Source organism: Vombatus ursinus, unplaced genomic scaffold (assembly GCF_900497805.2).
Source record: "Vombatus ursinus unplaced genomic scaffold, bare-nosed wombat genome assembly UNPS02014941.1, whole genome shotgun sequence".
NCBI lineage: Eukaryota > Metazoa > Chordata > Mammalia > Diprotodontia > Vombatidae > Vombatus > Vombatus ursinus.
This window is the reverse complement of record NW_020954719.1, coordinates 8,905,136-9,039,176: the sequence shown is the minus strand read 5'-3', so window position 1 is coordinate 9,039,176 and position 134,041 is coordinate 8,905,136. Positions and strand designations below refer to the sequence as shown.

General features: G+C 39.0%; 3 protein-coding genes across 12 annotated transcripts; 2 read left to right on the top strand and 1 right to left on the bottom strand.

Moving 5' to 3' along the window:
• Nucleotides 1-12,638: 12,638 nt before the first annotated feature.
• On the top strand, nucleotides 12,639-78,772 carry TFCP2 (transcription factor CP2). Its single transcript, XM_027844307.1, has 15 exons — nucleotides 12,639-13,035; nucleotides 48,425-48,576; nucleotides 48,980-49,056; nucleotides 50,542-50,647; nucleotides 58,338-58,444; nucleotides 59,292-59,444; nucleotides 61,278-61,388; nucleotides 61,828-61,916; nucleotides 64,177-64,225; nucleotides 64,461-64,554; nucleotides 71,869-71,959; nucleotides 73,278-73,396; nucleotides 74,124-74,266; nucleotides 76,705-76,756; nucleotides 77,387-78,772. Exons 1-15 carry the CDS (start codon nucleotides 12,914-12,916, stop codon nucleotides 77,422-77,424), a joined length of 1,503 nt encoding a protein of 500 aa, XP_027700108.1. The 5' UTR covers nucleotides 12,639-12,913; the 3' UTR covers nucleotides 77,425-78,772.
• A 7,110-nt stretch (nucleotides 78,773-85,882) lies between these two features.
• On the top strand, nucleotides 85,883-111,195 carry CSRNP2 (cysteine and serine rich nuclear protein 2). 3 transcript variants are annotated; one of them, XM_027844250.1, is made up of 5 exons: nucleotides 85,883-85,926; nucleotides 91,946-92,182; nucleotides 93,629-93,888; nucleotides 106,357-106,653; nucleotides 108,105-111,195. In XM_027844250.1, exons 2-5 carry the CDS (start codon nucleotides 92,032-92,034, stop codon nucleotides 109,026-109,028), a joined length of 1,632 nt encoding a protein of 543 aa, XP_027700051.1. In that variant the 5' UTR covers nucleotides 85,883-85,926; nucleotides 91,946-92,031; the 3' UTR covers nucleotides 109,029-111,195. The 3 variants fall into 3 exon arrangements, with proteins under 3 accessions (XP_027700051.1, XP_027700053.1, XP_027700052.1); XM_027844252.1 differs by having other exon boundaries at nucleotides 85,895-85,917; XM_027844251.1 differs by lacking the exon at nucleotides 85,883-85,926 and adding an exon at nucleotides 89,977-90,237.
• A 365-nt stretch (nucleotides 111,196-111,560) lies between these two features.
• LETMD1 (LETM1 domain containing 1) lies at nucleotides 111,561-118,241 on the bottom strand. 8 transcript variants are annotated; one of them, XM_027844259.1, is made up of 9 exons: nucleotides 118,031-118,232; nucleotides 117,412-117,587; nucleotides 116,084-116,199; nucleotides 115,507-115,589; nucleotides 114,416-114,602; nucleotides 114,138-114,239; nucleotides 113,873-114,025; nucleotides 113,326-113,422; nucleotides 111,561-112,792 (listed from the first exon to the last, which is right to left on the bottom strand). In XM_027844259.1, the coding sequence occupies exons 1-9, from the start codon at nucleotides 118,150-118,152 to the stop codon at nucleotides 112,722-112,724; spliced, it is 1,107 nt and encodes a 368-aa protein (XP_027700060.1). In that variant the 5' UTR covers nucleotides 118,153-118,232; the 3' UTR covers nucleotides 111,561-112,721. The 8 variants fall into 8 exon arrangements, with proteins under 8 accessions (XP_027700060.1, XP_027700054.1, XP_027700057.1 ...); XM_027844253.1 differs by having other exon boundaries at nucleotides 117,412-117,563; nucleotides 118,031-118,229; XM_027844254.1 differs by lacking the exon at nucleotides 111,561-112,792 and adding an exon at nucleotides 113,544-113,615 and having other exon boundaries at nucleotides 113,339-113,422; nucleotides 117,412-117,563; nucleotides 118,031-118,241.
• Between the last annotated feature and the right edge of the window lie 15,800 nt (nucleotides 118,242-134,041).

Genomic DNA, 134,041 nt, shown 5'->3' with positions numbered 1-134,041 from the left:
AAGAAAGAAAGAAAGAAAGAAAGAAAGAAAGAAAGAAAGAAAGAAAGAAAGAAAGAAAGAAAGAAAGAAAGAGAAAGAAAAAGAAAGCAAGCTGTTTCCCAACTGGAAACTTGGTACCTAGTGGCCAGCTCCTTCTCTACTCACAGAGGTTGCTTTTTGTCCTTCTTTCTGGAAGAGGATCATGGCATCAGGGAGCTGTTGCCATGAAAAACAAGTGAATTGAATTTAAGTGAGGGAGGGCTGAAGCTAAGCTTAAAGGGCTTGCTGGTATGATGGTTCTCCCACCTCTTGCTTGAGAGATGGCAGGCCTCAGAGCTAGGTCCCAAGGAAGCCTCTCAGTCCAAAGGCAGGAAATTCTGCTCTTTATGAAAAAACATAGTAGAGCCCCAGCCAAGGCATGTAGTTGAGCCAGAAAATATAAGAGAAAAGCTTGATTTCCTTTCTTTGGGGTTAGACTCCCACAGGATTGAATGAGTGGAGAACCAGGGTTCTTTGTGGGAGAGGATGCCCCTCTTGGGCCAAAGGCAATATGTGTATATTATAGTATGTGTTATAAGATATTGGTTTAAATCTAATTTCTGCCAAACTTCTTCCCAGTTTTCCTAGCAGTTGCCTATTTTAAGTGTTTATCTTTTTATAATGAACTTGGCAAACATTAACCAACATGAATATTTAAATATACAAAGAACAGCAAAGGAAGATTTCTTGCATATGAAACTGTCAACGTCTGTTACATAGTTTCTTTAAAGTATAAATTTAATTGATTTGCTTATGTGTCCACCTTTTCTGCTTCTGCTTTTTTCTGTGTATTTTTTTAAATGCTTCATTGGCACTTTTTTCTATCATTTTCTTTTTTTCCAACATCATTATTGCTACCCATCAACTCCTCCCTAAACTCCTTCCTCAGTAGAAAAAGTCTTCCTTGTAACACATAAGTATAATTTAGCAAAACAAATTCAAATATTGGCCGTGTCTGAAAATATATGTCTTATTCTTTATCTCTACTCTATCACTTCTCTGCCAAGAGGTAAGAAGTAAACTTTATCAGCAATCATTCTGAAGTCATGATAGAACTTGGCAATGATCAGAGTTCTTAACTTTTTCTTAGTTTTCCCTTTACATTATTATAGTAATTGCAAAAATTATTCTCCTGTCTCTTGCTCACTTTATCTTCCATAAGTTCACACATTCTTTCTTAGATTTCTTTGAATCTAGTTCTTTTGTCATTTCTTATAACACAATAAAATTCCATTACATTTGGATACCAAAATTTATTCATCCATTCCCCAGTTGATGGGCAACCACTGTTTCCAAATGTGTACTGCTACAAAAAGTGCTGCTATAAATATTTTAGTCCATATGGATCTTTTCTTTCTGTCTTTGACCTCTCTGGACTATATTCTTAGTAGTAGTATCACTGGGTTGATGAGTATCCACAATTTAGTGACTTTTGATTCTTGTTCCAAATTGCTTTTCAGAATAGTTGGATCAGTTCATAAAAGTCCTTTTTGAAAAAGCTCTCCCTGAGGAGCGCAGTGTGGCGTGGGCACGCAGGCCACAGCAACCCTGGAGCATGCCTCATAGTGGGCAGCTGTGGCAGTTTCCAGACTTCTCAACCCACAAATGCCAAAGACAACTTAGAAGGTCAGTGGGAAAAGTCTATGACTGCACTGAGAGAAGGAGCTAGGTCTCAGTTGCAAGTCTCGAGCGCAGCCCGGGACCACAGCTATTTCCTGAGCTTCCAGCCCACAGACTGAGGGGGAATCAAGTGGCTGATCAGAGGGGGATTGGAGGGATATCTTTGCCAGTGCTGAGGCAGGAATCTCTTGCTTTACTGGTGCTTGGATCTGGGTTACAGTTCTGAGGGGCAGTCCTGGGGCAAGGAGGAACACTGGTGTGGTGGAGTTTGTTGTGGTGGTGGAGAGAAAACACCTTGCCCCTTATCATAGCACCTTGGAAGAACTGAAAATTTTCAGGTCCCTAGAAGTATCTCTGAAAACAGCTGTACAAACCCCCAAAGTTTGGGACAGTACATTCTCCACATTGGAAACAGACTTCTACCTTAACAAAGAGTTTAAAACTCAAGTAATTGGCTGGGATCATGAGTAAGCAGTGCAAAAAGAGTCAGACTATATTATCTTACTTTGGTGACAAAGAAGATCAAAATATACAATCAGAAGAAGACAATGAAGCCAAAGCTCCTAAATCCAAAGCCTTCAAGAAGAATATGAATTGGTCCCAGGCCTTGGAAGAGCTCAAAAGGGATTTTGAGAAGCAAGTAAGAGAAGTAGAGGAAAAACTGAGAGTTTTGCAAGAAAATCATGAAAAACAAGTCAACAGCTTGCTAAAGGAGACCCAAAAAAATACTAAAGAAAATAACACCTTAAAAAATAGCCTAACTCAAATGGCGAAAGAGGTCCAAAAAGCCAATGAGGAGAAGAATGCCCTAAAAAGCAAAACTGGACAAACGAAAAAGGAAGTCCAAAAGATTACTGAAGAAAATACTTCCTTAAAAATTAGAATAGAGCAATTGGAAGCTAGTGACTTTATGAGAAATCAAGATACTGTAAAACAAATCCAAAAGAATGAAAAATTAGAAAACAATGTGAAATATCTCATTGGAAAAACAACTGACCTGGAAAATAGATCCAGCAGAGAGAATTTAAAAATTATTGGACTATCTGAAAGCCATGATCAAAAAAAGAGCCTAGACATCATCTTTCAAGAAATTATCCAGGAAAACTGCCCTGATATTTTAGAACCAGAGGGCAAAATAGAAATTGAAAGAATCCACTGATCACCACCTGAAAGAGATCCCCAAAGGAAAACTCCTAGGAATATTGTAGCCAAATTCCAGAGTTCCCAGGTCAAGGAGAAAATATTACAAGCAGCCAGAAAGAAACAATTCAAGTATTGTGGAAACACAATCAGGATAACACAAGATTTAGCTGCTTCTACATTAAGGGACTGCAGGGCATGGAATATAATATTCCAGAGGGCAAAGGAGATAAGATTACAACCAAGAATCACCTACCCAGCAAAACTGAGTATAATCCTGCAGGGGAAAAAAATGGTAATTCAGTGAAATAGAGGACTTTCAAGCATTCTTGATGAAAAGACCAGAGCTGAATAGAAAATTTGATTTTCAAATACAAGACTCAATGGAACATGAAGAGGTAAACAGGAAAGAGAAAATCATAAGAGACTTATTAAGGTTGAACTGTTTACATTCCTGCATGGAAAGATGATATTTGTAACTCATGAGATCTTTGTCAGTATTAGGGTAGTTGGAGGGAAAAAATTATATGTACGTATATATAGATATAGATATAGATAGATAAATAGATAGAGGTCACAGGGTGAGTTGAAAATGAAGGGGTCATCTGGAGAATAAAATTAAGGGGTGAGAGAGGATTATCCTAGGAGAAGGAGAAAGAGAGAGGTAAAACGGGGTAAATTATCTCACAAAAAAAAAACAGAAAAGAAAAGGCTCTTACAGTGGAGGGGAAACGGGGGAAGGTGAGAGGGAATGAGTGAATCTTATTCTCATAAAATTTGACTTCAGGAGGGAATAAGATACATACTCAATTGAGTATGGAAATCTGTCTTGTGCTACAGGAAAATGGGGGGGAGGGGACAAGGGAGTAGGGGGATGATAGAGAGGAGGGCAGATTGGGAAAGGGGGTAATCAGAAGCAAGTACTTCTGAGGAGGGTCAGGGTCAAAAGAAAGAATAGAATAAATGGGGGGAGTGGGATAGGATTAAAGGAAATAGAGTTAGTTTTTCACAACATGTCTACTATGGAAGTGTTTTGTATAACTGTACATATATAACCTAAAAAAAAAAAAAAGAAAGAAAAAGCTCTCCTTTCCCCCGTAATTTATATTCTTGTATTCATAAAAAAACTGAACTATTCTTTTTGGTTGCTTTTGGTTCTTACTTATTCTGTTACATTGACTTATTTTTCTGTGTTTTGTTTTCTATTAACTATTTCCAAAAAGTTTTGAATGACTCCTCTTGCTCTAGGACTATGCTCTCTTGATTAGTCAGAATTCATTATATCTAACTGGTCCCAGATCCCACCATAACCAAGGCTGCTCTCAGCTGTCTTCCTTCCATGCTATTCATACAGATGATAAGTGGCTTCCCCCATATATACTTTCACCCTTTACTCTGGGAACACTAAGCAAATCAACACTAGCATTCTTGCAAAAATGGATATCAGTTGCTTGCCTTTTGACTCCGCTCACCATCTCAGTGACTTCCCAGAATGAAATACCCCTCCCTGGCCACCACTTTCTTATATGTGATATCTTCCCCCTTAAAACTCTAAGATTTCTGAGGACAGGGCTGTCTTGCTTTTTGTATTTGTATCCCTAGCACTCAGTACAGGAGCTGGCACATAATAAACACTGAATAATAAATTTTTTTTCATTCATCTTTTCATTCATACTGTTTTATAATACTGCCTAGGGTTTAGTAAAGCTAAGGTTCCTTTATTTGTGCTTTTTCTCATTATTTTCCCAAAGATTTATTTTATTTGTTTTATTTTATTCTCTCAAATGACTGTTGTTAAGATTTTGTCTAATTCAAAGAAGCATCTTTTTTGTATTTTGATTAATATAGCATTAAATCTATAAATTAATTTAGACAGTAATGTCATTTTTATTATAATGACATAGGCCAATCATTAACAATGAATAGCTCTCTAATTATTTGTCTCTTTTTACCTTTGTAAAGAGTGTTTTATACTATGTTTATATAACCAGGGACTTCTGAGTACCATATGTCTTATTAGGGAGCTCTTATTTTCAGTGGGGCATATCAGTGGCCTCAGTTGAGGGTGGCAGGGCCTTTTTGTTGTGCCTCTTTACTCTACCACTTCACATTTAGTTTCAACAGATAGTTTAGAAAACTAAGCCTTTCACAGATAAGTATTCATCCCATTTTTCCCAGTGGCCCAGAATTTTGAACTGGATTATGTAGAACATGACATAGACTGCTTTAGTTAATTAATTTAATTTAATTTTGTTATACCTGAAATCAGAGCCTTTTGACAGAAGTAACATGGTAGATATGGCCACTATATGGATTTGTTTTGTTTGATGATATTTATTTCTATAAGTTTGGGTTTTTTTTTTTACAGGAGGTGGGGACATGCTTAGGTGAAAAGGAAGGTCAGCAATAGTAATATTAAAAAAAAAGGAAGAAAAAAGGGAAAAGGCCATAGAAACTTTTTTAATACATAGGAGAGAACAGAAGGAAATTTAAAGGAAGTATAGAGAAACAGGATAGCTTAGAAAGTAATGTGTTGCATGTATAACCTATGTCAAATTGCTTGCCTTCTCAATGTTGGAAGGGGGAGAAAATTTGGAACTCAAAATTTGAAAAAAGAATGTTAAAATTGTTTTTACATGTAATTGGGGAAAAAATAAAATATTTTTTTGAAAAAAAGAAAGAAAGTAATGTGTTGGAAGAGAATGACTCCAAATCATCTATAAGCAAAATCTCAGAGAAAAACATAGCTTGGGCACAAACTCAAATAGAATTCCTAGAAAAGACGAAGACTTCAAAATATTATTATCAATTAAATGAGAGTGCTGGAGGCAAAATTGGAAACAAAATGAGAACTATCGAAGAAAGAATTGGAAAGGAAATTAATAGGTTGGCAGAAGAGGTATAAAACCTTACCATGAAACAAACTCTCTGAAAATTAAAATGAACCAAATAAAAATGACTCAATGAGAGAATAAGAAATATTAAAAACAAAGCCAGAAGACTGAAAAAATATAATAAAATGAATAATAAAAATAGCTGATCTAGAAAACAGATCAAGGAGAGAAAATTTAAGGATTAATGGCCCACTTGAATGCCATCAGCAAGAATAATTTACCCAGAAGATCTGAGTGTAATGCTAAAAAGGAAAAAAATGACTCTTTAATGAAAGAGGACTTCCAAGCATTCTTGACGAAAAGATCAGAACTGAGTAGAAACTTAGAAGTTCAAACACAAGAAACATAAAAAGGTAAAGGCAAGCAGTCATAAGGGACTATACAAGAATGAATTGCTTTGGGGGAGCTAGGTGGCGCAGTGGATAGACTACCAGCCCTGGAGTCAGGAGGACTTGAGTTCGAATCCAGTCTCAGACCAGACACCAGACACTTGATTCTTACTAGCTGTGTGACCCTGGGCAAGTCACTTAACACCAATTGACTCCAAAAAAAGAATGAATTGCTTACATTTGAATATAGGGAGATGAGACATGTGTTCGCTCTGAACTTTATCATAATTAGGGGTCATAGTAGGGGAATCTAATCAGACAAGCCCTGGGAATGGTTCTGTTAGAACTTGATAATCTTAAGAGAAGAATAGAAAGAGGAATACTCCAGGCCACAGAGGTCCCCAAAATGGGTGACACCATCCCCTGGGGGGTGCTGGAATGAAGAGGGAGGTGGTAGTAGTCTCAGGTGTAATGGGGGGACATTGAATAAAAATAAGGGGGGGGTGGAAGTATAAAGAAAGAATTTTGAAAAACTATTTGTACGTGTTTCATCTGTTGTGTAACAGAGTTAAAATCATAATGATTACATTATTTTCCAAATAAACACACAAAATGCAAGTTATAACCCATCAGTTATAACCCATTATACTGTCAAGTATAATGACAGGTCTTAACAAGCAAGTGTTGGAAGGAGAGTATGTTACACATTGTCAGGAAGTCCAGCATGCATCAGTAGCAATACGTGTATGTAATGGCTTGTTTACAATACGATACTAGGCAGTTACATGATGCAATATTGCATCATCAAAATTTCAATGCAGGAAAAAACCCACACGTTTACAATAAATTATTAAATTTAAGATGTGTCATTTAAAAAAATTATATTTTTTGAAATAATGCAAATTTTTTTTAAAAAAGCTAAAGGGTTAAAGAAAGTAGATTTCCAGGGGGGTGCAGAGTAATTTTTTTTTTAAAGGAGTAGTAGGCCAAATGAATTTGGGAACCTCTACTCTAGGGGGAGGGATTAGTTCTAAGCAAAATAAACTCTGAGGATGTACAAAAATATTTATAGCTCTTTTTAAGGTGACAAAAAATGAAAATATGAGAGCGTGTCCACAAATTGGGGAATAACTGAACAAGTTATGATATATAAATGTGATAGAAAACTATTGTTATATAAGAAATGATAGTAATGGTTTCGGAGAAAGCTAGGAAGATTTGCATGAATTGATACAAAGTGAATGGGTAGCTAAGTGACACAGTGGATAAGTGCTAGGCCTGGAATCACGAAGATCTGAGTCCAAATCTGACCTCAGACACTTACTAGCTATGCGCAAATCACTTAACCCTGTTTGTTTCAGTTTTCTCATATGTAAAATAAGCTAAAGAAGGAAATGGCGAACCACTCTAGTTATCTTTGCCAAGAAAGCCCCCAGTGGGATCATGAAGAGTTGGTACATGACTGAAACAACTGAACAACAATTAAATAAACAGAACAATTTATACATTGAATGACTTAGGGAAACATATTGACAAACCACTATTCCAGAGGACCAATGATGAAATGTACTACTCACTATTTGACAGAAAGGTGAAGAATGAGACATATATTTGGGGGACATGGATAATGTGGAGATCTGTTTTGCTCAACTCTTCATGTTTGTAACAGAGAGGGTTTGGGGGTGGAAGAGAAAGAGGATTTTTGCTTATTAAAAAATATAGAATGCTACGATGGTTTTTTAGTTCTTATAGATTACAAAGTTTTCCCAATGAAACCCCTTGTATTTTTTTTTAAAGTTAATTCCCCTTTTCCATCCCTTTGCAGAAACAGATATGGACATGGTCTAAGTGTGCACAAAGTAGTTCAAAAGAAATGCAAGAAGTACAAATTTAGAGAATCCACCTCAAATGTTCACACGGGCTATTTTTGCCCTACCTGTAGTAGAGCATTCTGAGTTCGTATTGGTTTGATCAGCCACATTTGGACACATTGTAACTTGCTTCGAACATAGTGATGTTATTTTGGTCCTCTTCGAGAACAAAGGGCAACAACCAATCAACTTGGTAAAGTTCCCAGTGCTGCAGCAGTAACAATAGCCCATACCTGTCTTGTTTTTCTGCTTTCCATAAGCCTAGAGGAAAACAAGTCGTCTTCGCTTACTACTTAACCAAGGAGTGTAGCATATGATTTGGTCACCAGATGGCACTGCACTCAAGTCACCAATGGAGTAGTTTCACCCTGCCCCAAATACATGTCAAGGGCATCCAGTATGCATGCGTTGGCTTTACCAAAGCCTAAAGTATCCCCATTTCTCACCAGAGGGCAGTCAACCAACCAACATTTGCTATTCCCTACACTACTACGCTGGAAAATGATGCTGGCTAGTGTCAAAGAAAACAAATATTAATACTAATATTGTATTCTTAACATTTAGACATATCTGTCAGAAATCATTTCATTTCATTTCATTTCTATCTAAGCCACGTTTAGGTTGCAGAGACATATGCCCAAACTGGCATGTTTCTCTGTCCCTTCTGACATGACATGTTCCAAAGAAGATTTCAGCTAATATTTATAGGAGTCTTGAAAAAGGAGGAGATATCTGAAAATATAATATGCATTAACTTTCCAGAATTAGAATGACCAAGCTGCCATTCCTTTCTTCCTGGATCATTTCTATATAGCAATCAATGGGGTCCCTCTCATAGATCTCTATCAGCCCAGAATCTAGATTAAATGGGAGGCAGAATGAATAGAAGACGGCACTTCCTGTGGGACAGACCCTGATCTAATCAGGGAATAAGGAAAGGAGAAGACCCTTCAGGCTGTTCACTTAATGAAAGGCTTTTTTATCCTAAATCTAACACCTACCTTTTCTAGAGGCTTTTTCCAAGGGTCTGAAACGGGCTTCAGAAAAAAATATCTTTTCTTAATATTCCTAGAGAAACTAAAAAGGAGGTTTTTAATATGTTTCCACATCAGATTAAACTTTTAGACTAAGAGAAGGAACATGGAATATTACTCTGAAATATGAGAATTATGAAAATTTCAAAATGGCTATGTCTCTATCCTCCATTTGGGAAACCTCTAACTCTTCATCAACATTCTGACTTTCAGTGGCCATGCCACGTAATTTTTCAAATAAAGTGAATGACAATAAAGCATTGTTGCAGAGCAAAAGTATAAGGAAGCTATTCTATCCAATCATCTAATCTACCCCCCACAACCTCCTCCTATGATGGCTGAATAAATTTTGTGTTTGAAATTCACTAAGATCAGCTCTGCAAACAAATGAAGAAAATGGTGTTAAGCACCAGGATTCATGGCAGCTGTAAGACTGATTTCAGGACACTGGTTTCCCACAGCAAAGCTGGTCTCTTACCAACACAATGACTAGTCTCATCTAGCATTGCTCTCTGGCCACAACAATTCCTGGGTCTGTCTAATTTCTATTCTAGAATCTCTGTTCTGATTTTCTATCTTCACTACTGTAAGTCTCCAAAATCTGCCCTACATTCACCTTAAGTGTATCAGCAAAGATTGCAGTAGCAGCAACCAACTTCAGGTTGTCTGACTCATCCAGAACTTTTAATTTTGTAAGCCTTGGTAATTTCTTGGCCACATGGAAAGAATTACATGGAACAGCAGACCAAAAGTCTCTCTCCGTGGCAAAATCTAACATCAAGCTATGGAGTAGGATCAAATGACAACTTCATGCAACATCTTGTTCCATTTTTCAGCTTCTGCTTTCATCTTTGTCACAAATTCATTTGAAGTCAATACTGCTTTTGATTGCTTTTCATATCCTAAGGACTGTAGCATCTCTGGTGACCTTTCAAGCTGTTGTAGGGATGAAATTTTGAAAGCCAAGTTACACAGGGAAGGTGTTTCATCTGATGTTTTTTCATAGACATGAATAATTTTCTAGGAAACAGCATCCTGATCAGAGAATAAAGATCCAGAAAATTAAGTCAAAATTGTCTTCCTGAAGCCTGGCATGTCACTTTTATATCAACATGATGGATCTGGGTAAAGCCTGAAGATAAAGGATATCCTCTCTATTGTTTCATTACATTCCTTGGGCATGCCACTGAACAGAGATAGAGTTCTGCCCTCAAAACCCTAGGAGCATGGAAGGAGTGGGGAGCTGACTGTTTGGTTATAAACTTTTAAAAGGAAGGAAAGAAACAAACATTTATTAAGTGCCTACTATATGCTAGGCATTGTGCTAAGCACTTTACAAATATTATCTCATTAGGAACTATTTCTTTCTTAACCATTCTGTGCAACTCTAAAGCCACACCTTAAGTAGATGATAGTAGCTTGTCATTGTCCAAATAAGACTACACTACTTAGAGCACCAGCCCTGAAGTCAGGAGGACCTGAGTACAAATCTGTCCTCAGACCCAACACTTGACACTTGCTAGCTGTGTGACCCATGGCAAGTCACTTAACCCCAATTGCCTAAACAAATTTTTTTAAAAAGGTTATACTACTGACCTAAACTAAGTCGGCCATACATTAAAAAAAAAACTTTAAAAAAATTTTTAGATAATAATCATTTCCGTTTCCTTTTACACATAAAGAACAGAATGCTCTTTCCACAACACCATACTAGTTTCTTAAAGGTCTTGGGACCTCAGCTCTCCTCACTGTGGGACTCATTCCTTGAAGATCCCCTGCTTTAAAGTTCAATCATAGAATGTTAGAGCTGGAAGGAACTTTCAGAGATCATCTAGTCCAAGGTTCTTAACCTTTTTTTGTGATAGGGACCCACCCCTTTGGCAGTCTGGTGAAGTCTATGGATTCAGAAGAATGCTTTTAAAAGTACGTAACAAGAAAATACAGAATTATAAAGGAAAGCAATTACGTTTCAAGTTATGAAAACATTAAAAAAATACAAATGTTCACAGGTCTCTTGTTAAGAACCTTTGATCAACTACAACCTTCTTATTTTACAGATGAGGAAACTGAGACACAGAGAAGCTTACACAACATCACAGAAAATTAGTAGGAAAGGTAGAACCTATATCTTGTTATTTGGGGTTGGTATAGTCCAGTAGAAAAAGCACTCTGGAGTCAGAGTACCTAGGTCCAAACTTTGCCTCTACCTATGTGACACTCAACCTTCCTAGGCCTCAGTGTTCTTATGATCTCCTGATTTGTAGGGCTAATCGAGTTACCCCACCAAATCTCCATTTTCACTGAGTATAGAGCAGTTACTTTCCTTGGGAAGTTGGAAAGTTAGGAGATAAACATAGTATATAAAGGTAGGTTCTCAATCTTTTTTGTGTCATGCTGCTTGGGCAGTCTGGTGAATCCTGTGGACTCTTTTCTCAGAAAATTTAAAAATGCACACAATAAAATACATAGGATCAAAAAGGAAACCTAGAGTTGAACATACTGTCTCATTTGGTCCCCACAGCAACCCTATGAGGTAAGTGCTATTATAATACATTTTTACAGATGAGGAAACTGAGGCTGAAAGAAGTCAAATGACTTTTCCTAGGTCACACAGCTAGTGTCTGAGGCAAGATTTTAATATCTAACATTTATATAGTGCTATGTGCCAGAAACTGTGCTAAGGGGTTTACAATTATTATCTCATTTGATCTTCACAATGACCCTGCAAGGTAGGTGCTATTATTATTATTATCTCCATTTTACAGATGAGGAAACTGAGGCAAACAAGGATTAAGTGACTTGCCCAGGGTCACTAACACAGCTATTAAGTGTCTGAGGCAGGATTTAAACCCATGTTTTCCTGACTCCAGATTCAGCACGCAAGTCACTGAGCAACCTAGCTGCCCAGCTACCTTTTTAAAAAAATAAAAAAATTCACGGATCTTAGGTTAAGAATGTTCAGGGCCAGGCCTTGAGGACACGTGACCCGTATACAGAAGGTTGTCGGTCAAAGCCAAAGGCAGAAAATGATAACCCCGACGAAACACCAGCGAGGATTACCTGGAGGGACTGAGGGGGTATCCAACTCAGCGCTCTCTTCTCAAACCCCCTTAGTCCCGCCCCCGGAGGCGGACTGCCAATCTCTGCAGCAGAGAGTGATAGTCCCGCCCCTCATTGGGGAGAGCCAGAGATACGTCACGGGTGTTGAGGCGGTCCCACTCCGGAAAACGCACTAGGATTGGTTAGCCCGGCAGCGGCGAGTGGCGAGGCGACGCAATGATTGGCGGGCGGGAGGGGGCGCTGAGAGGCAGGAGGAGGGGAGGGGCCTCGGCAGGCCTGGGTTTTGAGGCAAGCCCTGGACGTCCTTCTCCGCGCTTTGTGGCTGCTGAGGGGAGGGTTTGGGGCTTGACTGGGTGGGGGTGGGGGTGGGAAGTGTGCGGAGACTACTTTTAGGAAACTTATTCTAGCTTTAGTTCTGAGGGGGACCTCCGGGTCGGGGAAGGGTGACCGGAAGCGAGACTAGGACTGACCGGAAGTGAGGCCTGTGGTGGGGAAGAAGAGATAGCAGGCCCCGAGGGGTGGGATCCTTGTGGGGAGGGTAGGGGGTGGGGTGGGTGGGGAGCCGGGACACCAGCGGGTAGAGCTGCCCGGGGGGCGGGGGTTGGGGGCTTGGGGACGGGCCGGGCCGGGGAGGGGACTCGCTGCAGCCTGGGGTGGGACGGCGGGGAGATCCGGGATCTGTGTGTCTGCGCTGGAGGATCTCCGAGGAGCCTCGCCGCTTCTCCCGAACCGGGGGCCACGCAGGGGGCCCAGAGTCCTGGGAGGGGCAGCCCAGGGTAGAAGGCCGGGTGTGGGGGTCGGGGTGGGCGTACGCGGACTTTCCTCTAGCCGCAGCTTGGTGGAGCGGGAGCGGAATTGCACTTCGCCGCCCCGGTCGGTAGTCTCGAAGCCCTTGCCTAGCGCAAGAAAGGCCGCTATCTCCAGGGGTCCCTGTGGAAGGAGGCGGGATGGCCTGGGCCCTGAAGCTGCCGCTGGCCGACGAGGTGATCGAGTCCGGGCTGGTGCAGGACTTTGACTCGAGTCTGTCCGGGATCGGCCAGGAGCTGGGCGCGGGGGCCTACAGCATGAGGTCAGTGACGTGTCCCGACGTGCCAGACCTTTGTGGGGTTCGGGTGGTTTTGAACAACAAAAGGTCTCCTTGAGAACGTGTCTTCTAGTTGAGAATGGAAGAGATGTTTTGGGTGTGGATGTGAAGCTCTAACTTGGGTCCTGTCCCTTCTCCCCTTTTCCCTCTTTTTTCCTCTCCTCTCTCCTTCTCTCTTTCTTTCTCTCCTCTTCTTTCTATTTCTCCTCTTTTCCGTCTCCTCTCTATTTTCCTGTTTTCTCTCCTGTATCTCCTATTTCTCTCCTCTTCCCTCTCCTCTCTCTCTGTTCCTTTCCTCTCCCCCTCTCTTTTCTTTCCTTTTTCTGTTTTCTCCCTTCTCCTTCCTCCCCTCTTCCCTCTCTCCTCTCTTCTCTTTCCTCCCTATCCCGTCCATCTCTCCCCGCCCCCCTCCCCTTCCCTCCACACAGTCTTATTTCTTTGGGTGCTAGATGCAAAGGAAGAAGTGAAGCAAGAGGTTCTTTGGGAGTTTCATACATCTTGGGCAGGAGTGGTCTTAATCAGGATGCAGAAATGGATGGTGAAAAGCTATACTTGGTTTTTCGATTTAGTGGGGCTGTGGCGAGTGTCTGTATACTTAAGTTAGTAGAGCTGGTCTTGGGGCTTGGGGTTTGGAGTTTATGTGCAGGTGCTGCTGCTGGAGCGTTGGACACATAGTAACTTCTTAATAAATACTTGGTGATTTGGTGGAGTTGTGAAATGATCCATCCATGTTGGAGAGCAGTTTGGAGCTATGCCCAAAGGGCTATAAAAATGTGCATACCCTTTGACCCAGCAATAGCACTTATAGAGCTATATCCCAAAGACATCACCCAAACGGGAAAAGGACCTACATGTACAAAAATATTCATAGCAGCTCTTTTTGTGGTGGCAAAGAATTGGAAATTGGCAGGATGCCAGTCAATTGGGGAATGGCTGAGCAAGTTGCGGTATACGAATGTAATGGAATACTATTGTGCTATAAGAAATGACGAACAGACTGGCTTCAGAAAAACCTGGAAAGACTTGTATGCTGAGTGCAGTGAGCAGAACCAAGGGAATATTGTACACAATAACAGCCACATTGTTCGATGACTAATATTGATAAACTTAATCCTTCCCAGCAATACAAGGATCCTAACACATCTCCAAAGGCCTCGTGATGGAAAATGCTATCCACATCCAAATAAAGAAACTGGAATTTGAATGCAGATCGAAGCATACTATTTGTGGTTTTTTTTCCTCTTCTGTTGAGTTTTGTTTTCTCTTTCTGGTGGTTCCTCCTGTTGGTTCTAATTTTTACTTACATCGCCACAAATCTGAAAATATGTTTAATAAAAATAAAAAAATAAGTACTTGTTGAAAGGAAATGAAAGGCTTACTACACATTAATAAAAGGCAGATCCACTCATCATTTATATGGGAGTAGGCAAACTGTGTTAAGTGTGTGATTAAAAAAATTGTCTATATATTTTATTTTCATTATCTCTGAAACTTCCCACTGTATACCTCCCCCAAACCCTCCCAGAGAACTGTCAGTTGTAATAAAGAATAAAAAAAGTTCAACAAAACTAGCTAACATACTTCAAAAAAATCTAACATTATATGCAGTGTTGCATATCCATGGTCCCCTCCACTTCTGCAAAAAAACGGGGGGAGGCCAAAGTTGGTCATTATAATTTTATATATTATAATTATATTAGTGAATTATAATTCAATTTCACTTGATTTGTTGTTCTTTCGATTTTTATTGTTGTAGTTATTATGTGTATGATTTTCCTGGTTCAGTTTACTTTACTTTTTATCATTTTGCCTCTTTCCCCCTCTTCTTTGTATTCAACATTTTTGTCATTTCTTACAGCATGGTGATGTTCTATCAGGGTTATGTATTATAGTTTGTTTGCTATTACCCAGTCTGTGAACATCTTTGTTTCCAGTTCTTTGGTGCCACAAAAAGTGCTGCTGTAAATATTTTAATGTATGTGGGACCTTTCTTTTTGCAGGTGATCTACTTAAGCTATTTGCCTAACAATGACCATGTGTAACGTGTTTGTTTATTGAGCAGGTCTGTTTTTGCTTCTATCTTTTTTTTTTTAAAGGCAATTGGAGTTAAGTGACTTGCCTAGGATCACACAGCTAGTAAGTGTCAAGTGTTTGGTCTGAGGCCGGATTTGAAGTCAGGTACTCCTGACTTCAGGGCCAGTGCTGTATCCACTGTGCCACCTACCTGCTCCATGCTTCTGTCTTTTTATCCTCAGTACTTGGTACATGATAATTATTTCATGCATGCTTGTTGAAAAAGTGAAAGATTAGCATTTTTTTCTCCTCATGAAATATTATTTTACTTATTTCTTTCTCAACCAAGCCAGCATTTATTAAGTGATTACTGGGTACCAGGCACTGAGGATAAGAAGACAGAAACAAAACAGTACCTTTACTCAGGGAGCTTATATTATAGTGGGAGAAATAACAGAGGTCACATACATTCAAAGTAATTTTGGGGAAAAGACACTAACAGCTGGGAGGATGAGGGAAAGTGGCTCCTGAAGGAAACTAGGGATCCCTAGGGACCAAGGTAAGGAAGGAGAACATTTCAGGCATGTGAGCAGTGAGTGCAAAGACATTGTGATGAGAAATGGAGTGTCACGTATGAGGAATACCAAGAATATACATGTGAACAGTAAAGTGTAACTACAATTAGGCTATTGCAGTAGTGTAGGCAAGAGACAATGAGGGTTTGAACTAGGTGATGGCTGTGTGAGTGAAGAGAAGGGCTATAGATGCAATAAATACTGTGGAAGTAGAAACAAGGCTTGAAAACTAATTGGATGCATGAAGCAAGTAAGAGTTAAGCTTGATGTGCCCTTGGGATGTTCGGTTTAGAATGTGCACTCAACATCGGTGATGTGGTATTGGAACACAGGAGAGAGATTAGGGCGGAGTGTGTGTGTGTGTGTGTGTGTGTGTGTGTGTGTGTGTGTGTGTGTATGAGTCATCTGTATACATAGAGGTGATGATTAAATCCACAGGATCTCTGAGATTACCAAGTAAAAGAAAGTAGAAAAGATGGTCTAGCGTAGACTTGGCACAGTTAAAAGCAATGATGTGGATAGTAATTCGTATCCTTAGATATAAAGGACACTGAGAAGGAACATTCAGATAGATAAGAAGAACAAAGAGAGAAGTTTGTCACATGAAAATCCAGAGAGAAGAGGGTGTTCAGCAGTGTCAAATGCAGCGGAGAGACCAAGAGGGATGAAGATTAAGAAAAGACTACCAGTTTTAATTTAAAAGATCATTGGTAACTCAGAAGAGAACAATTTCAGTTGATGATGATGTCCAAACCAAGCCAGATAGCAGAGGGGCAGAGGAGAGGAAGTGGAGATAAGGAGTATAGATAACTTTTTCTATGAGTTTGGTTGAAAAAGAGAGGGAAGGTATAGCAAGATAACTGGAGATAGATAGGATCTAATGAAGTTTTTTTTAAGTATATTATTGTAATTATCTGTAAATTGTTCTCCTTGGTTTGCTCATTTTGTTCCGTCTCAGTTTCTACATGTTCCCATATTTCTTTAAATCTTTCAGTCTTTACTTATTATGGTGCAGTACAATTTCACTTTGATATACCACAATTTGTCCAGCCATTTCTCAATTGGTGGGCACCATTTTGTTTACTGTTCTTTGCTGCAACAAAAAGTGTTGCTATAATGATAATAGTAACTAGCTTCTGTAACATATTGATTTATTTAAAGTTTGCAAAGCACTTTACAAACATCCCGTTTTATCTTTACAACAGGCATGAGAGATAGGTGCTGTTATTATCCCTTTTTTTGCAGATGACTAAACTGAAGCAAAAAGAGGTGAAATGACTTGCCCAGGGTTATACAGCTGATAATTATATGAGACAGGATTTGAATTTATGTCATTCTGACTCCAAGGCCAGGGCTGTTATCCACTGTGCCTCCTAGCCACTGTAAATAATCTTGCTCGTATGAGTTCTTTTCCTCTCTCCTTGCCCTCTTTTGGTTGGGCTCATTCCTAGTATTACCACTAGGTTAGTCAAATCAAGTCGACAAGTATTTGCTTAACATTTCCTATATGCCAGGCACTTTGCTAAGCACTGGGGATACAAAGAAAGGCAAAAAAAAAAAGTCTCTGCCCTCAAGGAGTTCACATCAGAGTCTAATGGGGGAAGTAACATGCAGACTACTATGTACAAACAATATATATACAGGATAAATTGTAGGTAATCTTAGAGGGAAGGCACTAGCATTACAGAGGATTAGAATGCTGTCTTAAAGAAGGTGAGATTTTAGCAAAGACTTCGGGGAAGCCAAGAAGCAGAGATGAGGAGGGAGAGAATTCCAGGCACGGGAAACAGCATGTGAAAATGCCCAGAGTTAGGAAATGGAACTTGTATAAGTAACAACAAGGCCGGTGCCATTGGATCTCAGAGTATGTGGTCAGGGTATAAGGTGTAAGAAGACTGGAAAAGTAAGAAGGAGCCAGATTATCAGGGCCTTTGAAAACCAAAGATTGTATATTTTAATTCTGGAGGTGATAGGGAGCCACTGGAATTTATTGAATAGGGGCATGACATGGTCAGACCTGTATTTGAGGAAGATTTTCGGGGGTGGAGAAAGACTTGAGGCAAAGAGACTGACCAGAAAGGTATTGTAATAGTTCAGGTTGTGAGAGCCTGCACCAAGGTGTTGGCAGTGTCAATGGCAGAAGGGGGCTTAATATAGGAGATGTTATGAAGGTAGAATAAACAGGACTTGGCAGTTGATTGGATATGGGGAGTGAGAGAGGATGAGGAGTCAAGGGTGACTCCTAGCTTGGAAGCCTAAGTGACTAGGCGTATGATAGTACCCTCAACAGTAAGAGGAAAATTAGGAGGAGGGGAAGGTTAGTGAGGTTTAAGAGTGTGTGGTGCCAGGTTGTTTTCTAGAATCATTGAACCAATTCAGAACTCCACCATCAGTAGTTTCTTCCAACAATTGCTGTTTTTCTGTTTTATCATTTTTGGCGTTTTGATGGGTATGCCGTAGGACCTCCAGGTTGTTTTAATTTGCATTTTTGCATTTCTCTCATTGTTAGTGATTTGGAGTATTTTTCACATAATTGTTGGTAGCTTGCTTTTCTTTGAGACTTCGTGTTCATATCTTTATCACTTACTTATTGGAAATAGTCCCTCTAATATATTTGTATAAGTTCTTTAGGGCAACTAGGTAGTGTAGTGGATAAAGTGCTGCACCTGACGTCAGGAAAACTCATCTTCCTGAGTTCAAATCTGGCCTCAGATATTTGCTAGCCATGTGACCCAGGCCAAGTCACTTAACCCTGTTTGCCTCAGTTTCTCATCTGTAAAATGAGCTGGAGAAGGTAATGGCAAACCACTTAAGTATCTTTGCCAAGAAAACCCCAAATGGAGTCATGAAGAGTTGGACATGACTGAACAACAACAAATAAATTTTTTATATAGCTGGGACATTAGACCTTTATCAGAGAAATTTTCTGTGAAGATTTTTCCTAATGTAATTGTTTTCCTTTTGATTCTAATTGTATTTATTTTGTGTATGCAGTTTTCCAGTTTTATGTAATATATTTGTCTGTTTTGTGTTTTATGATCATCTCATTTACAAGAAATTTCCCCCATCCATTGTTGTGAAAGGTATCTCCTAGTGAGAATTTTTTGTAAGGATGGGGGAGACTTGTAGGTAGCCAGGGATGAACCAGTAGATGAGAGAGGTTGAAGATGAAAGGTAGGGTATGATTGTGGAGACAGTCTGTCAGAGAGACAGACATGAGGATAAGATCAAGGGTATTTGTGGAGGGATTGAATAAACACTAGCGTAATGGAGGAAAGAATGGGGGATGATACCAAAGGTTGTAAGGTGAAGAGAAGAGAGTTCACAGCTATTGAGAGTGCTGTGGGAGATGAGATAAAAAGGGAAGGTCTGGAGCAGACACAGTGGTAAGTGGGATAGAAACTTAATTATAACATTTATAAGCAGTGTTACAAAGGAAGCTGTGTTTGTGGTGAAGTGGATAGAGTGCTGAAATTAAAGAAAGCAAGACCTGAATTCTAGTCCTACCTCAGACACTGCTGTGTGATCCTGGGCAGGTCACTAAACTTCTGTCTGCCTCAGATTGTCCATCTTTAAAATGGGGATAATAAGAGAACCTGCCTTACAAGGTTGTTTTGCGGATTAAATTTTATATATATTTATACACACATATCTATATATGTATGCATACATATATACATATAATTTTACAAACCTTAAAGTACTATAATTACTATTATTATTGAGACTTATGCCTCTGAGCCAATCAAGTCTTAGAGACAGCTTTCTTACCTATTACGGAAAGAACTAGCTTAATCTACATGGCATCAAAGTACCCTAATGGATTCTTTACAGAAGGCAATGTTAAACTGCTAGTCTCAGCCTACAGTCCTGCAGATTTACAAGTATAATTTTAGTATGACCATATGTTCAGAACTATTTTTAGCGAGAAAACATTTCTGTTAAAGTTTTCCCCTCCAAAAATTCTCACTTACCATCCACCACTTTTGTATCTTAGGTATTGCCTTACTTAATATTTTAAGTACTTGCTCCCCTTCTCGTTATTGGAAGTGTGATATCATCTGCCAGTGGCATAACTGGGCTGAACCTGCAAATAACTGTCCCTTTTACATCCTTAGATTTAACTTCTTAAATTTGTGTATTTTTTGTAAATGAAAAGATCTTCAGACCATTGTTCTTTTTGTTTATCACTTAAATTTCTTTCCTCACCTACCTGTCAAGCATGGGGCTTATTTTAGCAATTTATCTGACACATTATATCTTTGCTTGATTTTAAAGAGTAAATCATAGTCTGTTGTAAAAAATCTTTTTCTTGCTCTAAACAGTAAATATCATTTTAACCTTTTTTAGTACATTCTGTGTTTCCCACATTTAATCAACAAGCTATTGTCTATTACTTTATAGTATGCCACTGTACTTTGTGTATTATGCTTTCTGATATTTTTGTGAACTTTTAAAAATAATTAAAATTTAAATTTTTTTAAAAACAATTTTTAAAACAATTAAGAACAATTTAAAAATTTAAAACAAATTGGTGTGGTCATGTTGTAGTCAGTGGAAATGCTAGTAGCTTTAGTTTCTTTGAGTATTTGGTGGAATTCACTTGTAAATCCATCTGGTCCTAGTTTTTGGTTTTGGAGTTCTTTTGTGGCCAGTTATTTGTTTTTCTGAGTTTGGGTTAAAAGTATGCGTTCTACTAATTTTGTATTTTTGTAATTGTTCATCTATTTCATTTATCAGTTTTGTTGGCATATAATTAGGCAAAATAGTTTCTAATGATTTCCTTCATAGAGGCAACATGGTATAATGGATAGAGACCTGGCCTCTGAGCCAAGACCTGCAAGTTCTGCCTGCGACGTGTATTGACTGTGTGACCTTGGACAGGTCATTTAACTTTTAAGAATGCTAGGCATTTCAAAGATTTTAAATTTCAGAGAAGGTACCAACTTGCATTGGGAGGTGGAGCTTACTAATCTGAGAATTCCCTTTATCAATGAAATCACAGATCCATTCCCTGTTCCTAATTTTTTCTTCTCCATTTGCTTTTAATTCTCCTTTTTCTTTTGAGAGCTTGACAAACATCAAGCAACATGAAAAGTTTCATATACAAAAAACAGGAAAAGAAGATTGAATGTGAAACTATAAGTCTATCACTTACTGCTTTACAAATATATAAATTTACAAAATAATATATAAACATGTTATAAAATTTATAAAAACACATATAAATACATGTATATATATATACACATATGTATGTGTGTATGTATATCTCTATATGTGTCAATTCAACATCTTAATTACAAAGCTGCCCTTGTTTTTTGTATCTTCCTTTGACATCCTTCTCTTCTAATCTGTATACTTAGGCATGTAGGTGATATAGTAGATAGAATGCTGAACTTTGAGTCATGAAAATTTGAGTTAAAATCCTGCTTCAGAATTGAGCCATGGGATCCTGGATAAATCCCATAACCTATCTCAATCTTAGTTACTTCCTCTATAAAATGCAGATAATAATAGCACCTATCTTAGAGGGTTGTTTTGAGGTTCAAAGTAGATAATACATATAAAGTGCTTTATAAATCTGACAGTGTTACATAAGTACTAGTTATTATTAATTTTTTCTGTTTCATTGCTTCACTTTTCTTTTTTCCTTTTTCTTTTTTTAAAATTGTTATCACTAGGGGCTGCTAAGTGGTGCAGTGGATAGAGCTCCGACCTTGAAGTCAGGAGGACCTGAGTTCAAATCTGACCTCAGACACTTGACACTTACTAGCTGTGTGACCCTTGGCAAGTCACTTAACCCCAATTGCCTCACCAAAAAGAAAAAAAAATTGTTATCACTATTACTTGGGGCAGGTAAGTGGTACTAGGCAGCTAGGTTAGAGCTCGGAGCTTAGAGTCAGGAAGATCTGAATTCAAATCCAGCCTCAGACACTTACTAGCTGTGTGACCCTGTGCAGGTCACTTAACCCTGTTTGCCTCAGTTTCCTCATCTGTAAGATAAACTCGAGAAGGAAATGGCAAACCACTCTAGTATCCTTGCCAAGAATACCCGAAATGTCATGAAGAGTCAGACATGACGGAGATGACCAAACAACAAAACATCACTATCACTAACCTCCATTCTTTTCTCCAAAAAAATCCCTTCCCTGAAACAAGTAAACATAGTCAAGTGAAACAAATGCACACATTGGCCTTGTCTGAAAAGGTTTATTTCATTTTATACCTCTAGTTGACCTCTCTGTCAAGAGCTGGATAACATGTTTGTGTTAGTTTTCTGATTAGTCATTGGATTGATCAGAGTTCTTAAGTCTTTCAAAGTGGTTTTTTTAAATAGTATTTTAGTCATTGTGTGAATTATTCTTGGTTTTGATCACTTTCACTGAGCATTAGTTGATATGATAATATTCTATTACCTCACATACCATAATTTGTTCAACAGTTCTTGCTTGATAGGCATATCTTACTTGTTTGCTTAAGTGCTGCTCTGAATATTTGTATACACGTTGGTCCTTTTCCTCTTTATTTGTTCTTTCTGGGGTTTGTTATGGTATCTGTTGGGTCAAATGGTATTTCACATTTTAATGACTCTTGGGGTATTACTCCAAACTGATTTCCAGAACAGCTGGACCCATTTATAACTCTACCCACAGTGCATTATTGTGCTTGTTTTTCTCTAGGCTCTCCAACAATTGTAATTTCCCTTTTTTTGTCATATTTGCCACAAGGATGTGTGTGAGGTGGAACCATAGAGTTGCTTTAATTTGAAGTTCTCCAACTGCTATTTGGATAGAGTTTTGGTTTGTTGTTGTTGTCTTTACTGTTGATAGCTTTCATTTCCTAGAGAACTGCCTGTTCATAGTATTTGGCCATTTACCTCTTAGAGAGCTGGTTCTATATTTAAATCAATTCCCAAGATAGCTTGAATATAATATCTTTATTAGAGAAACATGTTATAAAGTTTTTTTTTCCAGTTAATGATGATCTTTCAGATTTTAACTTGAAAAAAGTGAAAACACTTTTCATTTTGATGTAATCAAATTTTCTCATTTTTGTCTCCTGTGCTCCTTTTTATCCTTTGTTTCATCCAGATCCTTTCCTCTGTCCATAGCTGCAAAAGGTACTCCTTGCTTGCTTTTTTATTTTGGTTGTGATATGACCTTTTATAATCTAGGTGGTGTATACATTTGGAGCTTATTGTGCTATATGGCATGAGATACTCCTCTGCTCAACTTTTCTATTTTTTAAACCAGTACCCATTGTTTTGTAGTATAATTTTAGATATACTCTTAGGCCTTTTTCCATCCCTCCATTTTTTTTTTTATTATTTCCCTTCAGATTTTTGAATTTTTGTTCCAGATTAATTTTGTAATTTTTTTTTAGCTCTGTAGTCTTTTGGTAGTTTGGTATGTCACTGAAGAAGTAAATTAATTATTGTCATTTTTATTATCTTGACATGGTCCACCATAAGCATTAATATAGTTCCAATTATTTAATTCTGTGTTTAGTTCTGTAAAGTACCTTGTAGTTATAGTCATATAATTCCTGCTTGTACCTTAATATATGGATTCCCAGGTATTTTATGTATTCTGTCATTATTTTGAATAGAATATTCATTTTTATCTTAGCCTTTTTAGTTTTCTTGGTAAGGTATAGAAAAAAATGATAAAACAGGTTTACTTTCTATGCTGTTTGCTAAAGTTATTATTTTGTTTAATTTTTAAGTGGAATATCTAGGGTTCTTCAAGTAGCCCGTCATATCATTTGCAAAAAGCTTAATCTTATTTCTCCTTTGCCTATCCTTATTCTCTTAAATTCTTTTTCTTGACTTATTGCTATAGCCAGAATTTCTAGGATGATATCAAATAATAGTGGTGCTAATAGACATTCTTGCTTTACCCCTAATCATTTTGCAGAAACCTCTAGCATTTCTTCTTTACAGATAATGCTGGTTCTTTGTTTAAGATAAATGTTGTTCTCTACATGAATGAAGGGTCTCTTTATTTTTATGTTTTTAAAAACATTATGTTTTTAAAACCAGTTTGTAAACATTTATAAAAGCCTTTTCTGTATATATTGACATAATCATGTGACTTATTTTATTTTTCTTATTTATGTGGTTCATTATATTTATAGTCTTGTTAATATTGAAACAACCCTGCATTCTTGGTATAAGGCCTACCTGGCCATAGTGATTTTTAAAAAAATAATATATTGCTATAATCTCTTGGTTAATGTTTCATTTGTTATGTTTTATATTGATATTCATTAAGGATATTGGACTATAGTTTGTTTCATTGTTTTTTCTACTGTATCTAGATATCAAGACTATATTATTTGTATCATAAAAGCAATTTGGTAGGATCCTTTCTTTTTGAGAAGTTTATTCAATATCAGTTGATTGTTCTTTGACAGAATTCACTTGTAAATCTATCTTGTCCTAAAAGAGCATTTATTAAGTATGGACTTATGTGTAAAACACTATGCTGAGCACTAAGGATATATATAGAAAAGCAAAACAGTCTCTGTTCTCAATCACCCTCTTAATCAGTCAGTATTTATTAAGTGCTTACTATGTGCCAGACTAAGCACTTGTTGTTTAGTTGTTTCACTTGTGTCCAACTTTCTATTACCCCATTTGAGGTTTTCTTGGAAAGGATATTAGGATGGTTTTCCATTTCCTTCTTCGGCTCATTTTACAGATGAAGAAACAGAGCAGATAGGGTTAATTGACTTGCCTAGGGTCACACAGCTCGTAAGTGTGTGAGGCTGAATTTGAATTCAGGTCTTTCTGGCTCTGGGCCTGGCACTCTCCTGTAGCACCTAGCAGCCCCTAGTGCTAAGTCTTAGGGATAGGAAAAGAGGCAAAAGAAAATCCCTGCCCTCAAGGAGTTCACAATCTAATGGGGGAGACAACATGTAAATAAATATGTAAAACAAGCTATAGACAGGATAAATAAGAAATAATGAGCTGGAAGGTACTGAAATTAAGAGGGAAGGGTAAAGCTTCCTGTAGAAGGTGAGATTTCAGTTGGGACTCAAAGGAAGCCAGGAGGTGAGGAAGGAGAGCATTCCAGGCATGGAGTACAGCCAGAGAAAATTCCTGGATCCAAGAGATTGAGTGTCTTGTTTATGGAACAGCTACTAGGCTAATGTGACTGGATTGAAGGATACATGCTGGGGAGTAAGATATAAGAAGACTGGAAAGGTAGTAGAGGGCTAGGTTATGAAGGGCTCTGAAAGCCAGAGAATTTTGTATTTGCTTCTGAATGCAATAGAAAGCCTCTGCAGCTTTGTTTTCTGTTTTTTGTTTTGTTTTTTTAGTAAGGAGGTCACATGAGCAGACCTCAACTTTAGGAAAATCACTTTAGTAGCTGAATGGAGAATGGATTGGAGTGGGGAGAGACTTGAGTCAGGCTAACCCACTAGCAAGCTACTGTAGTAATCCAGGCCTGTGCTGATAAGAGGGCCTGCACTAGAATGGTGGCAGTGTCAGAAGAAAGAAGGGAGTGTAGCAAGGATGAATTTGATTGGCCTTGGCAACAGCTTGGATATGGGGATGAGAGATAGTAAGGAATCCAGGATGACTCCTAGGTCACAGGCCTGAGAGACTAGGAGGAGAAGGATGTCCTCTATAGTAATAGGGAAGGTAGGAGGTGAAGAAAGTTTAAGGGAAAATATAATGAATTTTGTTTGGACATAATGAATTTAAGATGCCTACTGGATGTCCACTTCAAGATGTCTGAATGGCAGCTGGAGATAAGAGATCTTAGGTCAGCAGAGAGATTGAGGCAGAATAGGTTGATTTGGGAATCATCAGCAAAGAGATGGTAATTAAATCCACGGAGTTGATGACATCACCAAGTGGAAAAGTATAGAGGAAGAAGAGATCAGGACTTTTTGTGATCTGGAGGAAGATCCAGCAAAGCAGACTGAAGAAGTTGTTATGTAGGTAGGAGGAGAATCAGGAGAGTGGTGTCCTGAAAACCTGGAGAAAAGAGTGTCAAAGAAGAGAGAGTTATCAGCAGTGTCAAAGGCTGTAGAGAGGTCAAATAGAATGAAAATTGAGAAAAAGTCATTGCATTTGGTAACTAAGACATCACTAGTAACTTTGGAGAGATCAGTTTCAGTAGAATGATAAAGTTAGAAGCCATATTGTAAAGGGTTAAGAAGAGAATGAGATAAGAAAAAGTGGAGGCACCTATTGTAGAAGTCCTTTTTGAAGAGTTTAGCTACATAGGGCGGAAGAGAAATAGAACAATAGCAGGGATGAAATGGTCAAGTGAGGATTTTTTCAGGATAGGGAAAATATGGGCATGTTTATAGGCAGTAGGAAATGAGTGGGGGGCAGGGAGAGAGAGGAGAAAGAGAGAGAGAAATAAAGAGATAAAGGAAAGAATGGGGATGACAGGGGGGAAGTCTGTTGGAGGAGACAGGATGGAATAGGATTACTTGAACAGGTCAAGGGGGTTAGCCTTGTTGGTAAGGAGTAAGAGAACTTCATCATGTGAAACAGGGATGAAGGAGGAGAGAGTGGCAGAAGGCATCTGAGTAATAGGAGATGAAGAAGATGGCAAATGGCCTCAATTTTTTTCCTGTAAAATATGAGACAAAGGTCTCAGCTGAGAGAGTAGGGGAGGGGTAGCCTTGGGAAGTTTAAGGAGGATTCAAAAGGTTTGGAAGAGCTACTGTGGAGGGTGGTATAGTGAGTTGATAAGGAAGGTATAGTAAGATTGTCTAGCAGCAGTGAGGGTCCAGTTGAAGTTATGTAACATAAATTTGCAGTGGACCCTGTTAGAATGGTTGGGGATTTTCTCTGCTTTTGTTCAGTAGCCTATGCATAGGAGAGAAAACAACTAATGGTGGTGATCCAAGGCTGAGGCTTGGCTGAGCTTAATTGGTGATATAAGGGGGCTCGGGATTCTCTTGAAGGACAGTGTAGAGTTGAATTAACCAAGGAGTCAAGGTGGGGAGAAGAGTGGAGAGTGGCTAGTGCAGGGGGAGTTGGCCTGGGAGAGAATTGAGGGGTCAAGGGATTGGAGACTCTTGGAGCAGATGAAAAGGTTCTCAAAAAGCTCATGTCCTCAATTGTAGAAATACACACAAAAGATATTTTCACCTTTCCATTGATAAAAGCGTCCATTTCTTTTTCTTTTTTCTTTTTGGTTAGGCAATGGGGTTAAGTGACTTGCCTAGGGTCACACAGCTAGTAAGTGTTATGTATCTGAGGCCAAATTTGAACTCAGGTCTTCCTGGATCCAGGGCCGGTGCTCTATCCACTGTGCCATCTGACTGCCCCTGCAGTGTCCATTTCTGATGTTGAACTGCTTGGTAGTACCAAGGTCATTGATGGTGAGAACTTTCTTCAATAGCTGAGGCTTCAGGGAATATTGCACGTGCAGAGAGAGGCATTTGCAAGGTCAGATTGCCACAACCACTGCTATCCTGTATACTGGCTGTGGGGATCAGGCTAGATACAGGTTGGATGGTCTGCAGGGTGCTCCTATTCTTGAAGCTCTTGGGCTTATCTGCAAATCTATGGCAGTTGGTTGGTGGTGGCAGGAATGGTGGTCCCCTCCTCTACACGAATTGTTCCTCTTAATGATGACTGGTGGCTCTAGCTAGTAGTCTGTAGGACAGATATTCCTTAATTTTTTTTCCCTTGGGAATTCATTTATGACTTATTCCATTTCTTTCTCTGACATTGAGTTATTTGAATTCTCTATTTCTTGTTCTGGTAATCTGTATATTATATCATATTATGTTGTGTGTGTGTGTGTCTGTGTCTGTGTCTGTGTGTGTGTATCTCCATCCATCCATTTCATTTAAGTTACCTTTTTTGGCATATGAGTTGGCAAAATAGTTGCTAATAATATCCTTCATTTCATTTTATCATGTATTCGTTTTCTTTTTGATATTGCCATTTTGATTTTCCTCACTCTTAAAAAAATTTATTTAGCTAATAGTTTATTTTGTAGCTTGTTTTTAAAATCTAGCTTCCAGATGTATTTATCATATATATACAGGTTGGCTTTTATTTTTTTGTCTTTCAATTTTTTTCTTTGATTTTCAGAACTTGGATTTTTTTTTTTGATGTTAATGTGTTGCTTTTTTAGTTTCTAGTTGCATGCCCAATACGTTGATGGATGTTTTCTCTCTTTTCTTGATAAGTGTTTAGAATTACAAACTTTCCCTTAGACATTGCTTTGGCTATATAGTAAAAGTTTTAGCATAATGTCATTTTAAAAAATGTAATGTTTCTATGATTTTTTTTTTACCCCTGTGAGTTCTTTAGGATTAGTCTAAGTTTGAATCCTTTCTTCAAATGTACTTTATTGATTATAATTTTTATTTCATCAGAGTCATTAAAGGATGTGTTTGTTGCACATGATGCTCTATCTCCTGACTATTCATTTTCACTGGCTATCCCTTGTGTCTGGAATTCTCTCCATCTTCTGTTATCTCTATCTTCTGGTTTCCCTGGCTTCCTTCAGGTCTCACCTTCTACAAGAAGTGTTTCCCAATCTTCCTTAATGCTAGTTCTTTTACTCTAAGATTATCTCTGATATATCCAGTATACATATCTTATTTGTAAATAGTTCTTTGCATGTTGTCTTTCTCTTTAAACTGTAATGTGAGCTCCTTGAGAGCTGGGACTGTTTTTTGCTTTTCTATGTACACCCAGTTTTTTTTTTAATTTATATATTTTGATTTATCAACCATCACTTCCATAAGCTTTTAAGTTTTAAATTTTTCTCCCCCTCTCTTCCCACCTCCCTCCCCAAGACAGCATGCAATCTGATATAGGCTATACATATACATTCCTGTTAAACATATTTTCAGATTTGTGATGTTGTAAGGAAGAATTAGAACCAGTAGAAGGAACCACCATAAAGAGGAAACAAAACACAACAGAAGAAAAAAAAAAGAGCAAATAGTATGCTTCAATCTGCATTCAAACTCCATAGTTCTTTCTTTAGATGTAGATAGCATTTTCCATCATGAGGCCTTTGGAGATGTCTTAGATCCTTGTATTGCTGAGAAAGGTTAAGTCTTTCAATATTAGTCTTCACACAACGTGGCTGGTACTGTGTACAATGTTCTTCTGGTTCTGCTTACTTCACTCAGCATCAGTCCATATAAGCCTTTCCAGGTTTTTCTGAAGTCAGCCTGTTCATCATTTCTTATAGCACAATAGTATTCCATTACATTTATTTACCACAACTTGTTCAGCCATTCCCCAATTGATGGGCATCCTCTCAATTTCCAATTCTTTGCCACCACAGAAAGAGCTACTATAAATATTTTTGTGCATGTGGGTTCTTTTCCCATTTGTATGATTTCTTTGAGATATAGCCCTAGAAGTACTTTTGCTGGGTCAAAGGGTATGTACATTTTTATAGCCCTTTGGGCATGGTTCCTATACTCCGTTCTTAGCACATGTAGTTGGTTAATATGTTCTTGTTGACTTATTTAATATTTCTGCTTTTTCTGATTTCTGATTTTTATGACTCAGCATATGGTCAATTTATGTAAGTGTTCCATGCATAGCTGAGATTATTGTATTCTTTTTATTCCTATTCCTGTTCAGTAATTGGCAAAGAGCCATTGTATTTAACTTTTCTAAAGTACTGTTCAGGTACTTAATTTCTTTCTTGTTTGTCTTTTTGTTAGATTTGTCAGGGTTTGAAAGGGGCATATGGAAGTCTGCGACTATATTTTAGTTTTGCTGTTTATTTCTCCCTTTAATTTTATTAACTTTTCCTTTAAATATTTTGTATTTACCTTTGTATTTATGCACATATATTGAGTATTGATAGTATTTCCTTATTTCTTGTGCCTTTAAACATAATCTAGTTTCCCTGCTTATCTTTTTTAATCTTATCTGTTTTTATGGTTTCCTTGTTTGAAATCATGATTGTTGCCCTCTTTTTTTTTTTAAATTTTCCTGAGGCATAATGAATTCTGCCTTTCATTTTACCTCCTTGTGAATTTTTGTTTCAAGAATGTTACTTCTAAACAACATATTGTTCAATTCTGTGATCTAATCTGTTTTATGGGCGTGTTTATTCCAGTCATGTTCATGGTTATGGTATCTTACCTACTTATACTTCATTCTTTGTTTGTCCACTGTCCCTTTTTTTGGTTGTTGTAGTTGTTGCAAAGAAGAAGGTGCTGAAAGAGCGAGATTGGAATCAGAACTGGTCATCTATAATTGAAATTATCTTCTCCCACACCAGTGCCCCTCCTCTCTTTACCTTACTCTGACCTGGATACACTTTTCTTTTTTTCTTTTAATCATCCCTTTACAATCCATCCTCATTTTATTCATGTCTATTCCTGTCCTAACTCTGTCCTTCCCCTTAAATCCTTTCTTCCTGTCCCTGTTTTCCTGATGAGTTTAATATATTTCTATATCAAACTCTTTACACGTGTATATATTCAACCCTCTTTTGTCCATTTCATGTGAGAATGATGATCCCCAGTTATGAGAAATATTAAGTTCCTTCCCCTTCTTTCTTATTTCTTCCCTGATTGTTGAAATCTGTTTTGCTTCAAGGCCATAATTGGGCCACTTCCTCCATGAATCATCTTTTCTTTCCCCCTGCCTTCTCATTTCTCAAAGCACTTATCACCTTTTCCATTATGTCATAGTGTTTAATTTATATATTCCCCTCTCCCTATTAGATTGTAAGTTTGATATCCAGGACTATGCTATCTCTGTCTTTGTGTCCCAGTGTTTGTTATATGCTTGCTAAATTGAATGATGCCCTTCTTGACAAGATGGGTGATATATATAACTTGACTGTTGGACCAGTTGAGTGAACTGTATTTAATATTTTTAATGGACCTGTGATCTCATTGATGTAGATATTCGCTCTAGTGGTAAAAATGGAAACTTTTTTTATGCCTTTTTGTCCTATGAGATTCATGTGTGAATATTGCCATAAATCCTGCAGGGCTTTTACTCAACACACTTGTATACCTTCTACATATCCTTACATTGCATGGATAACAGCAGAGGATACCCATGACTATTCATCTGTTTGTCAGTACGACCATATGACAAGGGCATCTTTCCAGTATACAGTATATATCTTTGTGATTTGCAAAGCGCTTTGCCTGCTTTATATCATTTGATTCTCAAACTGAAGCTTAGAGAGATTAAGTGATTTGCCCAGGTTTCACACTTGACAAGTGAGTAAGGACAGATTCAAAACCAGAAATTCCTGACTCTTAAGTCTAGCACTCTATCCACTAGGCCATCTAGGGCATGTTCTTTCCTAGTCATACATCTCTTTGATGATCTTTTATGCTGTTCCCTTGTGTACAGTTCATCATTGGTAATATGATGTATGACATCTATGATATTCCTTGACTGTTGCCTTTTAAAGTATGATGAAAAAAATTGATTTTTTTGGAGATCGTGGTATTTCAGTATTCTCAACCATATAGCATCATTGAAAGCATATTGGTAGTATTTCCTTATTTCTTGTGCCTTTAAACATAATCTAGTTTCCCTGCTTATCATTTTTAACCTTGTCTGCTTTTATTGTTTCCTTGTCTGAGATCATGATTGAAAACATGAGTTTTTGTTTCAGGGAAAAGCTTAAGGTAATTGAAAACCTTGAGCAAGTTTCCAAATGCAATCTAGTCCAGTCTTTAAATCTGGACCCAGCTCATTGTTCATCTGCAGTATGTATTAGGGGTAGATTAGGTCTTGGAAGTGTCTATTTATTTGCATACAATAATCTAGAAAAAAAGGTGTTCTTCACCCACTTCAGTCAATCAACAATCATTTATCAAACTCTTACTGTGTTAAGCATAAGTTATACAAATACAAGTGAAACAGCCCCGGCCTAATATGTATAAAAGTAATTATAGCAGCTCTTTTTGTGGTAGAAAAGAATTGGAAATCAAGGGGATATGCCCATCAATTGGAGAATGACTGAACAGGATGTGGTATATTATTATGATGGAATGATTGTACTATAAGAAGGGATGAGGGGATTGGTTTCAGAAAAATCTGGGGAGACATGATTTGATGCAAAGTGAAGTGAGCAGAACCAGTAGATCATTTTACATAGTAACAATAATATTGTAACAATAATCAACTGTGAAAGACTTAGTTACTCTGATCAATACAGTGATCCAAGACAGTTTGAAGGACTCATGATGAAAAATGCTGTCCAGCTCCAGAGGGAGAAATGATGAACTCTGAGTGCAAATTGAACTAAAATTTTTTCACTTTATTTTTCTTGCCTTTTTTTTTTTTTTTTTTGCAACATGACTAATGTGGAAATATGTTTTGCATGATTTTATATATATATAATTGATATCATATTGCTGCCTTCTCAATGGATGGGGGAGAAGCTGGAGGGGAGGGAGAGAATTTGGAACTCAACATTTTTTATAAATGAATTTTTAAAATAAATAATAAAATTTACAAAAAGCAAACAGAAAAGAAACAGTCCCTGCCCTTAAGGAGTTTATATTCTAACTGGGGAGAAAACATGTACACATATGAATATATGCAGGTTGTATGCAAAATGAATACAAAATGGTTTGAGGAGAGGATGTGGTAATAAACTGTAGGACCAGGGCAGGCTTCATGAAGAAGGTGGCACTTTGAGCTAAGTCTTGAAGGAAACCAGGGTGAAACAGAGAAGTGATGAGGGAAGGCATTCCAGGGATGGGGGAAAGCAAGTGCAAAGGCATCAACAGATGGGTGATGAAGTATGTCATGTAAGCCAAACACTGAGTAGGCCACTATGGCTAAAACAAAGAGTTAGAGAAGGAGGGGTAAAGTATAAGAAGACTGGAAAGGCAGGAAGGAGTTAGGCTATGAAGAGCTTTAAATGTCAAACAGAGGAGTTTATCCTTGAAGCCATAGGAACCACTGGAGTTTATTAGGGGTGGTGAGATGATCAGACCTGAGTTATGGGAAAATCACTTTGGCAGCTGTGTAGAGGATGGAGTGGAATGGAAAGGCTTGAGACAGCATACCAAAAATGGAGGCTACTGTTGAAGTCCAGGTGAGAAATGGTGAAGATCTGAATTAGGGTGGTGGCTGTGAGTGGAGAGGAGTGGATATTTGCAGAGATGTTGTAGAGGTAGAAATGACAAGATTTGGCAACTGATTGGCTATGTGGGGTGAAGAGTCTAGGATGACACTTAGGTTGCAAACTTGGGTGACTTGGAAAGATGGTGGTGCCTTTGACAGTGATGGGAAAGTCTGGAAGAGGAGTGGTTTTGGTGGAAGGAAGTAATGAATTCTCTTTTGGTCATGTTGTATTTGAGATACCCAGTGGATAGTTGGTGATGTAGCATTGGAGCTCAGAAGAAAGAACAGGACTCGATATGTAGAGATGAGTTAGATTTTCATGTGTGGATTATTAGGCTGTTTTAGTAGACTGTGCAGTATTCTAGAGCTTTATGCAATCAATACAGTGTCATATTTTGAGAATCATCTCTACAGAAATAAAATGTGAGAAAGGAATGGGCTATGTTTCACAAATAGTATACTAATAGCAGACCTTGATCTTTACAGTCACACAATTTACCAGTAGACCTTTTCACTGTACTTATTGTTTGTTAACCGTAAAATAGTATTTCACTCAGTAAAGCAGAAGGCTTCACTGCAATATGTTAATTTCACACAAGAATCATTATGGAAGCTATAGCTAGGTGGATCAATGGGTAGAATGCTGGTCCTGGAGTCAGGTAAAACAAAGCATCTGGCCTCAGATGCTTACTAGTCATGGGACCCTAGGCAAGTTACTTAACCACTTCTTCCTCAATTTATTAATCTGTAAAATGGAAATGACAACCTACCTCACGGGGTTGTTGTGAGGAACAAATGAGATATTTGTACACACGGGGCCTTTTGCATAGTAGGTGCTTAATAAATGCTTATTTCCTCCATGACTGTTTTACTTAACATTCTCTAGTTCTTTGTGCTGTTCATTTAACTTCTCATATGCAATTGTTCCCCACCTCTCTTTACCTTTCTTTTTCCTGAAATAGTACTATAAAGAACTTATTTATTATCTCCGCTTTTTCTCTGTCAGTTTTAGTCTCTGGTTTAGTATCTTACACTCACTGACACCTCATTTTTTTTTTCTCATATTTACACTAAGATGTCTTGTGTGTTTTTTAAATGAAGATTTTATTTTTTCCAATAATATTTATTTCATGTTTTGCTTTTTCCACTTTCCTCCCCAATATAGTCTCCTTTTAGCAAGAAACCAACCAACAAAATGAAGTCTTTTATAAGTTTATGCATCATTCCAAAACTACAGATATACCTCTACCTAGATAGAGATATGCTGCTTCCTCTTTTTTTTGGAACCAAAATTGGTCATTGCACTTAATTTGTGTTTGTTAGCAATTTAAGGTGGTTTTCATTTAAATTATAGTCATTGGGTTTAGTCTTTTTTCTAGACTCTTCATTCTGCGTATGTTTCCGTGCTTTTCTGAATTCTTCATACTTATTGTATCTTAGGAATAGGTACAGAAATTGGACGTATGCTTTCTTTGGTTTAGAGAACTCTCAGATGAGTAAACTCCTCTACCAATGCAGGTTGGCACCCTCTCTGCAACTTCTAGTCTTAATTGCCTAGAGCACTGAAAGTTTAAGTGACTTGTCTAGGGTCATAAGCTCATATGTGACTGAGTCAGGAATTGAACCTACTTCTTTCTGTCTTTGAGGCCAGCTTTGTGTCCACTGTACCATGCTGCATCTCCACAGTTATATGCCATTGCATTCATATATTGAATTCAAGTTTGTTTTATTTCCAATTTTTTGCTACCATAAATAATGCTGATATATATGTGTGCATACATATAAATATATGAAAAATATAACTATATATGTACATAGACACATACACATGCACATATATAGCTTTCTCTTTGTCATTTACCTTGGTATATGGTGCCTTCATCTTGCTGGACCTTCTTTTTCCTTTCTTTTCTTTTTTTTTTTTTTTTTTGGTTACCCTCGAATTGGAAATTTTATGTCCATATAATTGGTGTTCTTTGTAATCCTATATATTTTGTTTTACACCTTTTGAAAAAAAAAATTTTTTTTAAGAAGGGATCTGAGAAACTTCACTAAATTTTCACAGGGGTCCACAGTGCACAAAAAAGTTAAGAACTTCTGCTCTAGAAGCTAGAAAGGACAACCAGCGCCCCTTTGATCCTATTCTAACAGGAGTGTATTCATATTTCATATACTTCTGCCAGAATTCTTAGCTTTTTTGAAATGAAATTTTGTTATGATCAAAAGAGGTGTGCTACCTTTCATTTTATATGTCTCAATGTCTTTTGGTATATAATCAATGTCAAAATTTGTTATGCATTTAATTTTAAACAACAATGCCAAATAAGCATGTATTTATAACTAAGTTACCAAAGAATTTCTGTTTATATATCATAATAGTTAATTAGTTATTCCCTCTACATTTCCTTCCTTCTGTTTCTTCATTCATCCGTTTGTGTGTATATAAGAAGGGGGTGGTGTAGTGTCAGCATGGTGTAGTGGTTAGAGAGCTGGCCTCTGAAGCAGGAAGAGGTGAGTTCGAGTCCTGATCTAAGTGTACTGGCTGGGTCATCCTGGAAAACACCTTCCATTTCTTAATGCTCAAGGCAATACTCTTAAGACTTTGAGTAGCACAGAAAAGGGCCAACCTGCATTATTAATATAGGGAGTTATCTCACCTGGGAGTTCCTTATACCAGTGAGGTACAGTCCTTATCAATATGTGTGTGATGTAGATAGATAGATTTCTATCTAAATAGGTTTCCATCTGTCTAGTTATTGCTAGTTTACATATTGATTGGTTTTCTGCTTTTGGTTTCTCATTTTCACATTACTTCATATGAATCTTTCCACATTCTTTATATTCTTCATATTTATTATTTTAATGGCATTTTCCCATTACATTGATGTACCATAGTTTATTTAGCAATTTGCCAACTGTGGATATTTAGCTTGTTTCCTATTTGCAATTACAAATAACTGTAAATACTATATACACTCATATAATGGATAAAGATTTGAACAGATAGGTCTTTTTCTTTATAATAACACCCTTAAATTATGTTCCCACTAGTGGGATTATTTTGCCAGAGTTTCTTATAACTCTTTTTTACTACCAGATTATTCTTCCAAAAGAGTCCATCAATTTGTAATTCCACCATTAGTGACAATGTACCTATTTCTTCATAATAATAATAGCTGTAATAGCTATCATTTATATAGTGTTTTATAATGTACATATATTATGTCATTTGATCCGCACAAGAACCAATCTCATCATCATTGAGTTCTGTAAATTTTAGAGTTTGGGGTTTTGTTTTTGTTTTTTGCCTACTTGATACTTGTCAAATGGTGTCTCTGAGTTGTCATATTTTATGTTTTTCCAATTATTAGTAAAGCTGAACTTTTTCCAAATGATTATTTACAATCACTTTTGTAAATTCACTTCCTTTGACAATTTATACAGTGATGACTAGGTGTTTCACTTGAATATTGTTCCTTATAAATTTTATGTTATGTTTTTGTCCATTACCCATTTCACTTTTAAAAATAAATATATTCTAATTATTAGGTCATTATGAGATTCATTCACTGTATCAGAAATTTTTGCTTAATCAAGTTGCTTTTTGTCACAGGAGTAAGTTCAATCTGAAGGGGCCCAGAGGAATCCTTTGCCCACCAGAATTAACTATGAAAGACAAAATTCATTAGTAAAGTATTTTAATAAGATAAGCATACTCTGGGCTGTCCTTACAGTATTCTGGTGCTTTCTTGTGGTGTGGAGATGTTTCTGTGTTTCTTAAAGGTTGTGTCAATGAATTACACTCTCTGACAGGCCCAGTCACCCTGAAGAGACTTTATATACCGACATGGATAAATACCATATGCCTTCTATTTGATGGCAGGCAACCTTGTTAAGTGTCTGGAGGCTCATCACCAGAGAATTGGCCACAAGGTCACAATTGTTTGTATTGCAGAAGTTCAGGAGAAAGAGTTTTTTGAGCTATGTTGGAGGAAGGAGCATACCTACTCTGATAAAGTCATAGATTAAACTATTAAAGTATTTCAGATTGGTAAATTGTATCCAAATTAGGGTCCTTTCATTATTCCTCTATTCTTACTGATTCCAATAATTACTTAAGCCAAACATAGCAGTTTTCTACATCCCTATCCTTTTCCCCTGAAATGTGGTTCAAATCCTTTTCCACCATGTGTGGGGGAGAGGGGGGAAAGGGTTGGGCAGGATTGCATATAGGCATGCATGACTAATATTTTCCCCTTCCCTATTTTACATTTCTTTCAGATCATGTCTTTCAAACCACAGCTCAGCTCAAGCTTGATTTTAATTAGCTTTTCAAACCTTCCTTTGAACTTTTTCTTTCACAGTTTCTTTCTCTGTCACCTCTCAAACTCTATTACTTCTGCTCTTTCTGCATTCTTATTTCTGGTTTCCATTTACAGCACATTATCTTCATTCTCTTTGGTCTTGCATTAATTCCTTCTCCCCATGTTTCCTCAAGTTGTCTCCTTTCCTTAGTAAGAGTTAAATTCGTTCTTCTGTTTTCTTGTTGAACTCTTTTTGTATATCCTAGTTACTTGAGCTTCTCATTTGTCCCTGTCACCACCTGTTATGCATCATCTTTACTTCTCTCATTCTTTGCTCAAGCTACTTTTCACAAACTGTCCCAGGTGATTTTCCTGCATTTATTTGGGAAGACTTTCCTGACTCTTTGGTTTCATTTACCCTTTCACTTCAGAATGAAACACCCACTCTTTCTAATTATGATTTTTCTTGGAAGTTTGTGTAGAAAATGTCCTTTCAACAAATATTGCAACCTTTGTAAACAATGTATAGCTTAAAAAAACAAGAAGGCTTTCAATCTTCACAACTGAAACATTTTTCTTAACTACATAGTAAATGAAAATAATTTGTTGCAATATATCCATAACATGCTTTGGTTATCACTTAGCAGTTATCTAATCCATCTCTACACTCAAATGAGAAACACAGACTGACACCACACTGTTCTTCCCTTGCTACAAATACATCTCATGCTTATGTTCCTTAGTGTTTACCTTAACCCCTTTTGTTTCAGTAAAAGTAACTTAAAATGTAGCTCAATATGTTTTAAACTGTTTCATTTATCCGGTGTTTTATTCCTGAAGAAATTTAACAGCCTTTAGCCTTAGCTTGTTGCACAGCACTATTGCCAAGTTCCTTTAACAGTACTTTTGCCCTTTTTTTCTACTGTTTTCCTACGTAAATCCACCTTTAAGCTTATCTGAAGCACACATATTCTTCTTTCAGAGATCTGAATTATTAAAAATAATTGAGACGAACCCCAGTATATCTATACAAAATCTCTTGATGGCCAGTTATTCTTTCCTTGTGAAAATAACAAATCCTCCCTTAAAGAGAGCCTTCTGTTATCCCTCCTTCCCTCACAAAATTTAGATTTAAAAAAATCTTTCCAAATATTTATTTCAAAAATATAAATGAAAACATTGCTATTTTCATATTATAGAAAGCTTGAGTACTTCATGTTAAGAGAAAGGAATGACAATATATGGTAAGGCATTCATTATAGGTAAGCCATGGCTATACTTCCATATTTGGGTGGACCTGTGCTCTCATCCATGCAGAAAACAATCCATACATGCTTGTTCATTTATATCAGTTGCTTCTTTTCAATATAATATGGCCCTTTATGGATGATGAAATAAATAAACCATTTTCTTTCTAATCTCTGCTCCTCATGTCCTCTGTTATGCCTGAATTTTCATTTTTTTCTTGTTTTTCCTAATAATAGTGACTTATTTAAATATTATTTTATAAAAAACACTTTCCTTACAACAACCTTGGAGGGTAATTAATGCTCTTTTGAAAACTGAGATCTAGAGGTGTTAAATGACTTTCCCAGGGTCACACAATTTATTAATGCCAGAACCAGGATTTGAATTCAGGTTCCTAACCCTTAAGTTTCTCATTTTCAGGATTCCTGTTTGCAGCTAGCAATTGGTAGTGAACGTGGAAAAAAAAAAAAACATTTAGCACTTTTCATTTTCAAACTCCATCCATTCAGTGTCTGTTGTTATTGTACTTAAACTTTTTTTCCCCCTCTGTTCTTGTGCCCATCAGTATTTTCTTGTTCATCAGTATTTTCTGTCTCTTCCATTTCTTGGCTGTTCAGCTGTAATATCTCCTATAGCTGCTCATGCACCCAAGTACTTGATTGTTGTCTCCTAGCAAGTACTATCCTTACAGGTTCATTGTAGCATTATAATTGCTCTGTGAGATAAGTCAAGAAATTAAGTAATTCTTCCAGGTCACATACAAAGTTAGTGAGAGAGTTGGGATTAAAATGCTGAACCTTTGCAATTTCTTGTCTTGGTGACATTAATGAAGTTTGAGTTGATATAATGAACTGCATTTTGTTCTAGTCTGCTATTTGCTATGAATGACCCCAGCATATACTAATCACAGAACCAGTTTGAGCCAGTTAGTTTCTTACAATTTTTTTTTCTCTTGTAACCATTTCTAAGACAAAATTCCATCTTCTTGCTAGTGGAGCGTGATCATTCTTGAGTAAATAAAGCTATAGTTCTCCCATCTCTCTGTCATTGTTGGTCAATTGACAGTGGCTAGTCAACAAGCCCAGAGAAGAAAACTTGTAAGACAGTTGGATCTTTTGAACATATTTTCCTACATGATAAAAGAATAGTAGGTTTACCTAGGCCCAAGAACATTTTTTAAGAAAAATATTTTCACAACTATATTTCAGTATAATTGGTTTTCTTTGTAATCTTATAAATTTTATTTTTTATGTTTAAAAAACATTATTCTGTGGAGTCCATAGTCCACCAGCCTGTCAAAAGAACACAGCAAAAATTAAGATCCTTGAACTAGACTATTCTAGATATTTTCATACTCTGATAGATTTGTGTATTCATCATTATGGACATCCCTCCAGTGGTAGAGATTGTAGCATATCCATGCCTTTGCGTCCTGTGTAACTCTTGACCATGTTATATTCTATTTTGGGGGCATAGCTCTCTGATGATACCTTTTATGCTATATCTCCTGGTAAGTTCTTCATTGATAATAATGCTGCCATTTATTCACATTAGTCATTTGCATCCTCACTGCCCTTTGGTTGAACCTCAGATTTGTTGTTGTTGTTTGTCCTTTGTTGTGGAGGAGAATTATGACATCAGGAAAGTGATGCCATGACTTGCAACTGAGTTGGATTTAAGTGACGGAGGGCTGCACGAAGTCACCTGGGTCCAGTGGCAAGATATATCAGGATTACTGGAGATGGCCCCGAGCCCCTCAGATGTAGACCTTAGGGGATATGTGATGACTGACAATCAAATAGTACTACTGCAAGAATATTGTTGTTTAAAATATGGACCTTTTTTTCAAGGAGGAACTTGAGGTCATCAAAAGTACTGCATAATTTCCCAACCACGATCTGACTTATTTTCCTCCTGTTCAATTCTGTGCCTATTTCTTTATCAATTCATAGTGTCTGTCTTAAGATGCATACACTGACCGACGTTCATTCAACTGCTTATCATAATCTGGACAATAAACATTCTTTATCCATTTGGTTTTTTCTTTGTAGCCAAAGGTCGAAGTGAATAAGGATTTCATTTAGGAGGCTTCTTTAATGTTCTGGGGCTTTAGGCTATCAGCACATTGTTAGTCACAAACATGAACATCTGAAGAACATAAACCTTCTATAGGGAATCCCTCTTCTAGTTGGACTCTTAAGCTTCATGTCCTCCATAACAGTGACAAACATATTTGATAAACATGTGTCTTTGTTATATGCCTTGCTTATTACAATCAGAGGGTCATTAGACATAATTCTCATCTTTCAAATAATCTTGTGAAAAACACCTTGTCAGAAGAGAGCTTTAAATGGTATTTATATCTTACCTAAGTAACTCATTTACATATTGCTTTAATGTCTTCCACAAACCATTTTTTAAAAAAGCTTTTGTATAGTTAATAATAAACATAATAATAATAAACTTGTATTTAATTCACTTTATAGTCAGTATGACTTTAAAGATGTTCTTTTGTCTTGCCTCTCTTCATACTTCGTCAAGAATGTCCTCAATGTGTATGTAGATGATTCTCTTAAAAAATTTGTAAAAATGGGATAATAGTAGTATAGGTTGATAGTTACTGATATTTTCTTAATTTTTTCTATTTAATAACTAAGGTCAGTATTGTATTTAGATAATACCCGATACTAAGTGCATGATATTATTCCTTCTTCCATGTATTTTGAGAATTGATTCCTCAGCATTCTTAAATTATATTACCCTCAGTATGAATCTCCTCTTTGTATAATGTACTAAGACTATTCTAGCTCATCTTCATTTTTTTGTGTGTCATTTCTACTTCCTCATGCAGCAGCACATCAAGCGTTGTGATGTAGAGTACAAATGTGATACATTGTCATGCAGAATAGGATTTGTTGTCTTTACATTTTTCATTTTACTTGCTATTTTCCTTCCATTTATATCCTTGATTCTCTTGGGAAGATCTGGCTTAATTGAGTCGCTTGCCAGGTTTTCTGTAAATTTGTTTTTCTTCCTGCTGCTTCTTGTGTTTTGTTTTGTTTTAATAAAGGCAATACTGCAAATAATCTTCCACCATTCTCCTTTGCAAAATTTTGCAAATTAGTTTATATTCTAAAGGAGTGTTAGTTATATGATATAGGTGTTTAGTGTAATATAGTGGGCTACTGTAATGGATTTGTCCTAACCTGTATATATATACCTTTGAGGAGGGTGCAAACATGTTAGTCTCCAAATTTAATTCCCTTTTGGATTGTCTTCAGTACAAAAAGGGGCCCAGATTTATCACTTCCTTTGGTTTTAACTTCTTTATGCCACACTTAACTTTCAATGTAGAGAAAATTTGAACCAGCGAAAGTTTGAGCAACTCTGATTTATTTAAGTGTTTATAGTCTGAAAGTTTCTGAGGAAGAGAGACTTCATTTGGTTGTGCCAAACAAAATTTTAACCCTAAATTTAGATTTAGGGAAATTTTATAGAATACTTTTTAAATCACAGGAACTGCAGCCCCCAGATAAGAGCCTTAACAGCTCTTCTGCTTAGTCATGATGGACTAGATATTGTTGCCAGGTTCTCCTGAGTGTGATTAGCAAGTGGTACTTTAACCAGACCTTGCCTGTCAGTGACATTTGAGGGAAAAAGTTTATTTGTAAACAGTGAGCTGTTGCCATGCTGCAGAAGTCAGAATTAGCGTTAGTAATATATTCCAGGTGATCTTCACTAAGCTTTTGAGGAAAGATATGCATTTTTTTTCTGGTCATCATTGTCAGGAAGTGGTATGGTAGGAAAATTGCTAATTTAAAGTAAAAAAACAATTATATAACTCTAAAGATTTTCAAATTGAGCCTTGGTGTATTATTGTTTTATTTATCTTAGTCTCGGCTCATTTCTTACCTCCCCTTAATCACCGAATGGGCATTGCCTCAGACAAACTGAGACCTAGGAAAGGCCTTAGTTTAAAAAGGCCAAGGTCTCCCAATGCATCTGGGGCCATCTCATTGTCCTGATCTATATCTTGCCACTGGATCCAGATGACTCCGGAGGAGAGAGTGAGGCTGGTGACTTTGCTCAGCCCTGCCTCACGTAAATCCAATTCACTTGCAAGTCATGGCATCACCTTCCTTGATGTCATGGTCCTTCTCCAGAACATGGTCCTCTTCGAGAACAAAGGACAAACAATAACATTCTTAATCCCCAGACTCGTCTGTGGACAGTTTGGGGAAAATTTGAGAGGCATAAGAACCTTGTGAAGTATCAAGCTGTGTTTTTTGTTTTGTTTTGTTTTTGTTTTTTAGTGTTCTTTGTTTTTGTAGGCACAACATGTCATCTTTGCTACGTGATTAGCACAGAAGGATGAGAAGAATTCCCTCCTCTCTTTCATTTGGTCTGGTGAAGGAGAGCAGTCTTTGTGGGAGGGTAGATAATTCAATTCAATAAACATTTATTAAGCATCTGCTATGTGCCAGGCAATGGGGATACAAATAAGAAAAAGAAAAACAGTTCCTGCCCTCTAGGAGACTTTAATCTCACTGGGGAAGACAACATATAAGAGAAAGCTGGAAAAAGGTCGGGGGAAACATTTGGGGATACGTTAGGGAGAATCTTGTTCCTTGTTCCATGAAGTTGCAGCCAGTCAGAGCTGCAGATGAAAAGTGCAGTTACCTAGAGAGTCCAAATGATGCCCTCCATAAAAAAAAACAAACAAACAAAAAAGAACTATGAGATTTTAGTGTGTCAACCTCCAACCACAAAGGAGAGGAGGCAGAGATGGGAAGGAGTTGAGTTAGCTGCACAGTGATGAGATTTGGAGAGATCAGCTTATCCTGGGTAGGGCATCAGAGCTGCAGATGGTTAAAAAGCAAGGACTCTGCTTCTCCTGTCCTTTAAAATGCTTCCTTAACAATATGTAGAAGCTGTGCAGTTCATAAACTCTGGTTTGCATGTAGGGAGGGAGGTAGATAAATTTAATTATCTAAATTAAAATAATAAGCAAGGCACCAGCAGAAGAGAACTTTGTTGCTTTTTTTTTTTTTTTAATTTTAGTGTTAATTTTATTCAAAGTTTGCTCTGGTTTTATAGGTTAGACAAAACCAATCATCAGTACTTGTTTGTATATCTCATTGGAAATAGTAATTCTACGTTGATTCATATGAATTTAGTCATCTGTATTAATAGTTTTTGTTTTGTTTTGTTTGTTTTTTTGTTTAAGGTAGTTGGGGTTAAGTGACTTGCCCAGGGTCACACAGCTAGTAAGTGTCAAGTGTTTGGTCTGAGCCCAGATTTGAACTCAGGTCCCCCTGACTTTAGGGCCAGTGCTCTATCCACTGCGCCATCTAGCTGCCCCCATTTTTTTTGTTTAGTTTAGTTTTGTTTTTGTTTTTTGGTGAGGCAATTGGGGTTAAGTGACTTGTCAGGGTCACATAGCTACTAAATGTCAAGTGTTTGGTCTGAGTCCGGATTTGAACTCAGGCCCTCCTGGCTCCAGGACCGGTACTCTATCCACTGTGCCACCTAGCTGCCCATTTATTAATAGTTTTTGCTTGACTGTAATAGCCTTGAAATGGTGTAGTGGTTTGAAAGTCAGAAGACCTGGGTTCATGTCCTGGCTCTACTATGTAGCACATCATTTAACCTCTCTAGGCCTCAGTTTCCTCATCAATGCTAGGAGTAGGGTTGAATTAGATGATCTCTTCTATCTGTAAGTTCTATGATCGTTTTAATGTGTAGAAGTGAATTGATGTGTACTTGATAGAGATGGAAATGGTATGTGGTACTTATAAGGAATTTTGACATTTCATTCGTCTTTTTGCTTTTGTGTAATCAGCCACTTAAATCAATAATCAAAATAGACCACATTCCAGGGCAGTATAGATTTTTATGGATAAATTAATACAACTTAAAATAAAGAGTTATCTACCACAATCATGTCTCTACCTCTTAGCAGATTTTAGATTTGAGATGCTGGCTCATTCTCATCTACTTTCTTTAAGAGAATTTATTTAATCATATCTGTCTACTAGTCAGACCAGTTTTGCAAACCAGAGATCCATAGAACTCAAATAATGTGGAGCATATTCTGAGTCTAATATTAATCAAAGCTAGTTTTACCCAACATAAGTGGAGGATAATGTCCTCATCCCCTGAGAACTACTTATTATACATACACTCATCCTGAACTTTTTCACCTTTCCCCACAATTTTGGGCTTGAAAGGATTTTAAGCAGGACAATAATTTCCAACCCTGCTTTGTGTAACCATTGGGTATTTTCCAGTGATCAAGTGGTATCACAAAATTCTCAAAATAAAATGAACTGTAATTCACTTACACACATACATACATACATACATATCAATCATACAGTACTTCTTGTTGGAACTGGTAGAGGAGGGAGCAGGTGCATGAACTCAAATAAGCAAGGACTGAAACTCCCTAAAGGTCGGAAATAATTATCTACTGAGTCTAGTCCATCTCCCTAATTTAATACGGGGCTGTATTTTTTAGGTGGATCATGAAGATTTTCTTATGGTCTCAGGGGTTGGGGTGGGTTCTTCATTATCACCACCAGTCCACAATCTTTTCACAAAGTCAGTCACATTAAGCAAGTGATAAGTTTTAATTCTGGACCTCTAAACAACATTTTTCTATCTTAAAAAAATTTTTGAAGCCATCCCTTGTAACAAAGAATAAAAGAAAAAAGTTCATCAAAACTAACCAACATATCAACACAGTTGATATATAAATAGTATATGTAGTATTTTATATCCATAATCCCTTGCCTCTACAAATAAGGGAGGGAGGTGCATTTTCTCATATCTTCTTAAGAGACAAACTTTGTCATTATAATTACACCAAATTCAGGCATTTGTTTTTTTGTTGGGTCTTGTTTAATTATTGCAGTCATTGTGTCCATTGTTTTCCTGGGGGGTTTTTTCCTACTTCATAGTGTATCAATTCATGTTTTCCTGGGTTTTTCTGAATTCTTCCTATTCATGATCTCTTCATGTCATAATAAAGACTCCATTACATTCATGGCTCTATATCAATGAAATTACAAGTCTAGTCCCCATCCCTGCGTTCATGTCTTAAAAGTTTCTTACCCATTCCCCAACTGATGGGCATCTACTATGTTCTAATTCTTTGCTACCATAAAAAATATTGCTATGAATTTTTTGGGGAGGTGTATAAATCTTTCTTTCTATCTTTCACCTTGTTGGAGTATATGCATAGGCTTGGGATCTCTGGATCAAAGAGTATGGGTATCTTAGTCATTATCTTAGTGTAATTCCAAATTGCTATCCAGAATGATAAGACCCATTGACAATACTATATTATTATGCCTGTCTTGAACATTCATTTTTCCCATCTTTTGTGATCATTTTTGCCAATTTAAGTACTATTTTTAAAAGGTTCCCTCCACCATCATCTACTAACTTAAGAATGTTGCCCAGATAGACTGTTGAGGCAGTATGTATTATTTTTAATTATTCTACCTGTGCTGAGATAGAATTAGCAATGGGTGCCAGATAAGAAATCAGAAGAACTGGATTCAAGTCTTAACTCTGGCTTTTGATTGTTAGTATTGCATTGTGATTATGGAGAGATTGCCTACTTAACTTATTTGAGTTTGTTTCCTCATTTGAAAAACGGAGACTTTTATCAATATTTATTAATTCAACAAACACTTATTATTTACTCAGTTCAAAGCACTGTGCTTAATGTAGGGGATGCAGGGATGGAAACCAACCTAATTCAAGAAGAGCTCACTTCTAATAGGTAGAGAAGATACGTACACAATTTGTGCTACTGAACTACAAGTGTGATCTTGGACAACTCTTTAAGTTTTTAATTGATATTCTCTGTTTCTTCTATCACCATAGTATCCTATGTGTCCTTACCCCTCCCTGAGAGCTAATCACACATGACAAATAGTATTTTTTTACTGTTTTTTTAATTAATTTATTTTGAATTATCAACAATCACTTCCATAAGCTTTTGAGTTTTAAATTTTTCTCTCCCTCCCTCCCCACCTCCCTCCCTGAGACAGCATATAATCTGATATAGGCTATAGATATACATTCCTATTAAACATATTTTTGTATTAGTGATGTTATAAGGAAGAATTAGAACCAATAGGAGGAACCACCAGAAAGAGGAAACAAAACACAACAGAAGAAAAAAATAGCAAATAGTATGCTTCAATTTGCATTCAAATTCCATAGTTCTTTCTTTGGATGTGGGTAGCATTTTCCATCACGAGGCCTTTGGAGATGTCTTAGATCCTTGTATTGCTGAGAAGGATTAGGTCTGTCATTATTAGTCATCACACAACGTGGCTGTTACTGTGTACAACGTTCTTCTGATTCTGCTCACTTCACTCAGCATCAGTCCATACAAGTCTTTCCAGGTTTTTCTGAAGTCAGCCTGTTCATCATTTCTTATAGCACGGTAGTATTCCATTACATTCATATACCACAATTTGTTCAGCCATTCCCCAATTGATAGGCATCCTCTCAATTTCCGGTTCTTTGCCACCACAAAAAGAGCTGCTATAAATATTTTTGTACATGTGGGTAATTTTCCCATTTGTGTGATCTCTTTGGGATACAGCCCTAGAAGTACTACTGCGGGGTCAAAGAATATGCACATTTTTATAGCCCTTTGGGCACAGTTCCAAATTGCTCTCCAAAATGATTGACTCATTTCACAACTCCACCAACAATGCATTAGTGTTCCAATTTTCCCACATCTTCTCCAACATTTATAATTTTCCTGTTTTGTCATGTTGGCCAATCTGATTGGTATGATGTGGTACCTCAGAGTTGTTTTGATTTGCATTTCTCTAATCTATAGTGATTTAGAGCATTTTTTCATATGACTATAGATAGCTTTAATTTCTTCATCTGAGAGTTACCTGTTCATATCCTTTGACCATTTATCAATTGAGGAATGACTTGAATTCCTATAAATTTGACTTAATTCTCTATATCAAATAGTATTTTTTAGAGAGAAAAAAAGCATAATTGATAAATACATTGAAATAGTTTGAGATCACTTGCAGTGTGTAACACCTGTGGACCTCTCACTTCCATAAAGGGGTAGATTGGTAGTATTTTCTAATATCTCTTCTTTCAAGTCCTACTTGATCTTTATAATTTTTGTTCAATTTACTTTTGATGTTTTGATATTGTTCTTTTCCATATACATTGTTGTAGTCACTATGTATGTTGTTTTCTTGGTTCTGTTTACCTTACCCTGCATCAGTTCATATAGATCTTTCCATGCTTCTGTTTTCATCACTCACATCATTTCTTACAGCATAGTAATATCACATTATGTTCATGTACCACAGTTTGTTTAGTTATTCCCAAATCAATGGACCTCTGCTTTATTTCCAGTTTTTAACTGTCACAAAAAGTCCTGCTATACTTTCGCATATATGGGATTTTTTTTCCTATCAATGACTTTGGACAAATCTTTCAAATTCTCTGGTTTTTAATTTCCTCAGCTATAAGGGCACTGTTATAGATGGTTTCTTCCTTCCTTCCTTTCTTTCTAGGCAGTTGGGGTTAAGTGACTTGCCCAGGGTTACACAGCTAGTAAATATCAAGTGTCTGAGGCCGGATTTGTACACACCCCTCCTGACTCCAGGGCCAGTGCTCTATTTTACTGTGCCACCTAGTTGCCCCTTAGATGGTTTCTGATATCCCGTCTAGTTCTGAATTCTATGACCCTAAGTTGGCAGAGATATAAAATGAAAAGACATGAGAGATTTGGGGAGAGGAAGGAACCCTTTCCAGTCTAGGATCAGGGATGACATTGTGAAATGTGACACCTCACCAGGGTTGTTGTGTGGAAAGCACTTTGTAAACTGTTAGCCATTATATAAATGTGAGTCAATAGTGTTATTATTGATGTGTCATTTGAATTTGTTACAGGCTTAAAATGCAACTTCTGTACACATTCTCCTTCACTTGGTAGGCTAAATCAAACCTAATTGTTTATATTATTTATGAGATTTTCAAGGTTTTGTTTTGTTTTTTAATTGGTGGTATTAAACTATTATATATAGTTAACCTACAATGAGAATTAATTCCTTTTTATAACATTGTCCAATGTTTTTGAAAGTCATGTGTTTCTTTTGTTTTAGTGATGTCCTTGCTTTGCCCATTTTTAAACAAGAAGAGTCAAGTTTGCCACCTGATAATGAGAATAAAATCCTACCTTTCCAGTATGTGCTTTGTGCTGCTACCTCTCCTGCAGTAAAGCTTCATGATGAAACACTCACTTATCTCAATCAAGGTGAAGTACGTCTTTTGTCATTAATATTATTGAGCTCCTCTGCATTCATGTCATTGTACAATACCAGTTTTAACTTTTTCTGAAGATGGTGGTTGTGAGTAGTTCTACTAAAAGGTTACCTCCAAGGAGCGAGCTTTTGAGTTATAATGCCAGTCTCATTCCTGTCAGTAATGCAGTGAAAGAATTAATGGATTTATATTTCTAGTTTCTCCTGTCCATTTGTCCTTCTTGTTTCTAATCCAGTTCCACTTTTCCCCCATCTTAGTGATCGAATTGATCACAGAACACTTTATTTTATGATCATAATTAAAACCAGCTGAAAATGTACTTTCTATAAATCTTAAGTTTGTTTTTGATGAACTGTTGGCTTCCCTTGTAAACATGTAATCTTTATTTCCTCTAGGACAGTCTTATGAAATCCGAATGTTGGACAACAGGAAACTTGGAGAACTTCCAGAAATCAATGGCAAGTTAGTGAAGGTAAAGGAAAGAGAAGAAACCACCTGCTCATACAATTTTCTTTCTGCCCTTTTTTGAGACAAAAAATTTCATAGTCTCCTGTAGATCCTACCTACCACAATTTGCTAACTAGATGTGCTGATCTTAGGAAGCCCCGGCTTCATGCCTTTTGAGCCCTACTGATATTTCAGCAAAAGGCAGCTCTATTCACATACTCTTATGTTTAATGTGATTAGTGAAGGTCTGGTTGCTATCTGAAAAGCCTTAAAATGATGAAAGTTTACTCTTCTATCATCATGGTTGGTCTCCTAGGCTTAATATAAAATGAACTGTTGCCATGAAAGTAAGCAAGTCCTCTGAGAGCTTTGAAAGCAGTCTTCCTTTCCGCACTGGATATTTGGTTAGCCAATGGGATAAATAGAACCTATTGCTGCTATGATAGCACCTGTAACTGGAGCTTTGTTGATGTTGGGTTGTTTCAGTCATGTCTGACTTTTCATGACCCAATTTGGGGTTTTCTTGGCAATGATACTAGAGTGGTTTGCCATTTCCTTCTCCAGTTCCTTTTACAGATGAGAAACTGAGGCAAACAAGGTTAAGTGACTCGCCTAGAATCACACAGCTAATAAATGTCTGAGGCCACATTTGAAGTCAGGGAGATGAGTCTTCCTGACTGTAAGCCCAGTGCTCTATCCACTGTGCCACCTAGCTGCCCATAACTAGAGGTATGGTTGGAATAATAGCTCTTTCCATGTTGCAAATAGGATCCATGCCCATCTTTTATGCTTATTTAGTTGTAATGGGTCAGTTTGTCTGGACTTGCAAATTTTTCTCAATGCGTCAGCAGATCTGGGCCAATTGTAATGTATGATTAGTAGAAAAAAAGACATAAAGGTTTAGGATAGTGATCCCTGATGCTTCTTTGGCATCAGAATTAACATTTGAGTCAAGTTTCAAATACTGGACAATGTTGCTAATATCAGTTAGGAAATCCGGGTCATTGAACAGGTTTCTAATGACATAGGGCTGTCTGATTTAGGACCTTCAACAGGAATGTGATGCTCAAAAGAAGAACACAAAGAAGATGAGATCCAGCAACAGACTCAGGCTCCCCACTGTTAATTTTGTTGTGTCATCACTGATTTGCCTGTCAGGACAGTCAGGAAGGAGCACCATGTTTAACAAATACGGTCATAGTATTTAGAACTAGAAAGAATCTTAAAGAACATTTAATCCAACCCTTTCATTTTACAGATGAGGAAACTGGGGCCCAGAGAGATTATGTGACTTACCCACACAGTTAGCAGAGCTAAGATTTGAACCCAGGTCCTCTGACTCCATATCTAGTTCTTGTGCCTGGTGCACCAAAACTGCATTTCATAGGGTCATAGAATTTTAGAGCTGGTGAGACCTTAAAAATCGTCTGATCATACCTCCTTGGTGATACTGATAACCTTGGAGGATATGTATATCCTATTATTAATGGTTTTTGTCTTTTCTTTCCAGAGTATATTTCGAGTGGTATTCCATGACAGACGACTACAGTACACTGAGCATCAGCAGCTTGAGGGCTGGAGATGGAATAGGCCTGGGGATAGAATTCTTGATATAGGTGAATTGGGAGAGTGTGCTACTGAGGGAATGCATTTAGCTACAATAGAGAAATGGTTTTCTTTGAGTGTTATTTCAAAATACTTCAAAATACTGAATTTTCTAAGCATTAAAATTGGACATTATTATTGTAAATAGCATAGAAAAACAAATTAGTTTTGAAATAGAAGCTGAAGTTTTAAACTCTTATTTATATGTCCTAATTATACTTGCTACTTCAGAGAGATGCTCGGAGAGTCCTAGACTTTAAGCTGTATAAGAGCAGGGTTTATGACTTATCTTCTCTAATTACTCAGTCAATCACTCAACAAGCATTGAGTGCCTACCAAGTGCCAGGTGGTGGTGGAACACACACAGTTTATCAAATATTCTTCCCCTGAGGGAGCTTATTTTCTATCTGGGGAAACAACATGTGCCCAAAGAAGGATGTATGGAATAGATATAAAAGCAAACAAGGTAACCTTGGTGTGGAGGGAGAACTAGCTGCTCAGAGACCAGAAAAGGCCTCATGGAGGAAGTGGTCCTTGAGCTGAACTTTACAGGAAACTGGCGATTCTGAGAGATGGGAATGAAAAAGGCATGCATTCCCAACTAGGGGATCAACCTGTGCTAAAGTCATGGTGTTAAGAAATGGAAGGCCACGTGTAAGGGACAGCCAGAAAGTCAATTTGGCTAGACTGAAGAATGTGTGAAGTGTTTAATATGTAAAAAGCCTGGACAGGTTATTTGTTGCCAGACTTTGAAGAGTTAAATGCCAAACAGAGGATATTGCTTTTAGGTATAATAGGGAACCACTGAAATTTATGGAAGAGGGAGTGATAGTGTCAAAAACAGTAAGTATTTTGTACATAGTAAATAAAAATGTGTATTGAGTTGAATTTAAAATTAAATGGATAGCACTATAAAAATAGATCAGATTTCCTCTCCCCCTTCACCTTGCAACCCACAAGGATGAGACACATTGGATTACTCTTCAGAAAAAGGCAGGTGAGGGAGGAACCATCAGGGATGCTCTTCTGTTACTTTTTAAGGGTTACTTGTAATTCTCTTCATATGGCTGCAAAGTGGCATAGCTAGAGCAAGTCCAACTATTTAGTTTTACCAAGTGCAATACATTACTTAATTTTTTTTAACCTATTTTTCCTCAATTAACAGGCATACATTTTCACTCCCTCTCATTTCTACCTCTACACACCAAAAAAAACCACAAAAGACAAAAATGAAGAGAAGCAAAACCATTATAACACATATTCATAGGAGTGGTTTTGTTATGTTTTGATGACATTAAAAGAAAAAAATATATACTAGAAAAGAAATTGTCATGAAGGGAATAGAGATTTATATTCATATTACATTGTATTATATGTTGTATTTATATTTATATTCATAGTCAAATAAAAAAAATTCCAAGATTAGCTGTGTCCAGAAATGTATATCTTGTTCTTCATCTTGAATCCATCATGTACTTCTGTTAGGAGATAGATAAACATGATTATCTTAGGTTATTATGGCTGGTCGTTGCATTGATCAAAATTCTTAAGTCGTTCATAGTTGTTTACTTTTACAATGTTGTTGTTATTGTATAAATTGTTCTGGTTCTAATCACTTCACTTTGAATCAGTTCATAGAAGTCTTCCCGGGTTTCTCTGAAACCATCCCTTTTATCCTTTATTATGACACAATAGAATTCTGTTACTTTCATATACCATACTTTGTTCAGCTATTCCCCAGCCCCTTAATTTCCAATTCTTTGCCACGAGAGCTTTTATAAATATTTTTCTTCTTTCTTTGATCGTTTTGAGGGGTATCGACCTAGTAGTAGCATCATTGTCAAGGGACATTCATAATTGAGTAATTTGAGAGCATAGTTCCAAATTGCTTTCCAGAATGGCAAGACCAGTTTAGAATTATACTAGTAGTATCTTTTTTTTTCCACTCCAATTCCTCCAACATTTGTTATTTTTGTTTTTCATTAACTTTACCAGTCTTATAGGTGTGAGGTGGAACCTTAGAGTTACTTTAATATGCATTTCTCTTATTTAATTTGCATTTCTCTTTCTATTATTATTTGCATTTCTCTTATTATTAAGAGCATATTTCAATCGGAGCATTTTTTCATGTGGCTACTTGTAGCTTATATTTCTTCTTTTAAAAACTGTTCATATCCTTTGACCATTATTAAGTAGGAGATGACTTACCTTAAAATTTGAATCAGTCCCTTAAGTGTCTTGGAAATGAGACTTTTAAAAACATTTTATTTATTTATTTATTTTAGTTTTCAACATTTACTTTTATAAGGTTTTGATTTGTAAATTTTCTCCCCTTCCCACGACGGCATGTAATCTGATATGAACTATACATGTACAGTCATATTAAACATATTTTCATGTTAGTCATATTGTGAAAGAAGAATCAGAACAAAAGGAGAAAACCTCAAGAAAGGGAAAAAAAGAGAGAAAATAGTATGCTTCAGTATGCATCCAGACTCCATAGTTCTTTATCTGGATGTGGGAAATGAGACTTTTTTTAGAGATACTTGCTGCAAAGATTTTTCTCCCTGTTACCTGTTTCCCTTCTCATTTTAATTGCATTGATTTTGTTTATGTATAAACTTTAAAATTTTACCTATTTTTTCCTCCCTTTGCCCCCTACCCTTCTTTTTATAAAGAAAAAGATGGTGGTTAGTGAGAAGTATACATAGCATTAGCTTGATCCATTCTTGATTCAAGCTACTTCTACTCCCTTGTCCCTTCTCACTTCCTTTACTCACACATCAATCACAGGTTCTTTTGAACCTCCTTCATGACCTACTCTCCCCATTGTACTGCCCCTCCTCTCTGTTTCCTCCTATTCCCTGTTGAGTCCAATGTACTTTTATGCCAAACTGTGTATTCCCCCTCTTTTGACCCAGGTTAGATGAAATTTAGGTGATGTCCCCCCACCCCCCTCCCCGGCTTCCTCCTTAGTTATATGATCTTTTACTTACATTGTTGTTTAGTCATGTCAATCATGTCTCAACTCTTTGTGACTTCATTTGAGGTTTTCTTGGCAAAGATACTAGGGTGGTTTGCCATTTCTTTCTCCAGTTCATTTTACAGATGAGGAAACTGAGGCAAACAGGGTTCAGTTACTTGTCCAGGGTCACATAGCTAGTAAGTATCAAGTATCTGAGACCAGATTTGTTTTTGTTTTGTTTGTTTTTGCTAGGCAATGGGGTTAAGTGACTTGCCCAGGGTCACACAGCTAGTAAGTATCAAGTCTGAGGCCGGATTTGAACTCAGGTCTTCCAGACTCCAGGCTGGTGCTCTATCCACTGTGCCATCTAACTGCCCCCTTTCCAGTCTTATTACACCTTACTCTCTGCCATATACTCTTTAATCCAGTGGTACTAAATGGCCCCCATCTCTGCCTACTGGCTTCCCCGGCTTCCTTTAAGTCCCAACTAAAATCCCATCTTATACAGGAACCTTTCCCAATTCTTAATTCTAATGCCTTCTCTCCATTAATTATTTCATTTTTATCCTGTATATAGCATATTTGTACATATTATTTGCTTGTTATCTCCCCATTCAATTGTGAGCTCCTTTAGAAGAGGGACTGTCTTTCGCCTTGTTTTTGTATTTGTATCCTTTGCACAGTGCCTGGCACAAAGTAGGTGCTTAATAATTGCTTATTGATTGACTGACTCCCTACCTTCGAAGGTCCCTGACTTGGTTCTTTCTAACCATACTGTAGCTTTTTTCTGGAGAACTCCCAGCTCCTAACTTCCCCTAGACAGAGACTATATAATCATATAAGTAGGCATGGAGTTAGACTAATAAAGTAGTGATCACGATAGAAAACTCTTTCCTTAATATGATAAAAAGCATATATTCAAAATCATATACTAATCTTTTATGCAACAGAACACTAAAAGCAGTGCCATTAAAATACAGTTGTTCATATATACCACTGTTATTTGAGATAGTTTTTATAAATTTTAAGCAGTAGCAATGAAACACAAGAAATAAAGGAATAAACATTAGCAAATAAGTTTAATTACTTCTGTTTATAGATTCCGTGATTATATACCTATAAAACCTAAGACAGTGAAAAAAAAATTAATGAGTGTAACAAATGACTTTAGTAGAGGGATACAGAATACATCTTACAAAAATCATCTTAATTTCTCTAGGTATCCAGTAAGAATCAAGGAATCTCAGTAGAGAAGTACCTTTCATAACAACAACAAAATGCACCAAACATTTAGGCATTAAAAGACCAGGCATATCAAAGATACAGAGACATCTTAATAATTATCTTTAACAGAAATCAAGGAACTAAAGAAATGGAATATCTGCTACTCATCATTAGGTCAAATAAATATTGTTTTAAAAAAGATTGATACTTTCCAAGATAATCTACAAATTTAATGCATTATCATTAAATGAGTTCATTGTAATAGAGTCAGAACAGAATTCGTGTAGAAAAGCAGATGGAAAAATATCAGTAAGAAGTATGAAAAAGAAAATTGACTTGCTCTATCAGATTTCAAAATGTCCTACCAAACAGTTACTTCACTTACACACACACCATTCTCTTTCATTGTGGAAAAGGAATAGAGAACCTAGTATATTTAAGGGCGTAGTATTTGATAAAATCATAGTTAAAAACACTGGTGAATGGAATCAATGTCAATTAAAAATGTTGGAGAAAATTTGATGACTATGTGGTGAAGAAATTATCTGAATAGATGCTTAACACTTTGTACCATAGTAAAGTCTTAACTGGATTAGCAATGAAAATATTAAAAAAAAAAAACCACCCCTAAAACCTGGAAGAAAATAATATTTTTGGCTCAGCTACAGAGAAGGAATACTTTTTTTTAATCAATCTAACAAATGGAAGATAACATTATAAACAAAATCAACAGATTAAATTTTACAAAAATAAAGGATTCTGTATAATAAAAAGCACTACCTCTAAAAGAAAAGAAGCAGATTGGGAAAAATAGTTGTGATAAATATAATGATATGAAGATCTGACATCCAGAATCTCTAAGAAATTGATAGTCATAAGAATTATAATAAATACACCTCAGTGAAATGATTGTCAATGCTCTGAACACACAAGTTTTGAAAAAAGTATTAACTGTTAATGTTAAACATGAAAATATGTTCAAATTCCCTAATCAGAGAAATGCAGAACAAGACAACCTTAAAATACCACATTATACTCACTAGAATGGCAAAAAAAAAATTTTTTTAATTATAAAATTCAATTCTGGTAGAGCTATAGAAAAACATTCTATTACATTTTGGTAGGATTGTAGATTGCTGCAAACTTTCTGGAGAACAATATTTCAACAAAAAATACAAGTCACAAAACTGATGATACCCTGACCTGGAGATTTTGTTTCTAGAACTTGATCTCAAAACTGTTATGAAAAGTTAAAATATATAGCTGCATTATTTGTAATAACAAAAAAGCAATTTGTATATCCACTGAGTGAAGAAATGATGAAAAAAATGATGCTATGTGAATGTAAAATAATTAAGTACTATGAAAATAAGTACATACAAAGGAATATAGACATGAGATGATACAAAGCACAATCATCAGAACCAGAACAGGATGTATATTGACAGCTGTATTTGAGCATATACAAAATACAGTCATTTAGCAGAACTTGATTCAGATAAATTTGCAAGTAGACACTTGTCTCTATTGATTAACATTCATTTTATAGTAAAAATTTATACATAGCACAGATGAAACAGAAATGTGTGGAATACGAATTTTTCCCTAACACAAGGATAGTGATCTTGAAATACAGTGACAATTACATTTTCTCATTCACTCCTTAATGAAGATACTCTTAATTGATTTAAGTATATAATTACATGTATAGTCATAATTATATACTGCTTTTCTATGTTTGATTAATATAGTGAATTTACACTTGTGAAAGGGGGAGGTAAGAGGGAGAAGAAGCTGTTATATTTTGGTATTAAACAACTGAATGCTACCAGGTTTAAATGAGAACAGTAATTCTCACACAGATACAAATGAGTGCAAGTATGATTGCGCATAGGGTGAATTTAACACAATTATTTACAGTGAAATATTTCTGGAACCCACTCAATTACTATCCCTGGCTTTACATTGAGGTGTTGCTCTTGCCAGTAATAATAATGTTTGTCTGCTTGGCTATATTGTTAAGTAGTAAGGATTGTTCCATATCTTCCTAAAAATTAAATATTATGGGGAGTGAAATCCAGAGCTTTACCAAAGCCAACAATGTACTACTTTGCTGCTTTCCTTTTGTCTGTAGCACCTGCCATCTAATCCTAGATGAAGAACTCTCTCCAGTGGCATGAAACTATACTCTCTCTATCTGCATATATATATATATATATGTATATATATGTATATGTATATGTGTGTGTGTATAAATATATGTGTGTATATATACATATATATATGTTTTCAACATTCACTTCTATAAGACTTTGAATTTTAAATTTTCTCCCTCTCCCTCTCTTCTCCCCTCACCCCAGACGGTGTGCAATCTGATATAGACTCTACTCATACATTCATATTAAACATATTTTCACATTAGTCATGATGTAAAGGAGGATTGTATAGAAGAATTAAAACTAATGGAAAGAACCATGAAAATAAAGAACTTAAACAAAACAACAAAGGAAAGGGGGTGCAAATAGTATGCTTCAATCTGCATTCAGACTCCATAGTTCTTTCTCTGGATGTGGATAGCTTTTTGTGTCTTTTGGAGTTGGGTCTTTTGGAGTTGTCTTAGATCCTTGCATTGCTGGGAAGAGCGAAGTCTATCAAAGTCAGTCATCATACAGTGTGGCAGTTCTCCTGGTTCTGCTCAGTTCACTCAGCGTCAGGGCATACAAGCCTTTCCAGGTTTTTTTGAAGTCTGCCTGCTCATCATTTCTTATAGCACAATAGTATTCCATTACATTCATATACCACAACTTATTCAGCCATTCCCCAATTGATGGGCATCCCTCCAAATTCCAATTCTTTGCCACCACAAAAAGAGCTGCTTTAAATATTTTTGTGGGTCCTTTTCCCATTTTTGTGATCTCTTTGTGATACAGACCTAGAAGTGGTGTTTCTGAGTCAAAGGGTATGCACAATTTTATAGTCCTTTGGGCATAGTTTCAAATTGCTCTCCAGAATGGTTGGATCAATTCACAACTCCTGTGTACTATATTTTATTTGATGTCCTGTATATAATGCTTTTTGACTCTTTTCTGACTCTTTGTACAGTGACCCTCCTTTAGGCCTCTGCAATAACATTGATTGATTCTGTACTCGGACACATTGTGGTTGTAGATAGTTTTCAGTTGGGTCAAAACTAAAATTAAGATATAGCCAGTCATCTGAGTGGCATTTTGGCAAATTGGAATTGATTCAATTTTAAACCTTTGAAATTTAAAAACACGTACACACGCCCCTAAAGTCAGACCAAAGGAGAAATGCTTAGGAGTGTTATTAAATGAATAAGTCATTTTTGTAGAACTGTTAATTTTACTGAAATTATCACTCCTTTTACCTAAAAAGAGGTTTAAGACTCAACCAGTTGCATGCTAACTCTGGACAGGAATATGAAAATGAGTGGTTTTTCATTTAAGCCTAGTAGCATTCAACTGCTTGATAACTAGTATTTTATCTTTCAGATATTCCAATGTCTGTAGGTATAATTGACCCTAGGGCAAATCCAACACAACTGAATACTGTGGAGTTCCTCTGGGACCCTGCAAAGAGGACATCTGTGTTTATTCAGGTAAAAAGATGTGGTGTCCAATTATAAAGGATATCCCAAGTTGCTTGTTTTGCTGAATAAGGAATATCACATAATAAAGATATAACCCCTTAGAGAGGCTCCCAACTGAGTCAAGTACAAACTTCTCAGCATGTGCCTTAGAGCCCTTTTGAATAAATAAATGAAAAAGTATTTACTAAGCACTTAATACATACTAAGTACTATGCTACATGCTAGGGATATAAACAAAAAAAGTGAGACAGTCTCTGCTCTCAAGGTGCTTATACTGTAATTGGGAGAGATAAAACATGTAAAAGAGCTCATTTGCATGGCATATGGAAAAGCCTGAAAGCCCTAAGGGTTTGGTGACAGAGCAAATGGCAAGGTCCAGGGGTCCTTAGGATGCATAAGTAAGTTACATGTGCCCAGGGGTCTGGAGTGCATAGCACATCTCATCAGTAAGTCCTGATGGTCCTCCATTTCCCCAGAATGATTGTAGTTGGTGATTCCCAGATCATCCAAGCAGTGTGAATAACCATGTTGGGGTAGGTGTGAAGGGAAAGCAAGTGGAATAAACACTCTCTAATGGTCCTGATCTGCTCTGCCCTCAATAGAGTCTGTCTCAGAGTAATTTCTCCTTTTAACTGCCCTCATGAATGATTTGCTTCCCCAGATGTTTCCAGTTAACCAAAACTGCTAACCACCTCTGCGCTTGTCTTGTTCCCCCCTGGAATTTTCATATATGCCGTTTTCCTAGCCCAGATTACTCTTCAACTATCTCCCTCATTAGAATGTAAACATCTCAATGGCAGAAAGAGATGAAAAGAGCATTATTTTTATTACTGTTGGGTTGTTTGGTTTTTTTCAGGTACATTGTATCAGCACAGAGTTCACAATGAGAAAACATGGTGGAGAAAAGGGCGTCCCATTCCGAGTTCAGATTGACACCTTCAGGGAGAATGAGAATGGAGAATACACTGAACACTTGCATTCAGCCAGCTGTCAGATCAAAGTTTTCAAGGTACTGCTAACCATTTTGCTTGGTCTCTCTCTTTTCTCTGTCTCTGCTTCAACAGTTATCAACAAATCAGAAATCTAAATTATCATTTCAAATACAATATAGTAAAAATGTGAGAGAACAAAAGAAAACTTACAAGGAAGCAAAGGAAAGATGAATAACTCTCAACATAATGCATAGAATTCATTACAGACTCTTTTTTTTCTTAGTTTTTTTTTTTAATTTTTTGGCAATTGGGGTTAATTGACTTGCCCAGGGTCACACAGCTAGTAAGTGTCAAGTGTTTGGTCTGAGGCCAGATTTGAACTCAGGTTGTCTTGACTTCAGCGCCAGTACTCTATCCACTGAGCCATCTATCTGCCCCCTGCATAGACTCTTGAAATGGAAATTTATTGCTGTATATTTTGAATCCTCTTACATTCTGCTGTGCACATGACATTTTTTTCTTTTATTTTGTATTTAAATTTTAATATTTAAGTTTACAATTTGTTTCTTTTTCTTTTCTTATTGTGTATTTAAGTTCTAGAAAAATAAAATTTTTTTAAAATATAGCCTAACCTAGAAGTGTGCTGGCTTAATTGTGACAGCTGTTCATTTTTGGATTTTGTGGGTGGAAGCAGAAACAAGAATCCTGTTCTGAGCTTGATGAATTCAAGTTACCTTGACCCAGATGAACAATATCCTCCAGTACTCAAAGAACTGGCAGATGTGTTGCTGAACCATTGTCAGTGATATTTGAAATATTGTAGAGGTGCTAAAAGACTAGAGAAGAGCAGATTACATGCACGTGAAATGTGTATGTCATACCAAGGAGGGAGGGACAGCTAACATTGATGACAGGATCCAGAGAGATCTTGATAGATTAGAGCAAAGGTGTCAGATTTTCAAACTTAGTCAGTATGAGTTTTGACACCACTGGGCTAGGGTGGGCTCAGTCTAATAAGGTGAAATTTAGTAACAATAAATGTAAACCCTTACACTTAGGTACAAAAAAATCAGCTCTACCACCACAAGATGGGCAAGTCACAGTTGGCCAACAGTTTGTCTGAAAAAGATCCAAAGGTTTTAGCAAACTGCAGATTCCACTGAACTTCAGTCAACAATGTGGTATGACAGTCAAAAAAGTGCCATTTGTCTACATAAAGAGAGACATAGCTTCCAAGAATAAAGAAGTAATAGTTGCCTAATGCTCTGCCCTCATCAGGCCTCCTCTGAAGCATTGTGTTCAGTTCTGGGCACCACAGTTGAAGATAAGCTAGAGTATATCTAGAGGAAGACAGCTAAGATGTATTGAAGGACCTTGGTTTTATGTCAGATGGAGATCAGTTGAAGGACCTGAGAATGTTTTAGCCTGGAGAAGAGAAGTATTGAGGCCACATGATAGCCAGCTTCATACATTTGAAGGGATGTGCTGTGAAGATGGAATTTGACTTATTATAATTAGCCTCAGAGGAAAGAACCAGAAAGCAGTAGAAGTTGCACGTAGGCATTTTAGGCTTCATGTCTGGGGGAGAAAACCCTTCCCTAACACTTAAAGTTATCCAGAAGGAGAATAGGCTGCCTCTAGAGGTAATGACCTGTTCTTCCTTGAAAGTTTTCAAGCAGAGGATGAATGACACTTTCAGGTATTTTATAACAGGAATCCCTTTCAGATCTAGGTTAGACTGGATGGCTGCTTAGATCCCTTCCAACTCTCAAATTCTGTGATTCTTTGAGCTTTGAGGGATTAAGGAAGGCCGTGGAGTTTGCACAGTTTCACCAAACAGTTGGCCAACTATGTTAGCTAATCTGTCTCTATCAGCACACATTTTTCAACCAAAATTTGTCTAATTCTAGCCCAAAGGTGCAGACAGGAAGCAAAAAACAGACAGGGAGAAAATGGAGAAGCGAACCCCTCATGAAAAGGAAAAATACCAACCTTCCTATGAGACAACTATACTCACGGAGGTAAAAAGATTTTTTCAGAGGTTCATTTCAGTCTTTTTCTGAGTGATTTGCCTTTTCTCTGGGAATTAACTTTTCTGTTACCCAACTAAAACTAACAAGCCTGCTAGGCAGTTTATGGCATAGAGAGAATTTTGGGCAGAACACCTGCTTATCAATGCATTTATTTTTCCCTATGCAATTATAAAGTGATATGGGATTCATGTATTTGCCCTGTAATTCCCTGTTGGTATGAATGGTAGTCCTGGGAGAAGTTCCCATATGTATGTAGGCCTCTGAAAATAGAGGAAATTTGTGAGGTTAGGACTTTAGAATCAAGATATGGGTCTTGTGTTTCTCTGGGGAAATCATCTTGCAGTTCAGATAACACAATTTTAAAGAAGAACATTGAGAGTTAAGTCTACTAAGTCTACTTTATGTCTGAGTTGTACTTTGTTTTCAGTGTTCTCCATGGCCTGAGATCACATATGTCAATAATTCCCCATCACCTGGCTTTAACAGTTCCCATAGCAGTTTTTCAATTGGAGAAGGGTAAGTCTTAGAAATGAAGTTGGCTTGTTTTTGAACTCCAATATATTCTTTCATGACCTTTCCAGAAATGAGGTATACATTTCTAGATCAATAATAATAATAGTTAACATATATATAGTGTTTTATTGTTTACAAAACACTTTCCTCATAACATTCCTAAGAAATAGGTAGTGTAAGTATTTTTGTCCTTTCTTAAATAAAAGGAAATTGTAGGTTAAAGGATTTGTCCAAGATCACACAGCTAGTAAGTGTTGGAGTTGGGCCTCAAACCCGTGTCTTCTGACCATCCCACATTTTTCCCATCTATTTCATTTTGGTAGCAGTAATTTGGTAATCATTGTTGGACCAGCATCATACAAGATTTGAAGAAGTTTCTGTAGTTCTTGCAACCTTTTTACTCATGAAAATAGCATTTGTGGTCAACTTTCAATTACTTGGGGCTACTGATTACTCTGTGCAGATGGATTTACTCAAGTTCTACCACTACCATCTTACCACCTGTCTTTCAACTGTTTGTTTAGTATTCATATTATAGGAAAGTTCCTCATAAAGTCCTTTTTGCTATTTGTTGACACCTTATAGGTAACTGCCAACTGGTATTTGAATGTTGACATCTTGCAAAGAAGGTTGAGGCTGATATAGCATGCTGGAAGAAAAGAGCACTGAATTTAGAGTTAGAAACCCTGGCTTTAAGTCCTAGCTCTGATGCTTATTAGATTTGTGTACTTGGCAATCACTTCAAGCATATTTTCTCATTTGTAAAATGGGGATCAATAATACTTACCTTTACCACATGAGGTTGTTATGAGTCTCTTATTAGACAATGGATATAGAAGCACTTGGTCAAGTGTATTTAATTTAAAATGTAAACTATTGTTATTATTATTCCATTTAACTCCTATCTCTCATTTCCAGAAGTAATTGAAAGTTGGCACAGAAGCCAAAAAAGGTAGTTATATTTTAGGATCATAGGATCATTGATTTAGAGCTGGAAGGGACTTCAAAAGTCCTTTAGACCAACCCCTTCATTTTACAGATGAGGAAACTGAGACCCAGAGAGGGGAGTGCACCCTGGCTAGAACAGACAGGACTGGAGAGGAAAAACCAAGTCAGGACATGAGGGGGAAGCCTCAATGGGAGAAAACTGTCTGAAGAGAGTTCTTAGCATTTAAAACTCTGGACTCTACTGGGCTTTTCCCAAGGGCTACATTCAGGTTTGAAATAGTGGGGGTGGTCTGTTTATATGATGTTTGATTTTATTGAGGACTTATTTCAACTTTGAGGAAGTTTATAAGATTAAGCATAGTGCAAAAATAGGACAATTAAAGATAAAAACAGAATAGAAGCTCAAATAAAGATAGCAGAGTGAAGACATTTCCAACAATCTGAGGCAATTAATAATGTGGCCACTAAATTTGACTCTGGGTTTCCTGATAGCTGTGGGGAACGACACATTTAGGTTACATTATCTGACAAAAGAAAACATAACCAACAATCTATAGAGATAGACTTTTTCTTGGGATTATGATATATTTATAATTAAGTGGATTATATGGTCTATATAATGATAGTTCTAAAGATGTTAATTTTGTTTTGCTTTCTTATCCATTTTTTTCCTCTTATCCTTTCCTTCTTTCCTCCTTTACTCTGTTGATTTGGATCTTTCACACAAATTGCTGTGGGGCTCTGGAGATACCCATGTAACAAGTGGGGAATAAGGGTACCAAAATTTCTTGATGGCCCCTACATCACAGAATGGAAAATACTGATTCTAAATAGAGATAGAGGATAGGGGCTGGGCCTGTGATTTCACTGGTCTGGGAAATTCCCAGGTAAGGACACTTCCTTTAGCAATACTGATCAGTACCTTCTCTACAACTTAACAATCCTACAGCTTTCTAGAGCACAGAGATGTTCATTGACTTGTTCAAGGCAACACAGCCCCTTATGTGACAGAGGCTAGACTCAAACCTAGGTTTTGCTGGCTTTGAGAACTGCCCTCTTGCTGCACTGCCTCTCTGATTTTAAATACAGGGTGTTCCAACTTGGTGCAGTTGTAAGTTTGAATAGCTAAACTAAAATTTGTAGTTCAAAACTGCACGAAGATGTTTAGAATACCCTACTTTTCTCTCAGTGTGTGTGATCTTAAGATCCGTTGTTTAGAGACAGGAAAAAAAGGTGATAATCATTCTAGCGAGATCTCAGTTTTCTTCCTCAAGATGTCATGGGCTTTACTCTTTTATTTTAAATGTCTCTTTAGGAATGGTTCACCAAATCACCAGCCAGAACCACCTCCTCCAATTGCAGATGTAAGTATCACATTGAATGCTAGCTATTTGCCATGTTTCGAAGTACTTTGAGGATTATGGTATTCAACAGATAATACTTGTAGGCTTCCATTGCTCTAGTGGGAGAATCATTTTGGGGGTACAGAAAATTTGTAAACAGGTTAGACCCAAGTTAGAATTGCCACTGAATCTGACGTGTCTGCAATAGATTACTTTCTATAGTTACGAAGTTACTCTTTTGTACTCCTTGTTTCAGAACCTTCTGCCAACAAGTACCCCTCAGGAAGCTCAACAGTGGTTACATCGCAACCGTTTCTCTACTTTCTCACGGCTTTTCACAAACTTCTCAGGTTAGGATTATCTTTCTTTCCTTGTTATGGAAAACTATGTTTTGATGTCTTCTTAGTTCTCATGAAAGGCTTTCATGTGTGCTCTGGACAATTTTTTCTTCTCTTATGAAGTTACCAGACCTTTTCTCTTTTTAAACATTTTTTATCTTTTGTTTTTATGTCACTGTTATTTCCTAATTATCCAGAGAGCTATTGCTTATAACAAAGAATAAAAAAAAAGGAAAAAAATCATTTCTGAAAATTGATAAACACGTCAATCAAATCTAACAGGATAGGCAGTGTTCTGCTTCCATATTTTCCCTCCTCTCTAAAGAAGGGAGGTGGGAAGATGCAGTCTCATATCTCTTCTTCCAGGTCAATTTGGTCATTAAAATGACATAGGATGCAGTTTCAGTTTTTTTAATTTTTTTTTCAATTTGTGTTATTGTAGTTACTGTATATATTGTTTTCCCGGTTTTACTTCATTCTGCATCATTTCATGTGAAACTCTTCATGCCACCTTGTGTTCTTCATACTCATTTTTTCTTCTAGTACAGTAATATTTCATCACATTCATATTTTATAACTTACTTAGAAATTCCCCAATTAATAGGCATTATTTTGTTTCCAGTTCTTTTTACTACAAAAAGTGCTACTATAAATTTTTTTTTAATGTATTGGATTTTTTCTCTCTCTCACTTTTTAGGATATATACCTAACAATGAAATTTCTGGGTCAGCAAATATGGACATTTTAGTAATTTTCTTTGCATAATCCTAAATTACTTTTTGGAATGGTTGGATTCATCACAGATCCAACAGCAGTGTATTAGCATGCTTATCTTTTCAATGAAAAAATATCTTTTAATGAAAATAAAGAATGAGAAATAGACAAACAGGAATGACATTGACACCAGTTACAATAATTTTATCCAGAAGTTAAACTGATTTAAATTAATTGCCACAACAAGGCTTCCAAAAGAGCCCAGAGAGTACCTTAGTCAGCAAACTTTTAACTTATTTGCCAGAGAGAGATGACTGCCCAAGGTAACTCTGGGTCAGACTATAAACTCTGTAAAATCTGCTGAAGGATGATGGATGATTATGAGGAGTATCATTTCATAAAGCAGAGAGAAACAATAAAGAATAAAATCAATTTAAATAATGCTTTAAAGATACCAAAATATCCAATTTGGCAAAGTCACCCCAAGAACATTCAAGGATGAAAATTTTAAAAAGGATTACAGACCAAAGGAAGAAAGAAAAGATTTACAAAAACCATTCCGACAAACTTATTTTTTCCATCAAGGATAGTGGAATTTCCACACTTGGATCCTAAAATCACCGTAGAAATGGCACTAAAAAAAACAAAGATGGAAAAGTCAGCTAGCCTGGACAAAGTAGATATAGAGGAGATCTGTGCTGGCAAAGATACAACTATGGGGGCACTGAGAGACTAGAACATAACTGAAGGAAATGAAGATACCAGAGGATGAAAAAAATCTGGTATCTCATTATTACCAAAAAAAAAAAAATGACTGAGAGAAGATCAATAACTCTACTGATCTCTATGTGTACTCCCATCTATACAAAGTCTTTATGACAGTCATCTGTGTATCAATTGAGGGTATGCTCATTGAGAGTATTAGTAGGAACAACAAGGCTTTTGCAAGCGGTGTTTAACAGTGGACCATAGATCTCATAGTTAACTGGAAGATGTAACAAATATATAACCCCATTGTGCTTTATCCTTTATCATTATGAAAAAGCTTTAAGTTTGGTAGAATAAAACACCTACAGGTTCATTTACAGCAAGATGTCTCTTATCAGGATTATTCTAGATTGAAGATGTAACAATGGAAATAACCCTGTTCAATGAGCCTGATAATAAATATCAGGTGAAGCATGTATCAGGAAGATGTACGCTCACCAAAGGTATTTGCCGCTGTGATCTAAGAGATACACCACAGAATCAAGGTCCAGAAGGGATTCTTTGTAGATGATGAGGACCTCTAGATACTTCTATTTGCAGATGACATTGTATTGATTACATCAAGCCCCAAGACATTGCAGTCTCCTGAAAGAGAAGTCCTGTAGTCAAAGATGTTTGGCCTATACATGCACATAGGAAAGACCAAGTGGATAAAGAATGTCTGTTGCCCAAATTTCAACATTCTTTTGAACATATACTCTGTAAAGCTTGTCTACCAATATGTATATCTGGAACAGATAGTAATAGTACAGATGGACAGTGAGCTGGACCCAGAATTGGCAATGATGAGGAATAAAGAATAGATTGATTTTGGGAAGTTAAAAATCTTTTACTGACTCCTCCAAACTTCCCATGAAGTTCAAGGTGCATCTTTTCAGTAGTTGCATTTTATAGGTATTGCTGTGTCTCAGCAACCATTTGTTTCCATAGAACTACAGATGACTATCACACAGATCATTGGAAAGGCATATAGTCAACATGAGCAGGCTGTAGCATATAACCAATGAAAAACTCAGAACAGTTGTAAAGGATATCATCAAGGATTTATATCAAAAGAAAAGAAGATGGACTAATCACATGATAGAGGGGTGTCAAGATGACAATCTGAGTCCCCTTGAAATTTGAGGAAGGCCTGAGAATTGAGTACCTGGAGCACTGGTTCCCCTGCATTGGGCAAAGACTTTGCCTCCAGTCTGTGGGCTCCCTGTGGCAAACTTTTAGAAAAACATAGATGTTCCTGCCCCATAGGATGAGGAGAAAAGGATGAGTTGTGATCATCATTATTAGAGGGAACTCCAGAATCCATGGTATTATAGATCCATTTGAGTATTGAGTCTTTTCACAGCCTTTAAAATATTGATCATTCTCATATTTTGTTATCTTTCCCAGTTTGATGGGTATGAAGTAAAACCTCAGAAGTGTTTTACATTTTTTCTCATTATTAGTGATTTGGAGTTTTCATATACATTCTCTAGAACAATGATTGTATTAAGAAATTGGGAAAGAAAACAAAAGTAATTTAAATCACTCTAATAACTATAACTATTTCATATAGCATATTTTATCTTTTTCTTTTAAAAAATTTTTTTTAATCAGCAAAAATTGTCCTCTCCATCCCTTCCAACCCCAATTGAGAATTAAAGAAAAACAGAACTCTTGTTATAAACATACATAGTCAAAATATGGAAATGTTTTACATGATTGCACATGTATAACCTGTATCAGATTGCTTACTGTCTCAGGGAGCAGGGAGGGAAGCATAGAATTTGGAACTCAAAGCTTTAAAAACAACAAGAAGAAAAAGAATGTATGAGTAAGACTGCACATCTATAACCTTTATCAAATTGCTTGCCTTCTCAATGAAGGGGGAGGGAAAGAATGGTGGGTGAGAACTTGGTACTCAGTTGTAAAAAAATGAAGGTTAGAAATTGTTTTTTACAAGTAATTGGGAAAAAAATAAAATTTAAAAAAAATTTTAAAAACATATATAGTCAAGCAAAACAAATTTCCACATTGGCTATACTCAAAAGAAAATGTATTTATCTATATACATATATATGTATATAGATACATACATGTATTTGTGTGTACATATCATTTACCTCTCTATCAGGAGCTGGGTAGCATGTTTCATCATTAGACCTGGAACAGTAGTTGCTTATTATGCTGATGAGAATTCCCAAGTCATTTGATGTATAAGTTGTTCTAGTTCCATTCAATTCATTCTGTATCAGTTCATGTAAGTCTTTCCAGGTTTCTCTGAAACCATCCCCGTCATCATTTCTTACTACACAGTAGTATTCCATCATATTCATATACTATAACTTGTATTCCCCATTTTGTATGCCCATTCCCTCGTTGATGCATACCCCTTTAGATTCCTATTCTTTGCCACCTGAAAAAATGCTATAAATATTTTAGAGTTTGTTTTGTTTAGAACTAATTCCTCCTTTGCCCTTCTTCCTTTTCCCTCCTATTTCCTTTTTAAATGAAATGTATTTCTATAGCGAAGTGTTTGTGTATTTTTCCCTCCTTCAACCAGTTCAGATAAGTGTAAAATTCAAGTGTCAGCTGCTCTCCCCAGCCTTTTCCTCCTTGTTTATATTGATGTTTACTGGCACACCCTAATTTTGTGAGATAATTTTCCCTAACCTTCTCCCACCTTGCCCAGTGTATTACTCTTTCCTTCTCTTTTGTTCTTTTCTTAAGATTAGCAAGACAGAATCATTCCAAGGCCTTTTTTCTAATTAGACTTCCTCTCTGACCCCTTATGATGATTGGATTCAAAGAGGACATGTCTTTTATCTCTTCATATTAGAATGTCAGCAGTTTATCTTGATTTAGCCCTTTCTAAGTGTTCATTAGTGGTTACCTTTTTATGTTTCTCTTAACTCTTGAGTTTGAACTTCAGAGTTTCTACTCTGCTCTGGTCTTTTCATCAGGAATGCTGGAAAGACCTCTATTAAATAAAGTCCATTCTTCCCCCGTATGATTATGTTTTGCTGGGTGAATTATTCTTGCCTGTAAACCTATATCCTTTGCCTTCTGGAATATCATATTTCAAGCTCTCTACTCCTTCACTGTAGTAGTGGCTGCTAAATTTGGTCCTCTTCGAGAACAAAGGATAAACAACAGCATTGGCTGCTAAATTATTTGTGATCCTGATTGTGCCTCTTTGGTAATTGAATTTTTTCTTTCTGGCTGATTACAGTATTTTTCTTTGACCTGGAAGCTCTGGATTTTGGTTATGACAGTCCTTGTAGTTTTTATTTTGGGATTTCTTTCAGGACGTGACCAATAGATTCTTTCTAGTTCCACTTTGTTGTCTGATTCTGGACAGTTTCCTTTTGAGATTTCTTGAAACATGTCTAGGCTTTTTTATTTTTTTGTCACAACTTTCAAATGGTTGGATGATCCTTAAATTTTCTCTCCTCAGTCTCATTTCTACATCATTTGTTTTCCTATGAGATACTTTACATTTTCTTCTATTATTTTCAATCTTTTGACTTTATTTTAATATTTCTTGTTGTGTCATGGAGTCATTAGCTTCTGTTTGGTTCATTCTAATTTTTAGAGAGTTTGTTGCTTGGGCAAGGTTTTGTACCAGAGCTTTTACCATGCTGTTAATTCCCTTTCCAATTTTTCTTCCATGGCTCTCATTTAACACTTGTTTAATCGCTTTCAGGAATTCAAATTGAATATGTGCCCAAGTTGCATTTTGAGGCTTTTCTTATGAATGTTTTTTTCTTCTGATTTTTTTTGTCACTTTATTTTTGTTTTTAGTTCCAAATTTTTTCCTTCCCTCCACTCATTCTTCCACCCATTAATAAAGCAAGAAATATTACACCCATGATACATATAAAGTCATGCAAAATATATTTGGGCATTAGCCATGTTCCAGGGAGGGGTGGGGGAAGCAAGAAACATAAAGGGGAAAAAATGCTCCAGCCTTCACTCTAAGTCCATCAGTTCTCTATCTGGAGATGAATAGCACTTTTCATCATGAATCCTTTGGAATTGTCATGGATCATTGTATTAATCAGAGTAGCTAAGTCTTTCACAGTTGATCATTTACATTGTTCCACTGGTTCTGCTCACTTCGCTTTGCATCAAATTATATGTCTTCTGAGGTTTTTCTGAAACCATCCCCCCTCATCCTTATAGCAAAATTATTCTGTCACAATCATGTGCCATAGCTTGTTCATTCATTCCCTAATTGATGGACATCCCCTCAGTTTCCAATTCTTTGCCACCACAAAAAGAGCTGCTGTGAATATTTTTGTACAGATGGGTCCTTTTCCTATTATCCCCTAGGCCTAGTAGTGATATTATCAGGTCAAAGAGTATATGCCTTATGAATGTTTTGGAATCATTCTTTTCTTTTGGGTTTTGTGTCTTAAGTGTCCCTGTCACCAGAATAGCTTTTTTTGGTGCAGTTCTTTCTTTTTCCTCATTCTTCCAGCCTACTTCCTGCCTTTGGACTTGTTAGGGCTGGGCTCTATGTGCTTCTGGAGGGAAGGTCTGGACTAGTCCTGGTTGCTGCTTTCTTGAGGCATTGACTATTATTCTGGTATCTCAAGGGCAGCTCAAGCTTGAGACCTGCCAGCCAACAGCTTTCCTGAAGCAGTCTGATCCAATAGTGGCCTTCAGTTTGACCACTGTCAGCCATATGAGCAGCTCTGCTGGGGCAAAAGCAGAACCACAGGGTGGACCTGGGGCTGCTTCTCACCCTGGTACCCGCTGCTCCCCTTGCTTAATTCTGGTTCCAGGGCCTGCTGACCTCTTTGTCTTCCTGTGCTGACTGAACCGGAAAAATGATTCACTGTGATTTTTTGTTTTTGCATTTCTTCATAAGATTTGGGTCTGGCATGTTTCCTAGATCTATTTAGAGGAGTTTTGTGAGAAGAGCTCACTGTACTTTTCCTACTGTTCTGCCATTTTGTCTCATATAATACTTTAAAGAAGGGAATGTAGAGATCTTCTATTCAGTGTTATTTTTAAAAATTCTCTTCAAGCTCAGATTCTTAGAATCTAGCCACTGCTATAATCTAGCCAATAGTTCACTAATGTTCAGACTCCTTAAGAGTCTGCCCAATATGACAGATGTTCTAATAAACTTTGTCTTTGGCTGAAAAAAAAAGAAAAATCCTTTTTCAAAAGTTCCTAATATATTTTACTCATATGGAGAAAATGGCAGCAAAAATTAGTAATAAAAAAGAATATGGCAGCCTTGATATTCAGACACATTTTCATGACAGAAGAAAACAGAAACATGAGACAGTGAAACGATACAAATGAGCACAGAACCACCTTCCTCATCTCTACTCAACTCTACAAAGACACAGTACTGAGAGTATATCTGCTCAGCAGTGGGACCTTTTGTTCAAAGGGAAGGCATATTTTATTCACTTTTTAACATGAGAAGGAAGATGTTAACTTTTAAGAAACATGATTCAATAACCTCCCAGTGATCACCATATCACTACGATGCCAGACATAATAGAAAATGCTAAAAGGAACACTATTCGTTGACTTCTTTCCCTAAATCATCAGGAGGATGAGAAGCACCTACTTCCTAACCTGGTTTCACCATTCACAGCTATGAATCTGGAAAAACAGAGTGTGCCACCAAGTCAGTGATCTTAGATCCATAAAATGTTACAACTGGAAAGATCCTGGGATATCTAACACAGATTCCTTATTTTGTAAAAATGCTAATAATATTTATATATAACACTTAAAGGTTTGCAAATCTTTAAAAACAAAATTCTCTTCAAAAGCCCATGTTGGTGTGTATTACAGACTCTTACTTTATTCCTCATGTTTTTATTTTATGCTTATTAGGTGCAGATTTATTGAAGTTAACCAGAGATGATGTTATCCAAATTTGTGGCCCTGCTGATGGAATCCGACTCTTTAATGCCTTAAAAGGGCGGTATGTAATTAGTTTTAGAGTGAATTTAGGTTTCACGCATTAGTTTGCTTTAGGATGTGAAATCCAGAGTATTTTGTGGGGCACTTAGTTACCCTGTCGTCAAAATTTTTTCATTATGGCCCAGCGGACTCCCTATCATAGTACCCCATATTCTATTATCAAGAGAAGATTTGGCCGGGGGGGGGGGGGGGGCAGAGATTTTACTGTAATTTAGGGATGGATGAAATGGAGCAGAGGCCATGATGAATATTAAAAGTTCTTATTATGTACTAGGTATTATGTGGAGAAACCCAGTAGACCCAGTTCCTGCCCTCTCACTCTTATAACAAGAAACACATGCAGGATGTGCCAACAAAATTTAAATAGTTACTACATACTGGGAATAAAGTGTTTGCATTAAATACATGACTAGCATGAGTGCATTTTAGAGTATTTGAGTTTGGGAAGATTTCTTGGAAGAAGTAGGATTTTAAGATTTGGCTTAAAAAAAAGACTGTGTATGGGGCAGCTAGGTGGAGCAGTGGATAGAGCACTGGCCCTGGAGTTAGGAGGACCTGAGTTCAAATGTGACCTCAGACACTTGACACTCACTAGCTGTGTGACCTTGAGCAAGGCACTTAACCCTTCAGGGCTCTAGGCCAGAGTTATCAAACTCGGAGTACAATTCCCAAGTGCAAAAATCAGATTAAAATGCAATTTGGAAATGTTTAACAATAAATAAAGATACAGTGCAACATAGATAATGTTGATCTGTGGCTTTCTAAGTGAGTATGCAGCAGGCAGGTATCCATTTCTGTTTGAGATTGACTATACTGCTCTGGGCAACTCCCTGAAACTACAAGTTGCAAAGAAAGTGCCAACATGCGTTGGTAAAGAGTTTCTCACCTCAGAACCATCTGTGCCATTGAAATAATTCGATCCATCAGTAAATATCTATTAAGTTCATTCTTCTGTTCTAAGTGCTAGATCACCGATCCTATCCTTTTTAAAAGAAATAGTGTGGTGTTTTTAGGAGGAAGGAGTAGGGACATTACTTATAAGCAATCTAGTACAGTCACATGAATAGAATGGAATGTATTTGCAGAAGGAAAACAGGTTGAGCTACGGGTGGCCTAATGTATTCTGCTGAGGGCCCTGAAACAAATCTTGGGCCTGGTCCACAGTTTATGGAGTCAGAGCTTATATTTTTAGTCTCTTTTGTCTATAGGCAGAGTAGTCTTATTGGTCACAACATATATATTATTATCTTTAAAGTTGATGTTCCATAAAATGTGCCTGCCCTAAGAACTTTACAGCTTACCAGATGCTTCCTCCCTAGGATGGTGAGGCCCAGGCTGACGATTTATGTTTGCCAGGAAACCTTGGAGTTGAGGGAGCAGCAGCAGCAGCAGCAGGAGCAGAAACATGAGAATGGAGACTCAAATGGTGCTTTCTTCGGTAGGTCATTCAGAAGAGAACAAGACGGATTCAGAGAGAGGTGAAAGGGAGACTCAAGTGTCCATGACATGATGGGAGTCCACTAAGTGACAGATGTGGGAATTCGTAGAAAAGTAGGTCTGTGATTAGAGACTTATTTCTAGGATCAAATGCGAACTCCTTTGTTTGCCATTTTAAACCCTTCACAACTTGGCCCCAGACCACTTTTCTAATCTTACGGTGCTTCCTTTCATACACTCAATGGTCCAGTCAAACTGGCATTCTCATTGTTCTTCATACATGGCACTGCATTTCCTTTCTCTCTGCTTTTTTCACTTGCTGTCTCTCGTGCCTGGAAGACACCCCCACCTTTTAGAATCCTCAATTTCCTTCAAGACTCAGTTCAAGTGCTACCTTCTACATGAAGCTTTCGTCTAATTCCCTCCCTCCCTGCCCCATTGTCCATGCCTGCCTTCCCCAAAATCACCTTGTATCTATTTTGTATCTGCCTTATGTTTACCAACATATGTACATGTTGTTTTCCCCTCTAGAATGTGAGCTCCTGGAGAGTAGGGGGGTGTGTCTTTTTTGTCTTTATAGTAATCCTAGTGGCTAGTACAGTATCTGGCACATTATAGGAGGACAATAAATATTTTTTGATTGATCTCTTGATTGATTAATTGTGCAGGAATATCCTTCCTTAGGGAACAATCTGGCCCTGACTGCTGATTCTTTCTTCACTTTTCAGTGTACCATGCCATCTATCTGGAAGAACTGACAGCTGTTGAGCTGACAGAGAAAATCGCTCAGCTTTTCAGTATTTCCCCTTGTCAGATCAGTCAGATCTACAAACAGGGGCCAACAGGAATCCATGTGCTCATCAGTGATGAGGTAAATTCTGAATAGAGCTTTACCATCAAACAATTTGATATTCAAGAAGGTGTCATATAATACAGTACCAATCAGATATCCTAAGAACAATTCTCTGTCAAACTCCTTTTTTCGTTTTTCTGCTTAAAACTAAAATGTATTCTTCAAACACCCTTGAAATACATGAGCAAAAAGGCAGATGATTCTAAAGATTTTCAGAGACTCGCCATTTGAAGAATATGAGTTCAGCAAGATATCCTTCCTATTTAAGACCCCATTTGGTGGCTGCTCGAGGGCAGAGGAATTAAGGAGGCAGACTTACCTTACCTGAAATGTTACAAAAGCTGACTATCTCTGTGCAGATGGCTCCTAAATCCCTCTCTTCCTTCAAGATTACTTAAAATTCCACATTCTACAGAAAGCCTTCCTCAGAACCCTCTGCTGATAGTGCCTTCTCTCTAAGATTACCTTCCATCTACTCTGTATGTGTCTTATATGTACACAGTTATTTACTTCTTGTCTCCACTGTTGGAATATCCCCAGTACAGCATTTGGCACATAGTAAGAGTTTAATAAATAATTGTTGGGTCACTGCATATCTAATCCAAGTTTCCCCAGCTCCAGTTTGACAGCACCAAATATCCATTGGCCATCTCAAATACATGTCCAAAAGAAAATTAATTACTCACTCCTCTCCTCCAGAAAAATACCCCTTTTCCAGACTTCCTCATCTAGGATAGGACACCATCATTCCAAGTCACCCAAGTTTGCAACCTAAGTGTCATCCTAGACTCTTCACCCCACATAGCCAATCAGTTGCCAAATCTTGTCATTTCTACCTCTGCAACATCTCTGCAAATATCCACTCCTCTCCACTCACAGCCACCACCCTAATTCAGATCTTCACCATTTCTCACCTGGACTTCAACAGTAGCCTCCATTTTTGGTATGCTGTCTCAAGCCTTTCCATTCCAGTCCATCCTCTACACAGCTGCCAGAGTGATTTTCCCATAACTCAGGTCTGATCATCTCACCACCCCTAATAAACTCCAGTGGTTCCTATGGCTTCAAGGATAAACTCCTCTGTTTGACATTTAAAGCTCTTCATAGCCTAACTCCTTCTTGCCTTTCCAGTCTTCTTATACTTTACCCCTCCTTCTCTAACTCTTTGTTTTAGCCATAGTGGCCTATTCAGTGTTTGGCTTACATGACATACTTCATCACCCATCTTTTGATTCCTTTGCACTTGTTTTCCCAAATGCCTTCCCTCATCACTTCTCAATCTCACATGGTTTCCTTCAAGACTTTAGCTCAGGTGCCACCGTTTTCATGAAGCCTGCCTTGGTCCCACAAGCTACTACCACATTCCCTTCTCAAACTGTCTTGTATTCATTTTGTATACATCCTGTATATATTCATATGTGTACATGTTTTCTCTCTAATTAGGATATAAGATCCTTGAGGCAGGAGCTATTTGACTTGTCTTTGTATATGCAGTGCTTAGCATAGTGCCTCACACATTAGCTTAATAAATGCTTATTGATTGGTTAATATCTCTTGAGCTAAAGTGCTTGTGATCTAATAATATTTTGTTTAAGCTTTTAGAAGTTTACTTACCCTTTTTTTTTAAGTTCCAAATGCTCTCCCTCCCCACCCTTTGAGAAGGCAAGAAATACAGTGTTCAATATACATATGAAGTCATACAGACATATTTCTGCATGAATCATGTTCCAAAAAGAAAAAAAAATATGCTTTAGTCTACAGTGAGTCCCTTTTAAGTTCTGTATCTAAATGTAGATAGCATTTTCCATCATGAGTCCTTTGGAATTGTGGTTAATCATTGTATTTATCAGAATTGCTAAGTCTTTCACAGTTGATTCATTGTTCCAGTATTGCTATTACTGGGTACAGTGTTTTTCTGATTCTTCTCTCATCTCTGTCTGTCATTTCATATAGGTCTCCTCAGGATTCTCTGAAACCATCACCTTCATCATTTTTTATAGCACAGTAATATTCCTTCATATTCACGTACTGTAATTTATTCAGCCATTCCCCAAATGAGGGGGTCCCCTCATTTTCCAATTCTTTGCCACCATAAATAAGAACTGCTATAAATATTTTTGTACAAATGAGTCCTTTACCCTTTTCTTTGATCTCTTTGGAAGAGAGACTTGGTAGTGGTATTGATTGGTCAAAGGGTATGCACAGTTTTATAGTCCTTTGGATATAGTTCCAAATTGTTCTCCAGAATGGTTGGACCAGTTCACATCTCCACCAGCAACAGTGCATTAATATCCCAATTTTTCCATATCCCCTCCAGCATTTGTAATTTTCCTTTTTTGTCATGTTAACCAATCTGATGGGTGCAAGGTGGTACCTCAGAGTTGTTTTAATTTACATTCTCTTATATTAGTGATTTGGAGCATTTTTTTTTCACTTAGTCTTATTGCTTCTTTTAGATGATTCAGAACTTTCAGGAGGAAGCTTGTTTTATTCTGGACACGATGAAAGGTAATAGAACAATAAAAATACTTTTGTTTTTATTCGGTCTGATCTGTAATTTCATCTGTAGTATTCTGATGAGGAAACTCCCTCTACCAAAATAGAACAGCAACTTCTGCAAATTACAGTCTTAAAAAATTGTCTGGGACACTAAAAAATTAAGTGACTTGCTGAAAGTCACACAACCAGTATCTGTCAGAGATGTATCACTCAAACCAGATCTTCCTAACACTCGGCATCTCTACCCACTATACCATGATGCCTGTATTTCTACTCTATCAGTCTTTAAGGAACTCTCAAGACTTTTTTCGTACATTGTCTCTTTGAGAGGAAGAAAAGCAAAGTAGTGTTAGTTCTGTATGTTGGTTAAGAAACAAGCTCTCTAAGAGTTTATTATTGATTAGAAGTTGTCTTATGCCATTATCAAAGTTTACTAGCTACCTCATAGTTACTTACTTAGTGGCAGTCATCCTGCCTTCAATGTTCATGTTACTTTTTTGCTGCTTTTCTGATACAAGTGCATTGTTCTGTGTAAAAGCTGAGAAATCCTCTTTCTTTCTCTTATGAGAACCTGTCACACTTCTCCCCATCCTTGCTGTGTTTTGGAGGTGACAAATGATCTTTCTGCTTCTTTTTCAGCTGAAACCAATGATAGCTACCACATCATATTGAAATAGAAGGGGAGCATCCCATGCTGGGTAGCTGCTGCTTCCTTCACCCTTTGGACACTCCTCCTCTTGCAGAGGGATATGGATAGACAGTTGGAGGTCTGCAGGAGCCTAACTGATGGAGAGTGGGAGGTGGGGTGGTGCTACGCTCCAGAGGTGGAATCCCAGCCCTCTGTTCCCTGTCCCAACCCTCTTGCCACACACAGTTTCCTGTCAGGCATGCATTTCTACAGCTATTTCTTAGTTACAATTTCTGGACTGTGTTGTTGTTGAATATTGATAGAAGCTTGTCATATCATTTAGGTTTTATGTAGGGCATAATGATGATGGGAATTGTGTGATGTTTAATTGAAAGACGTCAAATTTTATGATAATCTGGAGCTATGTAATTTTTTTTCTAATATATAAATAAAAATGAATCTCTATATTCTTTAGACTACCCACCAACCAACCCACCCATGACATACCTGCAGTCTCTGCTTTCACTGCCGTGTATTAGCTCCTGGAAAGCAGAATGGTAGGGAAAAAATTTTTTTTCCCACACACTGTATATCCTGCCATTACCATCTTGACACCACATGGTGATCCTGCATTGCTGTGGTGAAATATGAGTTTACATGGAGGACTGAGGCAACAGTTGCCAAAAGTGACCTATTAGTAGGGTCAGAGATATGAAAAATGAAATAATAAGTGCTCTCTCTTGCTCTCTCTCTCTTTTGGGGGGGAGCACTGTAACACAATAAAGTTGGCAGGATTTGAGCACTGACTGCACTTCCCAAAGTTAATTTTTCCCAATGAAGTTCTCAGACCTTTCTTTTTAGTATATTGGACTTTTTCTCTTTCTACCCTGTGTCCTCATTCCTTATGTAAGAGACACTTTTGTTTTTGTAATGTTCTTGACTTGGGTACTTTTTAAGAAAGTCTTTCCCACGTGAGTAGAAGGAGCCCTAGACTAGGAGTCAAGACCCAGGTTCTAATCCTCAGCTCTGTGATCTTGAGCAGCTGAATCCTTTCAGGCCTCTCTTTCCTATCTATGAAGTAAAGAATATGAGTAAGGTGATCTCTAAGGTCCTTTTTAGCTCTAAAATCTAGAATTCTATGATCCTATTTGTATTCACACCCTTCCCATATGTTTTTGTTCTCCTTGAAAAATGATTGTGTCTGTGACTATGGGTATTCCTTTCGTGTTTTACTTATAGACTGTCAAGAATTCCCTTTACAGATTGAGTTAGGGCTGAAGAAGACAACGTTCAAAGATTGTGTACGGGTTTGAATTTTTTTTTTTAAGCACTTGATAAAGCTTGATTGGTTTTTATACCGAGGAAATTTTTGTCCATTAAAGTTATCCTGCAATGTAGTCTAATTCCTTTTGGTTTAAAGCAAATTGAAAATCTGTAAGATAGAAGATTAAAAAATAGTTTCTTGGTAACTTCTACATGACTTTGACTAAAGCAACCTGACTTGCCTTTTAGAGGATTTTCAGTCAGATGTCCTCATTTTCTGGGGTAGTCACAGTTATGCCACACGCCCAAGTTGGTTCCCCAGCATTGGTCCCACTTCTTCCTATGTCAGCCCATGATAACCTTTTTCATAGGTTATGCTAATTGTCACAATTTTTTGAGAGAAGTATTCAAAGTCCCAGCAATGAACACGAATTTGTGTCTCCTAAGGTGAGGCCCTCAGATTTACTAGTAGGTTGTTTTTATTGCCAAGAAAATTTATCAGGCCTCTTTTGTGTCAAGTCTGAAAAAGATTGGTATAATAATGAAACCTACAATAAGTGCCTGAAATGAGATTTAAAAGAAAGTAACTCGTTTTTGTTTCACTTAAATTGAAGAAATAAAGATGTATGATAGTTAGGTGTCTGGCTCTACTCTCCTCTTCTCCACCCACCCTCCCCCCCCCCCAAAAAAGAAATAAAGTCACAACTTGCTTGACTTAAGCACTGCCTATAATAGTCCTTTGAAAAATGAATAATCTTATTCCAGAAGAGTATCTGTACCATGCAGAATAGAGACTTGAATCCTTACCAGGGGTTGAATTCAAAGTTCTGAGGAAGAGAAAATGATTGATGTACCAGGGCCAAATACAAAGCAATGAGAGTCCTTTTACAACCCACACAACCAAACCAATCTCAATACTTTCTGGGTTCACAGTGCAGATCATTTTTACATCTGGATTTTAGGTGGAGTTGATAATGGAGAGAAGGAGCTGATAAGATGTGAAGGTGGTGGATACTGCCAAGAAAGATTGTAGCAGATCAAATGAGAAATGACACGTTTGGGCAAGGACTATGAGAGTAAAGTCTGAGGAGATGGAGCCAGGTGATAGTCATTGTCACCTTAATGGTTTGAACCAAAGGGATGGGCAGAATCATGGTGCTTTCTGTAGCATTGGGGTAAGTGGGCAGGGGACAAGCAAGGATTTAGCTATTGATATTACCCATTTTTAGTTTGATATGACAGATGAAGACCAGTGTTGCATAGACTCCTTTCCTTGGACCCTTAAGTAGTCTGATAAAGTTTTACTATGGAAAAGCAACAGTGCTTCTCCTACAAACAACCTGAAATTACATCACTGTGAAGAAGTGAATTTTTCACTTTTACTTTTAAAGAGAATTTAAAAGACACTAGTTTACTTCTTCCCTGCTTTAGCTTTCCCCTTCCAGCAAGTATTTAACAGTTCCAGGTGGCGGTGTTTGATTTGTGAATGAAGAGCTAAAAAGAGCCCAGTTCCTGCAATGTGGGTTTCATTATTTTTTATTCTTGATTTTCGGCTTCCTTGGCCATGGGGCTTCTCTAGGAATTTCATGATTGTTTTTTCCTAGACTGTTAGGAACTCTCTCTGTTGATAGCAATAGAACCTGGGCAAATGCCCCACCTATGTTTGCTGTAATTTACATAGAATTTATGCTCTAATTCACGTAGAATAAACATTATGTAATTTTTCTGCTTATTCTTTTGGTAGTTGATGTAGTTCCTGAATTGCTTAGTAAGACCTCTGCAGAAAGGTTTATTTTCATTATAGTAGTGTAAACAAAGCTTGGTTTTATTACCCACACTCTAGAGATTAAATGAGGAAGAACCTAGAATACTTTGTTTGAGGTTGGTCCAAAGAGACTTGAGTGAGGTAAGAATGTGTTGGTTATTTGCCAAAACAGGAAGTGGCTCCAACACACATTGACTTCACTGTGAAATGTCATTTATCTTTTTTTTCCTCCTATTTATTTTCATGGTTTTATTTTTTATTTTTCTGTACACCTTGAAGTTTCCTTCCTTTCTTCCTCATTCCTTTTCCTTTCCCTATCTTACCTTTAAACTTCTAAATTTCCTGATTATCTGTATAAGGTCTTTGTTGTATTACCATGTATCATTTTATCTTAGTCTTTCATTCCATTTCTTGAATAATTCTTTTAGCCTAATACTCATTTGTTCATTTTTTTTCCCCTCTGACAATGAATATAGATTTATTCAGGAGATTTATGTGATGGGGTGGGGAGAGGGAGATGGATCTATGAGTTCATTCTTCCCTATAGGGAAAATTGGTGTACCCAGGCAGATCAGTACCTGCTCTGTAATTTACAGCCTTACATATTTGCCTAGGGGGACTGAAAAATTAAATGATTTGCCCAGTCACACTGCCAGTATGTGTCAGGTGGGATTCGAACCCAGATCTTTCTGATTCGGCTGCTCTTTATCCACTAGGCCACAGCTGCTTCTCCCACAAACATATTTCTTAAGTTACATATATATTTAATTTGTGTAATTTCACCAAAAATTGTTATTTAAATTCTAATAATCATTCTGATTTTTAACTTACATAAATCTGTATTTTGTTTGGCTTAGAGTAGGGATTCCTAGTTCTATTTGTGTCTTGGACCCTTTTGCCAGTCTGCTAAATCCTATAGATCCTTTCTCAATAATGTTTTAAAATACATAAAATAAAAGATGTAGGATTGCAATTGTATTGAAATATAGCTATCAAAATACATTTTTTTTTTTGGGTAGGCAATGGGGTTAAGTGACTTGCCCAGGGTCACACATTAAGTATTATGTGTCTAAGGTAGGATTTGAACTCAGATCCTCCTGAATCAAGGGCCAGTGCTCCATCCACTGCACCACCTAGCTGCCACCCAAAAAACATATTAAAAGCAAGTTTACAAACTCCACGTTAATTCTTGGCTTAGAGGAAGGTACATGTGCCTCATGTTAAACACCTGTTTTCTTTTTTTTTTTTAATGAGGCAGATGAGGTTAAGTGACTTGCCCAGGGTCACACAGCTAGTAAGTGTTACGTGTCTGAGGTCAGATATGAACCCAGGTCCTCCTGACTCCAAGGCCGGAGCTCTATCCACTGCGCCACCTAGCTGCCCCTTAAATACCTATTTTCCACAGGAACTAACTCTTGATTTTTCATTTAAAACTCTAATTAATGTTTTTTCTTCAAGATTCTCCATATAGTTTTGTTTTACCTTTTCTTCAGCCACCTGAACCCCTTTTCCCTTATCCCTCCCGCCCCATCTTCTTGTCTTTCATACTCTTAACTGGGTTTTATGCCTTTTTTTTTTTCTTTTCCATTTTTAGGCAGTTGGGGTTAAGTGACTTGCCCTGGGTCACACAGCTAGTAAGTGTCAAGTGTTTGGTCTGAGGCTGGAATTGAACTCAGGTCCTCCTGACTTCAGGGCCGGTGCTCTATCCACTGTGCCACCCAGCTGCCCCCAATTTTATGTCTTTTGATAGCTCCCTCTCTGTAGGCCATTTAGTATGGTTTCTCCAAGTGATTTTTTTTTTTGCCTGTCTCCATTTTAAATGTGTGGTGATATTAACTCCGTTTTCCTAGATTGTTTTCATTGGTTTCATCCATTAATTCAGCAGTCATTGAACCTGTAACATACTGACTTTAACATAAGGATTCTTGGGCCTTGCCAGCTATCCTTTTTCTACAACTTTAGAACTTCTGAGCCTTCAACTGAACTTTCTTTGTATTGTCTCCCCCAATTAGAGTGTGAGCTCCCTGAGAGCAAGGATGTTGTCACTTTTTTTTTTGTGCTTTGGCCCTTAGCACAGTGCTTGGCACTCCGTAAGTGCTAAATAAATGCTCTTTAATTCATATGCAAAGCCCTGTGTTAAATTCTATGAGAATACAAAGATGAAAAAAAGTTTCTATTCTCTGAATGTTGATTGTCTAGTAGTGACATACACCAAAGACCAATCCTAAGGTAGTGCATAATGGAGGTACACACAGAGTGCCATCAGAGTTCATAGAGGGGATGATAGAAGGCTTTATATAGGATGTGGCATGGGGGATTAATAGTATTTCAGTAAAAACCTAATGTGAGGAGGGGACATTGAGTCCAATGTGATGTGGGCAATTTGTTTAGGGAATAGCAAATATATTTCAGATGAAGTGTAGAATATGTAAAGGGTGCTGGTGAGAGATAAAATAGTCCTACTCTCCTATGTAGGTCCTGAATGTCAAGCTAAGGCATTTGAACTTTCTTCAATACTAATAATAACAGTAGCTAACATTTACTTAGGGCCTTCTATGTCCAAGCACTATGCTAAGCAGTTTACAGTTACTTCATGATAGGCATTAGAGAATTGTTGAAGGAAGGGATGACATCCATGTACAAAATTGGATTAGAGAAGATCCAAATCTGTAATCAAGAAGACCAGCTACAGGGTGGTAGAGTAGTCTAGGTAAGCAGTATGGAGGGCCTAAACTGAAGTATGGCCTTGTGTGGAAAGGAGGTGATCAATGCAAGGGATAGTGATAGGATTTGGCAGCTGATTTGATAAGAGCTAAAAAAGGAAAAATCAGAGATGATTGGGATTCCATATTTAGTTAATTGGTAAAATAGTGGTTCCATTAAGTTACTACGGTCGGGGTCAAAAATGGCACCAGTCATGTTCATGCCATGCACTTAAACCTTGTCTTGTTAGTAAGTAGAATTAAAAAATCACCCTGATTCCTGACCTTTTCCCCCCACGTTGCTCAGAACATAATAACCTTTATCTCATTTGTTGTCACATCTGTTACTGAATATTGTCCTTAGGTTAAAAAATAACAAAGAGGACTTTGAACATGTGCTAAAAGCAGAACATTTTTCCTTTCTGGTAATTTCATTTTCCTAAGGCTGTGATATTTATGAGGGGAGCTACCATTCTGGACCTAATTCTGACCAGTGAAGACCTAGATGAAGTGGAAATGACTGGAGGGGAGGCAGTGACTGTGCCATCTTGTCACTTGTGGTAACTAAGGAAGAGAATGTTGGTCATTGTTATGTGCTTTAGGAGAGCTGATTTTTAAAGAGTTCAGCGCTGGGATAGGTAGAATTCCATGGCATGAAATGATACTCCAAAAGAGCACTTGGTGAAAGGGATGGGAAACGCTCAAGAATAAAATTTTGGCAATTTAACCTCAGATGATTCTGATCAAGAGGAAGTGTCCAAAGAAACTGATGTGGGTGGAAAGGGACCTATCGATGAATTTGAAGTTTTAAGAGATGGAAGCAAAGGCAGGTAACAGGATGAATTCAGAAGATGGCAGAGTCCCATAACAATGTCAGAAAAACTAAAAACTAAAACTACAAATTGAGGCTTGAAATAAATGTAAAGAACAAAAAAGGTTCTGTCTCTCTGTTTTTTGTTTGTTTTTTTAAGCTATGTTGAGGGGGGGATCAAGAAAGGAATAGCATCCTACTTGAGGTCAGTAGACATACTGCATAATCAACAGAAGATGGTAACTACTAAATTGTTTCTATTTTCTTTACCAAAGAGAATGGTCTTAAGACATTATAAGGGAAGATGTTTAGTGGAATTAAAACTCAAAATAAATTAGGCTGATTGAGAGCACCTAGCTTCTCTCAGTGAGTTCCTCACCTAGCCTAGACTAACTATATTTTAGGGTTCTGAAAGAATCTGTGGATTTCATTGCTGAACTTTTGAGGAGTTGTGATGGCAGGTGTTAGAGGAAGCAAATATACTGATTTTCCAAGTTGGGAAGCAGGTAAGTAGTTCAAATGACAGACTAGTGAGCCACATTTCCAATTCTTGATAAAAATTGTAAAACAGGTTAGAAGGGGACCTATTGTGAATACTTGGTTAAGAAATCATCAGAATGAGTCATCTTGGACCCATTAAGAATATAGTGATAAACAGCCCTTTTTAGGATGAATGGTCATCGAAGTAAGGCATTTGTATAAGTTTCACAATAGCCTTGTGGACCCAATGGAGAGATACAGACTGGATGATAGTATAATTTAGTTCAGAGGGTTCTCGGTGACTTGGATTAGAGCATGCTTATCACATCTGGGGAAGATGTGAAGCTCAGAAGGATAGCTGATACATTGGATGGGAGAATCTGACCAGTAGAATAAGGATAAGTATAAATTTTGGCAATTGGTGCAGCTGAATTTTTGAACCAAAGTACAGGATGGGAAGAGATAGTAGAAAACAAGGTGAAAAAGACCTAGGAGTTTTGGTGGATTTCAAACTTAATAGGATTCAGCAACATGTTTGACAGCCAAATTCGCCAATACTATCTTCAACTTTCTCTTTAGTGGTGTTGACAATCTAGGAGGTAATTGCCCTACTTACTATACTGCTGTCTGATAAGACTCCAGCTGAAGTACTGTGACCAGGATGTCACATTTTAGAAGGTAGCTGGGGCGTGTCCAGAGGTGTGTTATAGAGCTGCTTAAGGGGCTTGTAGCCATAATATTTAAGCCTAGATAAAAGAATATTTAGGAAAAAAAGATAGTTCTCTTCAAATTTGAGGGGCTATCATGTGGGAGAGGGATTAGGTTTCTTGTAGCCCCTGGAGGCAGCAGATGGCAATGGTAAGGAAGTGGACAACTACAGCCGTCCCAATGGGCGCCTCCATTACTTAAGTTCCAGTGGATACTGGAGACCATTTGTATGAGATGTAGACGGGCATCCCACTTTGGGCAGCGGCTGGGCTGTATGTGACCAGCTCCAACTTGAAGATTATAAGGGCTGAGGCTGCCTCTTCTCCTGAAAAGCCTGCAGCCACCGCAAACTCGTTTTCCCAGAAGCCCCTGCGGTTTAGAATCTATTTACGAAACTCCTTCACGTTTTGTGACTAGTCTGCACCGTTTGCAGACTCCAAATCCCAGCATTCCAGGCTCCAGGAGCCTTGGAGCAGACTGCATCTCCCAGCCTGCCCCGGGGCTCGGCGGGACGTGCAGGCGCCTATAAGAGCTGGGGCGCAGCGGCCGCAGCCTATTGTTAGTCGGAGCCGGGGCGGTTCTGGGGACTCGCAGCCGAGGGAGCAGGAGCCGCCCGCTCCCCGCCGCCGGCCGGCCGGCCCGCCCGCCCTCCCTCCCTCCCTTCCTTCCCCGCCGCCCTTGGAGCTCCCGGACCCGTGGCCACGGCTCCCGGGGCTCGCCTCCCCTTCCCTCCCTCCCTCCCCATCCCGGGCCTGGGCGGCGGCGGCAGCGGGGGCGGCGGAGATCTTCGCGGGAAGTGGAGGCGGCGGCGGGGTCGGGCCGGTAATGGGCCTGGGGGCTGCGGGGAGGAGCGGGCCAGCGGCCGCGGGACGCGAGAGCGGGAGCCGGGGAGGGGGCGGGGCTGGCGGGCGGGAGGTGGGTGTGGTGGGAGGACAAGTAGGGGTCTGCGGGCGTGGAGTGGCGGCCGGAGGGTCCTGCGGGCTGGGAGGACGCGGGCCCCGGACATGGGGGCTGGTACAGTCCGGCTCGGCCCACAGGAGGGAGTGGGGTGGGATCGAGGGGCCCAGCCCAGTGAGCAGAGTGAGGAGATGGGCAGGCAGTTGGGGGGTGGGGGGGACCAGAAGGTGTCGGGGAGTGAGGTGTTAGAATGAGCTGGAAGGTGAAGGGGTCATTGGAATGCCCATTGAGGCCAGTGTCCATCAGTCAGTCAACTAGCATTTATTAAATGCCTTCGTACTATGTGCCAGGCACTGTGCTAAGCTCTGGAGAGTTACGTTTTCCTGGAGTGTACTGAAATATGCTTCCAGGTAAAGTTGAAATATTCATTTTCCTAGTTTTTAGGTAACATCAAGTGACCTGGTTTTTAACATAATCTTTACTCCATTTCCTACTTCATCAGGGTTCTCATCATTCCATTTGTGTCCTTTGAGTTCTCTTGTCCTCTTTTTTTTTTTTAATGACTTGTAAGAATACCAATTTCATAAATGAGCTGTGGAAGTTATCCTCATGAAAAGCACAGCCTTTGTCCTGTAATTGTTAGTTAGGTCAAGTTAAATCCACAGTTGACTGCGACTTCCCTCCTCTTCCCTAGTTGCCCATCTTGCAAGGCCTCAGAGCTAGACTGTTGTTCGGTGCCATAGTTAAGAGTTGGCCTTTAGGGTTTAATGTTTTCTGCAGGAGTTGGACTCAACTTTCTCACTAAGAAGCTAGGCTCAGCCGGCCAACAATTTCAGAGATACGTTAGTTCCAACTTTCATGTAAAAAGTGGAATGAAAGAGAATGGCCCCTATTTGCAAAAGGATTTCATTTTGGAAAATGAGAAGGAATGCGAATAGATGGTTCACATTCAAATGCCCAGTTTAGGCAAAGGGAAGAGAAAGGGTTTGGGCATCCAGTACAATGCCACTAACCTTGATGATGAATCCTAGGTGTTTAAGAAGAGATCCGGTCAGGAATGACCCCATTGTTTGGGACCTTCACATCAAGTAGAAAACAGCTAGTTGTCCTGACTCTTCTGCTTCATACATTTGTGATCTTTGTTGGACAAGTCACTTTAGCTCTTTCCTCGGTTTCCTTATCTGTAAAATAAAAGACTAAGATGGCCCTTCCAGCTCTGTCAGTGACTTAAGATTTTTCTGGGTCTAGATCTCTGAACATCCTTGAACCAGAGATGCAGGTAATCTTCAAGATCATGCCATCCAACAAGGAACAACTTTCTCCTTTTAACACTGAGTCTTAACAAGAAGTAAATTCTTGAGGGCTTTGTGGCACAGAAATGGGTCAAACGCTTCATTTTGCTGATTATTTTAGTTTTCTTAAAGAGAGACTCACACGTCATCCTTAAATATACATTTGTTATCTCAAAAAAATTTTCCTAAGCACCTCATCTCTCACAAATTCTCATCATATACTTGGTGGTAGGAGTAAACTTAAGAAGCCTGAAAAAGTATAGTCATTTTTATATGTTGAGTCTTTACTAAAATTCAGGCATGATGAAACCCTATTCTTATTTAGTATAGCTTCTTTCAAATCTCAACCTGTGCTATTTCATACAACTTTGGTAATTATAGGCTGGTGGGAATATTTGTCATAAAAGGACCTTTAAAATGCAACGTAGAGAGTGACAGCATTTATGCCAGTTGCCCTTTAGTCTGATATTTGAAAGTTCCTATGAAGACTTTTATTTTCTTCAAGATCATTACGTGTTTCAGGATTTGATCGTTTTGATATTTTAATAGACTTAATAGATCTTATCCCTGGTGTTGGAATTGAAATTTATTTCCAAATAGTACCCCGATTTATTTCGGTAATTGAATTAGTGTTTGTATGTCTGAAGAAGGCAGGGGGAAACTGCTTCCAGAGAGATAGATTTCCACATAAGGTTTGAAAGGTGAATTTGGTGAGGTGAAAAGAGAGTTAAGACCCTTTCTTTGCCAAATATTGCAAAGAACAGTCATTTCAGGTTGTTGTAAAAGTGTTGTCAACCTCTGGGATATTTGGATTGGAAAGATTTAGTGAAAAAAGACAGGTCAAGTGAGTTGAAAATTAAGATTGCAACTAGTTTTGGTCTAGGATAGACAAGTCTTTAGGGTTAGCTAATAATCAGGTTAAAATAAAAGAATTTAGAGCAGCATTATTTAGAATTTTACCAAATACTTCCACCCGGGTGTATGAAATAGTTAAAAGTACCAACATTTAATTTGCATATTGTTTCATTCTCAGGACATTTTCAAGCTAAAATGTTGCTCCTCTCTAAAGTTTCTACTGTCATTGGCTCAGAAAACCTTACCTCAGAAGTGTATGACAGAAAGGAAGAATACTGGCTAGGGGGAGAAGGGAACTGCTTCCCAACAAGGGCTGCTGTTCCCAGTCTAGATAAAAATGACCCGAAGAGATGCGAACCCCAAGGGTGTTCGGGCTAAGACACTGGAAGGTTATTGGGGATTACGTAGAATTCAGAAGTAGTCCCATAAGCTGTTTTTTGAGCCTGTGTCTGTAAGCACACCGAATGTAGGGAAAGAGCACTCACCTAATTGCAACAACACCCAGCAGAGCTGGCTGAGATTGAGGCTGCTGTTTAAACCCTATCTGAGAAAGTGGGGGTTTCCATTTTAGTTTGGTTTCTCTCATGGCAGACATTATATTGATGTATTGAATGTACTAGGAAAGAGAACGTGATTAGATTCAGTTGATATTTTTTCTTCTCTCATCCTCATATTTTCATGCATGCTCTGAGTGTGGAGTTTTTAGTGTACTGTTGGTGATAAAGATTCAGAGCTATCATAGATCTCAGATTTAGATCCGAAAAAGACCTCTGAGTCCATTATTTTATACTTGATGAAATGGAGGCATAAGGGGGTTAAGTGAATTGCCCAAGGTCATATAGGTCATAAGTGGCAGAACCTGAATTTGAAATGAGTCCTTCTGACCAGTCAGTCTACTAACTGAAATTTTGCTGAGCTCGTTTATTCTTTCCCGTGTCTTAGCATTGGTAGATCTGGTAACATCTGAAATCTGAAGAACACTTAGTCGGACTGTGGGCTATACTTTCATTTTACTTAAAATTCTTACTTATCGGAAGCCTGATTTTTTTTCCTCCTCATCTAATTTCTTTAGGCATGTGCTAATTTTATTAGTGTACCTGAGATGTATTGTAGCTGAGGGTTCCTGGTTGAGATTCACATATATTTATGGCTCAAGTCCTCACAAGATAGCATGTGGAATTTTGATGAGACCTGATCAAACCATAATAAGCGCTCTCTGAAGCCTTCTTCCAATATAGACTGTAACAAGCAAAGCTGGCTGGGTGTTTAAGCTAGTCCCTGTCTGTGTAGGAAAATATGTGCAGGCAGTTGAGAGAAACCAAGCACAACATTTCTTCTTTTCCTTAGTGTGAACAGGGCCATCAAAAACTTGTATTTGAGCTTTGGTGTTCGGCGGTAGGGTCATCCTCTAGCCCCTCAGCAGGAATCCCTGACACCACAGTCTGTGTTGAGGAGCTGCTCTGCGGTCATGCAGCCCAGTCTTTCTGGGCAATGTTGTTATTCTTGATGCATAATTAGCAACTAGTGAGCTCATAGTCTGGGCAATTTGGGCATTACTGACTCAAAGGAAGAGAACCTGTTCCTAGGCTCTGTGAAACAAATTCTCATCTTTCAGGAAATTGAAATCCAAAGGTAGAAAAGGAAAATTATTTGTAGTCTGGAGGTGACTGCTGCAAATAAACTCTTCTGTCATGTGCCTGTGTGCTTATGAGATAATCTGCTCAGAACAAAATGGTTTCACCTCTTTTTGATGTGTTTCTTTTCCCATGCTGGTTCTTTCTATGTCTCAAAGGATATGAGGCTGAGTTTTGTGCACAGATGATAATTGTCATAATCAACAAGCATTTATCAAGCACTTCCTCTTAGATACTGGCAGATACAGTGGCCAAAGTGAGAGTCCCTGCCCTCAAGGAGCTTCCATCCCGTCAGGGAAGAGGACATTGATGTAGAGTCACTGGTGGAGCTGGAGGACGACCAACAGTCGTAGATCAGGAAAGGCCTTCTACCGCAGGACAACCTGTACTGAGGCGCTGAGACGGCAGATGGAGCAGGAGGAAAAGTAACAGGAGCAGTCTGACTGGATAGTAATGTGTGTAAAGGGCTTGAAATGTAGGTTGGGACAAGGTTTAAATGCCAAACAGAAGAGTTTATCTTTGATTCTACAGTTGATAGAGAATGACTGGAGTTTCTGGAGGAGGGGAGTGACATATTCAGACCTGTGCTCAAGAAAAATCACTTTGACCTCTGCTGGAGGATGGATTGGAGTGGGGAGGAGATGAAGTGAGCTGCCTATATTGCAGTAGCATAGGCAGGAGGTAACGAGGTCCCGAATTAAGATAGAGTCTGCGTGAGTGTGGAGATGGGGAAAGATGCAAGAAGAAGAATGGAATGATGATGATAATGCAGAAATAGGAGTGTTTATGGAAAGGATGAGTTAGGGGGAAAAGGGATCTGATTCTGTTCTGGACATGCTAAGTTTGACGTGCCTGTATCCAGTTTGAAATGTCCCAAAGGACAGCTATTGATACAAGACTGTAGTAACTCAGGAGAAGGACTAGGGCTGGTTATATAGCTCTAGTAGTTACCTGCATTGGGCTTCTAGATGGCACGATGGATAAGTGCTGGGCCTGGAGTCAAGACGACTCTTTGTGAGTTCATATCTAGACTTACTAGCTGTGTGGCCCTGTGCAAGTCACTTAACCCTGTTTGCCTAAGTTTCCTTATCTCTGAAATGAGCTGGAGAAGGAAATGGCAAACCACTCCAGTATCTTTGCCAAGAAAACCCCAAATTCGGTCAAGAAGAGTGTGGGACACAACTGAACAGCAATAGTTATCTGCATAGAGAAGAGGTGAAACAGCCTTATTCCTCTCTTTATTGCTTAGACATTGTTCATCTTGGTCCTCACAGGGGAACCTAGTAAGAATGCTCCTGACCGGACTAAGGAAAGATCCTTCATGGCTAGTGGCATCCCAGGGAATTGAGAGCCTAACAAGTCTCCTGGGAAATATTCAGGGACAAATGAGGGCTAGACCAAGTCTATTTCTGGCTTTGTCTTATACTATCACATGTAGTGCTGACCCAGAAAGGGTGGGGTATCTGACAAAAACTGACAAAATTTCCAACTCTAAAAGCCAAAGAGCAGAGGCCCTAAACTTTGTATTTAGGGAGAAGCCACTTCTGTCATTTCTAAAGGGCTTGCATTCTGGTTCTTCAGAATCCTAGGACTGATTGGTGATCATGGGTCTTCCCTTTGCTAGGGGTTGGGGGCTGGTACTCATGCGATATTGTAAAAGATTTCTGCTGTGGAGATGACTGACTCAGACAGTCTTCATGGTGTGCTGATGTATTTATGAAATAGTCTGTCCTATTGATGTGATTAGGACAAAGTGGTCAACCTGTTCTCTGTCCCTGTTCCCATTCCAGTATTTTCCATAAGGCAAAATATATGAGGCTCTGGGGGCTGAGGGAAAACATAAAATCAGGAAATCACGTGGGTTGTTAGAGAGAAACAACAAAGAAATGGCCTGATCTTTGGAGACCAGATTCAGATCCTATAGAGAAGGTAGATGTGTGTTAGCCCGATATGTGATGGAAAGAAACAGGAATTGAAAGGAGTTTGATAATAAATGGAGCCATCTTGGACTGGTTTAGGTCAGATTCTATCCCTGTCCATTTAGGGGCTTTAAGCCATTTATTCATTTTTGGGGAAGGGAAGGGACCCTGATGTATAGTTGGGGTTTCATAACAGGGATGATACTAATACCTGTCTCCCCCCCCCTCCTTTCTTTCCAAGCAGAATCCTCATGAGCCTGTCTAGCTGGTGGTGAATGGGGGCTTTGGGGCCTTTATAGTGGACTCCCCAAGGAAGTCTCTTCAACACCAATGGATGCATTCACGAGCTCGAGTCTCAAGAGGAAGTTTGAAGATGTGGATGTGGGCTCTTCCATTTCTAACTCAGACGACGAGATCTCTAGCAGTGACAGTGCTGACAGCTGCGACAGCCTTAACCCTCCTAGCACCACCAGCTTCACACGTGAGTGGGCTGTTCCTTCTCTATACCTAAACTGACCCCATGCCCTAGAACCAGGGGCATGTGACGTAGCTCTGGGCATTTTGTGGGCCCTTGGAAGAGCTGCCTCCACTTAGCTTCAGTTCAGTTCCACAGGCATCCGGCCCCGTGTACAAGATACTGTACTCGGTTCTGAGGAGACAAAAATGAAATCGTTCTTGCCCTTTAGGAGCTGACATTTTAAAGAAGGGTGGTGTACAGCTCGTATACAGAATGAATGCAAAGTAATTTGATGAGAGAGAGAGCATTTTTCAGGCCTTCGTACTTTTTTGTCAGAGTCTCTCCTAGGACCATTTAATTGCTCAGATTTCTTAGGCTCAGGAGAACTGCTTCTGTTCATTTTACTCATACCATAATGTGTGAAAATCCAGGATTCATAGAGTGTTTCTGGGAATCTACACCCATACCAACATGTAAGTGAAATCTGAGTGACTTATTGAAATACAGAGTCCCTTGTTTGTTATCCATGCCTCACTTAAAAAAAAATAATGATTTCAGTAACAGTCTCAACAGATAGAAACAGTATACAGAATAATATCCCAAATAAGATGATAAAAGCTGTTTAGGTTTTGATACTTTAAAGATTTACAGTTTTGTCAGTGCAGTTTTCTCTTCCACCAACACAAGTAGCACCTACACAAGTAGATGATCTTAAGTTATTGTTGACCAGACTTCTGGTGAAGAGCCTCTCTAAATTTGGCCAGGATAAGACACAGAGTAGTACTGAGCCTGTCCTTAAAGGCTGTTCAGCTTATTTTAAGCAGGGCTTTATAGAACTTGAATTCTTTTGGGACCGCTTTTGAAAACCTTTGCTACAAGTAGGCCAATGGAATAGGATCTTCACAAAAGTTAAATTTTGATGAAAAAAAAAGTAATTTAAGAAAATTATAACAACTATTGTATTCTGTGATCGCTTCACAACTCTTTGTGTACTTTTTTAATGACATTTGTAGGATATAATCCTACATTAAGATCTTTAGGTGAATGGGTAGCTTTTGTAGCTTGCCAGAATTGCCAGATTGCTCTCCCAAAAACTTGCCCCAATTTACAGTTATACAGTATAATGTATGCCTATTTCCTATCTTTGTTTATCTTTTTTTTCCCAAAAATTTGATGGAAATGAGGTTTTAGCTCAAAGTTGCTTTTATATAATTATTAGAACTCGAACAGTTTTAAGTCACTCTCAACAATGTATTTCCCATTTTTAAATTGACCGTTTAAGTCTTTTAAACATTTTACTCCTCAAGTTTGGGAATGGAAAAAGAATTGAGAGGGCTAGTGGATAAGTGTTCACCTTTAAACAGTACCCCAAGAGATGAGGTGGGAACTACTAATGAAAGGTGGGCACTACATTAATGACGTCACTTAGGTTCTGGGTTGATTGCAGTGTGCTCTCTCCTTTCCCCTCAGCCACATCTATCCTGAAGCGGCAGAAACAACTCCGGAGGAAGAATGTGCGCTTCGATCAGGTGACAGTATACTACTTTGCCAGGCGCCAAGGCTTCACCAGTGTGCCCAGCCAAGGCGGGAGTTCTCTGGGCATGGCCCAGCGCCACAATTCTGTGAGAAGCTACACGCTCTGTGAGTTTGCTCAGGAGCAGGAGGTCAACCACCGGGAGATCCTCCGTGAGCACCTGAAAGAGGAGAAGCTTCATGCCAAGAAAATGAAGGTGCTCAGGGGGCAGGGGGGCAGGGGACAGAACTTGAGCTGGTCAGTGCCAAGGAGAAGGGGAGAGGACATTTGGGTCCTTTGGTTGTGGCCTAAGCCACTGTCCAACTCTATAACGTAACACTAGTAGAGTGAGGCGCTTTGCAAATAGGTAAACAAATCTACCTTACCTTCCAAGAAGGAGCTCTGACTTTCCCCTGTGCTTTCCATTTTGCTTACACGTGACCTGGAAGCTTCTGACTTGACGGAGTGACAGTTCTGCCACTGTTTACATTTATTTTCAAATTATTGTCTATAGGCTCATAAAACTATGTTGTTGTTTTTTTCTTTTGACCCACCCCACACCTCCCACCTAAGAAATGACCCGTTGTTTGGCTCCTCAACTACCACTGTACTATTATCAAATTCATTTAACCCTCAAATAGCTATTGAAAATACCATAGTCATCCTCTCACACAACAGGAGAGCTTTAAAGACTAGGAAGAAGGGCATGGCAGACTTTTTCACCTCGTTCCTGTGTTCAGATGTTTGCTGCCAACACCAAACCATTTGGGGCTTTGCAGTAGCAAGTACAGAATCATGTCTTTTGGATTTCCTTATTTTTAGAAACACTGCTTTAGGTACAGTCCATTTTGTTTTGGGTCCACGTGACTTAATCATATTCAGAAACTCAGTGGGAGGAGAACAGAAGTGTGGTGGGACCAGAGGAATTTAGTCAGCGATTGTATGTAGGCCTTATCTTATTTCCAGTTCTGTTTGAGAACGATGAGTCTGCAGCCTACTCTGCCCCTATTCTAATGGGCACAACATTTAGTAGTATTCCCTTGCTTCTAGATGTTCAAGAGCTCCATCACTGGCCCCATAACTACAACTTGGCAAATAGACACTGATCCATTTGCCATTCAGGGTTTATGGGCTTCCTCCCCTCTCTCCCCTAGAAGAAATGTCCTGGCTCCTGAATCTGGCAGAGGGATGCCCTGCCAGAGAGATTCCATCCTGACCCTAAGGGAGACCCTGGCCCCTGTAGGAGCCCCCAGGGCAAAATAAGGTAAACCTAAGACTTGTTTTGAGAGTTCTGCTTGTTTGCAGGAAACTGAGCCAAGAGCAACTAATGCCGCATCCAATAAAGATTCATATGTCAGAAGAGAAATTCTCATCTTTTTGTTTCCAGTTTGCTCCTTTTTTCAGGGGTCTTCCTTCCTTTGGTTTTAGTAATAATGATTTCATATTACAAAATACTTTGCATCTGTTGTCTCATTTGATCCTCAAAACATCCTCATGAGACAGGCATAGAAGTATTGTTCTTGTTTTACAGATGAGAAAAGTCAAGACTTGTCCACGTCATAGGACTTGCAGGTGGCAAAGCTGACAGTTTAGAAGTCAGGTCTTTTAACTCCCAAGTCTGTCGTTTTGTTTTTTGGTTTTTTTTTAAATCATTATCACTATCTTACTCATCTCTTCCTTTTTGATAAGGTTCAGTCAGAAACAGTCCTCAGAAAAGTCACTATCCTGTTATTAGTCTTTTATATTTAATGTTCTATAGGCACTTGCACATATGGATAAAATAAATGCTTTCAGTACTGGAGTAAAAGTGTTAAACTCCTCTTCCCCAGGCTCATTAAAGCATCCTTGGGACAACTCCAGTAGCGCACAGGAGACGGCAGGGATGATACTCACCTTATCTTGTTCCCACCTTTCTCCTCTGCCACTTGCCAGCATTTTGAAAACTTTTCACATTCGTGTAGCTTAGAGGTTATGAGTATTTGGTGACATGATGCCATCTGTTAGAATTGTTCTTCAGTTTTTATAAATCACTGTTATGTTTGAGTGATTGAGGGGAACACTTTGGTCTGTGATCATGGTCTGATTTCCAGGACATTTTATTGTTAGAGTTCTCCAGGATACTTTCAGGTTTATATTTGTAATGTGGGGATTTGCCATGAATCAGTCCATGAAAGAGAGTGAGCTTCTGACACATGATTCTAGCCATCAGGTCACACCTTGCTAAGGATTCTGTAGACGCTAAATTTTTTACAGCCTGCAATGATATGTTAAAAAGTTTCTGCCATTCTTTATGGAATCGACATTGAACACTAAGTCCAAGTTCCTTAAGGATAACCCATCTATAATTCCTAGTGTCATTGTCCCATTCCTGGACCACCGTCATAAATTTTTCCGACTCCACAGGACTACATGACTCAGCTGCATGTTCTGAGTTCGTGTACAAGTTGCCTACTGGGGACCTTTTGATTCCATTTTGGGATCTTAGCCATTTTACACGCTTCCCATCTTGAGGTTACATTTTACAAATCCAGTGTTGTGTCCTGACTCTTTCTTGGTCTGCTTCACGAAAAGTGTTTCAGTAGGAATTTGAGCTACTTATCATATGTTTTTAAAAGGTACACCACTCCCCTTCCTCCTATTTTGGAAACCCAGTGTTAATCTTTCTATAGCTGCCTTAGAATAATGGGTACTGTATTTTGTTAATATTATTTAGGTCAGGTTTTTGTAAGGCTCTTTTCCCAGTCTCTTATGGTCCATTTTATAGTCCTAAAGGGCTATGTTAAGACTGCCATTGCATAGATGTTGTTTTCCATGTATTTTTCCAATTGAGCTTGTGATTTCAGGATGCCATTAAGTCTCTTGACATACACAGATAGCCATAGCATTCTCTTTGATACTTTTATGTTCACAATATGTCTTGCCAGATGCCAAAGTATTTGTAGGTATTTCTTTCATCCCCTGGTTTAATAAGACCTCCAAATTCAGCTAAAACCTCAGTCATCAACTTTCCTTGGCATACAATAAGAATTTATGTTGAGTCCAAATGACATTTTGATATCATAGGAGAAAGATTCACAAAATGAAGGAGCTATTTAATGTGCTTGACACATAGCAAGTCCTTAGTATATACTATCTATCTGATTTGTTTCCTAGTAGAGTCATTTAGCTTGATTCATGTACAACTAAGTGATAAGGATGTTTTGGTTTGATTCTCCCTGTAATATGGAAGCCATACTTAGTTCTGATGAAGAGAGATAATTGATGCTGGATTTAAAGGTTAGGCAGAACAACCATAATGGGCTTAACTTAAACTCCTCGAACAATGCCTTGGTTTTGTATCAGTTTTTCTTGGCAGTCTCGTATTGGTGATATACTTCCAAAAAGAACAGTTTTCCATGTGGTTAACAAATACATTAACATTCTTACCATACTTGAACCCATTTCATATATTTGCAATACATTTGTAGCCTTGAGTACAGAACTGATTGAAAGGCTTTGATTTAGTAAAGGCAGCTTAAATATTACAGTACTTTCAGACAGCTTGTTTAATAATTTCTGGTTCTTTACACTAATGGGACTTTTTTTGATTCTTAGCTGATTATATTGTTTTTTTGTGTTTATAGATGTTTTGTGTATGCTATAGGCTATGGCTGCTTTGTAGAAAGTAAATAAATAATTGGCCTGTATTTGGGAGTGTGGCTGGTGTTCTCATCTTTTGTAAATGAATAGTGATGCCTTCTGTTAAGAAAGGTGTCTCATGCTGGTGAGGTGCCATGCTGGTAATTCATGTGCCACTGTGAAATACTTCAACCAACTAATTGTGGATCTTCACTGGTCCCTGTCTTGACAGTTTAACAGAGAAGCTACCATTTGTCGTCACCCTTGCTAGAATTGTTTTCTTTTGCACAACGTTAATGGTATGTAAGCTTGCTGTTTCTTATGTGATTCATTTGTGTTGGACTTTTTTCAGCCATATAGGCGATCAGAAATTCTCCTCCTTTAGAAAGGTTCCCTCTTACCTCTAATTTCTTTACTTCTCAAGACTCTGGAGTAAAGTTTTTGACTGACTCCTTGGGTTGCCTCACCCTTTTGACTTTTGCTTTCTAATACTGATAAAGGGAATCTGGAATTTCTGATATGCATTTATTTTCTGGATTTCTTTCTACTTTGTTCTTGTTGTCTTTAATTAGGTTTTTCTGCTTTTCATAATTGGCTAGATACTGATATAATATCCAGTGCTTTTCTACAGATCTTCAGTAGCTCTCACAAGCTGCATATGGTGGGATTTGATATTTTCCTTCAGGGGTACTCCTGGATAGTTGTACCTTTCCTCCTGTGTTTCAACAGCAGTGTCAGCCACACATACTGCTGTGTATACGCGCACAGTCACACACACACACCAACTTTTTCCACTGCATCCCATTCCTTATCCCTTTTTATAGAGCCATCCCTTATAATAAAGAATTTTTTAAAATAGGAAGGGGGAAAAAAGTTCACCACAATTAACATCAAAAATATCTGATGTTATATACAGTGTTCAACATCCCTAGTCTCCCACCTTTTGCAAAGAAAAGGAGCAAAGAGATGTAGTCTCATTTCTTCTTAAGAGCCAAGATTAGTCATTATAAAGACATAGCATTCGGTTTCAGCTTTGTTGTTACAGTCATTGTATGTATTTTGCTGGTTCTGCTTGTTTCACTTCGTATCTATTCATGTAACTGAAATGTTCTTATTATTTCTCTCAAACACTGTGGGAGAATGAATTCTTTCAGGATGGCTGTAACAGATACCATTATTTTATAATTACTGTTTGTTATTGGTCAGCTGTTTGGATTCTTGCCTTAAGAGTAAAAATGAACTTTCAGAATTCCAGCCTAAGTACATCCATCTCATTTTCAAAATCATTGGAGAAATCGGTGCTGTTTTTTGTCTTTGTTTTGTTATTAGGTGTAATTTCTGGGAGTTTGCATTATGTAAAGATTTTCAATGACCAGGTTCTTCAACTTTTGTCTCTTCAGATATCAATGTCTCTTTGACTTTATCTTTGATTTAACCTAATCTAGATTTAGGAATGGAATTATTTTTTATGATTGCCCTGTACTGATCAGCAATATATTGTTGCATGACTTGGAGCTGAGGTTACCCACTGACCCTCGCCTATTAATGGTGAGATCTGTTTCCAGTTTTGTTATGGTGAACAATGAAAGTATTCCTGTCTTCAGTCCATTTCATGTATACTCTTGGTTTTTAGTGGTCAGAGTAATATTCACTGAAGCATTTCTAGCAGATGGACTATTTGTGTTTCTGATTTGTTCTGATGTATCTTGCTTTTTTTTTTTGCGAGGCAGTTGGGGTTAAGTGGCTTGCCCAAGGTCACACAGCTAGTAAGTGTCAAGTGTTTGGTCTGAGGCCACATTTGAACTCAAGTCCTTAGGACTGGCGCTCTATCCACTGCACAACCTACCTGCCCCTTTATCTTGCTTTCTTGTGGCACCAAAACATGAGTGAATGCCCTCACTCTGCTGTCCTCAGTGTCAAGTGGGTCACTGTCAGTTTTGAGTAGGATGAGCCTACAACCCTAGGGTGCCCTATCTCTTATGATATCTTATGATATCTCCTATGCTCTTAGGGGCAGTTGCATCCCATTGGGTGCTAATCCGGTTAGAGCCTGATTTGTCATTATTTCAGAGTTCTTGCCAGGCCTTCAAAGATATCCTAATACTGACAGCCCATGAAATACATTTCCCTAGCTGGCTTGTCCCCTGTTCTTCCATTGTTCCCTCTCCTTTTGTAAACTTTGAGGGGGTCATTGAAAGTACCAAAATATTTATGCTGCATTTTTTACTCAAATATATAAGATGGACCCAAGTAGATTAAGAACGCTAGAGTATTTGCTCTCCACATAGAAAACTATTCTCTGTATAAAGCATGGCATCTTTCAGGGAGATAATTTAAGCCTATTATGGTAATGCTTAGCCTTAAACCCATCATTATCTCTCCTAAATATAACTAAGTATGGCTTACAAGGTAAAGAGGGTGTATTATCAAAATATCTTTTAAATCACTTGATGTACATAAATGATGTCAAGTTATATGACTCTAAAAAAACAACATATTAAACAGCTCCTTCATTCATAGAATCTTTGATATCTGATGAGAGCATCATGTCATTTGGACTCAATAAGTGTGAAATTCTTAATGTATATCAATCATGTGCCATCCTCTTCTCAGAGAACAGAAGGCTTTGAGCTTTAAATCTGGAGGTAAACTTGAACCATTAGATAAAGGCAATACAAGCACTCTTCCAGGTAAGATACATCCAACATGAAGCTCTTATCAAAGAGAAAGTTATGACTCTGTGTCCAGCGACTAACTGGAATCCTGAAATTAAAGCTCATTGGAAAAACAGCTTTAAAGCAATGAAATCATAATACGCTTTTGGAATTGTAAAATGGCCACAACAGATTTGGGAAAAAATCCTTGTAAAATTAATACGGGATTAATGAAGCACAGAGCCCATCATCCTAAGGCAACTATGGAAAGATTAATACTTTCTTGCCATAAAGGAGGAAGAAGATTGATAGACATGTACGTTGTATCTTAATGTACATGATCATGAGGTTGAAAAACTTTCAGAAAAATGAAATCACTTCACTGAGCAATAGTGAAAGCTGACTTTAGCACCCATCATTAGATTTTTCAAATGTGGCTGGAAGTGGTTTTCTTCTTTGTGGAGCCTGTCAGACAGCTTAGATTTAAGAATGAAATCCCAGGGCCTTCTATGGGGGACATCCACATGTCAGCAAAGAAGAGCTGGACAGATGTCTCGAGTCATGCAGATTTGCTCATAGAAGTAGAAGAGTTGATGTTGACAGTCATCACCATCAAAAATTAGAGGAAGTTTTTCCTTAAGAAGACCAGTCTTATTCATCAGTGCAGATTATACAAGGATACAGTAGAAACATCACTGCAGATGAAAATTTTTAATACCTGTCAGATACCTAGAAGAGATACTACCTGCTTGCTAGACCTCAGAATGTATAAATCATATATGCAATGATGACAACAGCAGAGCAGGTAATATCTCACTCAGAAGCTCACTCTTTTTCATGGACTGACAAATGATAAATTCCAATACAAAAACAGACCTTAAAAAATCTGTAAACTTAGCCGAACTGAAAAAGGTTCATTATCACAGAGCTGTTACCCACAATTGCCTAGATATGTCATTCATTATTAAAATGTACAAATAACATTCTTAATAGATACCACCACACCAAATACTCACAATCATCAAGGTATGTAGAACAAAAAGCTTTCAAAATGTAGATGCCAGCAGAAGAAATCAGAATCATGTGGGAATAGGATGAAGTCTATACCCTTTGTCCTGATGGCTACAAGGAGGATTTCACCAAGCCTATAGAGGCAGAGTTTAGTATCTTAAAGCTTTTATTGAGCTACCAAAAGTGGCTATTTTTATCAACCTGTTCAATAATCTATAGAATATTAAATATAAAAAAAACTAGGATAGCCTCTTATCCCATTACTATCTGAACTCCATTGAAGAAGATGAGAATAACTAATAATAATTCAAATCTATATAATTCTAATGGAAAACAGGACTTGTAACCCTGAAGCAGCTGTAGAAAGATTAACATCTTTGTCAGAAAGGAGGAAGAGGATTAGTACACATTTAGGGCTCGTGATAAATAGGTCAGAAACCTGCAGAAATACTTTTTGGTCCAAGCAAACACATTTCACCATGTAGTATATCTTAAATCTATCTGGAAGTGATTTGCCTCCATATGAAGCCCGTGAAGAGGCTAATATCTAAGAGTAGAATCCAGTAGACCCTCCACAGGTGACATCTGCATGACTTCAACCTGAATTTTGTTTTGGGGGACAGAAATAAGCATTTATATAGCACCTGCTTATGTTCCAGACCCTGTGCTAAGTGACAGCCCTCAGAGGTAGAGGCTATTATTATCCCCCTTTTATGGTTGAGGAGACTGAGACATACAGAAGTTGAGTGGCTCGATTGGGGTCACACAGCTAGGAAGTGTCTGAGGGCAGTTTCAAACTCAAGACTTTGTGACTCCAGGCCCACCTGGCTGCCTCTTAAAGAAGCTGAGTCATGCAGGTTTGTTTGTGGAAATGGAAGGGTTTGTGATGGTGGCAATTCAGGATGAGGTCCTTGTTACCAGAAATTACAGAAGGGTTCTCTCAGACTTGATGTTCAATGCAAATTATATAAGGAAAATACAAGGAAACTGTACAACGTATCATTGCAGGCTGTACATATTTAGCTTCTACAAAATCCCTTGTAGATCATGACCTGATGTCTAGAATCATCCACATCAGAAGGCTCAATTCTCTTTCATGGGCTGACTCACAACAATCCGCACTCCACATGTTTAGGTTTCAAAGTATTCTGGAGTACACCAACAATAACATGTCCAGGAATCAGGGCATGATCACAGACCAAAATGTTCCCCCCAATAACCTCAACATAACAGCAATCCATAAAAACTTAAGAACATTTGTAACATGTTTTCACGTTGCCAAATACTTATAACTCCAAGCCACGTGTATATGAAAAAATGTCAAGATACAATAGAGCCCTGGTGGAAACAGGCTAAAGATACATCTCCTCCCTACTGTCTGCTGTGTGTGCTACTGGAGTTGTCCCAAGGAGGCTTTCAGTAAGCCTGGGGAAAATGAGTTCATAGCCTAATACTTTTATTCTACTACAGACAGTTCTTTTATCCATATGTGCATTATAGAACATTAAACATAAAAGATTAATAGAGTAGCAATGAAGTAATAATTCAGTGAGGCAATAAACATACTTTAAATGCTTTGTATGTACCAGGCACTGTGCTAAGGAATCCAGTACAGAAGAAGGCAGGCCCTCCCGGTCTGATGGAGCAGACAGCATGCAAGCAACTGCACAGACAAGCTGTGTTTGGCATAAATCAGAGATAATCGACAAAGGGAAGACACTCGAGTCAAGTGGGGAGCAGCTTCCCATGGAAGATGGGTGTTGAAGGAAGCCAGGAGGGAGAAATGAGGGAGAGCACTGCAGGCATGCAGGAGGGTCAGAAAACGCCCAGAGTCAGGAGAACGTAGTGTCTCGTTCTAGGAATACCAGGCAGTCGCTAGATTTCAGAGTACTTGGCGGGATGGGGGTGTAAGGCATAAGAAGACTGCAGAGATTGGGGCTGGGCACATCTTAGGAAGAACTTCAGATGCCATACCAGATTCTGTGTTTGATCTTGGAAGTGATAGGGAGCCACTGGGATTTATTGAGGAGGGAAGTGACATGGTCACACCCACCATTGAAATCACAGCAGCTGAGTGGAGAATGGACTGGATTGGATTTATACAGCCCTTGGAAGGGCTTTCTTGATTACCCTCATCTCCCTCTTACAGATGAGCGCTCTGGGACTCATGCTGCCCATAGTCACAGGTCAGAGACGAGGCTCTTAAACTGTAGTCCTCAGGCAGGGACCTATCCAGGCAGGAGCATTGAACCAAGTCTTGGCTTGGTCCCCTACTGGTGATTGACCTTGAACAAGTCACTTAACTACCCAGAGCCCATTTCGTTGTCTGTAAAATAGGGATAATGTTGGTTTATTTTTCATCACCCACCATTCAGCTTTAGTTGTGATAATACCTTATACTTTTGGGCTTTCTTCTTTTGGATCTTTGTCTAATAGGAAGGAAAGAGGGTAAGCTTGATAGGGAGTGGGCCCACCGAGGTTGGTCATGTGAGTAGGATGATTAGGAATCCTTCAATAAACATTTGCTAAACATAGAGATACAAAAAGAAGCAAAGGACAGTTACTGCAGTATACAAAGCAAGCTATATACAAGATAAAATAGGAAATAATTAAGAGGGAAGGCATTGGAATTAAGAGGAGTTCGGTGATGCAGTAGATAGTGTCAGGCCTGAAGACCAGAAGATTCCCGAGTTTGAATCCGGCCTTAGACACTAGCTTTGTGACCCTGGGCAAGTCACTTAACTGTGTTTGCCTTAGTTTCCTCAAGTGTAAAATGAGCTGCAGAAGGAAATGGCAGACCACTCTAGTTTAATCTTTTACCAAGAAAACCCCAAATGAGGTCATAAAGAGTTGGGCACGACTGAAATGATTGAACGACAAAGGGAAGGTTTCCTGTGGAAAATGGGATTTTGGTTGGGAATGAAAGGCATAGGCTGCCATTACCAAATAGTTTTTAGGAACTCTACCGTTTGAGTCTTCATGACCCCACCACCAACACCATCTGAACCCTAATTTGAGAAACGTTGTTAAGTGATAGCAGTGACATTATAGACTTTGTTACCATGGTATGGTAGGCAGGTTGACCCTGCAAAGAATCACCCAGTGAATTCTTTTTCTTCTCTTCCTTCCCACTGGCATGGTCCTCCCTCATCTGTTGCACCATCTTTTCCAAGGGTTTGTTCTTTGCCTGGACTCCTGAGCAGTCCTGATGATATAAGCTAAATCCTCAAGTTACTTGGCTTTCATTGTGGCTGCAGCCTCCAGGGCACTTGGCATCATTTGGATTTGATTTCTGTGCTGAGCTATCCGTGAGTTTTCAGAATTCACTGCCACAATTTTCTTCATCTCGCACAGGGGTGATGATTCTGCCTGTCCATTCCCCAGGTTCTCACTCATTCTTACATCAGAGAACCCAGACTATCTATAACCAACACATTCAGAGTGTATGCAACACTCCTCCTTCATCAGGTAGATAACTCTTGAAAATCTAAACGGATTCTTGAAAATTTTTCTTTTAATTTATTTTAGGCCATGGGCCTATTTTAAGTATATCCTTTAATAGCCGTAACTTATTTCTTTTTTCCCTCTAATAGAAGGAAACTGCATTTGTGTGTGTGTGTTCTTAATCACACGTGGGCACTGAAAAATATATCAAAGAGACCCTAGGCTAAATTTCTCCTGTGTATCAATAGTCTGCTCAGTCAGTGGGCATTTACATTTACATGCCCATATCAATGTCTACCCAGTTCTTGATGAACCCAAGGTAGATCTTGGAAGGCTGTCCTGAAATGAATTTGAGAAGTTCCATTTGCAGATAATGTTGCCCAACAAAAGTTTGGGGTCTTCATTGAACTTTAGATTGAAGGTTCTTTTAGAAGCATATCTTGCTTTGTATTCACATTGATCCCTTGATTTTATTTATTTATTTTTTGGGTAGGCAGTGGTATTAAGTGACTTGCCCAGGGTCACATAGCTAGTAAGTGTTAAGTGTCTGAGGCTGGATTTGAACTCAGGTCCTCCTGACTTCAGGGCCAGTACTCTATCCACTGTGCCACCTAGTTGCCCCTCATTGATCCCTTGAAAGAAGCACCCAGTCATGGGGAGTCCCTTATCCACCCTCCATGTCTCACAACAAACATGAAAGGCCAAAGGGCAAATCAATCCTATATTAAAGGAGCTGACTCAGGTAGTGAAGAGTGTCCACTAGATGGGTCAGCAAGCTTTCCTGTCTGTCTCTTCTTTAGCCTAGTAGTTAAACCATTTAATTTTTTCCCCAAAACTTAGTTGAATTTTTGAGATTCTGAATTTTAAAATGCCTAAAAATGAGCATTTCTTTACAAGCAACAGAGTATAAAAAGGGAATTGCATTTAAAACAGTGAATCTCTGTTTCATATGTCTTGCTTTTTAAATACACATATGATTAATCCCACATGTTACTTTCAAAAGTGTCCTGCTTGTCTGTGCTTCCTTTTGAACCTCCATTAGCATGTACTTTTTTTAGTATTTCAATGGCCCTCTTTTTTTTTTCCTTTTTGGGGGGGGGCGGGGCATCCACATTCTCTATTTCTTGTTTAAAATCAAGAGAAAAAAAAACACTTTAGAAAATCAGATGAGTCGATAAAAATTAACCCACAGTGGCCATATCCAAAAGTGTTATGTATCTTTCTGCTCCTCGAGTGCATTGCCCCTCTATGAGAAGATGGGTCACACTCTTCGTCCTAGCTCGGCTAGAGACCTGCTTGGTCATTGCATTGATCAGTGCCCTCAAGTCTTTCCCGGTTGTTTTTCTTTACATTATTGTTATCCTTGTATAAGCTGGTCTCTTGGCTCTTCTTTCTTCACTCTGCACGAGTTATATTGTCCAAAAGGCTCTTAAATCTCTTGGTTTCTTGTGGTACAATAATACTCCATTACATTCACATACTGTAACTGCTTCAGCCACTCCTCAATTGATGGGCATCCCCATTCTTTTCTTTGACTTTTTCCCCTTTCAGTCCCCACTTCAGGATCAGAAAGTTTGTTTTGCTTTTGACTATTCCCTCCATAGTATTACCTCCCCTCTTAAAACCTCCCAGGGCCTCTTTCCCTGATGAGGTTGATGTATTTGTAGACTAAACTGTTTGCATGCATGTAGTTAAACCACTTTGCAGAAGCTGACAACTCATAATAACTGTTTATTCAATTATTAGTTTCCTATCTAATGTCCTTAATAATCAGGGTTTTGAGAACCTAAATATCCATAGGGGTTATGTGGCTAGCTTAAGGGGACATAAGCAGTCACTGTTTGCGCCACTGCCGCCACCATCCTGCTCAGGACTTTCCCCCAGACCCTGCTGCCCTCCTGATGATGGTGTTTCCACTGATGTTACTCACAAGGTGACTTTGCTCATCTTTTTGGCAGCTGACCAAGAATGGCACCGTGGAGTCGGTGGAGGCTGATGGTCTGACACTAGATGACGTGTCAGATGAGGACATTGATGTGGAGAATGTAGAAGTGGACGATTACTTCTTCCTGCAACCTCTGCCCACCAAGAGGCGCCGGGCCCTGCTACGGGCCTCTGGCGTCCACCGCATTGATGCCGAGGAGAAGCAAGAGCTTCGGGCCATCCGACTTTCCAGGGAGGAGTGTGGCTGTGACTGCCGTCTGTACTGTGACCCAGAGGCGTGTGCCTGTAGCCAAGCTGGGATCAAGTGCCAGGTCAGTGTGGGACGGAAGGTGGCGATTGGGGGTGGCATCTGCAACGCAGTCTAGTTGCCATTGAATGTGGATAGATCCATCCACCTAAAAATGGTAGCTCTCTCCTAAGGCCTGAAGCTCTCCAAAGAAGAAGCAAGCTTTGAATGATGACTAGGTCTCTTGGGTGTTTTATCCATTTGAAGTGACCGTAGCAGATGAGGAAGTAACAATGTCTAGCATACATTGGGTGCTCAGATACTATTGGCTTCTGAAAAGAGGAAAGTTTGGGAAGAGTTGGGCTGGGATGCTGATGCAGATGCTTTTTTCCCTCCACGATTATTGCTGAACACCTGGAGATTGTGGTCGTAGCAACACCTTAAGAAACACTGTCCTGGAGCAGCGAGGTAGTACAGTGGGTAGAGCACTGGCCCTGGAGTCAGGAAGACCCGAGTTCAAATCCGGCTCAGACACTTAATAGCTGTGTGACCCTGGGCAAGTCACTTAACCCTGATTGCCTCCAAAGAAAAAAGAAACACTATCCTTCCTCTAAAATACGAGCAGAGGCAATATGTGCTCTGGCTGCAAGAGCTAGGAAGACCTTTCTGAAGCCCAGGTTCTTCATCTATAAAGTGGGGATAATCATGCCTGTAGTACCTGGTGACAGAGCTGCTGTGAGGACCAAATGGAAGAACTCCAGAGACCTTAGAGCCTGTCTGTGACGGCAGCCTGCCGCAATGGAGAGAAGGCGTGGTTTCCAGGCCCCCCTCCTGACCATTCTGGCAGCAGGTGTGATGCTGGGAAGAGCCACTTAACCTCTTGGTGCCCCAGGCAGCTTTGTAAGATTAGAGGTGATAGAGCACTTGCAGACCTGCATTGGGAGGCAAAAGTTTCCTTACCTCTACAAATGAAATCACAGGTTCAGCAACCCCCCCCCCCCCCCCCCCAGGAAAAAAAAAAAACAACCTTCCTGATGTCAGCCTTTGTAGTTAGATGACAGAGGGGAGACAGGTGGCATCTTCCTTCAGGGCAGAATTCTTTTGTCTTGAAATGACCATTTCTGACCTTACTGCGGAAAAAAATATTTAACAAACACATCTTTGCAGAATCTTGTTGAGTCACGTACAACTGGTTGTGACCCTCTTTGGGGTTTTCTTGGCACAGCCATTTCCTTCTCTAGCTGATTTTACAGATGAAGAAACTGAGGCAAACAGGGTTAAGTGACTTGCCCAAGGTTACGCAGCTATTAAGTGTCTGAGGCCAGGTTTGATACTCCTGACTCCAGGCCCAGCGTTCTGTCCACTGTGCCATCTAGCTGCTCTGCATACTTATCTTAGTCAGTAAATGACTTGACGTGAACTGAGTTAACCTGCCTAGCTAATTCCTCTCCGTGTATTTGTTTGGAGCTGTGGGTCTCATCTTCTCCCCCTGTCCCTTCTTTTCCCTCTTCCTTCATTCCCCCCACTCCTCACAAGGTGGATCGCATGTCCTTTCCATGTGGCTGCTCCCGGGATGGCTGTGGAAACATGGTGGGGCGTATTGAGTTTAATCCAATCCGGGTCCGGACTCATTACCTCCACACCATCATGAAACTGGAGCTGGAGAACAAGCGACAGGGGAGCCGTCCACCGGCCTCGGAAGAGGAGCTGCCCCTGGCCTCCGGCGGCGCCCTGCCAGGCACTCAAGACTCAGAGACGCAGGACTTTCAGGAGTTCATCGCTGAAAACGAGACTGCCGTGATGCACCTGCAGAGTGCTGAGGAGCTGGAGAGGCTGAAAGCAGAAGACTCCAACGCCAGCCTGGACTCGAGCGTCGAGAGCCTTGGAGTGTGCATCTTAGAGGATCCCCTTCCGGTCCCTGAAGAGTTGTGCCCGGGCCTCACTGCCCCCATCCTCCTCCAAGCCCAGCTTCCCCCAGGCTCGTCAGTCTTGTGCTTCGCTGAGAACTCTGAGCACCCAGCTGCCCCGACGGCGAATGAACCCTCTTACTTGAACCATGGCCCTGTGGTCTATTACCAGGTGGAGCAAAGGTCAGTCTTGGGAGTGAAGGAGGAACCAGATTCAGAAGCATCTGAAATTCCCCCTCCATTTCCCATAGAAAAGGATGTGAGTGTCTTTTCTCTCCCTGCTACCTCATTGGTGGCCTGTAGCCCCACAGACCCAGCCGCCCTCTGTAAACCAGAGATGGGGAAAACACCCACTTCAGAATCCTTACTGCCAGAAAGCTGTAACCCTGAAGGGCCTGAATGTGCTGATTTCCGCCCCACCTGGTCCCCACCAAACCTTCCGTTCCGCACAGACAGTGAGGAAGGCGGTGGGGTGGATCAGGCCTCAGGTGGGGTCTGTGGTCAGGATCAGCCTCCTAAGGACTCATCTCTGGCACTCCCTCTGCCAGTGTGACCTGAGGGACACTGTCCCTCTCCCAATCTCTATTTATTCACTTATTTTATCTAATACTATTTTAAAACAAAACTGAAAGAAGCCACTGCTGCTCCCAAGTTATTTTGTTGGGGTCTGTGGAGAAGGGGGGGTGGAGAGGATATGTGGGGGGGTGGGAGATGGTGTTTGTACAGATATTTTAAAAGAAAGGAAAGACAGACGCAAGGAGACCACACTCCAGCTTTTGATCCCTCGAAGGGTCTTGGTGCACAGGGGACTGTGTTGTCTTAAAACTCTTGAGATTTATGGGCCATTGGAAGGAAGAGGCAGAGACCTCGCAGAAAGGACTGGGTGACTCAAGCCACTCTTTCTGAGGGGACCAGAGCATGTGAATCTTTGAACAGCGTGGCCCTTCTTTAAATTCCTTAAGTGCCCCTTCCCTTAGATTTCCCTTCACCCTAGGGGGCCAGATAAAAGTTCATTTCCATCCATTATTGGTCCAACACTTCTTATAGAGGAGCCTGATATTTCTGATTTGAATGTCTCATGGCTCCCCATTCTAAGAGAGGAAAAGGCCAGAACGGACTTTCTGCTATAGAAACCTCAGTGATTTATAGAAACAATCCACCCTCCCTTTTGGCTAACATTGACATTCTCTGACCTGCTTCCCGATGGAGATCCCTGGTCCATCACTTGAATTATTTTTCCTGTAGGTCCTAGAGGGGAACTTATATTGGGGCTTTTCTGTCACTGCTCTGCCCTTGCGGACCTTCTTCCTCTTTGTCTGACACACACATAACTCTGCCAGGAGGCTTTAGGTTAGGTCTTTCTCACGGGGGCAGCAGGGCCAAGCATTTGGGCTGTCTCTGCATTCTCGGGGAGCAGTGCCTGAATTTGTATGAGGCTTATTTACCCAATCAGAATTTTCTTTGGGGAATCCAGTGCACTTAGTGGGGCGTAGAATGTGGCCAGCAAGGTCTACAGTTAAAAGTTTCTGTTCCCCTTTTTCTATGATTGTAACACCAGCCCTTCTTGAGATAAAGGATCGGGGAAGAAGGCCTTTACACTCCAGTCCACTCTAGGAATTGAATTGCAAATGTCCACTGGGTCCCTTAAGCTTAGATGATACTTTTAGCTCTTTTTAAAAGCAAGAGAACAAGCCGGTTGTGAGGTGATATATTGTGAGATCTCAAATGCTAATAGTTCTAGATTTGAAAAGAATGGAGTTGGAGACATTTTGTAGAGTAAGACTAAGACACAGCCCCTTTCCAAAGCAGAGGATGAAATGGCTATTTCTGTCTCTTGTGCTCTAAGACCTGCTCCTTAGACTACCAATGAATCCTCCTTATAAGTGATAATTACCTCTTTCTTTTCTTAAAGAGGAAGAAATAAAACACTACTTTGGCTTCTGTTATCCCCAGCTCCCCCAATGTGGTTAGCAAAAAGTAAAGAAAAACATGAAGAACATGTGCTACACACGAGTTTTGTCTGCCTGCCTTCTTTCAGGGGCTGGTGGTTTAAATGTAATGTTTATCTACAGCATTTCAGCTGTAACCTTCTACTTTGGCTGTTAACTGAGTCTGAAGCACTTGTATTTAATAATTATGCTCATTTCAGCCCATTCGGCAATTTCCTACATTCTTAATTTTTCCTGCCTTGTCTAACCAAGTATGGCATTCCTTCCCTGAAATACTGTTTCATGACTTGGTGCATTTTCCCCCAATAAGAATTAGACCTACAGACTAGCCAACCTTGCGCTACCTTTACCTGGTGCCATCAATTTACAGGGACTGGGTTACAAATACACTTCTTTCTCTAGATGAGAAAAGGATCATTCTGTAATTTCCAATACGAGGTTAGGAGGGATGGGTGCACTGGATCTGGAAAACTTTTTCCTTCAGAGGCAGTCCAACCCCCATTGTATCCCAGGGCTTCTGTCTGGAAAATTACTTCATGCAGTACCACTTTTTTCCCCTAAACAAACAAAATCCTATATTCCTTATACACATTGGCCCTTCACTTTTGATGGCTAAATTAACTGTCTTGCTGAGCAGCGAGCCCTGTCTACCAACCAGCCCATCTTGTTTCTGGTGCTACTTGAATTGAACAGAACAGCTGTGGCTCATGGTTGCTAGGCAGCTAGGTCACTCACTGACTGCAAAAGCAGATGGCTTCCTCTCTGCTCTCTCTTTACCAATTTTGAAGAAGTGACTTTACAACCCCCCAATGATTCTTTTCAAATTTTCCCACTGTATGCAGGTAGTATTTTCAATGTGAATCCAAAGCAGTTTGTCTGGTTCTTTGCATTTAGGGGTGGGGGGGAGGGTTGAGAAGGGAGGAGGGAGAACTTTTAGGTTCTTTACATTGTGATAATGCTGTATTTAAAGAAAATATTTAAATGTAAAATTAAACAAATGCTCAAAAGAGTGGTGTGTGATGCTTTTCCCTGACAAAATTCAACTATTATTTTCTTTGGGGAAAGGAACACCTTTCCTGAAACTGTCTGTGTAGAAATTATATATTAGAATTAAGAGTCAATGTCAAGACCAGCAGTATTGTACAGGGGAAAAATCCTTTATTCTATTAGAGCATCAATTTACTATTGTCCATCTTATTTAACATGTATCTTATCCCTTCAGCTTAGTTCACTAAGTTACTGGGCCTCACTTTGTTTCCTTTTTGGGGGTTTTTGTCCAGTCACCACTTTGTTTTCCATACCCAGGTCTACACATTTATACAGGAAACCCCTCTCTACAATCAGGACCTTGAGAAGTATTTTATTTTAAAAAACAAACAATTTTAGTCTAGCTCTTTTTCCATAATTTACATCTTAATTCACAGAACTTAAGACAAGGTAGTCTCTATTATAAAATGATTAGAACATTTAAGTAATTTGTAGCCAATAGTTGAATTAAATCTTAATTGTGGCTGAACACATTGGTTCATACATTTACAGTAACTTACAAGTCACTGACATGTACAAATACAAAACTAAACCCAATTCACAGTACCTTGGGTGCAGACCTTCCCATGGATGGATTCTCTGAGCCAGGCACTAACTGGTATTTTCCTGGTGTTATGCATGGCCATTGTAACAGTAATAGGTGGGTATCAACAACACAGTGGAAGGAGCCACACATCTTAAGATCCACTGGGCTATAGCCCAAAAATTAAGACAAGGGAGGTGAAAGTGTAAACATGTGAGGGAGGAGGGCAAGACAGGGGAGACATTCTCTTCCAAAGGAAAGTACTTCCCTTTTTCATGACAGGATCTCAGCAAATTAGAAAGGAGTTATTGTAAGGGATAAACTTGGAAAGGAATAAGGAAAAAGTGTTTTTCTCTGGCAGCTTTAGAAAGGGACAAAAGAACATTCTGGGGCATAAGTGCTTAAGTTTAAGTAGCTTTGCTTCCTGTCCAGTCCAAGCATTTAGTTCAATGGAAAACCAGCCAGAAAGAACATAGCAGCAGGTAGGGCCGCTACCACATAATACTGATCACGTAGGGATGGACCCCATAGGACTCAACCATGTGAACGGACCTTTCAGTTCTAGCTGGAAGGGAAATAATAATGCTTCCTTCTGCTTCGAGGGCCACACTGCCAGGTCTGCAGCATTCGTTCCTCTCTGTGGGTCTGTGGCTCATGGGTGCCGTGTGGTCCCAGGCTGCATCTCCAGAAAGGGTAGAGGACAGTCTCGTCTTTTCTAGAAGCTCCCTCAATGCCTTGTACCAGCGTGGTTGGTGGAAAGTAGGACCGTGGCATGCAGCAAGAGGGACATCTCAGCATCTGAAAACACCAGTGTTAGTCCTACAAAAAGTAGAGGCCCTGACCCCAAGGCCCACAGCTTCCCGGGGTGTAAAAGGAAAAGGATATGAGGTCTGTTGATGGATATAAACTGATGTCAGAGACCAGGAATAGGGTGACAAGTACCAGTGGTTGGAAATCAAAAGATTAGTGTCCCAGGGGTTCCACCCACTCTTATTCTAGAGTTTCCCACCCACGTACACGTCTTCTTTCCATTCAACCCTCAATCTCTTAATCTGAGATAAGTAGAAGTTTCAGTGAAATTAATGTGCTATTAAATATTCACCTCTTAGGATTCTGCTGGCTCCTGAACCCAGCAGCTGATTCTAGGGACATTTCCCATCTAGCAAAGAAGACTCTTCAGCTTACCACCCAACACTCAAAAGGCCAAGAAAGTAACTGGACCTGAGCTCCTATGGGACATTCAGAGCTCCAGAGTCCCCAGTAGACCCCAAGCTAGAGAAGTAGAGATCATAGCACTCAGAGCAGAGTATATATAGGGACTTATATCTTACTTTTTAGGCTACAGGAAAACTGTAGCCATTCTTCTAGCCAAATTCGACACCAGTCTTCAGTAAGGTGGGTAGAATTCAGGCCACGGAGATAACAAGCCTAAACATACCCAAAGAAGAGTTTCTCAGTAGTCATGGAGACAGGGAGAGCTTGAATAATGGAAATGGGTGATCAATCTAAGAACCTCCTTTTAGTAAGTTAGAATTTCCCTACAACACACCTTTTACCAGAGCAATTTAATCTGCTTTGAGTTTCTCACATGCTGGTAGAGGAGCCAATGAACAGGGAAAAGCTGGTAAGAGGAAAAACAAAGGAATATCTAAACCCTGGGTAGTATATTGTCTTTAGTTTTGGAGTTCCAGAGGAGGAAAAAGAAAAAAACAGGCACTCAAAATACCATGCCCAATTTCTACACATAGTCACTAAGAAGTTGAATGAATTAACAAAAGGCTGTAGGAGGCGGAAGAATAAGGAGTAAAGGACTACTCAAGCATCGTGATCATGGAACTCCCCAATGGCTTAGGGTTATCACTAAAACCAGGCTCTCACCGATTTTACTTCCTGAGCAGTCAGCTGGCCAGTCCCCAGTCTTTTCAAAGCTTTGTCTAGCTGGTGAAGCACAGTGGTATGTTTATTCAGACGGTATCTCAGCAAAACAGAGGGTAGGTGAGGTGTGAGAAGCATGGCCCGGCTCAAGGCTTTCTGTGACATGGCAGCACACAAGGACAGGGTTCACATACCATTCTACCAATTAGGAAGGGAGGTTCAAGGTCAGTAGGGGCGGGGAGGGAAGAAGAAGACCCAAAGGGCTTACCACGTGTGCAATAGAAAGATGCGCTATGTCCAGGGGATAGACAGAAAAACAGCTCTTCAAAAGCAGCAGATCATTTATACCTGGGTGAGTACCATTCTGAACCTTGCAAAAAGCAAGAGATTGGTGATGGTTAAATTCTGACATTGTACCCAGGAGGAGAGAAACGGGACCCTCAGTGACATCCCTCCATCTGGCACCACTATAAATCTGCCGTTTGCCAGTTGGTTCCAGGGATATTCTGGGAGTTTGCTACTAGTAAAGGTGAACCTGGAGGGTACCTTGGCGCACAGCTGTGTAAAATGCCGCTGGAGAGCCGTATTTGAGATCGAAGGGATGGCCTTTTCCAAGCAGTTGAGGATCTCTGGATGGGACTTTTTGCGTTGAGAATGGTAGATGTCCAAGAATTCCAGCTGCTGCTTTGAGGTCCAGAAATGCTGGATCAGCAGTTGCCGGGGGTACAAGTACCTAAAGGAAAAAGCATTTGTCAGTATCAGCTCGTCAGAAACTAAAGCTTTCAGAAGACACTGATGTTAGGAAAAGGAGGAGAAACTTCCTTTCCTTAATTGTTCTCTTCTAGATGAGTTTCTGACTAGGAATAATAAGGAATAAAAAATACATTGAAGTAAAATTTCAAGAATAGTAGACTACTAGACTGACAAGCAGCAAACAAATGGAGTGGATTTTTTTGAACCAAGGTGAAAAACATGAGTCAGAGTTAAAATGGTGCCAGCCTTTAGAACTGTGACTGTGCCACAAAGTGGGGAAGAACTGCTGCTTGTGCTTCAGTTTTGAATTATTCATCCCTGTGTATGTTCTTCATCATTAACAATGGCATCTGATGAAAATCTGCCAAAATACGTAAAGCACGGTGTTTTTTCCAGGGGGAAATGGCCCCCCCACATTGCTCTGCCTCTCTATGACCGGGCCACTGCCTCCAGGGCAGAGTCAGGCCGCTAGCCTGCCCCATCCAACCCTGACGGTCCTGTTCTTTCAGGGGCCGGCTGAAGAGCTGAGGTGGCCTTCAGGAGGAAGGAAATCTGAAGTGGCTCCTTGGATAAGACCCACCAAGGTTCAGAAATGAAATGCTTTTAAAAGTTTTTCATTAGGAAATTGTGGAGGACGTCATATGAAGCAGCAGGGAAAGAGCACTGGATTTAGTCAGAGGTAATGGTTCAAATACCATGCTCTGCCACTTACTATCTAGATGAACTTGGGTAAATCTTCTTTGGGCCTCAGTTACCTCATCTATACAATGGGGGGAGGGGAGGTTTTGCACTAGACATGCTATCTCAGGTCCCTTCCAGTGCTAACTTATCATCCTATGATCTCTAAAAATGCTAAGGCTTAGAAACCTGAAGTCCATACTCACATCAGCAGGAAGACCAGGTAGTTGGCAAAGGGTGGGATGGAAATGATGCCCAGGAAAAGACACTTGACAACGTCTCGTCGAAACTGAGCAGAAAGTAAACACAGCTGCTATTTCAGCTTAGGAAGTGCCTTCCTACACTGGAGCTCCCCCATCCCATTGAAGAATGGGCTCCTCTCACTTCCCAGGAAGGCATCAGAGATGCCTTCTTAAACCATCTCAGTGGATGCTCCTCATCTTTTGCTTCAAGGCTATTCACTAGTTTACTCCTACAGGTGTCTTCCTTTGCTTGTATGTTCAGCAAACCCATTTGGATTTTAATGTTTACTTTTTAAATAACGAAGTCCCTTCTATAAAGAAAGGTTCCTAAAGCTCCAAGGAGATTTGCTCTGGGGGAAAAAAAACCCGACTCTGACTCAGTCCACACCTATGGAACACCCTCATCTGAACAGGAATGACAAACTTTTGGTTTCATAGCCAGCAACACGAATGAAGCGGAAAAGAAATCATCTGTTTTGTTCTTTAAAGAAAACTGTGTCAAATATATTTCCCCCATGCAGCAAAATTCTTTGGCCCCTACCTGTCTCAAATGTTCCATGTCCCGGTATGAAAGCTGATGAAACATTAATTTTTTCTGGGTCATAAATGTCTTTATTCTTCTAGCCTTTTTTGCATCAGCCAAAAGCATCTGAAATCCTGCCTCATTAAAAAAAAGCACAAAGCATGAGGTTATATCCAAGTTGGAATCCTATTAGCCCCCAACTTTACATATACATTTACCTTTAATCACCCTATTCATCCCATATCCAAAAAACTAGTGTTTATTAATTGGGGGGGCGGGGCTAGGCAATGGGGTTAAGTGACTTGCCCAGGTTCACACTGTTAGTGTTATGTGTCTGAGGCCACATTTGAACTCAGGTCCTCCTGACTCCAGGACCTGTGCTCTAACCACTGTGTCACCTAGCTGCCCCTTAAATATTTTTTTAAGACCAATCTAGGGGCAGCTAGGTGACGTGGTGGATAGAGCACAGGCCCTGAAGTCAGAAGGACCTGAGTTCAAATCCAGTCTCAGACCAGACACTTGACACTTACTAGCTGTGTGATCCTGGGCAAGTCACTTAACACCAACTGTCTCACCAAAAAACAAAAAAAAAAAAAAAAAAGAAAAAGACTGCTCTAAATCTTACTTTCCACCAGCAAATCCCCTACTTTCCAGTCGAACTAAACTTGTGACTTCTGCACCATAGTTTGCTGACTTTTTATCTAATAAACTATATATATTTTCATTTAAATCATGACCCATGACCACCACCACTCTCCCCACAAGCCTTCATAAATTAACTATTTTTCTAATATTTGAGTCTCTGATTCCCCTCTCCAGCAGTCATACATTTCTGTTGACTGTGCCTAGATTGTTTCCTGTTGTGCTTTACTAAATGCAAGCATGGTGCTGAGCACCTTGAGTACGAAATTACTTGTGGATCTGCTTCAGACCCCAGAGGAAGTTGGACGAGAAGACATCCGTGTTCTGTCAGGAGACAAATCACAGAGCTCCCTTTTTTACGGTGCTGAAGAATCCCATTCTGCCTATTACAGGGAGTCTGATACACTCAGTTGTGTGACCAGGAAAAGGAATTTCAAAAGTGGGAAGGCACCATGCCCACTTCTGTTGTTAGGAGTGGTTTTTCATTTTGCCACCAAGATGTTCTGTGCCTGGGTACCTCTGGTCCCAGGAACGGAGGTCTTCCTCAGGAAGCATGAATTTTGCTCAGCAGACTTTGCTGTTGGACTGATTGCATCCCAGCTCTTACTTGCAGGATTCAACCTCTGGCTGATCTTATTCGTTCTTACCCTTGGCCGTGGCCTAAGAGCTGGCCCCAGTGACTTCCATTCTTGCCTTGTTTTTACCTTTTATGAAGAGTGAATACAGGACATAGAATCGGGGAAAGCGACGCTCCAAGAAGCGATTATATTTCTCATTAACCACCTTTGTCTTGGCCACAAAAGAAGAGACAATGCTCTTCAAATCTACCTTTGGGGAGAGGTGAAGCCTGGAAGGTCTGCAGGGGGAGAGATCACAGACCAACTTTTAGCCACCTGGGTCCCGGGCTTTACTTGGCTTTCCTCCAGATGTCTGGTCCCTGCTAGACCCAGGGGAAGGGAGGTCAAAGCCCAGGAGAAGCTGAAAGCTAAGGAAGGTTCTGATTAAATCGGGGAAGGGCAGAATCCGAGGGTGGAGGAGAGAACCAAAGGAAGAGGAAGGAGAGCGGGTCCCAGCGGGGGTCCCCGGGTGCAGGCAGTGCGCTAGGGAGGACCCCCCTCTGTGAGGGAGGCTGGGGGAGGGGAGGGCGCTGACCACCCGGGGCGAACGGTGGCCCGGGAACGACACTGGCGGTGCTGAGAGAACCTGACCTCGGGGAAAGGAGAAAGGTCTCTGGGCATTGGGGATGGAGAGAGAGTCCGGGCACTGCCCGATGCTGGGCCTGGAGTGACAGGCCCGGAACCCGACGCCCGTCAAGTCCCTCACCTAGGAGGCCCCCAGGCTGGGCTCCGGCGCCCAGGCTGCAGCCGCAGAGAGAAGAGGGGTCCCGGGGGAGCGGCCGCACCACCCAGAGAGACGCATCTCCAGTAGACCCTGGACAGCGCCATCTTGACACAGCGGGAGGGAGAAGAGGCCGTCGTGGGGTCGTGGGGTCAAAGTTCACTGAGAGGTCGTGGGTCTATCTGCGCACGCGCCTCCCGTGAAAGAGGATTGGTGCCCCCTGTTCTCCGGGCGCTTGGCCGGAGGGAGGGTCCAAGGAGGGAGCTCGGAAAACCTAGAGCATCGACCGATTCAGAGCGGGGTCTCGTTGGGGGCGCCCCCGGGGGGGGGAGGGGAGAGTAGCCTTCCGGAAGTGCTACCGCGTTTCCGCCGCCAGAAGCGCAAGCGCAATGACCGACCTTGAGGTCTCTAGTCCTCCCTGAGGGCTGCGCTTTCGGACGCCGCCCGGTTCCAACATGGCAGCTGCCAGTAATTCGGGCCCGGGGTGCCCCCTGGCGGCCCCTAGCGGACTCACTAGACTCTGCATGGAGATGAGGGGCTGGAGGCGTGGCCAGCCTATGTCACGATGGCGCATTCACCCCTAATTGGAGGCCGCGACCCTGGCTTGTGATAGAGCTTGGATAGAGTGCTGGGCTCGGAGTTAGCAAGACCTGAATTCAAATCCAGCCTCAGACACTTCCTAGCTGTGGGATTCTGGGCAAGCCACTTAAACCTCAATTTGCCTTGGTTTCCCCATCTGTAAAATGGGGATAATACCAGCACCTATTTCCCAGGATTGTTGAGAGGCTAAAGCTTGATAATATTTGTAAAGTGCTTTATAAATATTTATTTCTTTCCTTGAACAAGTCCCTACTTCACGTTAGGCCTCAGTTTTCCCCACTGTACAATGAAGAGGAAGAAGATAGATTAGATCAGTTAACCTGGGGCCCATAAATTTTTTTTAACATTTTGATTATTATTTTAATAGAATTGGTTTCCTTTGTGATCCTCTGTCAGCCAGTAAAGATGCATGTATTTTATGCATTTCACATCTTTCTGAGAAAGGGCTTCCTTAGCACACCCAAAGGGTCCAGGAAGCAAGCAAAGTTAACAAACCCCTGAACTAGAAGACTTCCAAGTTCCCTTTCTATCTATGTTTTTTTCAGAGCACATATTGCTTGTCCCACACATAACAAGGACCTGTGATTTCACTGGTATAGGGAACTCTCAGGTGAGTAACTCTCTACCGACACAGATCAGCACCTTCTCACCCAGAGCACTGAGAGGCTAAAGGGGGACCTAGGGTCAGGCAGGCAGGGTCTGACAAAGGTAGGACCTGACAAAGGCAGGACTTAGTCACTAGGAGGCTGATTCTCTATGCCTTATGACCCGTTTGCCTCTCTGAGCTTGAGAATGTCCCCTAATTTGGAGATGACCCCTGCCTGTCGTTCTGTGTCCTTCCTCCTCAAAGAGGAACATAACATCAGGAAAATGATGCCATGACTTGTAAGTGAATTGGATTTAAGTGAGGGAGGGTTGTGCAAAGTCATCAGCCTCAGTTTCTCCTCCAGAGCCATCTGGGTCCAGTGGCCAGATCAGGATGACAGAAGATGGCCCAGGATGCAGTGGGAGACCTTGGCCTTTTTAAGCTAAGGTCTTTCCAGGTTCTCACTTTGAGGCAACACCCATTCAGTAATTAAGAAACGAGCCAAGGAATGGCCCCTTTTACCTAATCAAAAAAATAAAATCAGACTGGGAGGGGAATACCCTCAGAATTTCTGGCCAAAACAGAAACAATTACTATTTACATGAACTCTGAGTCATTCTACTAAGTGGGCTTGGGCTGGGACCTATTGTTGGCCAATCAATGAGAGCCAGAGTGAATTGGGTTTAAGGAATGGGGTTTAAGAAAGAAATCTAGCCAATGAACCCCAAGATATCTTGCTAGGTTTCAGCCATCAAAATTTACATTTCTTTGGGCAGAGCACCCACAGATAAGGGTATGATACCCTATGTGGAGAGAGGTAGAGGGAGGAGGGGAGGTAAGGGAAGGATTCAGTGGCAAGATATAGATCAGGAAGACTGAGATGGCCAGATGACCTCTAATTAGAATTGAATGGAAGTCATCAAGTTCAACCTTTTTGCTTTACAGAGGAGGAAACTGAGGCCAAGGAGAGGTAGGCCATACAGCTGCTAAGTAGCTAACTTACTCCTATACATACAAAGCCTCTGACTAAATCCATGCTCTTGCTGTGTTACCAGATAAAATGATGGAATTAGGATCCCAAAAGATCGTGCCAGGCTGAAATGGTAAACCTGAGGTAAGATTAAAGGTAACTTTAAGTTTAAAATGCAATTTAATGTAATTAAAATGTAAATCAGAGCATACACCTAGGTGCAAAAAAATCAACACTCCAGGGAGAGACAGGGTGGATGGAGAAGAACATATTTTGTGATCATTTATGTAAAAAAGACTTAAGAATTTTAATTCTTTTAGCAAGGTCAGACTATCCTATGAGATGATGAGGGGTATTTACGCTTGCTCCTAAAATAGCTAATACTTTCCTACACTCTTCCAACAGAGATGGGAGAGAGTTATTGGTTTGCCATCTCCAGCAGTTGCTTAGCACAGGGCATAAAGTGAGTCTATTGGCTTGCTTTGGGTATGTTTTCTAACTTAACCCTCTAAGGAAACCCAGGAGAATTCTGTGGCATCTTTTCTTTCTAATCTCTGGGGAAAACAGGTTGTTGTTTTGTTTTGTCTTATTTTTTCCTCTACCTCTTCCCCCACACTCCAATTCTTCCTCTTTGTTTGTCCCTGTGTTTTTTTGTCCACGTTTGTCCATGTGTGAAATGCCTTTTAAAAATTAAATATTTTACTAAAAATATAATATCAAACATTTCTTCAGTCCTCCAGAGACTTGGGGTCGGGGAAAAACTATATTTGCAGAATGTGGTGTTTGTTTTCTGGGTGAACCATACATATTGGTTTTGCTTGTCTGGATCCCCATTCCAAGACCACCCCTCTCTTTTCAATCCTCTCTTGTTAAACTGTGCCTTTGCTTGGCATAGCAACAATCCTTTGAGCTTGCCCTCTGGATGAACTGTGCTGTAGCTAAATCACAGAATTGTTTCACACCAGCCCCAGATGGTCCTTGAGCTCAGACAAGAACCTGGAGGGACCACATTCGTATCATGAAGTCCTGCTATGAATCAAACTCGCTTCAAAGTTGCTGTTACCCGCTCATTGCCATGGCTACAGCTCACTGGTGTTTCTTTGTCTAGTTCTAGCCCCTACTAATTTGGAGATGGGATACTATATGTATCAAGGCTGAGCCTTGCTGCCATGGACACATGTATCTAGTTTCTCTCCTCTAATGGAATAAAGAATGCTTTTTGCTTATAACCACTGTTGGCTCTTTGGTTTTATTTTATTTTACTTTTCAGAGTTTAACAGTTTGGTGTATAACCTCTGTGTCACTTTGGTAATTTATTTTCTGGGTTTGACATACTAATTGTTTTCCTTGGTTAAAAAGGAAAGTTCAAGGGGCAGCTAGGTGGTGCAGTGGATAGAGCACCAGCCCTGAAGTCAGGAGGACCTGAGTTCAAATCCAGCCTCAGACCAAACACTTGACCCGTACTAGCTGTGTGACCTTGGGCAAGTCACTTAACCCCGACTACCTCACTAAAAAATAAAAAAAAAAAGGGAAGTTCAGTTGGGGGAACATTAAGAAAAATTTACTTTTGTGTAAGAAACAAAGGATAATATATAATTTTTTAAATTGTTTTATTAAACATAATAAGGGGGGCAGCTAGGTATTGAAGTGGTTAGAGTATCAAGCCTGGAGTCAAGAAGACTCATCTTCCTGAATTCAAAAGTGACCTCAGATACTTGCTAGCTATGTGACCCTGGGCAAAGTCACTTAACCCTGTTTGCCTTGGTTTTCTTGCATAAAGTGGGCTGGAGGAGGAAACGGCAAGCCATTCCAGTACTTTTGCCAAAGAAAACCCCAAATGGATCAACAAAAAGTTGAACACAACTTCATAACTGAAAAACAACTGGATAACAACAAACACAATAGGGCTAACTACCCCTCCCCCCCCCAAAAAAACCTCAGTCATAGTTGGGCTGGGGCAGGAAAAGGGGACCCCCTTGGAGAGGAATAATTATCCCAGGTTCTGCATACTCTCTGGGTTCTCACTCCTAAACTACAGCTCACACACGACATACACCTTTCCCTTTAGTCAGGCAGTAGACACAATTAGCTCAAAAATTTACTCAAATGCCATCACAAAAATAATAGTAAGAAGACATTCTCCCCACAAACCTGGGACTCATTAATCCATAAATACTGTGTGAGTGGGTATATACATAGAGTACGCTGGTGGTAGCAAAGGTTACACCTGTGGGGAATCCCCCACCCCTGGTCCATCTCAGCTTGCTCCTATTCATTGCTTGACCCCCGACTGCCAGAGTTAATGTTTTTTTTTTTTTTTTTTTTTTTGCAAGGTGATTGGGGTTAAGTGACTTGCCCAGAGGCACACAGGGAAATATTGTGTGTCTGAGGCCAGATCAGGTCCTCCTGATGCCAGGGCCGGTGCTCTATCCACTTCGCCACCTAGCTGCCCCCTAATGTCCTCTTGAATTTATAGCTGATCCAGCTGCCTCTCCATGATCACTCTGAGCAGCCTCCATCAAAGGTGTCTCTGATTCTTAAGATGCTAGGTATAGCTCCACTCCAAGATGTCACGACTGTTGGTGCGGTTGAGAGAGGATGGGAAGGAAGAGAGATTCCCCTTCCCCCAGCTGCCCTCTGGTAGAGAGGGTATGGGGAAAGGCAAAGAAGGATGCCTTCTTAAGAGTTCTTCATAGCTGGCATTCCCCTAAACTGCCAAAACTCACAGCTTCATCCTGTCAGTCTTTAGACAGTCTTTGTACCTCATTATCACCTGCTTGTCTCAGTGACATGCCTCTTCTGTGATTTAATCAATTTGGGGAGGGGCAGGGAGAGAAGAAATCAATTGATCAGGGGTTTCCTGACCAACTTCCCTGTTCAGCCTCTCATATATACATTTTAATTTTTTTTTTAATTTTCAGACATCAATATAACTAACTAATCTTGTACCTTGATTTTTACTCACTCCTTCTAAATCCCTGTCAGGGATTTATTCATTGTCATTTTTTTCTTTTTTTTTAACTTTTTTGAAAATTTATTTTGATTTATCAACAATTACTTCCATAAGCTTTTGAGTTTTAAATTCTTCTCCTGCCCTCCTCCCCGAGATGGCATGCAATCTGATATAGGCTATACATATACATTCCTATTAAACATATTTTCACATTAGTGATGTTGTAAGGAAGAATTAAAACTAATAGGAGGAAAAACCAGAAAGAGGAAAGAGAACAAAACAGAAGAAAAAAAATTGCAAATAATATGTTTCGATTTGCATTCAAACTCCATGGTTCTTTCTTTGGATGTGGATAGCATTTTCCATCATGAGACCTTTGGAGATGTCTTAGATCCCTGTATTGCTGAGAAGAACTAAGTCTATCAACGTTAGTCATCGCACAACGAGGCTGTTATTGTGTACAATGTTCTCTCGGTTCTGCTCACTTCACTCAGCATCAGTCCATACAAGTCTTTCCAGGTTTTTCTCAAGTCCACCTGCTCATAATTTCTTATAGCACAATAGTATTCTATTATATTAATATGCCACAACTTGTTCAACCATTCTCCAATTGATGGGCATTCCCTCAATTTCCAATTCTTTGCCACCACAGAAAGAGCTGCTGTAAATATTTTTATACATGTGGGTCCTTTTCCCATTTGTATGATCTCTTTGGAAGACAGCCCTAGAAGTGCTATTGCTGGGTCAAAGGGTATGCACTTTTTTATAGCCCTTTGGGCATAGCCTCAAATTGCTCTCCAAAATGGTTGGATCATTTCACAACTCCACCAACAATGCATTAGTGTTCTAATTTTCCCACATCTTCTCCAACATTTATCATTTTCCTATTTTGTTATGTTGGCCAATCTGATAGGCGTGATATGGTACCTCAGAGTTGTTTTGATTTATATTTCTCTAATCAATAGTGATTTAGAGCATTTTGCATATGACTATAGATGGCTTTAATTTCTTCATCTGAGAACTGCCTGTTCACATCCTTTGACCATTTATCAATTGGGGAATGACTTGTATTCTTATAAATTTGACCTAATTCTCTATATAGTTTAGAAATGAGGCCCTTATCAGAGACACTGGTTGTAAAAATTCTTTCCCAATTTTCTACTTTCCTTCTAATCTTGGTTGCATTGGCTTTATTTGTGCAAAAACTTTTCAATTTAATGTAATCAAAATTACCCATTTTGCATTTCATAATATTCTCTATCTCTTGTTTGGTAATGAATTCTTCTGTTTTCCATAAATCTGCAAGGTAAACTATTCCTTGCTTTCCCAGTTTGCTTATAGTATCAGCCTTTAAATCCAAATCATGCACCCATTTTGACTTTATTTTGGTATATGGTGTGAGATTTTGGTCTATGTCTAGTTTCTGCCATACTTTTTTCCAGTTTTCTCAGCAATTTTTGTCAAATAGTGAGTTCTTATCCCAGAAGCTGGGGTCTTTGGATTTATCAGTAGATTACTATAGTCATTGACTACTGTGTCTTGCATACCTAACCTATTCCACTGATCCATTTTCACTGGGTAATTGATCCTTGGTTGTAATCCAAACTCATTTTCCTTACAGAATATCATATTCCACACTCTATGATCTTTTAGTGTAGAAGCTGCAAGATCCTGTGTAATCCTGACTGTGGTTCCATGATATTTAAATTGTTTCTTTCTAGCTGCTTGCAGTATTTTCTCTTTGACCTGGTAATTTTAGAATTTGGTTGCTATATTCCTTGGCATTTTCAATTTGGGATCTCTTTCAGGAGGTGATTGGTGGATTCTTTCTATGGCTATTTTACCGTCTGGTTCTAGGACCTCAGGGCAGTTTTCCTTGATGATTTCCTGAAAGATGCTTTCCAGGCTCTTTTTTTCATCATGATTTTCAGGTAGACCAATAATTTTTAAATTGTCTCTTCTGGATCTATTTTCCAGGTCAGTTGTTTTACCAATGAAGTATTTTACATTTTCATCTATTTTGTTCATGCTTTTCTTTCTGTTTGACTGATTTTCACTCTCTCATAGAGTCATTGACTTCCATTTGCCCAATTCTAATGTTTAACAAATTGTTTTCTTCTATTAGATTTTGTACCTCCTTTTCCATTTGGCTCATTTTATTTTTTAAGGAATTCTTCTCCTTGATGAGTTTTTGTGTCTCCTTTTCTGTTTGGTCAAGTCTGCCTTTTAAGGAGTTGTTTTCTTCAGTTAATCTTTGTCCCTCCTTTTCCAAGCTATTGACTCTCTCTTGCATACCTCTCATTTCTTTTCCCAATTTTTCTTCTACCTCTCTCACTTGACTTTTAAAGTCCTTCTTGAGCTCTTCCAAGAAGGTTTTTTGGGCTTCAGACCAGTTCATATTCCCTTTTGAGGTTCCAGATGTGGGTTTGTTGACAGTGTTGTCCTCTTCAGAATCTCTGCCTTGATCTTCACTGTTCCCATAATAAGAATCTATAGTACATTTCCTTTTGCTCATGGTGTTTGCTTATTTCCTGGCCTTTAAAAAGATTGAGTTCTCCTACTGGGAAGTAGGGGGCATTGATCCAAGTTTCTTCTGTTGGGAGCCCGAGGTCTAGTCACTGACTTTGTATGCTGTGGCCTCTGATGCTGGCAGCAACACTGGAACTCTGGGGGTACGGTTTGGTAGTCTGGCCCCTGGAGGTTGCCTGCTCACCTGGCCTTTCCTTTTGCTTTCTTCAGCTCCTTTCAGATGGATGTTTCACTGATGCAGGATGTTTCTCTGCTTGGGGCTTTCCCCCTTGGAGCACTTCCCAGAGTTTTGCTGAGGCACTGGGAGACTTTTTGTTCTTCTTACGGTAGTTAGTGTATACTCCATTCCTATGATTTTGCTATACTTAAGCAAACATAACATAAAACAAATATGAACAAAGCTATAAAAAGAAGAAAATGTAATATTAATTTATCTCATTTATGGATGGGAACAAATAGAAAGAATTATTAGGAAAAAGACAGATTTGTTAACATTAACATAAATTTCTATGCATCAAAAACAATATAAAAGAAAAATAACAGAATGACCAAAAATTTTACTATAAATATGACAAATTTAAAATTTGACATCTAAAATATATAAGAAATAGCAGAGGCAACATCCAGTCTATAATGGATGTTTGATAAAAGATTATATACATTATATATTATATAAACAGATAATTTAAATACATGTACAAACATGTGTGTATATATATATCATATATATCTAATATATATTAGAAACTTTCCATTAAATATCATTGCAAAAAAATTTATTTGTTTGACAATATATAAAGTATCAATAGTTTTAAAAGTTTTCTGACCATTTTCAAAAAGGGAAATAAATTGTTAATTAATATTTGAGAAAATACTCCACCTCTGGGAGGGCTCAGGGAAAGGTGAAAGGTGTAAGAAGACTCTAAAGGTCAGGGTGGCAGGTTATGAAGGGATTTGAATGCCAAAGGATTTTATATTTGATCCTACAGGTAATGAGGAGCCAATAGGGTATATTCAGTGGCAGAGAGGGGATGGAGTAGGGGTGGGGAGATTGTGATGTGGTCAAATCTTCCACTAAAAGGTTTTCTGATCCAGCAGGGAGTAGCAGGCCAATATGGGCTAATGGTTGTAGTCCTTCGTTTCTCAAAGAGTGTCAAAATGACATCACTGTATTAGAGCCAAGTTACAGTGGCTGATCAGACCAATAGGACCTCAGAATACTCTACCATAGGTCAGGCACAAATAGTCCATGTGAACATTTGAGGTGGATTCTGTAAATTTGCACATCTCGAATTTCTTTTGAGCTACTTCAATTCCGCTGTGTTCATAGCACACACCTTTGATGAGGGCATGCCGTGCTGGGAGGTCCTGTGCCAGTATGTCCCAGGTCATAAAATCAATTCAGGCCAACAGGGGCTAATAACGTTCAATTTGAGAATGTTTGAAAGCAAATAAAGGTTTGCTAAGGGTAAGAAACTCAAAGTTAACCTTACTGAACAGTCCTCAGTTCTCTGAAGGATGTTATACTGTCATCAATATGGCTACTCAAGCAATAAACATTGAAAGAGCATTTGTTAAGTAGTAATTTACATTCTGTGCAGTCTAGGATTCTGAATTCAGAATCAAGATTAAGTAGACACAGTTACTAACCTCTAGGAATGTACAATTTAAGAACATGAACAGATAAGCAAAGAATATTGTAGGCTAATAAAAGCCTCAGACCCAATACCTTAACTACTGTAGTTAGTAAAGTATTAACATCAAACACCTGTCAGAAGTGAATGAAACTTGGGGTGGGGGTAAGTTTATCATTATCAGCCTTTGGTAGGAATCAGTTATGGCTGTTCTAAGCACAGGCAGGACCTGGGAAATCCTCACTCAATCGATCCACCCATGAGTCTTTCTTTTAACAATTCCTCTCCTTTACTCCTCCTGGTGAAACAGAAGGTACTACCCCACCCCAATTAGTGACCTCACCCAGGTCTTATAACTTTTGCCAAGGCCTGAGATCAGAGGAATTTTTTTTCTCTATATGAGTCCTTGGCTCTAAATATCTGGACTTTTACCCAGCATTGGCTGAAACTGACTACCTTCAGCTACAACTTAGTGTGCAGGCTGGCACGTCCACAGCAATTATGTCAAAAGAATAGAGTTTTTAAAATTCTACAAGGGACAGGATTGGTTTGTTTGTTTTAAGTATCAGCTATAGCCTTCTTAGATCCTACCACCTGAATTATTAATATTCAGTATAGTTCAAGACACATTATTTTTAGAGAGACCCCTGTGGGCCATCACCCCTGTGCTAGTAACAATCCTTTCCCCATCTTGATCCCTTGATGAACCAGTTCAACTCTTCATTGTCCTCTTCTCTTTGACCTTGACCCCTTATGGTATGAAAAAAAACTTGCCCTTCGAAGCTTCAGCCTTGGATGCCTCCCTTCATCACTTCCCTCCTATACTCTTTCTGCTGAATGAAATCACTTTTCCAGGGCAACCCTTTTACATCTTCATCATTAATTTGCTATCCCACTCAATATAGTTGCCTTTTCATTTTTCCTCCAACCTCTCATGGCTCCCACTCCACCCACCTTCTCAGCTGAGGACGTTACCTCATATTTAACTGAAAAAAAATGAAGCCAGTTACCCAGAATTCCCTTTTTCATCTCATATCACCCAAATGCTTTCTACTACTATCTCCTTCACCCCATCTCAAATAATGAGGTGGCTCCTCTTCTTCCTAAGGCAGAACCATCTACATGCACAAGGGATCCTATTTTATTCTATTCCAGGTTCTCCATATTGACCCTTTCTATCATCCCCACTGTTTCTTATCTTCACTCTCTCTCTCTCCCTTTCTCTCTCTCTCTCTCTCTCTCTCTCACTTGCTTACCTACTGCCTATAAACATGCCCATATGTCCCCCATCCTCAAAAAAGCCTCACTTCACCCTTCCATTCCCACTAGCTTTCATTTAATAGCTCTCTTCTCTTTTGTGGCTAAATTCTTTGAGAAGGCCATCTAGAATAGCCTTCCTCTCCTTTTATCCTCTTCTTAACTCTCTATAGCCCGTTTTCAAGCTCATAATTCAACCCAAATTGCTCTGTCTAAAGCTATTAATGATCCCTTAATTGCCAAATCTAATGGTCTTTTCTCATCTTTCTTGACCTCTTTAAAGCCTTTGACACTGTTGATCACCCTCTTCTTGATATTCTTTACTCTTTAGGTTTTCATGACTGTACTCTCTCTTCGTTCTCCTCTCTGACCACTCCTTCTCAGTCTCCTTTGTTGCATCTTCATCCAGATCATGTTCACTAACCATGGGTAACCCACACAGCTCTATCCCAGACCATTTTCTCCCTCTGTACTATTTCACTTGGTGATCTCATAAGCTCCCATGGATTCAATCATCTCTATCTATGCCAATGATTCTGAGATTTATTTGGGCCTAACCACTCTGCTGCTCTTTAGGCTTTCATATCCAACTGCCATCTTGAACTGGACATCTTCAACTAGATGTCCTGCAGACATCTTAAAATCAACATGTGCAAATATGAACTCATTATCTTTTCCCTCAAACCCTCCCCTCTTCCAAATTTCATTTTTACTGCTCAGGGTAGCACCATCCTCCCAATCCCCCAGTCTCCCAACCTAGGTGTCATCCTCAACTCTTCACTCCCTCCATGTCCAACCTGCTTGTAAGGCCTGTCAATTTTGCCTTTATACTCTCTCTTTCTTACATATACTCCTTCCCTTTTCTGATACTGACAGTACCCTGGCACAGGACCTTATCATATCACACCTGAACTATTTCAATAGCCCAATGGTTTGTCTTCTTGATGTGTCTCTCCCCACCTCAGTCCCTCCTCCATTCAGCCACCAAAGTGATTTTCCTAAAGTACACATCTGACCATATCCACCCCCCACCCAACTATTTCTACCAGCTCCCTATGACCTCTAGGATCACATATAAAATGCTCTGTTTGACATTTGAAGTACTTCATAACTTATTCCCCTTCCCCCCGTCACATTTTCAGTCTTTTTATGCTTCACGTCGTGAGCTCTTTTGTACTGTATTCTGTGATTCAGTGATTCTCTATTCCTTAGACAAGACATTCCATCTCCAGAATTCAGGTGTCTTCACTAATTTTTTCCCCCATGCCCAGAATGCTTTCCCTTGTCATCTCTACCTTCCCACTTCCCTGACTTCCTTCAAGCCCCAGCTAAAATCCTACTTTCTGCAAGAAGGTTTTCTCAGTTCCCCTTAATTCTAGTCCTTTCCCTTTGTGGATTATTTCAGATTTATCCTACCTATAGCTTAATTGTACATAATCTTCTACATGTTGTTTTTCCCATTAGATGGTGAGCTCCATGAGAACAGGGACTGTGTTTTACTTTTCTTTGCATCTGTAGCACTTAGAAAAGTGGCTGGCACATAGTAAACACTTTAAGTAATATTTATTTGACTCACTGTGTGGTACTAAATGACTTAAAAGGAGAGAGAAGAATGGAACAATAGTTTCTCAAGAACTCCTAGTCAAATGGAAAAGGAAGGACATGTACACGGATGAAATACACAAACAAAAATATTCAAATTAACAAAGTAAACTCAGGGTGCCTTTGAGGCAATTATAACCTAGCATACCACAAAGAGAAAATGATTTTTTTTTCTGAAATGTATAGGAGTGAAGGAAGGTCGAAACACATCCATATGCATTTGAATATACATGTATATATGCATACACTTAAATGTTTAGGTTCTTTGGAATCTTTTCATTTTTGTAAAAGCAAGGTAAAATGATAATACGAACACAGCTTATCTTTAGGACGTCATTGCTTTATTTGCTCAGTATAACATTAAGGTAAATGTAGGTAGGTAAATAGCAAGCTGGACAGAGCCCCATGCTCTAGAGTGACAAACTACGTCCAAGTCCATCTACTCCATTACTCTAAGTGCCCAGAGCACTTATTCAGCAAGTTATCCCTTAAAGGTCTAATTAGTGCAAGAGGCTGCATTGAAAGCAATACGATCATGTTTCTCTTACCAGTTACAGACTCAGCAGGAAGTTTCACCTTCTGTAGTTTTTGAGTAGTTCGAAGAAGATGATTTGAGTTTTTTGCTCTTGGCGATGGCACCCTTGGAATGGTCCCCTCTACTGTTTACTGTAGCACTTGTGCTTTTGTGACTCGTCTCTTATCTATCTCATTCTCTCTAAAAGCCTCAGGAGTGTGTCACCCTTGTCTTCTGGTTCCTTCTGGTATTAAATTTCTCTTTGCTTGCACAGTTATCTTTTGACAATGTGATTGTGGATATATCACTAAAACCTTCCTGAGCTTCAGTTTCCTGGTCTGTAAAATGAAGAGTTTAGACTAGATGACCTCTGAGGCCATGACCCTATGACCCCTGTTGAGACAAAACCATCCAGTTAATCCTTAGGAATATTTGGGTAGATTTGACAAAGGGACAATGAGCTTGGCCCACAGTTGGATAGGTGAGAATATTAGTATGGATTGGATTTGGAAAATAGTTTCCAGTGACCCCAAGTTACTTTTTGCCTTGAAATCCCAGCAACTCTCCTAGTGATGCTATATGTGAATCATGAAAAAGTGTGGAGAGTTTGCAGTCTCCACCAGGGGAGAAAGCATTCATATTGATGAGACCATGGATTCATAAAAGTATCAAAGAAGTCATGTCTTAATTCTTTTCCTATATTATGCAACAGTTTTCTGACATACAAAGACCTTTCTCCCATTCCTCCTTAGTGGAAATATTATCTTAGTTCTTCATCAGCCACTGATGATAATGATGGCATGATATTTATAAAGCGCTTAGCATAGTGCTTTGCACATAGTAGGTACTTAATAAATGCTTGTTCTCCCCACCCTGCTGCCACTGGTTTTATTAGGATTGGATCTTTTTTCTTTCTTTAGAAGGCAATCTTGATACTGTCTAGTAGAAAGAGTACTGGCTTTACTACTATCTGTGTACCCTTGGGTAAATCACTTAAACTCTTTTAACCTCAGTTTCCTTAATCTCACAATGAAGGGGTTGGACTAAATTACCTTGAAGGACTCTTGCATTCCTAAATATGTGCTCCTATGATCCCTCCCTCTCGTGATGTTAGCAGTGACAGTGTTTTAGGGCCTCTGTCACCTGACCTACTCATGTGGTGTTGGAAAAATAAACTAGAGGCAGTTAGGAGGTGCAGTGGATAAAGTTCCTGCCTTGGAGTCAGGAGGACCTGAGTTCAAATTAGGCCTCAGACCAAACACTTGACACTTACTAGCTGTGTGACTCTGAGCAAGTCACTTAACCCCAATTGCCTCACACAAAAAAAAAAACAATTAAATCTTTATAGCAACCTTAGTAATAGTAGTAGTGTGGCATTTAGGTCCTTAATTATCTGGACTGGTTAACAGTGGAAATCTACTAGCCACTTTAACAATCACCTATTGTTTTCTTTTTTTTTTTAAGGCAATTGGGGTTAAGTGACTTTCCCAGGGTCACACAGCTAGTAAACAGACAAGTGTTTGATCTGAGGCCAGATTTGAACTCAGGTTCTCCTGACTTCAGGGCTGGTGCTCTATCCACTGCAACACCTAGCTGCCCCACAATCAGTTATTTCTAAAACATATCTTTGAATAGACATATAGTCTGAATAAAACACATTATTGAACCATAAGAAAATGGCAAAAGGGATGGATTCAGAGAAACCCAAGAGGACTTAATAAACTGAAGTAGAGTGAAGGGAGAGGAACCAGAAAAACAATTTATGAGATGACCACAACATTGTAAAGGAAAACAACTGAAATATCTATGAACAATAATCAATGCATCGATCAATCATGACTTCAGAAGAGGATGATGAATCATTCCTCCTAGCTCTGTTTGGCATTCAAAGCCTTTTGTCAGCTAGCAGCTCCCTCCTAACTTTTCTGACTTCATACATCTTATTCCCCTCCCCTCCACTCTTTAATCCAGTGACACTGGCCTCCTGGCTGTTCTATGAACAAGAAACATCACCTCTCAGCTGTGGACATTTTCTCTAGTTGTTCCCCAATGTCTGGAACACTCTCCCTCCTTGGATCTGGCAACTAGCTTCCCTGTCTTCCTTTAAGTCCCAACTAAAATCCCACCCATATTGGGAGGCAGCTAGTTGGCTCAGTAGATAGAGCACTGGGTTTGGACTCGGGAAGACCTGAGTTCAAATCTGACCTCAAATACTTACTAGCTGTGTGACCTTGGGCAAGTCACTTGACCTCTGTTTGCCTTAATCCACTGGAGAAAGAAATGGCAAACCATTACTAGTATCTTTGCCAAGAAAACCCCATGGACAGAGTCATGAACATTCAGACATGACTGAACAACAATAAAATCCCATTTTTTTTTTTAGGCAATTGGGGTTAAGTGACTTGCCCAGGGTCACACAGCTAGTAAGTGTCAAGTGTCTGAGGTTGGATTTGAACTCAAGTCCTCCTGACTCCAAGACTGGAGCTCTATGCAAAAATCCCATCTTCTGCAAGAAGCCTTCCTTAACCCCTCTTAATTACAGTGCCTTCCTTCTTTTATTATTTCCTCTTTATTCTGTATATAACTTGCTTTGTATAAATTTGTTTCCATGTGTCTCCCCTATTAGATTATAAGCTCCTTGAGGGTAGATACCGTCATTTGCCTCTTTTTGTATGCCCATTGTTTAGCACAGTGCTTGGCACATTAATAAATGTTTATTGATTAATTGATTCTATCTTCTTGACAGAGAGGTAATGAAACAGGAAGTACTGATTGAGATATACAGTTTCAGACTCAGCCAATGTTTAGATTTATTTTGTGAGACTATACTTATTTATTACAAGGAAAGACTTTTATGTTATTATTATTTTTTTTTGTCAGTGAGGTGGTGGAGAGTTATGAAGAGAAGTGTAAGAGTAGTGGTAATGATATCCACCTCCCCCCCCCCCCCCCCAAAAAAAGAGAGAAGAGAAAGAAAAAAGATCTGTGAAACATTTGTAAAAAATAAACAAAAAAGAACAGAAGGGAGTTCAGAAGGGGACAGAGATAAGAAAGACAGTACTGGAACTTCTGAGTTAAATACATACTCTTTAAAAAAGCTATTCAAATAAAGATTCATGATATCATGCATGATCTGCATTTCCTCTTTATATAAGGAAATACTGGTTATTGCTCATATTTATCAAGTTTTGTTTGTCAATAAAACAGAAAACTAAAAAAAAACTCACTGATTCTCCAGAATTCAAACCGTGTGCATGCCTGTGTGTACATGTATATGTACATAGATACACAGACATGTACAAATACACATATGCTATAAGTAAATGTTGAACAAAAAAAATGAATGAATGA

Coding starts and splice junctions, on each gene's coding strand:
- TFCP2 (XM_027844307.1), top strand. CDS start 12,914: ATGGCCTGGGCCCTGAAGCTGCCGCTGGCCGACGAGGTGATCGAGTCC. Junction 50,648..58,337: donor GGATAGAATTCTTGATATAG/GTGAATTGGGAG, acceptor TTTATCTTTCAG/ATATTCCAATGTCTGTAGGT. Junction 71,960..73,277: donor TTTAATGCCTTAAAAGGGCG/GTATGTAATTAG, acceptor CTTCCTCCCTAG/GATGGTGAGGCCCAGGCTGA.
- CSRNP2 (XM_027844250.1), top strand. CDS start 92,032: ATGGATGCATTCACGAGCTCGAGTCTCAAGAGGAAGTTTGAAGATGTG. Junction 92,183..93,628: donor TAGCACCACCAGCTTCACAC/GTGAGTGGGCTG, acceptor CTTTCCCCTCAG/CCACATCTATCCTGAAGCGG. Junction 93,889..106,356: donor TTCATGCCAAGAAAATGAAG/GTGCTCAGGGGG, acceptor TCTTTTTGGCAG/CTGACCAAGAATGGCACCGT.
- LETMD1 (XM_027844259.1), bottom strand. CDS start 118,152: ATGGCGCTGTCCAGGGTCTACTGGAGATGCGTCTCTCTGGGTGGTGCG. Junction 117,588..118,030: donor CCAGCCTGGGGGCCTCCTAG/GTGAGGGACTTG, acceptor TGGCTAAAAGTT/GGTCTGTGATCTCTCCCCCT. Junction 115,590..116,083: donor ACATGGAACATTTGAGACAG/GTAGGGGCCAAA, acceptor CTTTCTGCTCAG/TTTCGACGAGACGTTGTCAA.